We start from the raw sequence: 144,179 nt of genomic DNA on the forward strand, positions 1-144,179 counted from the left end.
TTGCGGAGCACAGGCTCTGGACGCGCAGGCTCAGCGGCCACGGCTCACGGGCCCAGCGGCTCCGCGGCACGTGGGATCTTCCCGGACCGGGGCACGAACCCGTGTCCCCTGCATCGGCAGGCGGACTCTCAACCACTGCGCCACCAGGGAAGCCCAACATGTGTATTTTATACCTAGAGCACAACCCAATTTGGACCAGCCACATATCAAGTGTTAAATAGCCACGTGTGTCTCGTGGCTATCACAGTGGACAGCTCAGCTTTTTTTTTTTTAATTAATTTATTTTTGGCTTCTTTGGGTCTTCGTTGCAGTGCATGGGCTTTCTCTAGTTGCGGCGAGCGGGGGCTACTCTTCGTTGCGGTGCATGGACTTCTATTATTATGGTGTCTTCTCGTTGCGGAGCACGGGCTCTAGGCACGCAGGCTTCAGTAGCTGTGGCTCGAAGGCTCTAGAGCAGAGGCTCAGTAGTTATGGTGCACGGGCTTAGTTGCTCCGTGGCATGTGGGATCTTCCCGGATCAGGGCTCGAACCCCTGTCCCCTGCATTGGCAGGTGGATTCCTAACCACTGTGCCACCAGGGAAGCCCCTGGACAGCTCAGCTTGAAGCAGTAATCTCCCTGAGGGCACGGAACACAACAGCTTTACTGCTCTATCCACAGCACCAGACTCTGCATGGCTCACAGTAAAAGCCAAATAAGTATTTGTTGTTTTTTAAAAAAAAAAAAGGAATACTTGTACAGAAGAAGAAATGCAAGCCCAGAGGGAGGAAGTGATTGGCCCCAAGGTCACAGGATTAATTAATAGCAAACCACTGCTAGCCCCCAACTGAAGCCATACAGCCTCAGTGCCTCCCGGAAACTGTAGGCATCACTGAGGCCAATCTTCCCCTCTAGGTACATGTATGCTCCCCAAGGTCAGCCCAAAGCATTTTTCTCTAAAACTTGACCTTGAAAGGCAGGAAACATTTTGTGAGAAAACTTTACTTTCTATTCCCTTGTAAATCCTACAGATAAGTCTTATGTAAGCGGCATTAACGTGCGAGGCACTGACTGCTGGAGATGGTATTTTGAAGTCCTCTGTACAGCTATTATATGATCAGTGGAGGTTTCCTTCTGGATTCAGCCTTCAATTTCTCCAGGCAAAGCTGCGAAGTGAGTCAGAGTTAGCACTCCATCCCCAGGCTGGTTGTGGAGGTTAGGACCTGTGGGCGTGAGTGAGACATGGCACAGAACATGGTCAGCATAGCTCACCTCACCTTTATTTATCCTAATCTTTATAATCCTAACCTTTATTTCTCCCCTCCAAAAATCAGAATTAGGGTCGTCATAAGACAAATCTCCCTCCCTCAGAAGATTTCATTGTAAATGAAGGGAGAGTAATCACCAAAAAAAAGAGTGGAGATGCAGAAAATACAGGCTCAACCTATATAAGTAGAACAAAGAGTTACATGATATCACAATATGATCCTATTTTCATTATAAAATTCACACTTCACCTATTTACGTTATAAGAAAGAGCGCCAGAAGATTATTTTTCAAAATACTATAGTTATCGTTAGGTAGTAAAAGTATGAATGATTTTTATTTTCTCTACTCTTGGGTGATCTACCATTTTGAATTTTCTTCAGGGGGTATGTAATTGTGTAAGAATGAAACAAGTGAAAATCTAGAGTAAATAAGTTTATGCACACATATATACATTCATCTATGATCCCAAATGTTCCAACAATATTTAGGTGCTAATTATTTTTGAAGGTTCCCATGAAACCCAGTTTTTAGCTTTTAAGTAAACGACTTTGCCCCTCTCATGCTCACGTTAGGCCTAGAGACAGAAAGCCAACTCTCAGTGCGTAGGAACTCTCAGGACCTTAGGAACGTCGCCTCCCTCAGGGTGCAGACAAACCAGCACACACCTACGGGCTGCCTGGGGGTGAGAGGCCTTTTCAAGGACCCGGGTGTGGGGGTCGTAGGCTGGCTCTGAGATCTGGAACAGCTATCAGCAAGCCTGCGAGTCGGGAATTCAAGCTCGTTAACTAGGAACCAGGGGAGTCTCCCACCTTTCTTCTGATTTGGTGATGATTAATTCAAAGAGCCACTGCCCCCTCTCTGCTGAGAGAAGAGCTCAGGTTGGAGATCAAGGCCCACAGAGAAGGAGTGGGGTTTTTTGTTTGTTTATTTATTTATTTATTTATTTTTGGCTGTGTTGGGTCTTCGTTGCTGCGCTTTCTCTAGTTGCGGCGAGTGGGGGCTGCTCTTCATTGTGGTGCACAGGCTTCTCACTGTGGTGGCTTCTCTTGTTGCAGAGCACGGACTCTAGACACGCGGGCTCAGTAGTTGTGGCTCACGGGCTCTAGAGGGCAGGCTCAGTAGCTGTGGTGCACAGGCTTAGTTGCTCCGCGGCATGTGGGAGCCTCCCGGACCAGGGCTCGAATCCATGTACCCTGCATTGGCAGGCGGACTTTTAACCACTGCGCTACCAGGGAAGCCCAGAGAAGGAGTGTTTTGAAACATGCTCAGGGTTTCATGTCCCTTACCTGGAGACTACCTCCCCAGACAGAACTCTGAGACCAGTGGTTCTCAAGCAGGTAGATTGTGCCCCCTAGGAGCCATTTGACAATGTCTGAAGACACTGAGTTGTCACCACCACTGGTGGGAGGTGGGTATTGCTGACATTTAGTGGGTGAGGCCAGGGATGCTGCTAAACATCCTACAATGCACAGGAAAGCCCCCAACGACGAAGAATTACCCAGCCCCTAATGTCAATGGTGCCACAATTGAGAAACCCTCTCTTAGACAACCAAGGACATTATTTGCATGGTTTGAAGGAAGGCATGAGTCTTTGCTGCAATGCGTCAAAGCAGCAAAACTGGCTGTATCCTCTGTGGCCTGCAGGCCAAAGAAGGATTTGGGCTTGTCTATTTTTAGGAATTATTGGAATGTTCTGAGTATCTTGATTGTATCACTATCGGTGAGCACTGGCCTTAGGAAGGACAGGCATGGAAAATGGACTTAATTCCACATGCCAGCCCCAGTCTAGTGGCAGGGGCTGCCATGTTGGGTTCTCCGGAGGCAGACCCTGAAACCTTGGGAGTCTGGAGTATGAGGTGTTTATTAAGGATCAACACCTAAAGAGAAGGGGAGAGAAGCAGTATTGGGTACAGGGAGAAAACAAAGCACAAAGCAAGGCTGACAAAGCATCAGCCAACTTCAGGTTGTAGATGAGCAGGGTTCTGGAGCTGGCATTTTCCATTAGAGTTGTTCAACAGTGCCCTGGAATGGCTGGGCCTTTATGACCACCGTTCGCCACACCCCACACCCCACGCCCCCGCCTCACCCACCTACCAGGCTCAGTCACTAGGTGAAGGCTGCCCTGGGAAGCCTTCCAGGCAGGGGACACTGCAGCTGAAGCTGACCTCAGAGGTGCTAACAGCTAGAGCGTCTGCTGACCATACTCCTTGCAGCTGAACAGCAAATATTTCCTTGAAAGGGAATCTGGATGCCGCAACTCCGTGTCTGCCGCAGGGTGCGTACACACTCAACAAAAAGGCGGTGCAGCAATCCATTAGCAATGTCTGTCATGGTCCATGTGCAGAACAGCAGCATCTGTGCCAGATATTGGGCAACCCTGCATTAGTAACAGGGGCAATGGGTAAGGCCTATAATTGCAATATCATGATGATAGCCCAAAATAGACTGGATCTGGAAGAAAACCCAAAAGCATACCAGTCCAAAGGGGAATGCAGCCTGCCTGCCATGTGGTTAACTATCAATTTGCCCAGATTGAAAATGGAAACATTCCTCTGGTTTCTGATAAGCAGTCTCACCTTCCTTCGTTTATTCCATTTTCACTTACTAAGTACCCACTGTGTGCCATGCATGGGGCTTGATGCTGGAGCACAACAGTGGAGAGCAAGCCATAAGTAATGGATGATTTTAACCCCTACGTCATCAGGCTTGCACTTCTTGCCTGCTGGATTTGGCTTTTACCCAGTTAATTGTTTGCGCCATCAGCCCACGGGTTTCTTCAGTCTCTACAGCCTGAGCTAGGAGAGCCCAGAACTATAATGACAGAGCCTTTGGGATTCTACCTGACCCTCTCCGCCAAGCCTCCACTAGCTTTTGACCTCAGAAGGCAGCCAAGAAGAAGGTTTATTGCCATAGTTATGTTAGTTCTTGGACTAGATGAAAACAACCCAGTTTTGTCTGGGAAGGAGCGAGTGAATGTGCTGTTAGGGAAGAGTTTGAGGATCCAGTATATTGTGTGATGATCTAGAAAGCTCGCAAAGCTAAGAACAGTCACAGTACTACTGGCTAGTAATTATTATTATAATAAATACAATTGTGGACTTTTCTCAAGCACTGTGCATTAGATATTTTATTGATCACTTAATATAAATTGAATAGAGACTTTCATATTGACTTATTCTAAAAGGATGAGTGAGGGAGAGAACTCAACTAATAATCTTTGTCCTTGAGCCTTACCTACAATCAGGCAGGTTGGTGAATGTTAAGATACCTCGTAACATTAAATAGGAGCTGTTTAAATCTAACGTTATTTTTCACTACGATAAACACAAATTTGTTTTCGATCCAATGGAGAGTCTGGACTGTAACCGTGTGTACTAGTAAGCAATGTTTGCAATACATCAAGAACACAATAAAAGTGCCAATTTTTCCTATTTAAAGACTTCCAGAGAGTTAAGATGATGAGCTAACAAAATGAGATGCCGTTAATTACATTCTTAGGTAATTTTAATACAAAAGGGATCGTTTTGCTTTTTGCAACTGAAGGTAGATCATTTATTACAGATGAAGAGTGTAATTTTGGAGCTGGATAGAATTTAAGGTAACAATGATAAGTGGAAACTATTATGCAGATGTTCCGATCCATAGAAGCTTGTTTACCAGCCCATGAAAATATGCCCGTTTCATCCAAGGGGGTGTCTTAAGGAGGGAAGAGCTCATGTTTTTGAATTGTTGAGTTTAGATTTCACGCTGTCAACTAGATTTCTTGTTTGCTTCAACAAAATATTTCTAATAATTATTGTTATCCCACAAAGGAAATAGCTGTCTGGTAGGTAGTGAGCACCCCGTCATGAAGATGGTTAAGCCAGACCCAGGACCAAGAATGGAAATACTGTAGGGAAAACTTTTCTCAGTTAGTCTCTCAGATAAGGATTTGACTGGGAGTATTTCAGAAGTTATTTATTTAATAAATGTTGGGCCCGTCTCTTGGGCCAGGGGCTATGGAATGGAACTTTGGGTAGGACACAGCCCCCTATCTTCAAGCAAAATACAGTCCGGTATTTTTAACTCTGAGGTTCTACAACTTCTCTTAGTGCAAGTTATATCAGATCTCTTTTTTCCACCTGTTAAATATTTTCTTTGGTCTCCGTTTTTTTTTGTTTTTGTTTTTTAGCAACACTTACTTGTTGACTCTTTTTGAAATAGAAATATAAAAGACAGCATCCCACCTCCTTTCTGGTATCAGTTAGCTGTTGCTATGTAACAAACCAGTGGCTTTGAACAAGTCTCATTTATTGTTGTAGTTCACATGCTTGAGGGTCAGCTAAAGGTTAGGTTATCTATGCTGGCCACAGCTGGGCACTTCTGCTCACTTGAGCTGGACTCATGCATATGTAGATTGGCTGGGGTTCTTGCTTCAGGCTGGGCTCGACTGGGTGGGGTTAAGTGTGGATTTACCCTCTACCGTCAACAATCCTTCTGGTCTCTGCTATTGTGTCTTTTACAACCAAGGATCGTCATCAGAGAGCTCCTAGGTATTTAAGAACGACTTGTCTAAGTACATAGCTCTCAAGACTGGATGCCAACATTTCTTTGGCAAGTCATTAATAAGTAAAGTTTTCAGGCGGTCATTCTCCAGAGCGCTATAAAAAGAAAATTAAAAGCAAGGTCAGGGCTTCCCTGGTGTTGCAGTGGTTGAGAGTCCGCCTGCCGATGCAGGGGACGCGGGTTTGTGCCCCGGTCTGGGAGGATCCCACATGCCGCAGAGTCGTTGGGCCCGTGAGCCATGGCCGCTGAGCCTGCGCTTCCGGAGCCCGTGCTCCGCAACGGGAGAGGCCACAAAAGTGAGAGGTCCGCGTACCGCAAAAAAGAAAAAAAAAAAAAAAAAAAAAGAAGGTCAGTGGTGCTTTTTAAAAATGCTGAGAAAAATCCTGCATTTTTTTATGACTTCCAAAAACCAAAAAAGTTCTTTTCTAAAGATAATTCCCATTTCTGCTCCATGGGTCATAGGAGTAACAAGTAATGTGAATAAAAGGCAAGAGATCTGAATTCATATATTCAAAGATATTTATTCACCCAATATTCATGGAGTCCCCACTAGGTGTCAAGCATATGCTGGGGCTACAGCAGTGAGGAAAACAAAGTCTCCAGTCGTAACAAGCATACCTTCCACTGGGCAAAGTCAGGCAATGAACATGTATCAACTGAGTCGCTAGTTTGCAGCAAAACATATTCAGAGACTCAAGGTTGACCATACCTGCTGCCCTCAGTCAGCACTGAACTGGAAGATTACAGAAGGCTATAAACACAAACAAAGCAGCTGGCCTCACATCTACAATTTAATTTTAGGTAGCCAAGGGTAAAGTGCCTGATGATAGTGACAGACACTGAAAAAGCAATCAGAGACCCAGGAAGACACTACCGTTGCATAAGAATTTTTAAGGATGTAGACTCCTCAGGAGGATGGGCCTCTGGGATCAAGTATATGTTTGCCAAGGACCCCTCCCGGTGCCTGGGGGTTCTTCCACTTTCTTGCATCTGTTCTGCTATTATATTCATACACGTTCCCAGAGAGCAGGGGGAGAAGGACCCAAAACACAGAGAAAGTGAATTATAATGAAGTTACAAAGCATTTATTCGTCCCAGAAAGAGTTTACTGAATGTTTGCTGTATAGCCAGCCTAGTGACGAGTTGTTCATCTTCATAAGTTTTGCTTTGTTACCAAAAGAAAAATTAGAAGCAAAACTTGAAGCAGCATGTGATTTCACATGCATTAAACATTGCCCCTTTAGCACGAGAGAGCCCTTTTGTGGTGAAGGAACAGTTCTTTCTCTTGACTGTGGTTGTGGTTATATAAATCTGTATAGGTGATTAAATGTCACAGAACTAAACACAGAGAATATAAAAAAATAATTGCATGTAAAAACTGGTCAAGTCAGAGCAAAGGCTGTAGTCTAGTTAACTGTATTGTAGAAATGTCAATGTCCAGGTTTTGGTGCTGTGGTTATGAAAGATGTTGCCTTTGGGGGAAGCTAGGTGATGAGTACACAATCCTCTCTGTACCATTTTTTGCAATTTCTTGTAAGCCTATAATTATTGTAAAATCAAAAGTTTTAAAAAAAGAATACACCAAGCTATTTTTTAAATTGTCCCTAAAGTGGTGTGCCCTTTACTGTGTCTGAGTTTAATCAGTCAATCCTTCATAGAAACAATAATGTAATAAGAATAGTACAAGAGAAAATAAACAGGGTAAATAGGGTCTGATATAGTAGGAAGTCAACCAATTGTTTCTTAGGTGACTAGGGTATAATTAATAAATAAAATAATAACAATAATAGTAGTTGACTTCTTTGTTATTTACTATATGTTAGACTCTGTTTTTATATATTAATTTATTTAATCCATTCAACATCCTTGTGAGATATATACATATTATGAGCCACACTTTAGAGATAAGGAAACTGGGGCACAGAAACGTTAAGTAACTCGCTAAGGCCACACCATGTGTAAGTGGCAGACCTAGATTTGAACCCAGGGAGTCCAGCTACAGAGCTGTAACCACTAACCACCTAGGGTAGGGGCACATGCCTTCTTTCACTTTGATTGGACTCCATGAATAAAGACTCCATGAATAAAGCAATGCCTTATGCATCATATTCTGGGTTCCCCAGAACATTTGATAAATGATGGAATGTCCCAATGCAAACAGCTAACCTTACTTTTATTTTAAAACGTTTCTCTAAGTGTCATGTGACACTTCAACGTGCTGAGTCACCTCTCAAAGATCCATTAATTGAAAGATGATTCTTCTTCCAGGGCCCCTGGGCTAGGGTGAACAATGCACTTCCCTCACAGACCCGTCCCTCCGCCAAAAAATTCTATACCATTACTCAACAGTGCACACTGGAACTTGAAAACGAATTGCGGAGTCTGACACTTAATCCTGTCCACATGACTGGAGTTCAGTCCCTGTGAAAGTCATTCTGACTGTTGATGTGAGTGGACCTGATGTTTTCCTCACAATGACACACTCAGGAAGCCTAATCACTACACAAGCAGCAAGCCTGGGGACTCTTACAGGAAGAGGAAATGTATACTGAATCATCAGGCCAAATGAGGACCTTAATATTCTTCAAACCTACCTCTGTCTCTTCTCTGACGACAAAACCTTAGAGTCGTTAAAAACACGTACCACATCATCAATACAGTAGTATTCACTCTGGAGGTTTTTCAAGAGTCCTTTGTTGCTAAAATAATTTAGAGCCTCACACTTTCTCCTACTGTGATGTCCAAAGAACACACCTTCGGTAACTAACTTCATTCTAAACATCACCTCTTAATGAGAGGCAGCCTAGGTGTGAGTCCAGTTCTACAAACCCTGAGTAACTTCACATAAGTTTCCCAAACTCTGTGCCTGAGTTTCCTCATCTGTAGAGTAGAAATGATGATAATGTTGTCTACCTTGAAGACTAAAGGTAAAGATTAACTACATCAATGTATACAATGTACCTAGAACAGGAACCGGCACAAGTGCTAGATGTATATTTGCTATTATTATAATTCTTTAATCTCATGAGAACTATTGTTGTAATGATTTGACAATTTCAATTGTAATAAATTAGAACTTAACACATCATCTCTATTACATCAAAACCTGGAGCTTTCTAGGGACTTCCCTGGTGGTCCAGTGGTTAAGACTTCGTGCTTCCACTGCAGGAGGTGCAGGTTTGATCCCTGGTCAGGGAACTAAGATCCCACATGGGGCATGGTGTAGCAAAAAAAAAAAAAAAAAATTTTTTAATTTAAAAAAACCCAAAAAACTGGGGCTTTCTACTTACCAGGGCCGTCGCTGAACAAGGATGACACCTCCACAGTGAGGTTATATTGCTTCACAGTCTCGTGGTCTGGCTCTGTGATGGGCTCAGTCATTCCAGAGAGAGGGTGGATCCAGAATCTCGGTATAACCTGGATGCCACCATTGGTTATCTTGTACGTCACACAGTTTGGTGGGTTGTGTTCATCAATGGCTGTCACTCTTCCAACTTTGTAGAAAGCTGCCAATAATGTTTATTAAGGTTCATTCTTGTCATGCAGATACACCATTTTAAAAAGCTTAACATGTCTTTGCCTTCCAAATAGTATCATAGTTTCTCAGAGGGTCAACCTGCATCCTTTTAGACAAGGCAGTGTGTCTGAAAAGCACAGCTCTACATGATGGAAGGTGGATTTATAGACGGTCCACTTTAAGCCACATGGCATGGGTCAAATGATATGAGTTAACACTAACTTTATAAAAATAATAAGTAGCTTCCATGTTGTGCACATTTGTTTTCTGCCAGGCATTATACTAAGATTAGCATCAGATAATGGCTCACCGCACAGATTCTGAAACCAGACTGCCTAGGTTCTGAAACTCAGCTCTACCACTCGCTAGCTGTAACTCATCAGAAAGTTCTGTAATCTCTCTGGGCCTCATATTCTTTATCTGCAAACTAGGAATAATGACAGTATCTACCACATAGAGTTGCCGTGAGGATTAAATGAGTTAAAATACGTAAGACATAGCATAGTGTCTGGTATATAGTAAGTGTTATCTAAGAATTAGCTATTATTTATACACATTATCTCATTAAATCTTCTCAACAGCCTTATGATGTATGTGCTATCACTGTCCCCACTTTATAGATAAGGAAACTACAGCCCAGTGGTACTAACTTGCCCAAGGTCACGGAGCTACTAAAGGTAGAGTCAGGATTCAAATCTGTGCTTGCTGAGTCTACAGCCCACATTTTAAAAATGACTTGCTCTAAGTTCAGTGTGCAGTTCTCCCAAATAACCTTCTAGAAGAAACACAGGTGTGGTAGATGGGTTGCATTAATAGGGTCAGTGTCTTTACCCTTCTCATGTTCATGCTCTTTGTGTAACGTTATTGTGCCCTCCCACGTGGCTTATTTTGACCAATGGGACATGAGCAAACCTGCCGCCCGCAGAGGCATGAAAAGTCCTTATGTGCCTAGGCTTGCCTCATTCCTGCACCTCTTCCTCTGCCCTGAGACCTGCTCAGACTAGCCTGTTGGAGGATGAGAGGAGCCAGATCATCCAGCCGCGCCCACTGAAGCCAGGCTAGATCCACAAAAAGCCAGCAAATCCCCCCAATTCCGAGCAAGCACAGTCCAGCCAGTTCTCAGACTCATGGGCTAAACAAATGTTTGCTGTTGCGTTACTCTGATTGTTTGTGGGTTTTGTTACATGGCATACTTATAGATAACTGACCCAACAGAGTTACCCCTCAATCATTTTCTGCCTGGATAATAAACTCCAGGGAAGATACCTGACCTTCTCCATTTAGTGGAATTCCACCACACAATGACTAGGCTCACCAACATGTATTTTCTAGGACAGCGGTTCCCAACATTTTTGGCACCAGGGACCGATTTTGTTGGAAGACAATTTTTCCAGGGAATGGGGCAGGGAGGCGGTGGGGGGGGGGAGGATGGTGCAGGCGGTAATGCAAGCTATGGGGGGCTATGGGGAGCAGCAAATGAAGCCTCGCTCGCTCACCAACCCCTCACCTCCTGCTGTGCAGCCCGGTTCCTAACAGGCCGCGGCCCGGGGGTTAGGGACCCCTGATCTAGGACGTCTGGGTTACTGATAACCAAGAATGAAAATTCGGGTGAAGACATCATTTCATGTGCTGTCCCCACCCCCTTCAACCTACGGGGGTTCTTTCTCTGTTTGCATTCTTCCTTTACCAAGATTCATCAGTCTCTGAAAATGTATCATTAAGCAGGCAATGAACACAACCCAGAATACTAAGAACAGAGAAAACGCCTTTGTGAAAAGGGACTTACTGTTTTGTTATGGCAAATCCAGAATCTAAAAAGTCCAACCTATTGGTTGTGTGAAAGCATCACTAGTAAGAGAAAGGTGTCAGAACTGATACAGGATCACGGAAAAAATAGATGAAGGGTAAACTTGCCATCTCTAGCATACATTCCTGAGCAAAGATGGTAACATTTTCACATTTAACACCTGGCAAAGTAAAATGGGAAGGTTATTTTTCTGTAGGTGTAAAATTAACCTTTCAATAAAACTAAAAGCTATCTTGAGCATCTTTAGCTAAGTTTAAAAGAGTAATTATGAAACTGTAAGCCTGCCAAACTTCCTCATCAAAAAAACCATTAGAAATGAAATATGTTTTCCTTTGTGACTTGAAACCCAGCGTGACTTAATTTTCATGTTTCCCCCTCAGTCATTTCTGATCAAGGAATTTCTTTGCCTGTGCCTCCCTCCCTCCAGAAGCCTTTTGTCAATGAGAGATTCAGGTATTCATTACATACCATCAGAATTTTTTTTTTTTTTTACTTTAAAGATGATAGACTCCCATAATTTTTTTAAGATGAAAAACCTCATGTAGTCCTCAAGGCACACTCAAATCCTCTGTTCCAATCAACACAGCATGAAAAAACACCTCCACGGTAATAGATTTTTAATATCCTCAAGGTCCATAGGCTAAATGTTTGATATTCTGAGGAGAGTTTGTTTTCCGAGTAGTATTAACTTTCCAATTTCCTCCTTTAAAGCAAATTGCCAGTTGTGAACATTTTGTCTTCTCTGATGGGCATCGCCTCAAAACACCAACCCTTCCCTAATTTTATTTACTATGGTAGGGAAAATCAAGGGATGGTTTTAAAAAGCAAGGAAAAGGTTCTAGCACGTTGTAGAACGTTGAGTGTAACATTCACTCAATGAATGTTAGTGGTTATTTTAATTATTGGTGTTATTGTTGTTATTATTACTATTATTATTATTGGCAGTGCTGTCATGGCTACTGTTAGTATGTATCATGTAATTTCAGTACCTACAATGATCAGTTAATCCTCATCGCAACTCCCTGACATAATTCTTACAAGCTCCATTCTACAGATGCGAACTCGAAGGCACACAAAGGTTGTGGGAAGAGCCTAAGGTCACTTAACTGACAGTGGCAGAGATAGAATTGGAATCCAGTTCTTTTTGACTCCAGTTCTGTTTGACCCCAACCGTTACGGTACTTCTGCTACATCATGTCGCTTTCTTATGAAGACCTAGACGTCTTCTCTCTGCTACAGCGGGTCAGTAGCCAGCTATTTGGAGATTAGTACACATTAGAATGACTCACTCATCTCTTTGTATGAATTCTCAGCACTTGTTTTCAGACTTCTGGTGTCAGTCATCCAAATCCATCCCAAAAAAAGCAGCCTGGAATACTAAACAGAGAACTGGACCAGAAATGATAGCATTTAGCTGTCATCTCTGCCACTCACTAGCTGTGTGACCCAAGTCTCTCTCCAGACCCAATTTTCTCATTGTAAAATAAACAGGTGCATCTTTCCAGCCCTCCCAAATTGGTGATGCTGTAATTAAAAATTCTAAACCCTTCTCCTCAGCTATCAATAAGGCATTAAATTTTCCTTAAGGAAATGTAGAAGTGTTCAACACATTTAGAAAGTTTTGCCTTCAAAATATAAAACAACATTTCAGGACAACTTTGGATAGTTGGAAAAGAAACCGACATAAAACAGTTGATTCCCATAAAACACTAATTTTTTTAAATGTCAGTCTTAAAAGGTAAAACTATAGACATGTTAAAAAGAGCAGAGGTTTCCAGAGGTTAGGGGAAAGGGAAGAGGGAATAGGCAGATCATGGAAGACCATTGGGGCGGAGAAACAATTGTGTATGATACCGTAATGGTGGGTACATGTCATTATACGTTTGTCAAACCCATGGAATGTACAACACCAAGAGTGAGCTCTCATGTAAACTCTGGACTTCGGGTGATAAGGATGTGTTAATGCAGGTTCCTCAATTGTAGTAAATGTTCCACTCTGGTGGGGGATGCTGAGAGTGGAGGAGGCATGCATGTGTGGGAAATCTCTTTCCCTTCTGCTCAATTTTGCAGTAAACCTAAACTGCACTAAAATATAGTCTATTTATTTTTAATGCAAGTCTCTTTTAAATTCTACATTGATTGTCATTAACTTTGGAGGGTCATGGAATCCCTTTGATAATCTCATGAAGACTATGGGTCGTTTCCCTTAGGGACCCTCAAAGCCAATGCTCAGACCCTCTGGTCCAGATTTACAACTTATAAGCTAGGAGATAACGTTCCGTTAACTCTAGAACCCCCTAGAACTAGAAGAGCACCACAGAACTGGGAGAATGCAAAGGGAGGAAAGAAATTACAGTAATGAGGCTCCCTCATTACTCAGAAATCAATTCTGAGTACTTCTGAAAGAATAGCAAAAGTCTATGGGGGGAAATCCAGGATGCTGTTTACAATAATTCTATTTACATGCAATTTTTCTGAAATAGCCTGGTCATATACTGTAAGATTCAACTGTGTTATGTTCTAGAACTAGGATATAGTTATTTATTTTACAGAGAGGTTAAGAACTTGCCCAGAACGGCATGGTGAGGCAAATAAAGAACTGAAATCCAAATACGTGGGGTTTTTATTTCCTAGTCTTGCCTCAAAACAACTGTCTAAAGAATGTGTTTGTCTGCCAAGGAAATAAGCTGGTTTGAAGGAGTGCGGGCTTCACCCAGTGATACGCTTGCAAATGTTTAACAACCAGCTCTCTGGGGGGGGAAAAAAAAAGAGTGTGTGAATGTGTGTGTTTGTAAGTGTGTATGTGAATATATATCCACATAAATACATAAGTTTATTAAAAATTCTACTGATATAAAAGATGTATAGAATAAATTTTACAAATAATAACAAAATATACAATGGCTGCATTATGAGAAGGCCACATGGCAGAGAGAGGTGGCTACTCTTTGCTCTTTCATGAAGGGAATGAGCCATGGAACTTGGCATTGTTCCACAGTTTGCATTAGAACTGGCTCTAGGACTTCCCTGGTGGCGCAGTGGTTGAGAGTCCGCCTGCCGATGCAGGGGACACGGGTTCGTGCCCCGGTCCGGGAAGATCCCACGTGCCGCGGAGCGACTGGGCCCGTGAGCCATGGCCGCTGAGCCTGCGCATCCTGAGCCTGTGCTCCGCAACGGGAGAGGCCACACCAGTGAGAGGCCTGCGTACCGCAAAAAACAAAACAAAACAAACAAAAAAATGACAGTTTTCCATCGCATTTCAAAATGAACATCAACCCAGGAAACCTCTTGGCTCAGTGCCTAAGCTTCCAAATTCACAACATATATAAATGCTCAGCCTGTAACTTGTGGAGTTTTCCAGAAAATTTAGGGTTTGGACCAAAAAATGAGAGAGATCATCAGTGGCTTTCTCAGCCATGTCTTCTGGCTGAGGGGGAGTATCTGGTGATGTTTTGGTTAAGGAACAATTAAGCCAACCTAACAGGGATTGGTACTTTGAAAAAAAGACCCGTGGAAATTAGAAGGAGGATTCTCCCAAAGCAGAATTCCATCTTGTGAAGGGGAAAAAAAAAAAAAAAAAGCTTACTGTGTCCATCCTCTGCTAACGGTGAAGGTTTACAATCTCAAGAGGGTGGGGAAAGAAGGAGCTGATCTATCACTCCCAGTGCCAGGAGAATCAGCCATCATCACACGTGTAGGCAGACTTATCTTTAAGGAAATCAGTGTGATTTTTAGCCTCCGATTCATTTCCCCAGCTAAATAGGAAGTAAATTATATTGTACTCGTGACAAGAAGGAGAAAATGATGGTCGGCAACAAATAATGAAGGACTTGCCCAAATGCCTTCCAGCAAGACAGCAGAGAAGGCCAGATTCCTCTCTGCTGTGTCTCAGCTCCTTTTGCAGAGTCTACCAACACTAACTACACGGTGGCCATGAAATGACTCCATCTCCTTGGGGAAAAAAACTCCCTGGAGATGCAGCACCTGGTGCTCACCTGGATGAAATTTCCAGCAGTTGGCACTTGCTTAAAGAGTTGTCCAGAACCAATGGCCCCCAAGCTAGAAGCGTAATGGATCACATCAGGAGGTTCATCAAGGTCATGACACAAGAGTTTTGCAACTACTATATCTTTTGCAGTCATCTCTTTGCCTGTGTATCTGTTTTATTTTGCAAGGAGAAAAAACACTTTAGGTGGATAGTCTTAAAAGGTAATGCTTTTCCCATAAATATCCACTAGTTTGGATAATGCACATGTGTGACGGCCGTACTTATCCTGGGACAGACAGTTCAGCTATGAAGCATCATCTGGGAGCCATTTCCCAACGGGTGCTATGAATTTGGTCTGACTTTGTTCCTTTTCTGGGAGTATTTCCTTTCTACACCCAGCTGGGTACTTGTTTGGAAGTCTATCAGGGACATCACCTCAATAGAGCAGGCGTAGGTTGGAATCAGATAATTCTCAGAGATTGTTCCAATCTACAGCATCTGCATGGTGTGCTCAAGAGGGACAATCTTAACCTAGCGGTCATAGTGGACTTACTTCTATCTCTGTATAGTCACCCATTTCTTCACTGGGCTCCCTCTGCCCCAAATGCTCACTTTTAAGCCTCCAACCTCTAAATCCTAGTCATTCTTCAAAGACTCACATAGATCTCACCCCTTGAGAAAGCTCCCCTGAATACTCTAGTCCCACGTGTTCTTCTTTTAATGTAAAATCATCTTGTATTTTTTACAGTCTTTTTACGTGTATTCATCATATCATCCTGACAAGATACAACCTCCTTACAACAAAGGAGCATAGCAAATACTCCTGTCACCTCCAGGGGCTATAGCACTGGGGTCAGCATGTAGCAGGTGTTTGGTTAATTAACTCTAATCCCGGGGAAGGAGGGGGTGGAGAAGAAGGAGAAAGAAAAGGAAAAGGAAGGTATCATTTACTGAGTGTCTGCCAACTCCTATACAGAACAGATTCCAAGCATTGTATTTGATTCTTAAACCAATGCTATGAGGTAGATGCAGTTATCATCTCGATTCCAAAGGCAGAGTAAGTGGGGCCCAAACAAAGCCACATGGCTTGTAATTAGCAGAAGCTAGGTTTTAGTTCTCATTAGATAATCAGGAATAAGGCTTAGGAAACAGGGCATGAGGTGGGGTGGGACAGCTGTCCTATGTGTAGTTGAGAGATTGGTTGGAGGGGGGAGGGGAGACACAGAAAAGTGACAGAAACGTAGGTCCGGAGACTGAGCTTCAAATAATAAAAATAGCCATACTGACAGAAATACAACCCCATAATCCCTTATCCGGATTCCAAAATCCAAAAGCCCAGAACTCAGGATTTTCTCATAATTTATTGAGATCATCAAAGCCTGGCCTAACCTGACCTGCCAGATCTTTTTTTGTCCCACTTAGTGTGACTGTTTCTATGTACCACTGCAGTGCTATTCATTGATGTGAATAGTGGGCACTTGCAAAATATATGATAGACACACCATATTACCTTTCTAAAATTCAAAAAAATCTTTATCTTGAAACATAGCCAGTGCCAAAGTTTCCAAATAAGGGATTGTGAAACTGTGATAAATAACATTTATGAAATTCACACCACAAGCTCAGCACTGTGCTGAGAATGTTTTTATAAATTATCCCATTTATTCTTCACAACCACCCTAAAGAGTAAGTATTATTGTTATCCCATTTTATAAAGAAAGAAACTGAAGATCAAAGGGTTTCAGTAAATTACCCAAGATCACAGAGCTCACATGTGATAGAACCAGGATGCCAAGCCAGGTCTGTGACTCCAAAACTTAAGCTATCAACAACTTACTGTCAGATCCAGGAAACCTAGATTTCAACAGGTCATTTCTGAGGACCAGAATATGAGATTAAACAAGAGTCACTGTGTTCACCAACCACATATCCAGCTGAGCCAATAAACATAGCAACGCCTCTGCTTTCCACTCACTTAAAATGTTTAACCCTGACCACCCATCTCAGCTCACCTGATCAGATATCGATCACAGCAAGGTGCATTGTCGTTAATGCCGTGGATATAGACAGTCACTGGAATGGCCGCATACCACTGGTCATGGTCACAAGCCTTAATGGAGAAGGACTGAGCACATGCAAACCCAGCTCTCTCCACATCAAGGCAAGAAGCAGTAACCACAGTCCCACGCTCTGTAACAAAACAGCACATCTTGCTGCAAACTGGCCCAGGCTGTCACTCTCAAAATTACTTTATTATATAGTGATGGAAAAAGTAAAGTGTGAATTATGCCCTATTCGTTAGAATTAAGAATCTGACTCAAAAGGTAGACACAAAATACCCTCATTAATCATATTCTGTTAGCAAGTAGCAAAACAAAAAAAGGGTTTTGGCTTAGCAGAACAGGGAAGACTTTCTAGAAGAGGTGGTCCTTATTTTAGGCCTTAAAGGATATGTAGGATAAGGAAGTGGCAAGTAGAGATCATTCCCAGCAGAGAGAACATCATCCATGAAAACACAGTAATGAGGTCATAACTTATCAGACTTCCTTCCACCCAGTCAATCCATGAATTCATTCAATTTCAACAAGCATTTGTGGAGTGCCAGCTATGTGTCAGAAACTGTCTTGAGCACTGTATGAGCCACAATTAAATCCCTGCCTTTATGGAATTAACAATCTGGGCTGAGAGGCCAACACTAAACAAGTGTAAACAAGAAAAGAAATTCAAATAGTCACATTATTAAGGAAATGAAAACTGTGATGTGATTAAAAACAATGTCTAAGGGTGAGGTTCTGAAAAATAAAAGGACAGAGGTCTCAAGGCAGTCAGCTTAGTCATTTGGCTGCCGACTAATGTAACGGACCAGGGGAGACAAGGAACAGTATGAGGTTGGAGAGAGAGGCAGTGGCCAGAGAAAACACAGTCTTGGGGATGAGGTAAGAAGTCTGGATTGCACTCCAAGTGCAAAGAAAATTACAGGAGAATTTTACAGAGATCCAATCTGGCTTTTAAACAAACTCATTTTAGCTGCTCTGCTCAGAGTATTGGAGGGGGGAAGTGGGAAGGCAGAAGCCCAGTTAAGAGATCTATGCAGTAATTCAGGTTAGAGGGGATGATGGCCGCCTTCACTGGGATGCTCCCCCCACCCCCGGAACAGAACCTGGGATAAGAATTTGAGTGCAAGTAGTTCATGTGGGAGGAGAGCCAGGGCACTGTGGCACGGGAGAAGTGAGATAGTAAAGGAAAGCCTGCTGATAAAAAAAAATGCATTCATTATCAGACAAGTTATTGCTCTGAGCAACTAGAGCTTAATACCCCTGGGGAACTCTGGAAGCCAGCACAAAACACGCGCTCAGAATCGTCCCTCCAAGGGCAAGGAGCTGGAGTATTCATACACCCATTCTCTTCAGTGATTGGTTGAGAGCTTGTGGGGGTGGGTAGTATTTTCCCAACATTTGTAACCTGCTCTTTGTGGAGAAGGGACAGGGCAGATGTCAGACCCCAAATCATCGCTCAAGCAAAGAAACACAGATACTTACTGGCAGTTAGAAGTCAGGCCACCAAAATGCTAAGGCCTGAAGACACAGACAGCACCTGCTACAATGGCTTAAACCTGCAGATGTGCTAAAGATGAGCACCTGTCTTCTCTGCTCGGCCCCGGAAGAAGCCTTACATTCCACATAATCTGATCCACACCCCACCCCAGCCTCAGCCACAGCTGATTGGACAAGAAGTGAATGACTAACTCTAGAAAGTTCAAACCGATTCTCTCTCACAAAAACTTGAACGTAGAGCAGAGAGAAGAAGGATCTAGGTCTGAAAAGATGAACTAGAAGGTCAGTAGAGTGGAAGAGCTAAGGTCCTCATTCTGTAGCAGCCATGAAGAGGCACAGGTTAGCTCATGAGTGGACAAAAAACTAGGTTTTGCCAAAAGTTATGCACCAGATGCATATTAAGCATCTACCATTTGCTTCTTGTAGGGGTTCTGAAAATGAAGACAATCTGGTATCTACCCTCAAGGAACTCAGTCTTGCAGAGGAGATGTAATATAGATGATAAGAGAAGGAAATAAGAGAGAGAATTTGAACAATCTCAACCTACCTTTGTCAACTGCAAAGTAAGCATTCCTTGGGTCTAGTTCAAAGGTTAAGCCTCCGAAGTAATCTTCGTCGGTTGCCTGGCATACTCCAACTGTTTCCCCAGTTGGAATTTCCTCATCCAGTGTGATGTCGACTTTATGGTGCAGAGTTGAGTTTACAGAGGTAACACTCAAAATAGCATGTTCCATATTGAATAATCTTGTTTTAAAGAGGAGACAATTAGAGTGGCATTTGTTTGGTGTATATTGTTCTCCACCTCTTATGGTGTTGGAGGGGTAGGGACTAGAGGTAGTAATGATGAAAGTGGAAACTATGGACCATGGTATTAACCCATTTGCTGAGCACTTGCCTAGAGTCTAGACACAACGCTAACCACTTTCCATGTTTTCTCATTTATTCCTCACAGCCGCCCCAGGAAGTTGGTACCATTTTACAAATGTGGAAAGAGATTTTAAGAAATTCAGTAACTCTAAGAAGTAAATACCAAGGTGGCTAAGAGAGGATTTGACCCCTAGCCTATCTGGCTCTAGAGACTGTATGCTTAACCATTGTGCTCTTAGCCCTATATTGTAAGAACCAGTTTCTTAAAAATGCTGTTCCCTCGATATGGTTATAAACTCCCTGGTGATAATTATCACCAGAATTTTCCTTGAGGGCAGTAAAAGAGAATCCAGCCCATCAGATACTAAGAACATATTGCACTAATAACACCTACTTCTGTTGCCATTTTAATATATTTTATACTTTAAAAAACTACTTTGGGGCTTCCCTGGTGGCGCACTGGTTGAGAGTCCACCTGCTGATGCAGGGGACACGGGTTCGTGCCCCGGTCCGGGAAGATCCCACGTGCCGCGGAGCGGCTGGGCCCGTGAGCCATGGCCGCTGAGCCTGCGCGTCCGGAGCCTGTGCTCCGCAACGGGAGAGGCCACAACAGTGAGAGGCCCGCGTACCGCAAAAAAAAAACCCCAAAAAAACAAAACTACTTTGCTTTCAGTTATTAAGAAAGCCTTTTCTTTGGAATCTTAAGAGATTGTTTACATCTGACTTACTTTCCTTCTCAGCAAAAAAAAAAAAAAAAAAAAAAGAAACCATTTCATTCTAATGGAAATTTCACTAATGAATTTCAGAGACTACATTTTCATATTCAATTTTCAAGGCCAAATTAGAAGAATACATTTTATTTCCTTACCTGCAGGTAAGAATGGGGTCCTTATTGTTGACATTGACGAGGAAAATCTTTAGATTCCCAACAGTGAACAGTCCTCCGGGATCAATCACTTTAATAACTAGTGAGAAACTGAAAGGGCAGCCACAGGAAAGACAGCTAAGATTTTATAATAACTGACAGACTTTCACAGAAATAGAATCTATTGGACTTTAACTGACCAGTGGAAACAATTGATTCATTTAGTTAAAATGTCAGTCAAACAAGTTGTTTTTTTTGTCTGTGTTTTTTTTTGTGTGTGTGGTACGCGGGCCTCTCACTGTTGTGGCCTCTCCCATTGCGGAGCACAGGCTCCGGACGCGCAGGCTCAGCAGCCATGGCTCACGGGCCCAGCCACTCCGCGGCATGTAGGATCTTCCCGGACTGGGACACGAACCCGTGTCCCCTGCATCGGCAGGCGGACTCTCAACCACTGCGCCACCAGGGAAGCCCATACAAGTTGTTTTAACAGTTGGAAATGGCTAACACTTTGTTAGGAACCATATTAGTCAAATCCATTGAAAAGACAGGCAGAAACTTAGAAAAGTCTGTTAATCCCCATCAATCATACAAAATTGGGGAATTCCTTAGAGTGGTAGAGCAAACAAAGCTATGGGTATGGGTTCTTACCTTTAAACATTGACTTTTCAATATGGAAAACTGATTGACAAATGCAAAGGAGAAGGTGTTAAAAACACTTCAAAGTAACGTAATGACAATGGGGAAATATTAGGCCGGTTAGATGATTAAAGGGTTTTTATCTCAGCAGAGATATTTACGGGTTTGAAGAATGAAAGTACAGAATATATCCTGATGGAAAGATGAATGTTGACACCCATAAACTGTGTCCTAGAGTCACCAATGGTCCCAATTTGCCCAGGACTATCCAGTCTAGCACTGAAAGTCCCACACACATCAGAGAAACTTCCCAGGCAAACCAGGATGGTTGGTCACCTTTCCAGAAAAAAAAAAAATCTATTTTAACTTGAAATATACTGACAATCGAGACCAGAATTAATGTTTTACTTCTATTTATCCTAAAAATCAAATCAGTTCTCAATTTTCCTCTTATTTTAAAACCTCTCTTACAAAAAGATGATTATTTAGGAGACAACTCTTGACAAAAATCATAAAGCCAATCCACTTTTGAGAATAGAGACATTTCTTTCATAATTCCGGGAAGTCTTAACCACAAGAAGAGCAGGAATAAGGTGTGGGCAGGATTACATTTGGTCTAGCTGGATGCTGAAGAGTAGACTGCAAAGGAATAAGGAAGACATGAGCCTTGCTAACTCTTTCATATGGATTTGAACAAGTGCTTTCACAGCCCCTAGATCTCCTTTAAAGAGAGGGAATTGATGATTCCCTTGCCAATGAGGCATTCCAAAATTTCCTTTCCTCCCATTTATAGGTCTGCTCAGTGACCCTGGAAACTCTGGAGTTAGGAAAATTGAGGAGTAGTGTGCTCTCTGTAAAGTTTTAGTGCAGATCCACTGCAAAATTTTAGCCAAAGAATTATTTATTCAAATTCTTCAAACAGAGCTTCAGGCTTTCAGTGCCAGCTCCTCTGATTTCAAAGATGCTGAAAAAAAGGAAAGCTTTAGTTTTCCCTTATCAAGAAAAAAAGTTAATTTCTTAAACTCTCATTAATAAGTTTTACTACAATTTGTTAACAAATTTAAGATTTGTAAATATCTTGAATACACATAATCATTTTTCCATGATTATGCCAGGCCAACAAAAGAAAAAAAAAACTGTTACGGACATTATCCATTATTTCCAGAGCTATTTATGTGATCAGATAAACATGGGGGCAGAGGATTTTGAGCGTAAGGGGAAATGGATAAAGATTTTGGCAATTTCTACCTCCCAAATATATAATGAAAATACAAATTTAGGAGTGTTCTTCTGCGGACTTCAGTCACATCCCATTTTTGAACCCTCGATCTGTTTTACTGAAGATGCTAAGACAGGATATATCCCATCCTCAATTTTCATAATCAGGAAGAATGTCCTTAAGAGATTCAGGAGCAAGCTAATTGGAATGGTTTAAAGGTCCATTTTGTTTTCCCGTAGAGCACGTAGATGCAGAACATGAGACTGAAAAGGGTGGTCATAAAAAACATTATAAAAGTAGAAATAATAACTATGAACCAATCCCCTTCAGCAGATATGGAGGAAATAAGGAGAAATTGTCAGTCCATTAACTTTTCAAAGCTGCTGGATTACATCGTAAATGGATTCTGTGTCCCAGCCATCTGGAGGGAAGTCCCCACCGCCTTCTATGGCAGGTCACAAACGCCATCACCGAAATCACCTTGTTGCTTAGAGCTGAAGAAAGTGGATGATTCAGAGAAAGGCCAGATTAGCCACATCTATACCTAAACCAGTAATTGTGCAATTACAGTTTAGATGATGATTTCATATCTAAGGCAATGCCAAAAGCATCCTCATTTGGGAGCACATTAAGGCCAGATGGGGTGAAATACTCTTGAAAAGGGAAATATGAACCAAAGGGCAGGCATTTTGAGTAAATGAAAAGCCAGTAGCAGTATTTACCTTCTAGCTTCGTGCTCAAAATCAAAAACTGCTGATGTAGAAATTGTTCCAGTGCTGTCGATTGTGAAGCCAGAGCCCTGCGAGGAAAGGAAGTACTGTTTATTGGACAGGAAAGAGAAAGGAAAATATTGCAGGGACATTGACATAGCTAGGTTACGCCCACCTGCAAAAACCAGGACTGAAATCTCTTTGTGCTCTGGGCCACCCCCTCCCTCCCCCCCACCCCACATGAGAAGATCCTCCTTAAATGTTTGCCAGTGATGATGATGATGATGAAATTGTACTCCAGTCAACTGACTTCAAGCCAGATCATTTGCCCTTAAATATTAAAACTAGATTTTCCTAATACAATACATTCCCTATGTTATCTGAACATTTTTCACACTCCAACCAAAGCTAAAATTAAAAAAGAGTTAGATTTAGAAAAACATGATGACTGTCTAATGAGAACTTAGAGATTATTTTGTGTTCATTTGGTGGTGCTGAAGGTACACTTTTTGTCGGGGGAGGGGGACTTGGGGGACAGAGCTGTGGAAGGGGAAAACGGAAATATTAGGATGTCTGTTCATCTCATTTTATGTGTGTAGGTACAGGCAGTCCTTTATTAAGTTGTTTTTTTCTTTGACTCTCATTTATACTATCTTCTAGTTTTCTGTTAAATGCTGCAAATACATTGTCTTTTACTGATCACAGCTCTGCCATAGATACTGATAGTATTCCCCATTTCACAGATAGGAATTCTGAGGCTTAGAAAATTCAAGTGGCTTGCCTCCAGTCTGAGAGCTGAGCTTTCCATAATGCCTCTTTGCTCACCACACTGCATCCCCAAGAAAAATGCTTTCTTTGTTTTGTTTTTGTTTTTTGCCAACGAGGGTAGGTGTGGTCAAGGTTTCTAGAATAGGTAAGAATCAAATGATTAGAAAAAGCTGGGGCAAAAAAAAAAAAATCCGTGGGAGGATTAATATCAGTAGTTAATTATACCAAGCACTACTGGTTTAATAATTGTGTAGACCCAGAGATAATTTAATAGAGAAGACTAAACCCAGAAGGATTGCAAAGCTGCCTAAAAATCTTTTGGAGACATTTGTGACCTTTTAAATTTATTGATTTTCTGATGAATCACAGTGTTCTGATGAATTTAAATTCATACCATCCATTTCTACACATAAAAATAAGATGGAATTGAGTTCTGCTTTTTCTGTAGAACAATGTTGTAGAAATTAGCATTCAGGAACTGCAGGAAAATCAATACTTACTTTTGGGCAAACAGAGGAATAATGATGCCCATTTCATGGTGGAAGGACGAAGGATGGCTGGTAGTTACATTACTTGAGAGTGCTCAAAAGCACTGGTTATATGTAAAAATACATGATTATTTGAAAGACACCCGCATTTATGTGTGTAACGACTCAAGAATTGGCAGTTCTCAATTCAATTTCTACATTACAGAGCTGTCAACAGTTGTTTGGGAACAACGTATAGCGGGAAGCTGTATTTTTATGAGGTTTAATTTTTCATAAAATGAAACGGTCTTTAAAAAAATCGATGGCACTTTTATGAACAGCTGCCATCGTTCGGAGAAGGTTGGAGCTGACGGTTGCTAGGCAGCCAGGGCCATCACTGGGAAAGCCACCGAAATGAACGATCCCCAGCACAGGAAGTTAGTCCAAGGGATGAGAAATTAACTCCCTGCGGAACCAGGCACCTTAGATTCATTTTTCTCCATTTTGTCTATAACACCACCATCAACTGGTACAGAAGTATCTCAGCCATAAGAATAACAATGGCAGTCTCATCCCAGGTTCAGAATTATGACAACATCTCATGGGGGGGGAAGTATGGCAAGGGGAGCTTTACGTCCTTCTGGATGGACTTACCTTCAAAATCCAGTTTATTCCCTTCTCTGAAAGGCTTGTTCATGACTATTTGCTCTCAGAGAAGCTCAGGGATTAGAAATGTCAGAGCCCAAACTACAGGCCAAGCCCAGCAAAGAGAGTTAGGGCCTCCGTGCTTCAGGAGCAGTGACAGGATTCTTCTGGATTTTTCTGTGTTAATAAAAACAAATGTGGGGCTTCCCTGGTGGCGCAGTGGTTAAGAATCCATCTGCCAATGCAGAGGACACGGGTTCGAGCCCTGGTCCACTAGGCTAGCTGACATTAGAATCTGAACTCTTTGCTGAAATACTGTGTGAACTTAATAGTTTGTCCCAAGGTAATATTTTCTTGAAGGAAATTAGTACAGAAGTATGATCTAAATGTTTTCATAACAAGACATTCTGTGATGTTTTTAAAGCACAAATACTGGCTAATCACAGATCACCTACAAAACCTTTTTATAAGAGAGACACATTCTCAAGAAAATATTTTCAAACTATAAAGGATATGATTCTAGACTGAACATTAATTATGTTAGTATAACCTTGCATTTCAGTCCTATTAGAGCACTCCGTTACATTCACTTTATAAACAATAGGAATAGTTTGCTACCTGTACACTTACACTGGAATATTAGAGCCCTCATTCTTTCTAGAACAAAGCCTTATTAACCATGTCTAACACATTGTCCCAGTGGCTAGCTAAAGTTACAGACCTTTAATGAAGTGCTGATCATGGTATCTTTGCTGGTTGAACCTAGACTCTGCCTCAGAAGCCTTCTCTATCCATCAGAGAGGGTATGCAAGTTGAAACAGATTTGCCATCCCGGGACCGAGCCAGATGTTCCCAGCGGACTTGCCCAGGTATTTATTATACACCTGGTAGCAGTTACAGCATCTGAAAAGCTAACTTTACAAACCATCTTGCAATGTTTCTCGGCCTGTGGCTCAAGGACCACCTACGCATTAAGAACCTTCATCCGCGAGTCAACCGTTAAAACTGGGATTCAGTGGGAATTCATTACACTGTTCTCTCTACTTTTATATATGGACGAAATTTCCAAAAGTGTTTATTAGATACGCAGACCTACTTGATTCAGAATACCTGGGGCAGGGAAGCCTGGGAATGTAAATTTTTAACAGGCTGACAAGAGTGACTTCTAGGTACCCTAAAGTTGGTTCTTTTAGAGTGACTGTCAACCTTGGCTGTACAGCACAGTCACTTGGGGAACTTTAAACATGCCAATGTTCAGACCACATCCCAGATTAATGAAATCAGAATCTCTGGGCGGGGGCGGGGGGGGTCATCTGGGCATCAGTATTTTTCGAAACTCTTTGGATATCTTCACGGTGCAGTCACGTCTGAGATCTATTGATACAGCACATCCTACCTCTTCTCACCCATCAGTAGTCTATTTAGGTCCCACATTTTTCATGCACTGAAAGGTACAAAGGTATCCAAGGGGATCTGGGAAGAGCATGGATATTATCTCATACTGCCTCTAGAACTTCCTTTGCTACAGCAGCTGAAAACAATTGTTGGGCCAACTTGTACTAGAAAGCAGAGTTAGTTACCACACACACTCTTTCACAGGTTTCCACCAGATGGGTTAACTCTGCATGATTTAAAGAATGGTTTATATAGATGCTCCTAGAGTCCAGTGGCCTTAAATTTTAGCCTCTGTCTTAGGGATTCCCCAGCAACTGATCCACAGGTGAAAATTTCTGTGCAAGAGATTTATTCATTAAGTACTCCAGGAAGACTAAAGTGGAAGTTGGGGAAACAGGACAGAGAAGGGGAGGAAGCCAAGCAAATTGCTACCTCCAAAGCCCACAGAAGCAGTTTCAGCCTGATGCCACAGGGAAGCTGTGGAGGGGACCTCATGCCCCTGAGTCTTCCCCACTCACAGAAAAGGAGATGGGGCTTTCCTACCCTTGCACCCCTCATTCAGTGGTTAAGGGCTACCCCAGAGAGATGGAAATTCCCAGGTGCTTCCTGCCCTTGGAAGTGCAAGAAAAGTCCAAGGACCGTCCTCCTCTTGCTGAAGGAAGCAAAAACACATTGAAGTTGGCGGAAGCAAGCGGGGAGCATCACACAGAAAAGATACAAAGGTATCCAAGGAGATCTGGGAAGAGTGTGGCTATTATCCCCTACAGTCTCTAAAACGTCCTCTGTTACAAGCAGCCGAAAACAATTGTTCGGCTGACTCAGGCTAGAGAGCAGAGATAGTTACCATATTAAGAAACCCATCACCTTCCACGGAACAGTTCACTGTCCCATATTCTTTGATAATTCTGATAGCAAGTAGGATTCATTTCAACTCTGAATTGATTGGTAAGGGCTACCCAGAGCATTTTACTGAGAAAGACCACGAGCTCCGGTTGGAAAAGTGTCACGTTCGATTAGTGATGCCTGCCACAAGCAAATGAGAAGGCAATCACAGTAGGTACTCTCAGAGAACTTTGATATCTAAGATAGCACTAGATTGCCTGGGCAAGTTTTTAAAAACACTGATGCCTGGATCCCACCTCCAGCGATTCTGATTTAGTCTGAGGAGGGAACCTGGCATCTGTGTTTTATTAAAGCATCCCAAGTGACTATATTATTGCCGCAAAGGTAAAGAACCACAGTAACATTCAGATAAATCGACATGCTGCTTCCCAGTTGTCCCAGGAAATGTTTTCAGGCATACTTTAAAAGAACGAAATAAATCCTCCAAAACCCAAATATTTTATTTACAATTCCTTTCTCAGTCTCATAAAAATGTCTTTTCGAACATGAACAGCAGAACACTTTTGTTTGTTTTGTCTTTTCTTGAAACTTCAATACAACGTGGACTTTGAATAGGCTAGTCATGGCCAAATCTTCAATTGCCTTGTATGAATAGACTTAAATTACTGATTTCTATTCACACATTCTTCAAATAATTACATTTTGATATGCATCTCTGAAAGGCAATGGTCTTTACCTATTGAAAACATTGCTAATTGTAAGGCAAAAAACTAACTTGTCTGATGTGAGTCAATGTAATTGTTACAAGATCATTTAGCAAGAGCATGACTACTGGCTAAAGTATGTTACAAACTTGCATGCCATCTTGTGGAGGATGGTGCAAGTGATGTAATTACAAAGTAAATACTCCAAAAAAATATTTATTAAAAATATGACTGTGGTTTTCTCCAAACATCTGCCTTTTGTGTGGAGAATTAAAGATTTTTTTTCTAGGCAATTAAAGCTTTTCTTAAAATCACTGTTTTCCCCAATTATATACTATTCTAAGCAAAGTTTTTCTTTAGCTTGAATAACCCAGATAATTATCTCAATTCTCAAATTCATTTAGCTAGTATATGCCAAAACGATATATTTCATCACATACCAGAACTTGACAAGAATGTCATATTGTAGGATTTAACCCTTTCTCTTGGTGTCACAAAGAGATGAAATTTTAAGGTGAGGTTAGGGTAGAAGACCAGGCCATTGGAGCAACGCAGAAATAAATCTTTTGGATACATACCCAGAAGTGAGATTGCTAAATCATGTGTAGTTTAATTTTTTGAGGAACCTCCGCACTGTTTTACATAGTGGCTGCACCATTGTGCATCCCCATCAACAGGGTACAAGCTTTCCAGTTTCTCCACATCCTTGCCAGTACTTGCTGTCTTTGTTTTTGTTTGTTTGGTGGTTGTTGTTTTCTTTTATAACAGCCATACTGACCCTTATAAGATGATAACTCGTGTTTTTGATTTGCATTTCCCTGATGGTTAGTGACATTGAGCATTTTTTATAGACTTCTGGCCATTGTATGTCTTTGGAAAAATGTCTGTTCAACTCCTCAGCCCATTTTTAAATTGGGTCATTAGGGGGTTTTTTGCTATTGAGTTGTAGGAATGCCCCCCACACACAAATGAAACTTAAAAAATTGAAAGTGTAGATGCTATCCAAAGGAAACATGGGCCTTTTCCCTAAAATGATTATACTTAAAAACAGGCCATTAAAACCAGAATTGCCACCCCAAATTATAAAGCAAAATTTACATATTCTGGTTTCTAACTCAATAGACTGATCTTTTTCTCCCTTTAATGTTTATTTTTACAGCTGAGTTATACCATAGGAGTATATAATTAAAATCCTCAGGTCCGTAATTATAAGCTCTACTGCAATATAACTGTTGAGTCTTTTGATGATTCCATCACTAATTATGCCTCTTAGAAGATCCAAATATCACTTTACCATAAAAATCTGACCATCGTCGGCTTTCAGTCAATATACTTGACTGAACGGAAAATATTATTTATTTCCATATAAAATCTGTGGGCTGCAATAATTCATTATACATATCAGAGGGAAAAATAATAAAACCATAGAAACAGATTTCTTTTTGTCATTAAATGGTATATCTTTTTTTTTTTTTTTTTGCGGTACGTGGGCCTCTCACTGTTGTGGCCCCTCCCGTTGCGGAGCACAGGCTCCGAACGCGCAGGCTCAGCGGCCATGGCTCCCGGGCCCAGCCGCTCCGCGGCATGTGGGATCCTCCCGGACCAGGACACGAACCCGTGTCCTCTGCATCGGCAGGCAGACTCTCAACCACCTCGCCACCAGGGAAGCCCCTAAATGGTATATCTTTTATCTTTAAAGGGCTACCGTGAAACTTCCAGAAATTATTCTTTATTGGAATTAAAAAAAAAAATCTTTCCAGCAAGTTATTAGTATGCTGGTTTAGTTAGCTGATTATTTCCTTATCCTATTACATAATGCCCAAAAGAAAGTAAAAGTTTATTAATGAAATGACCATATATATCCAAGATCTATATTCTAAGATTTGTCACTAACTTTGGAATACCTTGTATGAGATATTTTACCTTGAAATAGAGTGATTAAATCTTATTTCACGAAAATAGTACCATTTTATCTAACTTTCATCCTTCTCACCCTCAACCCTACTCTCATCTCTCCCACTGTCCCGCCGTTTCTTGTCCTCAAAGCCAGGGCTTATTTTTACAAGCTACTAATTAACTGTTTTGATAGACACAGTAAGGCACAACATAGTACTCTGAAAACTAACTCTGAGGGAATAAGTTTATTTCACCATGAAGAAAGGAAAAGACAGAACACATGTTGAGCAAGATAGCTCTCTCCCTGCTACTTTCTGTTCATGACAGTCAGAGGCATCTCTACTTCCCCAGGAAGTAGGATTCTTAAAGCAAAATTGAATTGAGACAATGTACATAGGTTTCTAAAACTGCCTCTCTATGTAATAGATAATAGAAAAAGCCACATGCAACCCCCTTACCACCACTACTCCCACCACCATGGAACCAGGAAGGTTAAGATGGTCACATGGGGGGAGGGGTTGGTAATATGGATGGAGTGTGACATGGAGAGTTGGGGTACAGTGGAGACCCAGGGAAGCATTGGAAAGACCTCTGCGCGGAGGAGTAGGGTCAGCTTCAAGTCACCAAGGGATTTCAGTACTATGGGGTGGGAAAGAAGGGGGATCTTCTATCTGCAGCCATTTTTTAATCATCCCTAGATGGACCCCAGATATTGCTGACTTGCCCTTTCTGGAAATTCCCTAGCTGCCTACTCCCCACTTTCTGTCTGAAATTAATATAGCTACTCCAGCTTTCCAGGAATTGCTGTTAACATGGTATTTCTTTTTCTACCCCTTTACTTTGAGCCTGTTGGTGTTTTTATATTTAAAGTATGTTTCTTACAGACGTTATATAGTTGGGCCTTTTTTTGGTTTTTGTTTTTGTCTTCATCCACTCTGACAATCTCTGTCTTTGAATTGATGCATTTGGACCATTTATATTAGTTGAATTCATATCTACCACATTTGTAACTGTTTTCTATTCATTGCAATTGTCCTTTGTTGTTTCCCTCTTTGTTTTAACTGAACATTTTATATGATTCCATTTTGTCTTCTTTAGTAGCATATCAGTTTCACGTCTTAATTTTTTTGTTATTGCCTCAATTTCTAATGTACATTTTTTTTAATTTATTTTATTTTATTTTTTTTTTGTGGTACGTGGGCCTCTCACTGTTGTGGCCTCTCCCGTTGCGGTCCCGTTGCGGAGCACAGGCTCCGGACACGCAGGCCCAGCGGCCATGGCTCACTGGCCCAGCCGCTCCGCGGCATGTGGGATCCTCCCGGACTGGGGCACGAACCCGTGTCCCCTGCATCGGCAGGCGGACTCCCAACCACTGCGCCACCAGGGAATCCCCTCTAATGTACATTTTTAACTAACCTAAATGTAGCTTCACATAACACTATATTGCTTTCTAGAAACTGCAACAATAACAGTATAGGTAGCTTATACCAGGGTATTCCCGATTCCTCTCTCCTGCTGCTTGTGATACTGCTGACTTTCATTTCACTTAACAATATGCTATAATCTTCTACTACATTGTTACTATTAAATAAAATTATCTTTTAGTGAACTAAAAATCGAAAATTATTTCACCTTTATTTCTTTCTTCTCTCATGCTTTTCCTTTCTTTATGTAGATCCAAGTTTTTTACCTACATTATTTTCCTTCTTACTGATGAACTTCCTTTGACATTTCTTGCAGGTCAAGCATGCTGGTAATCAATTTCCTCAGTTTGTGTTTAGCTGAAAAAGTCTTTATTCCTCTTTGGCTTTTGAAGGACAATTTCACTGGATATAGACTTCTTGTTGATTTTTTTTTTCCTTTGAGCATTTAAAATATTTCACTCCACTCTCTTTTTGCTTGCATAGTTTCTAACAAGAAGTCTGCTGTATTTCTTACCTTTGTTCCTCTTCAGGTGTGGTGTTCATTTTCCTGTGGCTTCTATCAAGATTTTCTCTTTGTCTTTGGGTTTCTGAACTTTGAATATGATTTGCCTAAGGGCATGTGTGTATGTGTGTGTATCCAGATGAGATGAGGTTCAGGAAAATTCTTCTCTCCAAGAGAGTAGGCTTTGTTAGGAGAAAGCTCTGGGTTTATTTCACAATGATTCTTTTCTCTCTCTCGCTCGCCGCAAGACACAGGTGATATTTTTTGAATCTTCACTGTGAAAACCTAATTAGTGGAGTTCCTGGTGGTAAAAACTATGAAAGTGTGGGGTCCGCCTAAGACTGTGGCACCCAGCACTTTGTCTCATGGTAGTCTACCTTCAGCCTCCAGCAAGTCATCAGAATTACCATGAGAAGTCTTTGTACCTGCTTATGGCTCTAGCAGTTTCTGCTCCAAATAAGCAGAAATTGGCTGTGACTCTTGGGTTTCACCAGTCTATCCACATTTTGGAGTGCTGGTTCCTCCTGATGGGTCCAAGAAAAGTCTTTGATTTTCAGCTGGTTCAGGATAAGAGGTCTTACTTTTTCTATCTCTAAGAACCAGAGTTTCAGGGATCTTTGAACATGTATGGTAGCAATGGTGGTACAGCATGAAAAATCTTAGTCCTGGAACATAGTGAGTCTAGATATATAAAAATCCACTCGTGTTACATTAATTATTGTGGGCCAAGTCTTCATCTAGAATTTCCTCTTTCATCATTATAACGACCCCAGAGATATGTCACGTTTTGTCAATCTTACAGCAGCATCTAGTATAATCTTTCTACCCTGTGGGGTGCTCGATACATGAAAAGTTAACAGGTGTTACATTTCATTTAAAAAAGTACTATGGACTAATAATTACAACAAATCAGATTAAACAAACATCTCTCTATTAGAGAACTCCTCAGGGCATTTAATATGCTGGGTATTGCGAATGCAGAGGAGATAAGTAGACATCACTTCCCTGAATCATTTGATCATAGGATGTTTTATTTTTCTCTTGGAGCATCTGGTGGGACTTGTGTTTGGTGGAATATACTTTGGTATGGTTTTGGTAGTATGAGAAGAAACACACTGGCTTTAGAGCAAAAGGAACATGGGTTTGAATTTTAACTACACTATTTTTTAGGCCAATTGCTTAATCCTATTAGCCTAATGGTGCTCATCTATAAATTAAGGGCATAATACATTAGCTTATTGATCCATTACTTAACATCATAATAGACAGTAGTATCTGCTTCAGGGATTAACACAAGGATTCAATGATATAAGATATATGCCTGTCACCTGATAAACACTTAACAGTTATTAATGTCATTATTATTATCATCATACACCAGACTCCAAAGAGTGGTAAGCTCTTTCCCAGATTAGAACCAGTTTTTCTCTGAACCGATGTGAAGTCAAATGCAAATGAAAGTTGTTGCCCAGTCATGAATACTTGAATAACACATCTGGTCTGATCTCCTGTGTTAGAAGGATGTGTGTAGGAGTGGATCTAACTGTAAGTTTCCACGGCCTATATCAACACTGAAATGTCATTCCATGTTTTGTAAGATTCACAAGGAACATTGCATGAGACTTCCACATATGGCCCAGCAACCAATTCTCTTCTGAGAAAAGTATAGGGTCAGGGCCAAAAGCATTTAATCTCTACGACCAGGCATTTGGGAGTCTTTCATGTGAAATGAATTACTTTCATTCACTGGCTAGTAAGTCACTGTGATTGCATATTAAAGTCACAGCTAAGCCCTATTGGACTGTGATGTGTTTTCCACACTAAAATGTCAACATGGTGGGTGACCTGCCATGCAGAACACCAGGGAAGCAATTGCAATATGATATCTGGTGCCCGTGTGGCTGGAGTTGCTCAGTGCTGGACTCAACACTATAATCTTGAATAGGTTGATTTGGAGCAATATGCATGATTAGGTGGCTTAATTGCATGTTGTAAAGGAAGCTGTGACCTTTCCAGTCCCATCCTGGATGTGGTTTTGTGCTCTTGGGAGGAGGATAAGACAAATGTGTGTGGGGGGGGGGGAACTTGACAACAGCAGTGTTCATTCGTGTAATTACTTGAGTGTGTTCAATACCTTATAAAACCATACGGACAATGCCTCAGATATTAGTGACCATCTATTGTTTAAAGAAAATTTTGTAAAAGACAAGTTGCCTTGGATAAGGACCCAGTAGCATTACCAGTAAATTGTAAATGTTGAAAGTACAGCATCAGCATGAACAATTCTCTAATTTTTCACCAATTTAGAAAAGTCGTACAACATTAAAAATTTAAGGCCGTGATATTCTTGTCTATCAATCCATTAGCTAAAAATGTTACAGCCTAATAATGTCATAACGATTCCATATGACATCAAAATTAAGACAGTAATATAAATCCTGTCATTTGGAAGATATTTTACAGTTGAAAAACTACTTTTAAGTCCATTATAACGCGAGAGAAAGCAGTATGAGAGAAGACAAAGCAGATATCATTTTCCCAATTTTACAGCTAAAGCAGAGAAGCAGGCGTGTAAAAGACTTAGAGCAGGGCTTCCCTGGTGGCGCAGTGGTTGAGAGTCCGCCTGCGGATGCAGGGGACACGGGTTCGTGCCCTGGTCCGGGAAGATCCCACGTGCTGCGGAGCGGCTGGGCCCGTGAGCCATGGCCGCTGAGCCTGCGCGTCCGGAGCCTGTGCTCCGCAATGGGAGAGGCCACAACAGTGACAGGCCCGCGTACCGTAAAAAAAAAAAGACTTAGAGCAGTAAAGTTGGGACTTAAATCCAAGTCTCTTGGCACAAAATCCACAGTTTCATCCCCCTCCCGTGGTATCTGTACCTAGAGGACACCTATTCTAAATAAGTTCATTCTTGGGGCGTTATCAAGCCTGAGGACCAGACCTAGTGCTTTGAAATACAAGTTAATTCTGCCAGGAAGTTGTACTGTTTCGCAGCAGTCTGTGTAGCCAAAATCCCCAAGAATGAAATGAAATGCTTGGCATCTTTTGACAAAAGTTACCTAAGGATCAGGCTGGGCCTGCCTGCGCACAGTGAAACGCACCAGAAGGGAAGAAATGACCCAGACAACCCAGCCTTCTTTCATTTTCCCCTGAAATGTCCTCATAATTGAGGCAAGAGTTATGTTTGGAACATGAAGTGTGGGCATAATTGATCTGGTTATCTCCATGACTCTACTTGTGAACACAGTCACTCATAAAACCACCAGGCACTGATAGTCTCTGCCCCAAAGCATGAATTACCTTGAAAACAGCATCCTCTGGATCCTTGGCCGCTGCCCTGTAAATGACTGCACCAGGGGCAGTGTCTTCTAGGACATCAATCTCAGTAACTGCCAGAAAATGTAAAATAGACGTCCAGAAACTCCTCATTCAATCCTGGATCTTAGGTCAAACAATGCCTTGTGCTTGCTCCGTACAGATGTTTTTATAGGGTGATTCCCATTAATCATCATCATAATAATAATAGACATCGTTTATCAAGTATCTATCATGTATCAGGTATAGAGCAAAGAGGTATATACATTTAAATAAAAACAATATTGAACGTTTCATGAGTGCTTATAACTGCTAAGCACTCAAAACCATTGGTGACTATTATTTCCATTTTACTAAGGATTAGAAAGAGTAAGTAACTCTCAGCATTAAATAAACCTCCAGTGCTCTCAGCATTAAATAAACTGATCCATCTGTTGCTCTTAGCACAGTGCCTGCTACATGGCGCCCTGTAAGTGGCAGTCGTGTATCAGTATTTTTGTTATCATTATTCACCTTATCACTCTTATAACCGTGACACTACTAGAGGACACAGGGCATGATGCCGACATACATATGTCCACAGTGTCCTTCCTTCCTCAAGAGAAGAGCTCTGTACCTTGGTCTCTTTGAGCAAGGGATCCGATGAAGATGGGTGTCTCATTCACAACTGCAATCTGGATTAAAATGGTCTGTGAGGCTGTTGCCCCTTGATCGTCTTTGGCATAAATTATCAGGGAGTAAAGAGCCACCATCTCAAAGTCCAGCTTGGGTACTCCAGTGGTGAATAACGAAAATTTTTTTTTAATGCAGAATAATGGAATGAATGACTGGCTTCCTAAAGATGTAGACAGAATATTTTAGACCTATAATTCCCACTATGAATCAGCACTTTAAAAAAAAGAAATAAAAACCTTGTATTTAAAAAGTGGAAGCAGGGACTTCCCTGGTGGTCCAGTGGTTAAGACTCTGTGCTCCCAATGCAGGGGGCCCAGGTTCAATCCCTGGTCAGGGAACTAGATCCCGCATGTCTGCATGCTGCAACTAAAGATCCCCCATGCCGCAGCTAAGACCCGGCACAGCCAAATAAATAAATATTAAAAATAAAATAAAAAAATAGAAAATGGAAGCAAGGGGATCTGATTTCTTAAAGACTTCCATGAACAGAGAATTCACGCATGTTGTATCAAATGGTTTCCCCTTCATCCAGCCCACTTTTCCACGTTATTCTTCCAAATGACAAAGCTGATCACATCCCTTCGCCTACTCTAATTTATCACAATTTATCCTAAGCACATTACAAATAGCTCATTCTATCCTTGCTAGGGGTACTATTATTGGGTACATTTTACAGATGTAGAAATTGAGGCTTGTAGAAGTTAAGCAACTCAGCCAAGTTTTCGCAGACAGAAATACAATAGCTCTGGACTCCATCTGACGTCACACTTATGCTCCTACTCTTTTTTTTTTTTTTTTTTTTTTTTTTTTTTTTTGCAGTACGCGGGCCTCTCACTGTTGGGGCCCCTCCCGTTGCGGAGCACAGGCTCCAGACGCGCAGGCTCAGCGGTCATGGCTCACGGGCCCAGCCGCTCCGCGGCATGTGGGATCCTCCCGGACCGGGGCACGAACCCGCGTCCCCTGCATCGGCAGGCAGACTCTCAACCACTGCGCCACCAGGGAAGCCCTATGCTTCTACTTTTAATCATTAGCCTAAACTGCCTAGCACCTCAAAACTGGATAGAAAGGGAGCACAAGAGTCTTTTTCCTCCCCATTCAGTCACCCCAAATCTCTTACTCTATGTTTTCCATGATTGTTTCACACTGGTTTTCAGGGGTTTTTTAATAAATTTATTTATTTATTTTTGGATACATTGGGTCTCCGTTGCTGCGTGCAGGCTTTCTCTAGCTGCAGCCAGCGGGGGCTACTCTTCGTTGCGGTGCATGGGCTTCTCATTGTGGTGGCTTCTCTTCTTGCAGAGCATGGGCTCTAGGCGCGCGGGCTTCAGTAGTTGTGGCACACAGGCTCAATAGTTATGGCTCACGGGCTTAGTTGCTTCACGGCATGTGGGATCTTCCCAGACCAGGCTTGAACCCGTGTTCCCTGCATTGGCAGGAGGATTCTTAACCACTGCGCCACCCGGGAAATCCCTCACACTGGTTTTTGAACTGCTCTCTTCAGGGATCCCCTGAGGTTGAACAACAGGAGAACTGGGTTCAAGTCCACGTCCACTATGAAATGGCTTCAAGACTTTGGCCATGACCCTTCAGGTCTCTAATTTGGATTTCTTCACCCTCACATGAAAGCCTTGTATGTTCTGTTGCTAATGTCCTTTCCATGTCTGGTCTGATATGGGTGGGTTGGGAAATTCTTGTTTCTAAAGATTTTCTCACTGGTAAAGTTACAGAAAATAAAGATTTTATTGAGTAGCAAAACCCACTGAAAGTTTGGCCACTTGTCTTTGCATGTTCTATGTCAAACCATGAACCCCTTGTCCATAACGATGATGGATTCTAAGGCAATAATAATAGCTTACGTGTACTAAGCACTTACTATGTACCAACTGCAAATGTTTAATTTGACTCATTTAACCCTGAAAAAAAGACAAGACCCAGTGTTATCGGTACTATTAGTATGCCCAGTTAACAAATGAAGTAACTGAGGCTTAGAGAGGTCACCAAGCAAAGAACAGAGGCAAAATGTGAATTCAGGCTTTTTGTACCAAAGTCCATGCCCTTAACCACACTGTTCCACTTCCAGTGTGTCTGCCTTCTCAGTAAGAGAATCACGGACCCTGAGTACAGAGGATCATCACGCCATCCTGCCAGCCTCATGCTAACAAAGGCTAACATTTATTGAGCACTTTCTATGTGCCAGGCATTGCTCTCAGCTTTTGACATCATTTAAACATCAAACAAAACATCAAAACAAACTCACAAGGAAGATAACATTATTACTCCCATTTCACAGAAGAGGCAACTGAAGTTTGGACTATATAATACAGCCAGGAAAGTCACACTGCTGGAAGAGGCAGTACTTGGACCTGACCCCTGCCAGTCTATGCCAGGGCTCTTGCACTGACCCACACCACCTCTGGCAGTTACCCCTGAGTGTTTTCCTCCCACTACCATGAGAAGTCAGTAATATATTCCTATTTGACAGCATTCCTCTACCAAACACTTATCGCAGGCTGGACACTTCATCTCTTAGATTCTCACAATTATCCCATGGAGCAAATGCTGTCAGCGACCTCATTCTACCGATGAGGAAACTGAGGCCCAGAAATTAGATGACCGAAGTAACACAGCTAGGAAGTGACAGAGCTAAGATTTAAAGCCAGATTTAAAAAGTCTTCCTGACTCTACAACCCGTTTTCTTTCTCTCAAACGCTGATGCTTCCTGATAAGTTAATTTAATACTTTAGCCTGATTTGAAGATACATAGGATTTTCAAGTTGCAATTGGGCACAGTCTTGTTCTCAAGGACTCTTGCCCAAGAAACACAGCCCTCAACTCAGGACGGCCCTAATGGTGTGGTTCCCTCTGCTTCGGGAGCCCACGGGGGCAGCAGCTGTGTCCTTCTTACTCCCTAGCTCCTCCCACAGTATCAGGCTTTTCAACAAATACTTGCTAAATGTTTAAAAATGCAAATGCTGGGCTTCCCTGGTGGTGCAGTGGTTGAGAGTCCGCCTGCCGATGCAGGGGACGCGGGTTCGTGCCCCGGTCCGGGAAGATCCCACATGCCGCGGAGCGGCGGGGCCCGTGAGCCATGGCCGCTGAGCCTGTGCATCCGGAGCCTGTGCTCCGCAACGGGAGAGGCCACAACAGTGAGAGGCCCGCGTACCGCAAAAAAAAAAAAAAAAAAAAAAGCAAATGCTATTCGTTACACTTTACAGTGGAAGAAGACAGGAAGATGGTGTAAGTCTTCCTCTGGTTGATTACTCCTGTCCAAGGAGCAGAAGGTGCACACCCAAAGGGTAACTTGAATTCCTTTTGCCGTACTGCCTGTGCAACCCCATTAAGATTACCCAATGACAGGTAGCAATTTGAAGATTACATAACCGGAGCGTACCTTGTCTCATTTCATTGATGTATCTGTATAATCAGGTCACTTCAAGCTTTGTTATTGTTTCTTCAGGAGACTAGTTTGGCTTTGGATTTTTTTCTTTCTTTTTTTCTTTTCTTTTTTTCCTTTTTTTTTTTTTTTTTTGGTTTGACTGCCTGCCCAGTCACCCCTCCCAAGTCTTTTGCAAACCAAACAAGCATATATCCTGCAAGGAAGGAAGTTCAACCAAGGATAATGATATGCTAAACCTCACATAAAACAGTATATCCCCTTTTATAGAGTGATGTTGTAAAAACATATTAACTCATTTAGTTGTGCCTTTATCTGTAGATTTATTTCCATGCTATGAAACTGTTTCATGATTGAAATGTTTCTAAAGCTATCTAGAGCTGGTATATGACATAATTATGGTAATGTGACAATCTTTCTTTGTTCTCTGTAATTTAACTACAATAGCACTGAATATTGAAGTATAAATATATTTATTATAGTAACATGTACGGTGTTAATTGCTCCTTATGGCCAAGCACTAAATGGCATTTTACATACATTATCTCATGGGATCTTCTTACCAATCCCTGAGTGAGGTGGTATTATTATTATTAATCTCTTTATACGGAAAAGAAAACCAAAGTGCAGAAAAGTAATTTTCCCAAGGTCACATTGCTACTAACTGGAGGGGCTTTGATTCAAACCTAGGTTTCTTGAACCACAAAACTTATGCTTAGAACAGCTGTGATTCACTTTTTCACCAAAAACAAAACAAAACAATAAGCAAACTACTGAACAATCTTTGCATCTTTTGAGGTTTAGACTTATAACAAAAATCAAATTAAGAACAAGCATTAGATAGCATTTTGCACCGAACTGAGGTTGGAAGCAAATGTAAAATCTGACAATACCAAGGTTTGGCAAGGATATTCCATTAGCCACCTAGTGGGTATCCTTTGCCCCCCTCTAGTCTGTTCTTACAGCAGCTAGAGTAGTCTTTTTAAAATGTAAGCAAGTCATATACCTTTTCTGCACAATTCCGCAAAGTTTTCTTAGATGTGGGATGTGGACTTAATGTCCCTACTTCTTTACCCTTCCCTATCTTCAAGCCCTTTGCCATGTGATTTTACAGTGCCTTCTATTAGAAGCAGTGTCTGTATCTCCACACCATGGCATGGACATACGACTTGCTTTAACCCATGGGATGTGAGCAGACATAGGTCTTGAAATGTACATTTGGGCTTGGGCATGTCCTCAGTGTTAAAGAATGGTGAGAGGCAGGAAAAACAGAGCGTGAACCCAACATATAGCCTGGAGACAAACCAGGCTAGATCAGCTAACCACAGGCCAACCCACAGATACATGAGCCAGAAACAAATGCTTACTGTTGTGTGCCACTGAGTTTTGAGGTGCTTTGTTACACAGCATTGTTGCAGCTGTAGTTAAATGATGCCCCACCTTACTGAGAATACATCTAAAATCCTAGCCATTCCCCAGAAGATTTACAGTCCTTCCTATGTGACCACTCCCCTTGCTCACTCCCCTCGGCCACAGTAACTGCTTGCTGTTTTTTGAAAGCATCTTACTGTGCTTTACAGAGTATTTTATGTCACTTGATCCTCCTAACAACCCGATGAAATTATGAAGGAATACAGTACCATTATCCCACTTCGCAGATGTGACAACTGTAGATCCAAACCTTGCACAAGGTGCCACAGCTATTTAATGATAGCATTGGGGCCAGCAATCTGTCCACTAACCTTTGCATTACCCCACAGCATTTTATCTATTTTCCTTTTAGGATATTTTAATAGCATGTAAACAACTATATTCTAAACAATGAATTTTAAAAATTAAGATGAGGATGCACTGTGTCCCCATATACAAATTGAGACTGGTGCAACCACTTAACTAATTGTGCAGTAACCTCAGGGGTCACCAGCATCTCCCCTAACACTGTCTGACAGTGTGTATTTCCTCACATCTTTATAATACTAGGTATTATCAAACTTTATTGACTTTGCCAGTCTGTTAGGCATAAAGCTATCTTTATTAAGCTCAAAACTGTGTATATTCATTCTGAATTTACTTACAACTTCCGGTGATCTTTTTCAGTTTCTACAGGAGAAAGTCTAATCCACTTAGCAAAGCTTTCATTCACTCACTGAAATTTGACTGAGCACCTACTATGTGTCAGGTACTATGATAGGCACTGGGCACACAAAGATCAATTCAGACCAGGCACTTGTCCTCAAGAAACCCACCATCTAGTTGAGGAGATAAATACCTGCACAGTGAGCAATAATGCCGTGTAATAAGAGGAGTGATAAAACCTGTGGTGGACATTTGTTGTCTACCACCTAATCTTTTCTCATCCTTGCTTCAACGGTCCCATTTTTAGTACAAATTTGCATTGCAGTTCCACCTCTTTCTCTACTGGTCTTAGTGGGGCTGTGCTCCCAACCAAGGTGAAAGGCAGTAACCCAACTTTAAGTCAATCATCGCATCTCATTCCACTGGCCTTAGTGGTTGGTTCAGAGTGAACGTGCGACCCAAACCAGTCCAATCAGATTGAATCTCAGGACTTTTTAATGGAATGCTGGGAAATGACCCTGGAAGATGTAGCCCTGGGATTTGTTGGTAGCCATCTTGCAGCCATGTGGAGGGAGGCTTCCTGAGAATGGAACCATCTAGAGAAAACCAGAGAGAAACCAAGTCCTCTTCACATTGTTTGAATCATGGATCAAGCTTCACCTAAAGTAATATTAGATCTACTTTCTTAAAGAGTTCATATTTTAAAGAAGTTCTTTTTTGTCTTAAGTCATTTTGGGTTGGGTTCCTGTTATTTTCAATTGGAAAAATGCTAACTGATGCACAGAGGAAAAGAAGCTAACACTGGCTGTGGATTTCAAGGATGGCTAACTGGAGAAGGGGAAGCCTGGTTGAATCTTAAACTATGGGAGGCAAAGGAGATCAAGACAATTCAAGCCAAGGAGACAGTGTATTAGGGAAACTGCTTGCTGAGCGGTAAGGCTTGAGATGCACAGACCCCTTCAGGATGTGATTCCACCTACCTTTTCATGACTCACCTCTGGCCATTTCCTCCCTCACACTCTTCGAGCCATACTAATACTTGGTCTTTAAGAAATGCCATAGTTTTATACTTCTAGGCTTTCGCTAATGCTGTTTCCTCTGATGTAATGCCCTTTCCCTTGAGTCCTCTAGAAGGAATGTTAGCTCCTTGACAAAGGTTATCCCAGGCTTTCTCAGTTTGGATTTCTCCTGAGTTATGACTGCTCTTTGTATCAACGTCTGTCTAGCCCACATCACCATTATAGTAGCGTAACTAACACTGATAGAGACCTGACTGACTACCAAGCACTATTCAAGCACTTTATGTATTTAATAGTGCCTGTGAGGCACCTGTTGTTTTCATCCATATTTCATAAATGACAAATCCATATTCTATAGATGACAAAAATCAGAACAGACAAGTTAATTCATTTTGCCCAGAGTGATACATACAAAACCAGGATCTGAACCCAGGCAGTTTGGCTCCACAGTCCATACTCTTACCCACTATCTCCTGCTGCCTCTCCTGATTCACTACAGCTGGTCATTTAGCCATCCGTTCACCCTCTCGGTTTCAGAGCCTCTTAAAGCCAGGAGCCAGTGCAGATGCCCCTACATAATAAGTAAGGCTCTTTGGTGGAAATCACACATTTCTCTTTAGGACTTTATTACCCCCCAGCACAGCAAACAACATGTGCTTCATGTTCATATGGTTCCCCTTGCTCCTGAGTCCCATGGGGGGTGAGGCCGAGGGGTCCATGTGAATGGTATGCGTGCAGTGACTTTGCATCATATTTGAGGAAGCTTGAGCTTAGGAAACCCAAACCTTGTAAAATGAGCAGTAAGCCTGCCTGAACTTTGCTCCAGAGGGGTAAATTAGCTTTATTATACTGGATGCTAAACAAGACTTTCTAACATGGCTCACAGACACTGTAGGATCTACCCACCGCTACCGCCACCTCCTTTACAGTCTAGTCTCTTTTTTTTTTTGTCACGAATGGACTTTTATTTTATTATTTTTTAAAATTTATTATTATTATTTTTACATCTTTATTGGAGTATAATTGCTTTACAATGGTATGTTAGTTTCTGCTTTATAACAAAGTGAATCAGTTATACATATACGTATGTTCCCATATCTCCTCCCTCTTGCGTCTCCCGCCCTCCTAGTCTCTGTTTCTACTCCCCCTTCAGCCCCTGTCATTTGGGCCTCCTCTCAGTCCCTTCTCTTCACTATATTCTTTCTTGCCAAAGGGCCTTTGCACTTGCTGTTCTCGCTACTTGGAGTTCTCTCTCTCTCTCTGTTTAATTCCTATTCATTCTGAAGGTTGCTTCTCATGTAGTTCTTCCTCAGGGAAGCCTGACTAAGTCACATGTCCCATTTAAGTGCTCTCACAGACCCGTCGGCCTCTTTTCCATGCCTCCTATTACACTTACAATGTTATACTTCTGTGAGTATTTACTTGACTATTATATTTCCCTATGAAGCAGTAAACACCATGAGGGCAAGGACAATGTTCCATGAGAGCCCCACTGCCTTGCCCTGTGTCTGAGGATGTCCTCAGTAGACACCTGTAAAATAAGTGCATCTTGGATTTTTCCAGCAACTGATACCTAATGGGGTCCCAAAGCAGCCGGTACCTTCGCTTACAAGATGTATAGGAATGCAAGGGACCCTGGAGAACTATCTCCTAGGCAGGGTTGGTCTTTTTCTTTCCTTTTCTTTTTTTTTTTTGGTTTCCAAACTTGTTTATAAATGTGTACAGATGCTAAGTGTCCTGCCCCCATTCCATCCATACCCACCTCTACGTGCAGAAGGCTACTTACTGAGAGCATTTCCAGCTCTGCCAGGGTGGCAGCATGGCCTGTGCTCAGGGAGAGCCAGAGTGCCAGAGAGTTCATGGCCCTGGATGCAGCCCTCCACGGGTGGCCAACAGGGACCTGGTGGTTAAACAGCTCAACCTCTTCACCCTTGGTAACTCGAGATGTGCTTCTGCATTGGATGCTTGAGTCCCAGTGGGACTGAGCTCTGGTTGCCCTCACGGCTTACATGCTTGATGACGCGCCTTTTTATTAGCTGCCTTCCACTTCTTATTTCGTCATCCCCCTACTGGAGCTTTCTGGGATCACCTCCCAAATAAATCTACTTGCACTGGAACCCTTCTCTTGGGTTCTGCTTGCAGAAGAGCATGTGATATAACCGTTTTTTAAAATGTACAACAGAGCATAAAGATTATTGCAGTGGCCATCCACAGTAAGAAAAGAACAGGAGGGGACAACACAGAGGGGACCAGGAGGATGCTGTGCATACACTAGTCTTGTATCACCTTTGAGAAACTCTCTTCACGTTCTTTGTTCCAATTATCCTGACCTGCTTTCCATTTCTTTTGATCATCTCTGGATAATTATATAAATTGTTTCTAAAATACCTTTTTCTTCCCCAAATTCTACCCATTCTTTTGTTCCCTCTTAGATACCACTTCCTTCAGAAAGCCTGCCCTGACCTGCCCAGGTTGGATTAGATACTTCTCAGTGTTTCCATGTCACGCCATCATGACATTGGACACATTGTGTTATAATTTCCTTTCACTTGTGTGACTCCCCGGGAAACCACAAATTTAACTGCAAGGAATGTGTCTATTTTGGACACTAAATAAGAGTACCTGATATGTATTTGTTGAATGAATAATAAATAATATTAATGACCATTTATAGGACATTCTTTCACATAAATTTTTTTCATTTAATCCTCACAATAGCTCTGGAGCAAGGGGTAGTATTATTATCACTTCCATGTCACGCATAAGAAAACTAAGGCACAGAAAGTCCAACTGGCCTAAAATTACACAGCTGATAAGTGGTAGAGTCAGGATTTGAACCCCAAACTTGATGGATCCAAATCACATATTCTTAAATGATAGAGATGAGTTCATGATTCAGAGTGAAGTCCTTTGGGGTAAAAATTGGGAAAGGTAAAAGTCCTCAGAATTTCAACTTTTGAGAAGGCCCTCACCAAACTACTACTAGTTCTGGGGAGAAAAGAGAGGGACCACATCAGAAATGGACTTTTGAACCAAGCAGACCTTGACTTACATCCCAGGTCCGTCTCTTACTGGTCATGTGACCACTTGGGCAAGCAACTCACCTCCTCTGAAGGTGGAAGTCAACTGCTGTTTGATTAGAAGCCTCGTTGGCTGAACTAAACCAAGGAGCAGATCACTGTATTTAAGAGATAAGTGATTTCGATTATTGGCCATTATTTTAACAAAGATTTGCCATTTACTCTCATGGGAAACGTAGGATTTCTTTTTACATCAACTCATTATAAGTTTTATTAGACAGGATGCATGAAATGTGAGTAAAAATAGTTTCCTAAATGACATTATTCGATACAACTTCTGTCTAGCTCTGCAGTGCCAGGAAATTACTCAGTGCTGGAAGTCACAATACATTCAGAGACAAAAGCCATTATACTCCCTACTGGGCTGGCCCACTTCAACTCTGTTTTTCTATCTTTCCTTCTTTCCCTCTCTTTTATTTGTTGTCTGCTGCCCTTGAAGTTCAGCTGGGCCTCTTCTTTACGGTGAAGATTTTAGCTAAGGTAGACTAAGGCTAGACTCTCAACAACCTCTTTGGAAAGAGGAAAGAATAAGACAGTGCCCTGAATTCAGGTCCTCTTGCCTCTCCACTCTCAAATTAAAATTCTGTTCCAATTTAATTGGTCAGGCAATTATCAAGTGCTAGGGAGGTGGACCAGGTATTGTTGTATCATTATTTTTTTGAAATGAACAAGAAAACTTAAAAGACATTGCAGTGGTCATTCACAGTAAGAGAATATGTGTATGAATGCTCTCATACAATGATGAGCAGGGCCTTTTACCTGCTTCTTCTCTCCCACGCCAGGCACTCCCAGCCTAATAGCAGGTGTGATGTCTCCAGGAAGAGGAAGGAAGCCGTTTCAGTACCTTGGCCATGTTCCTTTTTCCCTTCAGCTCTTACCACTTCAGTGCACTCAAGCGCAGTTCTGTCTGCCAGCCCCTGCACCTTGTCTGATGACGCCCTCTAACTCTGAAGTGCTGGAGAATTAATGCTTCTCTCTCTCTTTTTCTTTTTTTTTTCTTTTGTCTCCATCCAAGGAAACTTTCTTGACTCAGTTATTTCATGAATCTATTTCTAAATATGTTGGCAATGTTTTCTCCAGTCATAGATACTCCACCATCCTCTTTCGTATATCAACAAATTCTCTTCTGCTTCCAAATGTGTCCTTTAGGTCACACTTAAGAAATGATCTGAAAATTTCAGAAGCATGAAATTTGTAAATGGAAAACTTTAAACTTCTGCTCATCACTTTTCCTTTGGAACAGCATTTCGAAGTCTTTTTCAGAATTTTTTTCTCCATAGCTGAAATTTGCACTCCATGAGGGATATGTGTGTATGCTGGGGTGGGGGGATTGTGGTTATTTAGCAAAGTGTGGTGCTGGAGGGTTGTGATAGAATAATGGCCTCACCCAAAGATGCCCACTTCCTGTTCCCCAGAACCTCTGAATATTTTACCTTACATGGCAAAAGGGACCTTGCCAGAGTGACTAAGTTAGGGATCTTGAGATGGGGAGATGATCCCGGGTTATCTGGATGAGACCAATATAGTCCCAAGGGTCCTTAAAAGTGGAAGAAGGAGGCAGAAAAAGAGAATCAGAAGGAGGTATGATGAATGTCAATACTTTGATGTTAGCCCAGTGAGACCTGTGTCAGAGTGCTAACTGCAGAACTGTGAGGTCATAAATCTATGCTGTCTTAAGGCACCACCAAGTTTGTGGTAATCTGTTACAGCAGCAAAAGAAAACTAATACGGGGGCTATTTAGATTATGTTAGAAAATACTGATACGCACATTTTACATGATTGAGCAACTCGGAGCAGAGGTGACAATGTGCTAAAGCTGAAATCAGGTAACACCATGTTTTTTCTCAAAATCCTATAATAGCTTTTCATCTCGCACAGAGTGAAAGCCAAGTTCAGATGCTGGCCTCCAAGCCCCACATGATAGATGTCTCCACGTATTATCTGGCCTCATATTCCTCTACGCTTGCCTTCTCTCCCTTCTGCTCAAGCCACACAAGCCTTTCTGTTCCTTAGACATATCAAGCAGGTCCTGCCTCAGGGCCTTTGCCTTGACCATACTCCCTGTCCAAAAGCATCTTCCCTGGATAGCCACATTTCCCGTTTACTCACTTCCTTTAGGACTCTGATATGATGGGGCCAAGAACAGTGTCTGGCCATAGTAGGCCCTTAATAAATATTTGTTGAATGAATAAATGAATAAAATGATTCCTTTTTGCTAACTGAAGTAGCTCAGTTAGATACTACTGACCTACTTATCAAGACCTTATTATTTTGTGACACTGTATGCATTAGAAAATTTACAATTACATGTCATTTCATTGGTTCAGATTTTCTATTCAATTCTACAGGTTGGGCCATGTCAACAGTGCATTTCTGCATTTAACGATGCCTCTTTGCCATCACATTAAAGAATGAATTGATTTTAGGTTCTTCAATATATTTTTATGTGCTGAGAAACTTGGGAATACTAAGTTTCCCACTAAAGGTGTATTCTGAAAAACAGCTTAATACCTTGAATATATAATAATTTCTAGGAAAGAGGACAATTATTTTAGGAGCATATCAACGCATCCATCAAACGGTTATTTAAACAAGTAGAGTTGGCATTTTATTATGCATTTCCAGTCAGAATAATTACAAAATGAATGCTCCATTTTGTGAAATTACATCAGTAACTCGAAATAAAAAGTATAAAAATAGTGGTAGGCCCATAGCTGGATCATAGGAAGAAATTGTGAAAAATTACTGAAAGCTATTTTAAAATCCTGGCATGTGACTTAATAGAATGATGGAGATTGAAGAGCCTACATATTTGTACCCAAGGACAAGAGAAGATGTGAAAAACAACTGGTTGAATTCTTTTAGTGGAAATTGTAATATAATGTCCAACACCTGGGCGTAGGACATAAGGGAGTAGTGGGGACTGTGGTGAAACTGAAAGCTTGTTTCAGGGCAGCCACTACTCAACTCATATGGGAATGTATGCTGAGTTGCCAGATCTTCTTATTTTTTGTGAGGATCCTAAAATGGAGATTTTTATGTAAACTCTTCTAATATTCAAAACATGCTGGACACCAAATGCATCTGAGAGTCTATAGTTTGTGACCCCAGGTTTAAGATAAAAATCTTCACCCAAACACACAAAAATAGCAAAACAGAACAAATTAATAAAGTCTTTCTTAGACTTCATTAGATCCTGACTTTACTAAATGTCCCACCTGCTGAGTTGATGTGATCAATTCATCTGTAATTTCAATTTCAAAAAGAGAGATGCATATATAAGACAGGAGTAGTGGATTCAAGTAGAGTATTCCATACCTTAAGAAAAATTCCGTTTACAGAATTTCGAGGACTACAGAACAGCCCTGTCTAATATGTAATTTAAAATTTTCTAGTAACTACTTTGTTAAAAGTTTTTTTATTAAGGTGAAATTAATTTCGATACTATATTTTATTTAACTCAATGGGTTCAAAATATCATCACTAAAATATATAATCAGTATTTTTAAATATTAATAATATATTTTATATTCTTTTATTCACTTTAAGTCTTCAAAATTCAGGATGTATTTTACACTTAAACTGCATCTCAGTTCAGACTCGCCATATTCAAGTGGTTAATGACCATGAGTGGATGGTGGTTACCATATTGAGCAGCACAGCTATAGAAGTTCATTGTTGTTTTTCCAAATATTATTATTCATTTTTATTGGAAGTATCAAGTCTAATCATGGCTAACTAAGAAGCTGGAAATTATCTTATTGAACTTTTTCAGTTTTAAGACACCCATCATTTATTCTTAGAATTTTAACATATCTTACATGACTTTTTGTTGGCAATAATAACAGTTTGGCTTTTATCCTGTTCCAGAGGCAACTGATTCTAAAGCAAATAGCTAAATTCATCAATTGAGTTTTTTTATGAAATCAACCCATGCAACAGTGAGGGAAAAAAAATCACTTATACAAATGTCTTGGTATTATGCATTCAAAGTTTGGATAATTAATTTTTAAATTCTTGGGTTTTTTTTTTTTAGTTTAATGTAATACATACTCATTTTTTAAAAAATCAAACAACGCCACAACTACTGAAGCCTGCGCGCCTAGAGCCCGTGCTCTGCAACACGAGAAGCCACTGCAATGAGAAGCCCGCGCACCGCAACGAAGAGTAGCCCTCTCTCGCCGCAACTAGAGAAAGCCCGCATGCAGCAACAAGGACCCAACGCAGCCAAAAATAAATAAATAAATAGATGTCTTTTTTAAAATATATAAAAAAAAAAGTTATAGGAGATGAGTCTAAAGTTATAGATACCAACCTGGGGCAGCAACCAACACAAAAAGCAAATGAAAACAAGGCATCATTTCTTGAAAAGCCACTTGCTTCAGCCCAAGCCTTCACTGACCACTAGGGAGTGGCACCTCTTGGTAAGGAGTCCTCTGGTGAAACATCCTGTCTCTGGGCGCCCAGTATACACCTCCTCGTGGCACAATTCTTGCTAAGTGATCTGTAAAGTGACACCCTCTTCTCTCAAATGGGCAAAAGCTCCAGTAAGAAGATTTTCTTGAGCAAAGAGAAAAAGTCCCCGATTTATTTTCCCCTACATGCAAAGGCCTCCCAAACCCTGGGGTGGCCAGAATTAGTGAGGACTCTTCATTCATTTTCAAAAGGATTCAGTTTTTAAATGACTGCACTAAGACACATTGTCCTGCCTTGTTCTATATGTTTATCGCTCCAAGATTTGGCCTAAGACTGAATGGAGAGTTTACATGAAAAGATCTCTGGGGCCAGCACATAGGTGACCCACAGGCTAAATAGGACCTGCGGGCCACATTTTTAAATGCATGAAGAGCCTTTACAATTTGAACTCCAAGAGCATTTGATTGGTCCAGCACCCTACGGTTTACCACAGTTGCCGCGCCTCCCTGTTACACCGCGCAGCTTCTCCCATTTCCCTGTCTCGGCCCATGAGCATTCGTGTTTGCAATCCCAGACTCAGTGGTTTCAATCAATTGCTATCTGAATAGGAGTCACATGTTGTTACCTAAATAGGCTTATGTGATCTCAGATATTTTCAATAGAAGGATGATGTTAAGAACAAGGGTGTTGTGTTTTGACCAAGCTTTGCCCTGCTCTGGCTTTTTAAAGGGACATTTACAAATGTCTAGGGAATGATTGTATGGGTTTTACTCCAAGCCATATCCCGTGAAGGACGGTGGAAAAGAAAAGTAGCCATATGGGGGACTCTTGAATCAGTGCACTTCTCTCTAGCTCCATTACCCACTATTTAGTTAAACCACTCCAATCTCAGACTTGAGCTACTGGAACAAAGTGACTTCCCAGTCTAGTATCTCCCTCTGTCTTCTCACCACACCCCACACCCAGTTCATTTCAGCATGCTACCTCCTAGATATTTCCAGATTCGCTAAACGTCTATCTCACTCCACGCCTAACCACCAGCATCTCCATCCTTGGCCGATTACCTCTTCAGCCACCATACTTCTTCCTCTCCAATGCATTTTCCAAGCGGCACACAGCAATCTTTTTTAAAACACAAACATTAACGTTGCCTTCCTTTGTCACCTGTGTTCTCACTACCTTGGTCTCCTTCCTGTCCTCAAACATGACCTAGTTCCCACCTACCTCAGAACTTTTGCTCTGGTAATTTTCCATCTGTGGAATACTTTTCTTTGGAGCACAGATCTGACCATAGTTTGTGTCCTTTTTCAATGCAGCATGTCTTACCTCAAATGTCACTTCTTGGAGAGGCTTTTTTGATCACTCTGGCAGAAGCATTCACTTTCTGTCACTTTCTACAGTGTTCGCCTAGTTTTTTCCTGGCATTCCTTATCAGTGTCTGAAACGTTGTATCAATTCATTAATAAGTTTGGTATCTGTGTCCTCCACTAGAGTGTCAGTCCTGGACAGGGATTCCAGTTGCTTTGTCCAGCGCTGGATCCTCACTGCCCGGAACAAATATGTACTGACTAGCTCCTGTAACCAAGCAGGACCCCATGAGGCTTTCCCAGAATAGAACCCCACCTGCCTTTTGTCTGTAGAAAAACTTTAGTCAAAGGATAAATTTAATCAGAGAAGTGAGAAAATGGGGAAAGAAAGGAACACAGTCAAGCAAGACAAAATAATAATACTTTGGCCATTAAACAAAGTCAAGGACCTTTAGTTCTTCCCCAGGGTCTATAGATAATATTCAGAGCCATGTCCTTTGAGCTGTTCTGCAGATACTGAAACCCACCCCCCCCCAGGTGGAAGAAGTTAATTGTATGCTGCCCACAAGCACGTTGACCCCAGAGCTCTCACCGCAACTAGAGAAAGCCCGTGCACAGCAACGAAGACCCAAAAACAAACAAATAAATTTATTTTTAGAAATTTAAAAAATAAAAAAGCTGTTTATCCTCATATCCTTCTCCTTAGCCCTTCCTATTTCGTTGTCTCTCTTCTATATAGCAGATTTTTCTCACCAATTGTATGAAGAAATTGTGATGTATATTTTCATGTAATTTGATTTTTGGAATTCTATCACCTTATGTGGTGAGTTCTTCCAAAATGTAATTTTTTTCCAATTAAAAAAATTCAAAAAAAAATTCATAGAGACAAATGTTATTAGGAGTTCTTGTTTAGTGGGCATAGAGTTTCAGTTTTGCAAGATAAAAAAAGTTCTGGAGACAGTGGTGGTGATGGTTGCACAACAGTGTGAACATACTTCCTGCCACTGAGCTGTACACTTCAAAATGGTAAATTTTATATGACGTCTATTTTACCACAATTTAAATTTTTTTTATTTTCTATTTTTAAAATTTTAATGATTGAAAAACCCTAATAGGGATTTCCCTGGCAGTTCAGTGGTTAAGTCTAGGAGCTTCCACAGGGATTCCAGTTGTCTTGCTCAACACTGGATCCTCACTGCCCAGAATAAATATGTATTGACTAGCTCCTGCAGGGGGCATGGGTTTGATCCCTGGTCGAGGAATTAAGATCCTGCATGCCGCGCTGCACGGCCAAAACAAAACAAAACAAAAACTCTAATTACTTTCCATTATTCTGAAGAGCCAGACCAAAATCTTTCAATTGTTCTGTAGGATCCAGCAGGTTTGGCCCTGCCTATCTCTCCAGCTCCTCAGATACATCCATCCATCTCTTCGCTGCAGCCACCCTGACTATCTTGTAAATTTTCAAAGACATCAGACTCCTACCACCTCAGGGCTTTGGTACGTGCTGATTCATCTGCCTGGAGCAGACAGATCCTCGCAAGTAACTCTTTTATCTTGTTGAGCTCTCTGGCCCAATGATCTTATCAGGCAGAACTACTGCATTAAAATCTGCGTTTTAATAAGATCCCCAGGTAATTTCCGTGCACACGAAAGTCTGAGAAGCCAGCTGCAGATGACTGATGAGCGCAAACACAGCAAACAGAGTAATCCTTGTATCTCCCAACACTTTTCTAGAGTTTTCCTTCTTACCTTCTAGTTAAGTTCAGAGTGAAAAACTCAAAGCACCAGAGAAGGATGGGAATAAATCCTAGTGTCTGCTGCCACCTTGTGGTGGGAAGTTCAAAGCCAGCCAGAATTTGCTCTTCTCCGGGAAATAACCTAGCAAATGTTAAAGGGAGCGGTGGACTCAACTTTCTCAGCCACATGTGTTGAGAGATCACTACAAAATACGAGATATAATAAAATCGCCCTTGGAAGTGAACTGTGAGAAGGCCAAATAAAAACCTGACGGAGAGAGCATTCATCAGCTCTACTTGAAAAATCTAACAAAAGCTGGGATCATTGGAATTCCTATTGGTTCTGGTTCTGCCCTCTTAGGAATTCAAACATGCACACCTGACTGTGATAATCAATTGGTGTGTGATTATTTTATTACCAACCCAAATGGCAGTGGTTAGACAATCAGGTCACCTGTTTTGCCTCTGCCTTGCCCAGAAGTTCACAACAGAAAAGGGAATTTCCCACCGCTCTGTCAAATGCATCGCTGGTGACCTCTGTGAAGTGGTAAACAGGGCCGGTCCAACAAATGATGTCTCTAACACCTTAAAGGGAATAAGGAAGCAATTCCAAAAATTTCCTACGTACTTTACCCCAAACAGCCCAGAAGTTAAAAGCGCCTCAGTCACTCACTGCATGATTTTGTTTTGAAGTTTGTGAGCTCAAGAGCTAAAGAAATCCAAAACAGCTACCACAGGTGCAGTTGATAGCAATGGACCATCCCCACCTGTATACACCAGAGCCCTTTAAGGTTGCTTACGGAAGAGTTGGCCGGTACCGAAGATCTCAGCAACCCAGAAAGAGAAATGGCTCATTCAAAAGGAAAGGGATTGAAAGGTAGGAAACTGGGACTCATCTTCTCTCTTGAGTGAGATTCTTTGGATTTTGCATTGACCAGTATTCACCGTGATGATTAGAAAAGGTAGCATCTCTTTTTAAGCGTTGCATTCAGAAATGAAGGCTCTGTATGGATTAGAGGAGGAGACAGCATTTATACACTGGATCAGAGAACCTAGTACCACAACGGAAGCTTCATTTTGTGATTAGAAAAGTCTTCATTGTAATGGGGAAAACCTTTCCTTTCTACCTGAATTTGAGTTTTAATGTTGCATATTATACTAAAATAAGCAGACCGTAAGTTAATATGTCAGTCTCACAATTTTAGACAGCAAATACTATTATTTTGAAAATTCAATAGTGCATTTTTCAAGATGAGTCCATGAGCAATGCTCTTTCTGTTCCCTCTTCCAGCAGTTTTGGCTGCTGAAATACATGCTAATTGTATTTCACCCATGTGCACGCTCTTTAATGTAACCTAAAAACTGTCTTATACCTAATTTTTCTTGCCAATGGCAAAACCATGAAGACAAGCATGAAATACTCCAAAAATAATACATTTTAATTTGGAAAGTCGGTGAGATGAATTATTTTCCAATTTTGAGGGCAGGGTGTCTTCTTTCTTACCAGGTTCATGAGCAGTAGCTTAGATAGATAGAAATGAGGTGTTTTCATGAGACCTGAAGCCTCAGAGATCAGACTTCTGAACTTCCACAGGCAAAATGAAATTTTGCAGAGATTTCCACTTTCAGTAAGAAACAGGGGTTAAAAGGAGAGGCAATACAACCAAATAAATTCACAACCAACCAAGATACTTAAAAGCTTAGGAAAGAAAGGATTCTTTTCATAACAGCAATGGCAGCAGTTCTATCCTAGGCTCTGGAGCAAAATTACATCTGTTAATTATGTTGTAAATAGACCGGGAATAAGGGTGGAGGGATGGGAATGGGAGAGGCGTTCTAGAGATTCAGAAACTGCTTAGGGCAGGGCTTTTTATTTGAGGGGTTGCATGGACGGCCTTGGGGGTTCCTGAACCTCCTGAATTGTATTTCCATGTGTATGTGTATTTACGGTAGTAGAAACAGATGGCTTTATTAAAATATTCTCAGAAGGGTCCATGGGAAATTAGTCTTGGCCCGTAAATGACCTTTGGGCAAATTAGAATATGGCACCCCTTCCTCAGGACACTTGACTGCCCTCTGCTGGAAAGTTATTGTATTATATGCTCAACTATAATGAATGTGAATAATACCACCTTGTGAGTGTGTGTGTGTGTATGTATGTACAACTAACATAACTCTACGTCCTTGGTCCCACAAAGGAGGCTGCTAGCCTATGAGGGCTCCCTTCTTTTGACCTCTTAGCTTGCACTCCCTTCTTGCCTTTTAAATTTTTTCCACACAGATCTGTTCCACATGGTAATAAAAGCTATCATTTATTGAATGTATTATCAGGTTCCAAGCACATAAATTGTTTTCTTTTATTTGTACATTCTTGAGAACAACATACCTATTTTCAAATGAGAAAACTGAAGCTTATAGATGTTAAATAACATGACCAAGATCACACAGTTAGGAAGTATGGTGCTGGTTTGAACCAAACCATTTAACTCCAGTGCTTGGGCTGAACTATTTAGTGGGCTGAACTACTTCTCCTGCATAATGACAGAGAAGCTGAATGATTTAGGTTCAATTGAGAATAGTGTTTTTCTGGAGGTTGGTATTTTGCTACTGGTGGGACTTGACATAGTTTAAGTAGTATATAAAAAATGTTTTTAATAGTTACGAATTTATTTATATCCTCATTAGAAATATGTATTACATGTATTATAAATATAATGTAACATAATATAATATAAAACCTGGGATTTCACCCAGAGAACTGAAGATTTATGCTCACACAAAAACTTGTACACACGTTTATAGTAGCTTTATTCATAACGGCCCCAAATTGGAAACTACCCAAATGTCTTCCAATGAGTGAATGGTTAGACAGAGTTTGGTACGTCCACATCATGGAATGTTACTCAGCAATAAAGAGGAATAGAATATTGATAAACACAACAACCTGGATGAATCTCTGGAGAATTACACTGAATAAAAAAAGTAAACCCCAAAAGATTTTACAGTTGACTCTTGAACAAAGCAGGGGTTAGGGATGCCAGCCATCTGCACAGTCAAAAATCCATGTATAACCTAGAGTCAGCCCTCCATATCTGCAGTTGCTTGGTGTCTAAGGTTCCACATCCACAGACTCAACTGACCTTGGATCATGTAGTACTTACGATTGAAAAAAATTTGCATCTAGGTAGAACTGCACAGTTCAGACCCATGTTGTTCCAGGGTCGACCATATGCTGTATGATTCCATTTATAGTACCTTCTTGAAAGGACATAGATTATACACATGGAGGACAGCTTAGTGATTGCCAGGGTTTAAGGAAAAGGTAGGGGTGAGTGGGAAGTGGGTGTGGCTATAAAACAAAGGATCCTGGTGGTGATAGAAATGTTCGGTATCTTGACAGTATCAGTGTCAATATCCTGGTTGTGCCAATGTATTTTAGTTTTGCAGGAGTTTGCCATTGGGGGAAACTGAATAAAAAGTACACAGAGAATCTCCCTGTATTATTTATTACAAATGCATGTGAAACTACAATTATCTCAAAATAAAAAGGTTAATTTTTTTAAATGTCTGGGATTTTATGGATATTGTTGCTTTGGAGGAAACTAACAAAAAATGGTTAATGGAGGAAGAATATTAGGTAAATCCAGGGTATCATGGAATGGGTGATATTTACCTAGCACAGAGGATAACAACACAGACTTTGGGGTCAGATTGTCTGGGCATAAGTTATTTAATCTTATTTAATCTTATTTAACCTTTCCAACTTTTAATTTCCTCATTTGTGAAATGGAGAGGACAGTAGGAGGATTAAATTGTGTAATACATATGAAAGAACTTAGATGAGTGTTTAACACATAGAAGTCTATTAAGAAGTGTTACCTATTTACTAAAATATGCAAAAATTACTAAAATATGCAAAAATTACTAAAATATGCAAAAATGATGAAGATGCTATATGACTATTTGGAATTTTGGAAATAATGCATTTAGAATTATTCTCTCTAAATGAGTATTCTATGTAAATGCAGTGTTTATGGGACCTTGGAGACTATATTCTTCATTGACTACCCTATCAGACTCTTTCATCTCTCATCACTGTAGCCTGGGAAGCACTAAATCCAGCAAAAACTATCTCAAACCGTTACTGAAATAAGATCTCCAATTTGCCAATATGAGGTAATATAATTTAACAACCACAAACCAAGATTAAAATCTGCATTCTATGCTTGGTCAATTAAGTTAATCTCTCTATGTCTCAGTTTACTCACTAGTAAAATGAAGATAATCATATAACCTACCTGCTATGAGGATTAAATGAGATAGTGTCCAGAATGCACTTCTAGAGTTTGGCAACAAAACGCCAAGTAGTTACTTTGGCTTTATTCTTCTGTGATTTGGGTCTTCAAATTTATTTTTTGCAACTGTATAATTTTTTCACATTTGCAGTGGATTTTAATGATTTAAATGATACCTTTTTTATAACTTTTCAATTTCCTTGATGCAAATTATTTTTCTTTTGTTCAGATGGCATAGAGCTGTGTCTACCAACTTAGTAAAACAAAATGTGTTGGTCCCCAAAGAGGAATCATCCAATGAGAGTGACATGGAATTTCATGAAAGCCAGCAAAATCAGAAAAGAGATTTGGTCAAGAAAGTGAAGACTTTTGGGGGGAGGATGCTGTCACACAAGTACAGAAGCAAGGCCAGCAAGTGTCAGCAGAGAGGGCTCCACTAACCCTAAGGAAACCCTCCTTTCAAATACGCAGAGCCTTCTTCCTAGAATTGTCAAGGAGCTTCCATCGCCCAAGTTGTTTACCAAACCAAGAATGAGAAAGCTCTCACAGAATGGTAATCAAAGGCAACATATGGTTAAGCGTCAAGGCCAAGAGGAAAAATGAAATTAGGATGGCTTTTCTTGCTACCCCAAGTATGGCATCTCCTGGGAGCCATATTCTGAAATGCAGAAGCTCAGGCCCCACCCAGGTCTACTGAGTCAGAATCTGCAGTTTAGAAAGACCCCCAGGTGACTGATATGTACATGCATTTTGAAAAGCTCTGAATTAGATCACCTTTGAGGTCCCTCCCAGTCCAATTAATCAGTCGTTCTCATCAGTCTAAAGCTACTTTTCATTTAAATACAGATGCACACATAGGCATATGTATGTGTATATGCATATACACATACACATATATCAGAAAATCAAACCAAAGTGGGATTTTGTTTTGTTTTGTTTCTGGAGAAAGGAGTGAGGCAGACTTTCAAATGGCTACTTCTAACAGAAGAGGGTGTGGTGAGAATTCTGTTTTTAAAATCTATGATTGGTAAGTCAGAAAGGAAGTTTTATTTTGTTGTATCTGCTTCCCATGTACCTTGTGAAGAATCAGCATTTGAACGGTTAACTTTGTCTTTTTTGCAACGTGGTGATGCTGTTTTGGGGGGGCCCTCGTGAGTGATGACTAATGATACTACTACTATTTGCATTCTCCTCTGTAACTTTTTAAAATTAATAGACCTTATTTTTTAGAGCAGTTTTAGGTTTACTGGAAAATTGGGCAGAAAATACAGAAAGTTAGTTCCCATATACCTCTCTCTCCTTACCCTACCCCCGTAGTTTCCTCTGTTATTAACATCTTGCCTTAGCATGGTACATCTGTTACAGTTGATGAGCCAATATTAATATATTATTATTAAGTAGAGTCCATAGTTTACATTAGGGTTCACTCTTTGCCCTGCACACTTCTATGGCTTTGAAAAACCTACCATGTAATGTGTCTCTCATTATAATATACAGAAGAGCTTCACTGCCATGAATATCCTTTGTAGGTTTCTAATACCCTTTATAGCACAGCATCCAGAAACATATAAAGTCCTTATGTATATGTAGGAAATTCAAACATACCTTCAAATTTCACATGGTTATAAGGCTGCAAGCCTAGTGGATACTTTTTCCAGAAAAAAAAAAAAAACCCAAAAAACAAAAATGATGGCTTCCAGCTGACTGATTGCCCTTTCAAACAAACTCTCTCTTCCGGAAAAAGCAGTCACCATTACAAGGATCCAAGCATCTAGCAATTACCTGGTATGGATTGACCTGCCTGTTTCTGTTAAAAATAGCAAAGAGGACATGCTTATATACTGATGGGGCTGGAGTTGGAGAGTCCAGCAGAAAACAGGGGACCAAAATCTTCCCCTCATCCCATGCATTGGCTTATTTTCATCTTAGTTGGAATAACAAATCTCTGCACTAAGATCTTCCCAAGAAACTTGCCCATCCTTTAGGCTTCCACTCAAACATTCTGACCCTCAGCTGTGACCAAAAGACAGTTGCTCATCCCTGTTGACCCTCATTACACTTTTTAAACAAAACTTTAGTAAGTAATTATTATATGCCAGCCACACTATTAGGGATAGAGTAGCAGATAGAACACACATGGTCCCTACCCTCCTGGAGTTACAGCACAGAGGGACATTCCAGCATTATGCAGATAATTACCTCTGATGCAAAGTAGCAGCAGAAGGCACTATGGGTAGACATCACGGATGCTAATCTAGGGGAGGGGGCTCAGGAAAGGCCTCTCTGTGGAAGGATCAACTCAGATGAGATCTGAGGGACAACTACAGTTAGATAAGGAAAGAGTGGTGAGAACAGTTTCCCAGGAAGAGGGGAGAACACTTTCAGGTTCCAACATCAAGAGAGCACTGGGTGTAATTAAGAAATTAAAGTAATCCAGCCAGGGAGAGGCTGGTGAATAAGGTGGTAAGGGTGTCTGTAAGCCATGTTAAGAAATTTTAACTTTTCCTAAGGGTGATAAGAAACCATCAAATATTTTCGAGCTGGTGATTTATATAATCTGATTGGCATTTTTTAAAGGTAGCTGAGGCTGCAGGGTAGAGACTGGATCGAAGGAGAGCAAGAAGAGATACAGAAGGAACAATAAACAGGCTCTTACGTTCGTTCAGGCAACGGATGGTAATATCTTGGACGAGTCGTGGCAGTGGGGATGGTGAGATCAAGGGAGAAATATTCATAGGTAGAAGTTGCAAGATTTGGGGGTGAGCTGGACAGTGGCAGGGGAGAAGGAAGGGTCCCTGGGTTGAGCATCTGCTTTGAAGGTGGAGCCACCAGTCACTGAGATGAGGAACCCCGGCTGCTAGATATGGTTATCAATGGACCTAAAGCAGCTGAGTTGATTTCAGGTGCTGCGCACAGCTTGAAGACGCTGAAACAGAACAAGCTGCAAAACCCTTTTTCCAAATGACCCTGTCGATCCCTTTGACTACAACAAGGAAAAAGCCTCATTTCCTGCCCTTTTCTGTTTTAGTAAAAAAGAGAGTAACCTCAAGTTTAGTGCCTTCTCCAGGCAATAACATGGTTTTGGTTTTACCATACGAGTCTCAGTGCCTATATTTATGATATTGGTTTTTGATTTATGATAGCGTTTTAAGTTTTCTTTATAAGTACGTTTATTGTGTTAAGAATTGATAGAGAAAAATATTAAGGGCTCTAGGGTTCACGGGGCTCCTGGAATGTGGGAAAAACTATTAAGACGGTATGTGAATGGCTGAGCTTTGTGCCACTTTGCTGCAGAGTAGATTTACTTGGCTTTTGTCAACAGCAAATACTCAAGGGATTGTCTTACACATTAGAGGGTTACTTTTCCGAATTCCACAAGAGTTACAGGGAAAGGCAACAGAGGTCAAAACTGAAGTCTCAAAGACAGGTAACCACCTTGTTAAGATGGGTCGGTGACCACTGAGGTCATGACCACAAGAAAAGGCAAATGTTCAGGAGAAAGTGTAAACTTCAGCAAAACAAATCCATTTTTAATTTTTAACCCCAAAGAAAAAAGCCGCCGAGACAGCGTGTGATGCTGGCTTTTCAGGAGACTTTCAAATAGGGAGCATGTGTCTATTACTGTGATCCTTCAAGATTGTCTGTTTTTTTCTTCCCCTTCCCTCCAAGCAACTATACAACTTGATGTTGTAGAAGCAGAGACAGAGGAGATAACCCAAGGAAATACACTCCTCCGAGCCAGGAGAACCACCAAGCGGTTATCTGTGACATCCCTTCCCTCAGGACTGCAGAAGGTAAAATGCTAAAACAAACTCGCCTCTAAAGACTTATCAGTAAGTCAGTGTTTAGGGATGTTGTAAAAACCAAGTTCTCTGCCACTGCAAGTCCCTCATATTAAAGCTGCTACTTGTGTGTCTCCACTCCCAGAATTTAGGGCACAGAATGTAGACTTTCCAGTTCTGATTCCTCTAGTTCTGAGCTCAAACTGTCCAGCTTCTGCTACAATCTGGGCAACAGTGGCGTTTACAGCTTTTTATTGACTTTGTCAGCTGTTCAGATATCAAGACTCATTAGTATATTAGCACCTGGCCTATCATGCATACACGTGGAGAGGAATTCTCTAGATCAACCCAATAGAATTTCTGCGAGGATGCAAGTGTACATTTGTCCAAAATAGTAGCCATTAGCACGTGTGGCCTTTTCAGACTTTGGAATGTGGCCAGTGCAACTGAGGAGCTGAATTTTAAAGTTTATGTCATTGTAATTGAAACTAGAATACAAATAGCCATATGTACAGTACAGACAGTACAGCACTAGGTGACCCAGGACTCTCCAACCCAAAGCTTGTACTTACCTGTACTTATCAAGCTTTAGCCTAAATTGCCCAGACTATCTTTTTAATAGAACCCTGAAATACTATCATTACTTTAGATATAATAAGCATTGACTTAAAGCTGACTGTGTTCCAGGCCCTGTTCTCAGTGCTTTAAAAATACCAACTCAGTTAATCCTTAACGACAGCCCTATAAGGTAGAGAGCAATAGGTTACTACAGTAAGTAGGATATTATTTTAGGGGTGGCAACAAGAGGTTAAGTAATTGGCCCAGATAATTGGAAGAGCCAGGCTTCAAACAGCAGAAGACCTGGCTCTGGAGCGCTTAGTCCTAATTACTATGCTAGGTACTAATTGTACTGTCCAATATGGTAGCCAATAGCCACGTGTGACTATTTACATTAATTAAAATTAAATCCATTCTCTTTGCTGCAGTAGCTACCTTTCAAGTGCTCAGTAAACATATATGGCCAGTGTCTGTTGTACTGGACAGCACAGATAAGAACATTTCCATTTTTGTGGGAAGTTCTGTCGAACAGTGCTGCTCTAGAGCGTCACTGCCAGAGTGCACCAATATTAGTTTTGAATCTTACCTCTTTTGTGCTAAGTTTGCACTTATCGTACTCCTGTTATGTGCTGGGCAGTTTGGGGAGGCTATAAAGGTGATCCAAGGTCATGGTCCTGTTTGTGTGGAACTTATAGTTTGATAGAGGAGATGGACATTAAACTATGGTACTGTTAGCTCTCAGAATGTTCTCAAAAGTATATTTGAATTAATAGCCCACATTTCAAAATTAGAAAAATCCAAACAGAAATCTGGATTTTCAACTTCCTTTTGGAAAACAGGAGGAGTTGGCAACACTGGGCCCACAATTCCTGGGGCAACTGCAGCAGGCGCAGAGGCCTGCCCCCTTTGCAGGAGGGCGTGTTCTCTCCAGTTCACACCAGCCCCAAGTGAGCCTGTTTTGCAAACCCTGCCTGACCCTTCAAGGCATTTGACTTTTTAATAGTGGTATTCAACAAACACAGAAATAACTTAAGTAATTACCAAGTGCTTAATAGAAAAAAAAAAAGCCCCCCAAACACTTGGTTTTACGAGAGAGGAAAAAGAGGGGTCATACTCTGGACGGACTGGGGAAGATTCTGCCAGTGACACTTGAGCCTGGGCGAGCTGGCAGGGCAGAGCGGAGGTTCCGCAGACTCATTTGTAAACTCAGGCAAAGGGCAAGACCCAGATGTGGTCCCACATCCTACTTTGTGTAGCCCTCACAATAGTCCTGATGCTAATTACTAAGCACAAGGGGAAGGAAGAGTGAACCCAATAAGACTAAAAAGGGCATATTAGCCAGGAGCCATGACCTAGGAATGATTTCCAATAGCACAGGTACTTGTAACCAGCAAGCCAGGGACCAGGGGAAGAGTATCAGGCATGCAGCGAAAAGAACCCAGAGCTTTCTTTTTATGTTTGGAGACATGCCTGTCATGAAAATAAGGAAACCTGCAGAAACGAGACCAAATTAACAACTGGATCCAGTGATAATGAGCTTTCTGGGGCACTGGTCTACAACAGCCCTACACTCTGTGCTCAGCGGCTGCAGAAGCAATTTCTTCTTCTTCCCCTTACAAATGACCTGCTTTTTTCCTGACACTGTATTTTCTCTTAGAACCAGACAATCTCATTTCTCTGCACCCTATAGATCTCTTCAAAGCGAGCTCTGGGCACAAAGGAGATACCTGGGGGGTGGAGAATAATATGAATACGACCTCCAACTCGACGTTGTTATGTGGCGAATGTCCAGTTTATAAGAGAATGTCCCAAAGGTGAGAATGTTCATTTAAGCACCGTCACAGATATCATGTTAGCACTTCTTAATCTGATGTATTTTTGCATTTTTATGATAGTTCCGTATTCCTCAAAAAAGAGACCACGCTTTCCAGCATTCAAAAAAAAGAAACATAGCACGGAAAACATCCTCCGAAAATCAGATTTGACAGTAGGAAAGCTTCAAATGCAGGTAGTGGACAAAGGCTTTTACTTTGGTGTTTCAAAAGCATCAGAGGGCCAGGCTTAACTGAATGCACAGCCCTGCTTGACAGCGCGGATGTGGGATGAAACTAATGATTAGCATGAAGGAACGTTAGTGGGGGGCATTCAAGAGTGGCTACAGGATTGCTGAGGGCACCGAGGATGGTGCTGTGTGCCTAATAAATATTAAGTGAATTCAGTTAAAATGAAGGCACACACATGGGCTTCTTTTGAGAAGAAATGAGATCCTCTTTACCACTGGGTGGTAAATGCATGTTTTCAAGCTCTGTTTGCTATGACTTGAATTAGATTAATACTTTGGGACTTGTAAACGTCCAACAATTCCTGAACTTATCTCTCAGGAAAAATCAGGCCACCTTTGGGTGTGGACAAGGCTTTCTAACACATGGTTTCATTTCTCTGTATCTGGCTGTCATAGGGGGATGACCTCATAGAAGCAGTGACAGATAAATCCATGAAGCTATTGGCCCAAAGACACGCTGAGCTTCAACAGTGTGAATTTCTAGGGGATGAAATCCTTCAGTCTTCCAAGCAGTTCCAGAGGATATCCAAGAGAACCATGAGGAAGTATAAAGTGAAAAACGTGTGTTTCCCTTGTACCTGGTGCTGCTTCTGATTTTGTTTCTGACAGCGCAAAAGTTATGTTCATAGGGGTTCTTATCTTTTGGTACATAATCCTGAATAAGTTTCTCTTAATCAGTGGTGGCAGCGGGGTGGGGGGAGGGTTAAGGGGGGTGGGGTGGGTGGTAAAAATATTCTGCCCAGCAGTCCTTAAAAAAAGATCCTTTGGGAAAAATTCATTTTTAATTCTGAGTCAATATAAGCAAATTTTTGCTTCATAATTCTTACTAATAATGGAAAATAGAAATATTTATCAGGGCATAGCAATTCTGCAAAGAAATTTCTCCCATGAAATTTGCCAGATGAAATTAGAGGAAGCACTTAAAAGTATTTTGACACTTTCACTGTGTCTACTATTGAGCTAACTTTAAACTTTCGTTTTTAAAGATACGAGTTTGTATCAAAATTACAAAAATGTAGCATTATTAAGGTATGATTCATGCAAAATGCCATGTTTCTGCACTAAAATAAATGGATAAGTATAGACCCTAACAAGTATTAGCCATGTAATTCAATACTTAAGACAATTGTAAGTGATTCAGACCTGGCTTAATTTTTTAAAAAGATCATGAAATCCTTTTTGCACGACTCTTGAAAATGACTCCTACAGAACAAAACGATAGAGAGAAAACATTTCAACAAAACATTTAACAACCACATTGCTCAAGTATTAAGGACAGAGATCTAGAAAGTTTTGCATATTGATTTACTTTGCATCTTGTAATTACCTCTGATATCAGTGATTCTTAATATCATGGAACCTCTCCCACAATAAGCATACACCACAAACATTTTGTACATAATTTCACAAGTTCACAGCCCTCCTGAGAGCCTATTCATGGACCTCATTTTCAAAAGTGGTAACGATTTCCAGAAATCAACTAATTTTCTCAGGTACATCCTAGAAATGCCACCTTCTCACTATCTTCCACTTATTTTGTGAGCAAATCAATGTTACCAGTTAAAAATTACCTAGAATACCAATGAGCACTAACATATCTGGCTTGAAAATATTTCATTAAACATTTTTGCATGTTGCTTCCTATCTTTTAAGTATAAGAAAGGCATTTCAGGGCTTCCCTGGTGGCGCGGTGGTTGAGAGTCCGCCTGATGATGCAGGGGACACGGGTTCGTGCCCCAGTCCAGGAAGATCCCACATGCCGCGGAGCGGCTGGGCCTGTGAGCCATGGCCGCTGGGCCTGCGCATCTGGAGCCTGTGCTCCGCAACGGGAGAGGCCACAACAGTGAGAGGCCCACGTACCGCAAAAAAAAAAAAAAAAAAAAAAAAAAAAGGCATTTCAATTAAAACAAATATGTAATGAAGTCATCTCCCTTTGTGTGAAGAAATGTGAATGAACTGTGAATTGAAATTTAACAGCAACGTAGTTCACTACCAAAACTTTATATGTCTCAAGAGCACAACCAATTTTGAACACACTAAGATCATGTTGCTACTTCAATATTCTTGGGAATGGTGAGTGATTAGCTGGTCTATGGTTTAGGATCAGTTTCCATGCTTGTTTCTTGAGCTTCTTCTACCTCTGAGAGCTTTTCATCATCTGCAATTGAGAAAGAAACATAAAACTTTAATCAAATTTGCTTAAATTATATGTTTAATGAATACATGAAAACACTTTCATCCTTTATTAGCGAATATATTTAAACCAAAAATGGCAAAATGGCAGCCTATGACTGTAATTGACCCACACAAGTGGGTTTGGTTTTAAAAGTCTTGTTTTGGTTGTTGTTATTAGTTGAATCAAAATGCAAATTTTATGTGATAGACTTCAGCTAAAAAAAAAACAATCTAGGTCTTAGGCTTTTTTGCAAACAATCAGAAGATCAGGTTACATAAAACTTGGCTTTAGTCAATACAAAGAGCAAGTCCCCAGGTCCCCAAAGCACCTAGTTCATTGAGAATGCAAATGTGTTTATGCATTGATTATTTCATTCACTTATTGCCTGCCTGGGTCCTGAATTGTTACTTTATAGCAATATACTACAGTAAACCAAGAACAATTCCAAGTCTATCATGCTTAAATTTCTCTTAATTTACAAACCACTAGACAGGTATTCAAATCGTACATATTCAGGCTTTTCTGCATATAATCAGAAAGATGAACAACATGAGTACCTTCTAATGTCATCCAGCTACACTCCTGTTCTGAAACTGAAGGTGCACTCTCTATTTTAGAAGACATGCCTCTGATCACTTAAAAATCTTCATAGACATTGATTTTCTGACTCTTGTTACTTACTTTCCAGTGTTTGCTGAAGTTCGTGGATGGTACTAAGAAGAACGTGAAACTGTTTCCTTCTCAATTCTAGCTGTGTTAATAAGAAAAAAAATTAATACACATTGATCTATAAACCTATACAGAACACAAAGGCTAACATATATCACATGCAAATACCTTATCTTCAACACTTTCTTTAATATGTGAAAGATGCTCTAATTCTTTTCCCAGAGCCTCTAGTTCCCTGAAAAAAATAAAATAGTGTTATATTTTGCTAATTGGGGGAAGAGAATTCATAATTAATATCTAACTTTTTAGTTAGTAAATAGTATTTATTTAAAAAATAAAAGATAAGGAGTTATAATACTCCATTATGATGAGACTTTTAAAACTAAGGGTGATTTCTTCTAAATATGCACTAATTTTCATTAAAATTAAATTTTAGTTAACTTTTAAAGTATAGAAAAACTTGATAATAGGATATCAAACCCCAAGAGTTGGTAACTTTTAACATTTTGTCATAATTATTTCAAGTCTTTTTTTTTTTTTCGGTAAATTGCAGGTTAACTTGAAATACCCTTTGAACTTTACCCCCAGTCCTCTGAACCAGGCCTTTTTCTCCTCCTCTACTCCCCATTCAGGTAATCACTATATCATTCTAATCCTTTTTTATACATATATTTGTATCTCTAAATAACATACAGTATAAGTATATAATACTTGGGGGGCCCTAACTTTTATAAATGGTTATTATTCTGTATGTATTTCCGAAACTTAGGAATAATTTAAAATTCATTGTATATGTCTTCTGTTTTTCTTTCACTAATTGTTTTTGAGATCTGTGTTTAAAAAGTGTTTATCTAGTTAATTCTTTTTATTGAAGATCGGGCTCCTCCTTTTGATGATGTACTCCCACAAAAATGGAATGCATAGACTAGTATGTAAACATTTATGGATAAAGATTAGTTCCTTTCAGAGTAAAACTCTGAACTTACTTTAATGTCTCATGCCTGTCTGGATGACGCTGGATCACTTTTGCCAATGCATCATATTCTGAAAGATATAAAAATGTTTACTAAAATAAGGTTTTTTGAACCTTGTTATCAAACCAAAATGTCTAACATCACAGAGCTCTCCTAATCACTTTCTTAGTACATAAAGAAGTGGAAACACTGAAGGATGGACAGAGTATCGTCAGTTTCTCTTGATTCAATTATAATTTCAAGGATACATGACTTCAGAAGTATTCCAAACAAGGATTTTACCTCCACTGTTTTTCCATTTACCTATGCCTGGGAAGAATACAAGAGGCTAGCATAAACGTAAGTGAACTTAAGTCATTGATCATCAAGTGAACTGATTCTGAAGAGGATCTTATTCCCTATTTGCCCATCAAATAGAAGATCAGCAAGGTGTATATATCTATGTATCTATCTCCTACCATTAATTTCAGATCTTAGACAACAGAAAATTATACTTCTCACTCATTTCAAAGGTAAAGATCTCATAAACTTAGAAATGATTTATAGTTCAGGAACTTTGTTTCTGCTCCACTGAGAACTCCAAGATAAGTCATGTATCTCCTGTTAAGTTTTCCTATGAAATGATATGTGGCACATTTATTTAAAAGTCTCTTTAATCAATAAAAATACTGTAAATTGACATTAATTCTTAAGTAAGTTGGTATATCCTACTCTAAATTGGCCACTGCAACCTGACCACATGCATTTTAGACTGAATTCAAAAAACACCTTTTAAAAATAAGGAATTAGGAGCTTCCCTGGTGGCACAGTGGTTGAGAGTCCGCCTGCCGATGCAGGGGACATGGGTTCGTGCCCCGGTCCGGGAAGATCCCACATGCCGCGGAGCGGTTGGGCCCGTGAGCCATGGCCGCTGAGCCTGCGCGTCCGGGGCCTGTGCTCCGCAACGGGAGAGGCCACAACAGTGAGAGGCCCGTATACCGCAAAAATAAATAAATAAAAATAAGGAATTAGGAATTAAATATCATCTTAATTGGCTCATTAAAAAGTAAAATTCAAGAGTCATGTACCACAGGGCTTCCCTGGTGGCGCAGTGGTTGAAAATCTGCCTGCCAATGCAGGGGACATGGGTTCGAGCCCTGGTCTGGGAAGATCCCATGTGCCGTGGAGCAACTGGGCCCATGAGCCACAGCTGCTGAGCCTGCGCATCTGGAAGCCTGTGTTCTGCAGCAGGAGAGGCCACAATAGTGAGAGGCCCACGCACCGCAATGAAGAGTGGCCCCCGCTTGCCGCAACTAGAGAAAGCCCTCGCACAGAAATGAAGACCCAACACAGCCAAAAAAAAAAGAGTCATGTACCACAATGTTCATTGCAGCTCTATTTACAGTAGCCAGGATATGGAAGCAACCTAAGTGTCCATCGACAGATGAATGGATAAAGAAGATGTGGCACATATGGAATATTACTCAGCCATAAAAAGAAATAAAATTGAGTTATTTCTAGTGAGGTGGATGGCCCTAGAGTAGCAGTGAGGTGTAGTGAGGTGGATGGCCCTAGAGTGTGTCATACAGAGTGAAGTAAGAAAGAGAAAAACAAATACCGTATGCTAGCACATATATATGGAATCTAAAAAAAAAAGGTTCTGAAAAACCTAGGGTCAGGACAGGAATAAAGAGGCAGACGTAGAGAATGGATTCAAGGACACGGGGAGGGGGAAGGGTAAGCTGGGACGAAGTGAGAGACTGGCATGGACATATATACACTACCAAATATAAAATACATAGCTAGTGGGAAACAGCCACATAGCACAGGGAGATCAGCTCGCTGCTTTGTGACTACCTAGAGGGGTGGGATAGGGAGGGCGGGAGGCAGATGCAAGTTGGAGGAGATATGGGGATATATGTATATGTATAGCTGATTCACTGGGTTATAAAGCAGAAACTAACACACCATTATAAAGCAATTATACTCCAATAAAGATGTTAAAGAAAAAACAAACTTAAAAAATGCAAAAAAAAAGTAAAATTCATTGTTTTGGCAATCAGTGTATTAATTCGATGTAAGTGTGATATAAGTGTGATTTTTTTTTTTTTTTTTTTTTTTTTTTTTTGCGGTACACGAGCCTCTCACTGTTGTGGCCTCTCCCTTTGCGGAACACAGGCTCCGGACGCGCAGGCTCAGCGGCCATGGCTCATGGGCCCAGCCGCTCCGCGGCATGTGGGATCTTCCCAGACCCGGACACGAACCCGTGTCCTCTGCATTGGCAGGCGGACTCTCAACCACTGCGCCACCAGGGAAGTCCATAAGTGTGATTTTTAATAAAAAATTTTTTGGATTACAGTATAAAAAAAAGAAAAAAACCCACAAAAGAACCCTAAGTCATAAAACCCCCACAACTCCAAAATAACCATTAACATTTTCTATATCCTTCTAGTTTTCTTTTTTGCGGTACGCGGGCCTCTCAACTGTTGTGGCTTCTCCCGTTGCGGAGCACAGGCTCCAGACGCGCAGGCTCAGAGGCCATGGCCCACGGGCCTAGCCGCTCCGCGGCATGTGGGATCTTCCTGGACCAGGGCACAAACCGTGTCCCCTGCATCGGCTGGCGGACTCTCAACCACTGCGCCACGAGGGAAGCCTGATATCCTTCTAGTTTTGCATTTATATGTCACAATTGTGACTACACATTATATTTTTTATCTTTCTTTCAATTTACATTATAGGAGGAACAATGCCCCTGCCATTAAAATTATTTTGAAATAGTTGTTATAGACTAAAATAAGACAGACGCTAAATAAAAACAAGAGATCAGAACAAAGCTAAGCTTTATCCTCTTATTAGAAATTTAGGCAGCTTGTAAATGTTTGCTTGCATTGTGCTTAATAGTGGCACAGTGGTTACGAATCCGCCTGCCAATGTAGAAGACACGGGTTCGAGCCCTGGTCCGGGAAGATCCCACATGCCGTGGTGCACCACAACCCCCGTGTGCCTAGAGCCCGTGCTCCGCAACAAGAGAAGCCACCGCAAGGAGAAGCCCAGGCGCAGCAGCAAAGACCCAATGCAGCAATAAATAAATTTATATATAAAAAAAAATTCACGGGCTTAAATTCTTTTCTGTTTTTTGAAAGTAGTTCCATTAAACAAACAAAATAACCACAAACAAAACCCTAAATAAATTACCTTTGCTCATTAACCGTAACACTATTTAAGCAAAGGGATCTGAGTACAGTAAAAAAAATAAAAGAAATACTTGTTTAATCAATACAGTCCAACAACAACAAAAATTTTTTTCAGCATTACCTTCCTTCTCTGCTATTTTAAAGAATAATATAGTTTTAAAGAATTAAGTTTGACTCGTAATTCTTTTTTATAATTCAGGTTGATTCTAGCTGAAGGTTTTCCCTCACAATGTTAAAAACTGCATGAAAATACTAGTCAGTAAGAAAGTATTTGCACACTAAATCCCACAAAACCCTTACCTTGGCGATTTTTTCGTATTCGTTTTGCTTGAAGAATTTGCTTTTTGCACTCAGCAATTTTTTCATGTGCTCCAGCAATGCTACATTCTATATAAAAGGTTATTTTTTTTAAAGATAGTTATAACAACATGTATAATCTCCACCCATTTTTAATTTTAAAATATGTTTTTAAATTAAGTTTCATTGCTAATAAAATAGATGCTGGCATTTAAAAAAATAGCTGTAACTCAAAGTATTACATATCATTTTAGAAAACATTCTTTCAATTAATGTTGTTATTGTTATTATTTTACCACTAACCAAAGAAAAATGTTAGCAGATATTATTTCCCTTAGACCATAAAAATTACAATTACAGATAGAAACAATTAATCTTCCTTACCTATTTCTTTGTAAATTTTTTCGTAATTTTCCATTTCTCTGAGATTCATATCATATACCAGCAAAGTTTTGCCCATTGAAAATTCACATTGGGACAGTGTGCTCAGCATACGTTGGTACTGGCTGTATCTAACAAAAAAAAGAGAGAAAAAGAGAAAAGATTTTTGTGGACTTCCAGTTGAAGTATTATAATGCAGGCATAGATTTGCCAAGTAAATTATACCAAGTTCTGAGAGAATAATTTTCTTTATTTAAAAAAAAATTAGAATATCTGTCCCTTATGTTTTCTTTTTCCAAATGTGGTTTAGTTGAATATATAAACTGTATCAGTTACAAATGCAAAGACGGGACTGTAGATCTTAGCAATATAAGCTTAATTCAAACAACTATTTGTTGAATTTTGTTTAAAATCCTTTTTAAAATGTTTTAAGATGGTTTTTATCTTCACAATTCTGTTCTCATAATTTTTTCACTCTATACAATTATTTATGTGAAAAGCTAGTTCAAATGATGAAAAAAATTTAAGTTAAAAAATTATCAAAAATATAAAACCTTGCAGCAACTTTTATTAGTATGTTAAAAAAAGAAAATTTCATTTAGATATTTTCTTACTAAACACTCATCTGCTTTTAAAAGTGACCAAAGTAATGAGTCTGAATTTCACCTTCATTTCTTACCACTATGCCTTCTGCACTTTTTTTTTTTTTTTTTTTTTTTTTTTTCAGTACGCGGGCCTCTCACGGTTGTGGCCTCTCCCGCTGCGGAGCACAGGCTCCGGATGCACAGGCTCAGCAGCCATGGCTCACGGGCCTAGCCTCTCCACGGCATGTGGGATCTTCCCGGACTGGGGCACGAACCCGTGTCCCCTGCATCGGCAGGCGGACTCTCAGCCACTGTGCCACCAGGGAAGCCCGTTCTGCACATTTTAATAAAACATAAAGCAGACCTCTGAAGAGAAGGCCAGAAAAGTCTACTCTGGATTAACAGAGTTGACTCCATTGGACATTTAAGGTGAGTGAAAATCTGAAATATTAACAGGACTGTATATATGGTCTAAAAAAAAATCACACCAGGACATTAGTATAGAAACAACAGCAAAATGAAATACCCCTCTTCCTGGGATCCAGAGTTGCACCATTTAATGAAACTTTTCACTAGCAGATTAATTCTCCGATCATCTCCAGCACCATCTCCATCAATTAGGAGACGCTTCCGTATGACTTCGTCTGGAGGAAAGAACAATGTGAATTAAAATGACTGTCTGGCTCTTGTTAACTTTCGGGGAAAATAACCAATACCATTACTTATTCATTAATCCAAAAGAAAATTATTGAAATGTAAATGTACTTAATGCCACTGTACATTTAAAATTGTTAAATTTTGTTAGGTTTTACTATCATATATATATATATATATATATATATATGGAAAGTTATTAAGTGTTCGTGTCAGGCACTGTTTTAGGGGCTAGGATTATAGCAGAAAAAAGCCTTGCCCTCACAGAACTGGCATTCTACTACCGGATTGTTGAGTAGAAATAATTTTCGGGTACTACCAGGGAAATAAACCAATAATTCTCGGAGAACTTTTTTTTGAAAATCCTGTTCAGACAGAAGGAAGTCTAAAGCATTCATGTCTCTGACTAGTGTGAGGTACTGGTAAAAGGAAAACAGAGAAAAGATTTAAAAGATGTAGTGGCAGAATAGGAAAAGAGAATGAGATGGGTCAGAGAAAAAGGAATAGGTTTTTTTTGTTTGTTTTTTTTGCGGTACGCGGGCCTCTCAGTGTTGGGGCCTCTCCCGTTGCGGAGCACAGGCTCTGGATGAGCAGGCTCAGCGGCCATGGCTCATGGGCCCAGCCGCTCCGCGGCACGTGGGATCATCCCGGACCTGGGCACGAACCCGTGTCCCCTGCATCGGCAGGAGGACTCTCAACCACTGCGCCACCAAGAAAGCCCTGTTTTTTTTTTTAAGTGTAATTTTAAAAATAAATTTATTTATTCATTTTTGGCTGCGTTGGGTCTTCTCGTTGCTGCCCAAGGGCTTTCTCTAGCTGTGGCGAGCGCGGGCTACTCTTGGTTGCGGCGCGCGAGCTTCTCATTGCGGTGGCTTCTCTTGCTGCAGAGCACAGGCTCTAGGCGTGCGGGCTTCAGTACTTATGGCACACGGGCTCAGTAGTTGTGGCTCACGGGCTATAGAGCGCAGGCTCAGTAGTTGTTGCGCACGGGCTTAGGTGCTCGGTGGCATGTGGGATCTTCCCGGTCCAGGGCTCTGAACCCATGTCCCCTGCATTGGCAGGCAGATTCTTAACCACTGCACCACCAGGGAAGTCCCCAAAAAAGTGTAATTTAGTTATTATATCTATAATGTTTCTTTCCCCATGAGGACTTTTTTTTTAATAAGTCTGTCTCACTTTTGTTCCAAGGAAAAGAAAAAAGAGAAAAAGGAATAGAAAAGCAGTGCAGATGATAATGATGAGTAACAGGTGGGGCCCCAAAGGGTCTGCCTGGCAGCCCTGACCTAGTGTTCTTCCTGGACAAGATAGTGCTGGATCATAACAAGAGAAACGCAAATTGAAACCACAATAAGGTATCACTTTAATCTATCATATTGGCAAAGATCAAAGACCTGATAATCAGTGATGGCAAAGGTGTTGAGAAATCGCACTTACGCACACTGATGGAATGCAAACTGGTACACTCTTTGCAGGGCAGCTGGCCAATAATACAATATTCAAAACGCACATACCTTTCTGACCCCATTATTCCAGTTCTAGGAATTCATCCTATAGATACATGTGCACCCATGCACAAAGATAAATGTAAAGGGACATTCTTAACAGTGCTGCTTGTGGTAGAAAGATTGCAAACCTAAACATTCACCAGTAAGAGACTGGGTAAATTATGAAACATTCATTAAATGTAATAATATGCAGCCAAAAGAATAGTGTGGATGTATATACTGATATCAAAAAAATCTCCTTAGATATGTTAAATAAAATGAAAACAAAACAGGTGCAGAGAAACAGTTTGCTGCCATTTGTGTAGAAAAGGAGGAGGCCATGTGTGTATATGTGCGCCCATCACATATATGTTTGTGTATTCAGAGAATATCTTTGGAAGAATCCACAAGAAACTGGTAACAGTGGCTGTTTCTGGTGAGAGGGATTACAGATATAGGATGAGAAGGGATTTAATTTTTATATGACTTTGTAGGATTTGTTTTCTTACCATGTGCGTGAATCTAAAAAAAATAATTTTTAAAGTGTGAATAATTCCTGGATAACCTGCAGGATGAATACAGAAAAATCTTTAAACAGTAGTTCCTGTGTGTAGGCAGAAGTATTTCTGAGCGCAGGTGCAACAGAGATAAACTTTGGAAGGCAGATGGCTCCAGTTTTAAAATCTATTCTGTGACATCAGATAAACATTTTTAGAATTAGGTATTGTTCTCAGAGTCACGGCTTTGACAGATGCCTCAAGCTACAGATTCATCAAGTGTTTTAATTTTACACTTTAAAATATAAACTAATGCTTTCCGTATTTAACCACCAACAATGTTATTTGAGGAGACTAAGGACAAAACACAGTCCCTGAAGAGATTAAAATGCAGAAAATGAAATTGATTTTCTAAAATCACAAATGTTTTAACTTTGTTAAAAGTAAACATTCAGTGGGTGAGCAATCCAGTGGTCAATTGAGGCTCTTTAGTTTCTTTTTGATCTCCTTATCTCTAATCTTCCAAGCCCCCAAGAAACCCCATCTTCCTCTCAGATACCCAGGCACCCTACTTTATTGAGGACCAGGGATTTCAAATGTAAATGAATTCAGGGAATAGGGAGTAAGGAAATTGAGGAGTAAGTACCTAAAAGGGTAAGCTATTACCAAAGCTGGCTCTTCAAGAGATTTGTAAAGTTTGGTGACTAACTAAAAATGTTTCAAATACATTTTGTGATCTTGTCAGCTGTATACTTAAGATCTGAGCACTTTTTATATATGTATGTAATATCCTAATTACAGAATTTTTTTTTTTTTTTTTTTTGCGATACGCGGGCCTCTCACTGTTGTGGCCTCTCCCGTTGCGGAGCACACGCGCAGGCTCAGCGGCCATGGCTCACGGGCCCAGCCGCTCCGCGGCATGTGGGATCTTCCCGGACCGGGGCACGAACCCGCGTCCCCTGCATTGGCAGGCAGATTCTCAACCACTGCGCCACCAGGGAAGCCCATAATTACAGAAAATTTTGAAAAATGTTTAAAGCATTGTACAGGCCAAATAAACTTGGGAAAAAGGTTTGTCAGGGCCCACCCTATGTCTTGCTCATTCTGTTTGCTCTCCAGCCTCTCACACTGTGTCTTTACATTTCTGATGCTCAATAAAGATTTTTAAATTGGATTTGTGGTGCCTGCCTGGGACCATCTGCCCTCCAAAGAGTTTGTCTCAATAAAACACTAACAAGGACTAGCAGCAACCATCTTATTTTCAGGTCCATAGCAGAGATTTCCCTTCTTGTACAAAAGACACAAATATTTGATCAATGAGCAGATGTGTCCGTAGGTACCGGACTAAGTTCTGAGGACATGAAGCAAAGACCTGAGCTCCTTCACTCTAGTTGGAGAAGTAACACCCATATGAATACACACACACACACACACACACAGAGGAAGCTGGGATTGTTAAATGAGTGACACACACAGCAGGAGATTAAGAGGAGAGCTTCCTTTAGCTTGGGGGGAACAGGGAAAGAGGATTTTGAGCTGCTCTTTTGATACTTGAAAACCATCAGTCAAAAAAGCCAAAAGGCATTTTAACAGTATCTATCGAAATTTCAAATAATATGGCCTCTTTGACCCAAAAATCCTAGATATACTTGCCTATATGCAATATGACATGTTCATCAACAGGGGGTTAGATAAATTTCGACATAAGAATATGATGGAATACTAAGAAGCGATAAAAAACAAAGAATGAGGAAACATCTGTGTACTGGGAGAGAGAGAGACCACTTAATACAACTTGTTAAAAGTGTAAGGTGAAGAATCATATTTATGGCATGCTTCTTTTCATATAAAAATGGGGGGAAATAAGAATATATATTCACGTGTTTATATTCACATAGATATCTTGGAATGCTATACAAGAAGCTAATAATAGGGGTTACCAAGGAATTGGGGCAGTATCAGTTGGGGAGCTGGAGGACAGGCTGGAAGATGGGGAAATATTTTTTTATATTATTTGATTTTTGAACCATATAGGTACTCAAAATCTGTTAGCTGTTGTTTGAAAAAGAAAGCAAGCTATAATTGTGGTGATGGTATCATAGGTGTTTGTATATGCCCAAACGCATCAAATTGTACACAATACGCGTAGTTCTTTGTGTATCAATTATACCTCAATAGAAGTGTTAGAAACAAAGAAAGCAAGCTAAAGTTGTTTCCCTACTCCCCATCCCCACCCCCAGCAGGCAGGGAGAAAGCTGTGAGCTAAGGCAGAGGTGTGGAATGCAAGGCTGGATCTGGCTGTGAGTACTCTAGGACAATAGGGAGGCTGGATGTGTGTGAAGACAGATATCATCATCGAGACCCAAGTTCATAAAGGCAGTTAGAGGTCAGATTATGGGAGTCCACACTAGTAAATGCCATCCTGGTAGACTTGGACCTTCCTGGAAGGCAACAAGTTGGAGTTGCTGAAGATTCATGGCTGGACTTTCTAGGAGGATCAAGTTGAGGGCAGAGTGTACAAAATGGAACGCAGCTGTGAAGCACCTAGGAGGCTACCAAAGCATAGGCAGTAGGAGCTAAAATGCCATGAATTAAAGCAGAGATTAGAATCGCAGGTCCCGGAAGGCAAATTACGAAAGGCAGGGGCCAGGGCCAACACTGGCCGACACAGCACAAGGAGAAGTGCAGTCTGATGAGTTCTGGTGAGGGGGGGGATTCGCTGTCCAGGCATTCACGGATCTTTCTCCTACGTCAGTCCTATCCCTCTTTTGTCTACAGAGCATTTCTTCACAGCCAGACCCTGGGCCAGAAGTCAAAACCTGGGTCCAACGTTCTGGTTAGTCCACAGTGTTTACTTTGTGTTTGTGACCAACTTTTAACTTCACCTCTAAAAATGGGAATAAAACTATCCACTTCATAGGACTGCTGTGAAACTTTATGGAAATAAAAGTGTACAGAGGAGCATGATGCCTGTTCATTGTAGGAAAGAAAAAAAGGAAAAAAAAGTTATTCTTATCTTCATGCTAAATTTAATTCACAATTTAATGTTAGAAAGTGAGTGTATGTTGGAGATACATCTATAGATACATCTATATACCCATGTAGATATATATTAGGCATACAAAGTTTTGTCCAGTTATGATTTCTCACAAATTTGCTTGTCTCAAGCTTTGTACTGTAAGGTCATGATATTTCTAGCTTAAACTGCATAGGCAGTTGCTGCCTAGGAAATTCTCTGGGGATGAGTATGATTGAAATAACATACATAAAGTACAGAGCACAGCTCCAACAGCAACAAAGTAAAACCAAAGGGTAAGTTGCCAGTTTGAAAACAGCCTCTGTTCTTTTTAAATTTAAAGATGGCCAGCTGCTGACAGTTCCCAGCGTGTATGATACCAGCATTGTTATTTTTAATGGTACCTCCTCAATTAGCTCTAGATTGAACACACCTAAACATGTTCTGTTTACTATATACATTGACTTCATAAATTGTTATCATGCTGAAACTCTCTGTAAGCCATCTGGATGCTAATATTAATCCTGGCGGGCCTTGGCCCACCTGTAAAAATGGTGAAGATGGCTTAGAAACTATTTCAGTGATGTTATCAACATCATTCCTCAGTTGTCCCAATTACTTTCTTAACTGACCACGAGGATCAAAACCATCTGGGAAAAGCCTTGAAACCAAAATACCTAACATCTGCTCTGAGAGTGGTGGTTTTCCACCTAATTTTAGGCTCGTAGGAAGATTTCCTACTGGATTCAGTTGTATGTGTGCCATAATTATATCTACAAAATGTCTGCCATTCAAAACTCATTTTCAAATCAGTTATGACACATGCATGGCAACAAGCAAATATTTACTCAAAAAACTGGGATGTATTTTAGACCCTCTCCTGTCTTATATGCCACTTTCTACCTAGAAGAAATATGTCAAGAAGTCCTTTCAAAGGGTTAGATTTTAATGCCCGATTTTCCATAAACAGGCTGGAAGAAATGACTGCTTTACAGTCACTAAACCAACTCTCCATTTCCAAGCCTCTGGATGGATGACACAAACATCTTAGGAATTTTCTCATTTTAGTGTGGAAAGGACAATCTCTCCTAAACCCAGACTAACACGGCTTTCAAAACCCCTAATTGTTATTCCCTCAAAGTGGCTATTGAAACCTTGATTACAAAACAAGTTTTCATACCCTCTTGGAGCAAATACTGAAAAAAGGAGAGAGAAGAACAATTTGGAAGATAATGGTGGGCCAAGTTCCAAAACACTTACTTTAGGGACATGTCAAGGCTTGACAACCAGTGATAAGAGCCTGTTATGTAACTTCCTCCTAGGGCTAAGCTACCGCCAAGCGTGCCTGCCGATCTGCTAGACCGCACAGCTCCCGATCTCACCTGCTTTCAAGAAATAGCAATTCTGTGATCTAACAGTGAGGATAAGCATTTCCTTTCTGAAGGCAGTTTAGCAAGAAATTCTGCAGGCACACAAGCACACCACTGACTGGCTTTTTCTTGGGGTTCCTAAACACTCTGGATCCAAACTGAAAACCACAGGAAGGGATAACGAGATAAGATTACACAGGAAAAAACAGCTAGCTACTAGGAAACCAATGAGGCAATATGTATTTTAATTAAGAATACATATACCCTTGACCTGTCTTCTAGAAATGATTCCCACAAGTGTACAAAGACAACTATGCATATATCTCCAGTCATACTATTTGTAAGAGTAAAAAACAGAAAATAAAAATGTTTACAAGGGGTTTAATTAAAAAATATATATAACAGAATATCACAAAATAAGGTAGAAAAAGCTCCAAAAGAACTCAAAGATGTATCATTGATTATGGAAGTATAGTTCAAAAGAGCACGTAAACGTTTGTGTAAAACTTTATACATGCATACCGGCACACCAACTAACATATACATAATGCTTATAATATGCTAAGTTATCCTCACAAAAGCCCTATAAAGTGGATATTACCCCTATTTACCAATGAAGGCACTGAAAGTTACTTGAAGGAGTAAAGCTGGGACTCAAACTCAGGAGTTTGACGCCCGAGGTGTTTTTTGCCTTTTATGGCATTTAAAAAGCATTCTGGAAGAGTACACAAAAAAACACCTTACACTAATTACCTCTGGGAAGTGGGATTAGCAGTGGAAGGTGAAGAGGGGAAGGTTTTCACTTGTCGCTTGGTGCATTTCTTCTTGAATTTCCTAACGTGTATTATTTGTCTTCCTCACAGTATCAACAGTTGTTATCTGGATAGAGAGCTTATTGGTCATTTTGAGGTATTTTTCTTCACTTTTTTTGAAGTAAAAATTCTCATCAGTGTTCTTTAATAAATCTATGCTGTGTTAACAAGAAAAAAGAAAACTGGCTTGACTTGACCTATTAACTAGAGGAGAGACTAAGGCCATGTAAAAACAACGTGTGTGCAGATTCCTCTTAAGAGTCATCACTAGATCACCATCGCTTATGGGTTATTAAGCTGAATTACATATATTCCTCCTTTCAAGGAGCTTAAAATCATTAAAACAACTTTTAAGGCCAACAATGTTAAGACACAAAGAAGTCAGGTGGAAAGAATAAATAAGATGGTTTGATTCTTCCATGTAAATATGGATCTCTCGGGAGACACTTAGGCCCAGTCTAAATAAATTGCTGATACCAAAGTAAATTACATAAACCAAAATTAAATTAAACATTAAAAAAAGAAAAGCAAAAAAATGAATGTTGAAGGCCTTTGTTTTTCTCTAGATTTATTTAAATGTTTATAGAGTATGGCCCTAATAAAGTCAAGGTTGAAACTCCAATCTTGCTTTGAGATACCTTTTATCTTGGCTAAAGAAGTATTGTTTTATATTTGAACTGCTTCAGAAACCCCTGTGCTGGGACCACAGACGAGGGCAAAAAGTGGTCAAATCCATTGGCACTAGTGAAAAAAAAAGCCAAGCAAACTCCTTGGCCACAAATGTCTAATTAACTTTCGATCAGCAATTGAGATTGGAATAGCGGCAGCAGCAGACACTTAGCGTTTGTACACTCCTTTATTTGATGACCATAACTCTTGTTTGTTTCCTTTCACTCTGAAAAGTGTCCTCGTTTGGACAATCAATTAAATGGTCACTCAACTTCGAAGTGCTTTACATATGTTAATCACGCTTCATCCTTGAAAACACCCTATAAAGTATGTATTATTGTCTTCCTTTTACAGATGAGTAGTGTCACCTCTGGAGTCAGAGGAATATATACACAATTACATTATTAGAAAAGCCATAGTGCCATTCCATTATTCTGTCATATTGTTCATGGGCATGTTAAAAACCATTATTTCAAGTTTTAACAAGCATATTATCCATGCATGACACTTTCTAATTTAATAAACAACAACAAAAAAACACTGTCAAAACCAACAAGCTCTATGAAATGGAGTGTACAGCCACATCCTGCTCCCACGCCCCTTCTCATCTCCCATCTGTGGCTCTGGCATATCAAGATATACACCTAATGTTCTCTGTACTGAAAAAAGTGCTTCTGAAACACCTTCTATCAGAGTACTAACACTGTTTAACACCCTTTAAATTAACACATACAAAATACAAACTGTGAACATAGTTTAAATTAACAAAAACAACATCTAAACTGTTTTCCAGTTAGCCAGAATGCTGGGGTGGCAACAGAGAGTGGCTTTGCCAATAACTAGCTATATGACAGTAAGCCACTAACTTCCCAGGACTTCCACTTGTCCATCTAAAGGCAACGGTATTGGTGATAATATTTATAGTTCAGTATCTATAGGTAACAAGATAGCGTCTCTCTCCTTCCCTTTGAGGAGGGCAGTTCCTCCAATTAACCAATGTGTCCTTGTACAGGAAATAAAGAGGTTCTCCTCCAAAGGCTCCTAGTCCAATTGGATATGCAAACCCAGATGTAAGGACTACACAAAGGCACAGCACCTTGCCAGGCACTCAAACTTGGAAGAGGACATCAGCCCTCCTCTAGTCTCCAGAGACAGGTATTGGAACTTCTTCAAGACCTTTTCAGGAGGATGATAGAAATATGGAGGCCACCCACTCCTCACTCCTCTCCACTGTCATGTCATCATCCTAATCCAAGCCCACCTTGGAGTACTTCTCGTTGGCCTCCCTGTTTCCATTCTTGCCTTCCTAGAATCCATTCTCTACACAGCAACCCAGAATGATGCAAAACATGTATTGTATCACTAACTCTTCTGCTTGAAACCCTCCGATCACTTCCGAGTGCCCACAGAAGACAACCTGATCTCCTTTCCATGGCTTGCAAGGCTCTGTTTATTTCTCTGACCTCCTTTTGCATCCCACCCGTCCTGGTCCACCTGGATCCAGCCCCAGTGGCCTTCCCCATCTTCCTTAAACGGCGCAGAGCTTGTCTGCACCTCAGGCCTTTGCACTAGTTGTTGCCTCTATCTGGAATACTTTCCTTGGCTCTTCACGCAGTGGACCCCTTCAGGTCTTAGCGTAAACATCACTTATCAGAGGTCACACCTGAGCACCTGATTTTAACCTAACTCTCCACAGCCCTCCCCCATTACTCTCTTATTCCATCTAGTTCATTCTCAGAACCAAATTATGCTCTTTCTCAGAAATTATCTTACTTACTTGATTGCATGCTGTTGCTTCCCTCCCCCAAGTAAGAGTCGGGTCTTCCTCTATACAGTCTATTAACCAGCACTGTGCTTGGGAGGCATGCAATAGGTATTTACATTATGTATCACTCACTCCTGCTTGAGTCTTACCAAAAGCTCAGCTGAAGAAAATCAAGTTTACCGAGATTACCTAAAGAAGTTGTGGCTTGTCCTTTCCTCTATGGTCTAGATAATTCTTAAAACAAAAAAAGCCCAAAAACCTTGCTCTGAAGTAAGGCAGACCAGCAGAGCTCTTCACCTAAACCACATGGTCTATCTGCTTTGGAATGCCTTTCTAAGTTGTGATTTAGCCTTCTTTGACCTAGTAAGGCATGTGCTAAGAAACAGGTTTATGATCCTCAGTGCTGAAAGAGGTTAAGGATATGACACTGGCTTTTGTTTATGAGGACCCTAAAGAGCAGCTTATTTTTTAGTGTTTAAATTAAAAAAAAAAATTAAAAAAAAAAACAAAAAACCCCACTGCTTGTCCTGGGTATCTAATGTTGCCTTCCTGCTCTCATGAACACTATATCACAGGATGGCCTAGGTCCTGCCTCTTGGTATGGACAGCTAGGGAAACAAGTCACTTGCACCTTTAATTAACATACAGATTTGACCCCCTGATTACAAGGATCACCCCACTTCTAACTTCCTCTTGCTTTTACTAGTCTTGATCTTCTTTTGGCCTTGTTTCCTCATCCATTTATTTTAACGTTTTCTCATTATAATGAGCTGCTTTAAATATTTTCTGGAATATGCCATATAAGTAAATTAAGTATTAAGGGCTAGAGCAGAAATATACATAAGATAATATGGTTAATAGGTTAACCTACTGAAAGATCAACTGGTTAAGAGCAGAGAATATTTGATGTGAGTCCTGAAGAATAAATGGGTGGTCACCAGGCAGAAAAGGCAGGGAGTGGCAACCTGCACAGATAGAGGGAGAAGGCACAGTCCTCATCAGAGGAAAGTGGAGGAGAGGCAAGTAAACCAACTCTTACATTTAATAGTATTTACTGAACATTACTATGTATCAGATGCAGTGCAAAGCACTTCACAACTTTTAGTGCATCTAATTCTCAAAACCAGCCTATGAGGTAGACTGTATTATTATTCCCATTTACAAGGAATGAAAGTAAGGCTCAAAGAGGTTAATTAACCTGCACAAGGTCAGACTGCTTTTAAGTGGCAGAGTGAGGATTCTGATGGCCTCTTTGGATGTAGGGAGTATTTGACTGCAATCAGTGCATTTACTAGAACTAATCTTCCCTCTCCATTTCCCTTCTGACAAAACCTCTCTCTCCCCTGCCGTTGTCTACTTCAATGAATAGAGAAGTTTCCAATCAGAAACCAGGGATAGTCCTTGGCCCTTCCCCTCATATCCATTCGCTCTCCTGACATTTGACCTCATAAATTTCTCTCCCACCTGTCTACTTCTCTGCAGTCCCTCTTGGTCCCAGCCTCTATCATCTCTCACTAGGACCAGGGCAGCTGTAGCTGAGGGACAGGATGCACAAGGGGGAAGAGGAAGAAGTCTGAGCCAGATTGCTTGATGTGGAGCTCAGGCTCTATAACTTGCTACCTGTGCAACCTGGGGCAAGTTACTTCACCTCGTTGTGTCCCAGTGTCATCTGTAAAGTGGGGATAATAATTAGAACATGCTTGACATACTAACATACTACATAGATGTTAGAAAGGAGAGAGGCCACTTAACTCCTCACTTTCCCTTCCCCTCATCACATAGTAGAGTGTGGTGGTTGTTTTTGATGCAAATCTGATAACATCCCACCAATGCTAAAAAAACTTTTAATGATTTCCCACTCCCCTCAAAAATTTCTGGCTCATAACTTTCTAACTTCTAGCCAATACTTACTATCTTTGAGTTCTTCCAATGCTTTGTGGCCTTTGCATAAGTAGTTCTCCACCTGGCATACCAATCCAACTACATCTAGTTATCCTTCAAAAAACGGGATTAAGAGTAACTTTTTCAGGGAGGCTTTCTGATCTCTGAGAATGGATAAGCAATCTTTGTTACATGCTTCTACGGTTCCGAACCTTGAACTTCCTCTGTAGTAACGTTTGCCACCGTGAAAACTAATTATCTCCTGTGTTTTTCCCACCAGACTGTGACCTCAGAGGAGGAAAAGGTCTTGCCTGTTGGTTCTGGGCTGTTAAGCCCAAGGCCTAGCCCAGGTGGGATAAATATCTACTGAATAAATGAAACTGGAATGAAGCGAAGTTTTAACTGGACCTTGAAGAGACTTCACTTCATTACTCCTCATCATGATCACAAATTTGGGCCTGTTACTCTTCCCCCCAGTGGCCTGGTCCTTCAAGGTGGAAACTCTGTCTACCTCCCACTCTTCAGAAATGGCCTCTCTATAGGCATCTAAGGTTACTGGCCACTCTTTCTTCAAATAGACCCTGCACCCCTAGGTCCCCCTTCCCAAATGTCAAAGGACTTCCTTACTCCTTAACTGGATACCTTCTTAGATTCTCCCTCCAGTTGCCCATCATGTTTGTCCACCTTCCCCAAGGTGTCACTCTATTTCTGCTCTCAATCTGTAGACCACCCCCTGGGCCCCTCCTTACATGGAGGGACCTCCTAAACTGTCCTCACAACTTTCCCGAAACCCAGCCCCTGCCTCTCCCCCGACTCCATTCCAGCAGACAAACCACCCTCCCCAAGACATACAAAGGAATCTTCTAGTGTCCTGATCTACCCTAGGTGGCCCCATCCCTATACTGGCTCCTCTTAATACCCCAGGCACAGTCCCTGGCTGTCCTCCGGACACCCCGTCCACATCTACTCTTTTTAGATACTGTCCCCAGCTCCCTCTCGCTACCCCCAAGCCAGGACTAGTTCTCAGGCCTCAGTGCAATCCACCCCATGGTCTGGGGGACCTTCCCAATCCGTCCAGAGGACTCCTCCAGGTGTCACCCTCTGTGCGCTGACACCCCTGGTACTATTGTCCCGGGACTCCCTTCTTTCCGACTTGGCCCGAAACTCTCGGCCCATCCCCGGAGTTCCCACTCTCTTTCAGCTCTCCAAAGGTCCTCCGGACCCCCGGCTGCAAGGCCTCCACCCGTTCCTCCCCTTCGCCGCTCCTCGGGCCCCATCACCCCCACTCAGTGCTCCCTCACCACATCCTCCGACAGCCTGGACCCCTTCCGGGTACCATCCGCCAGCGCATAGCTACCGGCCTCCCCGGGCCCCCACGTGTGCTCCCGGCCCCTCGACGATCCTCCCAGCGTACCCTCCCCACGCCCCGCGCGGCCTCGGGAGAGCGGGCCTCGGAGTTCGCGGGGCTCCGAGGAGAGGCCCAAGGGCTCGGGGGAAGCGGCCGGGAAAGCCCGGGTCTCCGAGGGGCCCGATCGGGGAGGCCAAGGGGCTCCCGAAAGCGGCAGGGGAGGCCGGGGGTCTCGGGGGAGGCGGCGGCGGGGGCCGGGGAGGCCGCGCGGCCCCGGGGATTGGGCCGGAGCGGCAGCGAGCGGGCCTCACCGTCAGTCACGGCTCCCATGGCGTGCGCGGCGGCGGCGGCGGCGGCGGCGCAAGCTGAGGCGGCGGTTGGCGGCGGCGGAGGTCAAACTCCCACAATGCAGCCGGGTAAACAGCCATGGAGGAGGAGGCGGCGGCGCCCGCGGCCGCCCGCTCCGCCGCCTGAGCCGCGCCGCGCCGCCGCCGCCGCCGCGGGACCTGCGCTCTGCGCGCTCCCCGAACTCCCCGGGGGCGGCCGCGGCCGGCGCGTGTGGGGCGAAGCCAGGCGGGCGGTGGCGGCGGCCCCGGTGCAGCCCCGGCCTCTGCCGCCCCCCCCCCGCCCCCCGCTGCCCCCGTCCGGCCCACGCCCAGAGGCCGCCCCGGAGGCCTCCGCCAAACGCCAGGTGAGCTCGCCTGGGCGCCGCCGGGGCGGCGGGGGCTACGCGGGTCCAAGCCCCCCGCGCCTCCCGGGGGACGGCCACCGCGGCCCCGCCGCCCCATTCCCGCTACGGCTGCTAGTGGTGGGCTCGCTCTCCTGGGGGGGGCGGAGGGGGCGCCCTGCCCGCCTGAGCACGGGAGTCGGGGGAGCCAGGGCACAGAGGGGGCGCGGCGTGAGGGTCCCCGCGAAGTTGGCGCCCACGCGCGCCTGGGCGGGTCTTGCCCGCGGACACTTGCGCGGGGCGCGGCCGGCGAGCGAAAAGGCCCCGGGTTCCAGGTGGCGCGGTTCCGGCCCCGGCGGCCGCCCCCTTCCCCTCGGGGCTCGGGCGGGTGCTGGGAAAGGGGGCCCGAGACATTTAGCGAGCTGCGGGCGGAGTTCGCGCAGCTACTGGGAGCCGGCTGCCGGGCGTCCTCCCTGGGCGCTGGAATCCCCATCGATGACCGGGATGGGGTGCTCTTATTTATTTTTCTCTGTGATTTTCAAAAACTGCCCCCATCTTAAGGGGAAGTCGCAAGTGACGGGAGAGGGAGGTGCTCGATGAGAAACGATGCCTAGTGTGTAGAGTTACACATTTCTGGAGCACACTGCTGGTGATACTGGTGTCTTTTCCCAAAAGTCACTTTGATTCAACTTCGATGGGTTTCTCGCAAATGGCAACATTTCGATGGTGAGGGGCGAGAGGAAAAGAGCCGCAGCAGTCCGGCTGATTTGATCTCCAGTGGGATCGATTCAGTGAGCTGCAAGAAGCGGGTCTGAGTTTTCAACCCAGGTTTGATATTCTGTTGAGTTACTTTCCAATATTTCTGCCCCCCAGGTACCTCGCTTCTTCATATTAGGGATGAAGCAATTATCGAGTATGGATTTGGTTGTTTCAGTTTCCTTAAGCAAATTGGGTTCATTCTCTCGGTTTTCTCTTAGTTGTAGAGGAAGAGCTGTATATGCAAATGTATGACAGTGAAGGGTGTATCACCTCTAGTGAGAAATCAGTATGCATGGAATTTTATTCGTATATATGAAGTCTAAACTTCAGTAATGCTCTTCAACAGTTCTCTAAAGAGTTAGCACCTTTGACTTTTAGCACAAAGGCAAAAAAAAAATTTTTACCTTGAGTGAATATTTTGAGGTATAACTTGCCCTCCCCCACCGTGGGAAATCTCTCCTGGTTTTGAAAAAATATTGGCCTAAATGCTGACTGTGCATGGGTTTGGGATCCTGTGCATTTTCTTGGTTTAGAGGCAGAGAAGACACTCTAACCAAAAGATGAATTACTTTAAATCTTAAGTACTACATATTGTAAGTTGAAGTGTCAGTTGACTGTCTATCCCAAGTGGCATTTTGGAGGGGATCCTTGTTGCTTAAACGATAATAGTCAAAAAAAAAAAAAAAGTAATAGTCAAGTGGTGAAAGGGTGTTCTTTTTAAGTTACTTGTTACTTGGCTGTATCATCATAATACTGATTTGGAAACAGTATCTAATGACTTAAAATAATCTTTAATGTTGTTGATGGGAAAGTATCACTGCTCCCTGTAACTTAAATTTTCATGAGGCAGGCTATCCGTCATTCGTAGATGGAGTCCTGGCGAAACGCTTATAAGTTCATTTTGTATTTTGTTGGGCAGTGCCAGGAATTTTCTGAAGTAATAAGACCAAGAGAGATTAAAAAGACTTTAAAGTTTGAGGTATACCTGAAAATAAACATTTCTGAACATTCTTACCTCAAGTGGTGGGAAACACAGCAAAATTTGAGCCTTTCTGAACTTGAAAAAATCTGCTTTGTCAGCCGCATAACTGGCAATTGCATTGACACAGATTTTTTGTACTGAACATTTAAGCACTCTTTTAATTGACTTTTCTCCATCTCATATATAGTGAGAGAACATCTTTTAATAAATCTTACAAGTGGTTTTCTTTTATACAGTTTATTATATATTCACATGTTCATGAATGTTAAAGTAGAAGAGACTCAAGCTCTATGCCATACTAACATTTCTTCCTTTCCTAGGGAAATCTCTGTGAGCAGAAAGAAGTAGCAGATTTTAAACTCTAAGAAAACTGATTTGGACTTTGCACATGTATGACTTTAGGTTTGGTGATTTACTCAAGTCATTATATTTGTTCTTTGAGAGTATGAGAGTCTAGTTAAGGAAGTTTCTTTGAGTATTTATTTAATATTAGCCTCTGAAACTATAAAAGATGATGAGAGCTAGCTCTATGGTCTTTACCTTGGTTCTGTAAAACAGGCATTTCGTAATATGCTTTTAGAGCTAGGATTATTTTGGCGGTCTGTGGCCCTCAAGGAGTCATGAGTGGGCCTCAGGAGATTCCTGCACTCCCTATGGTTGTGACCTAATCTTTTTTGTGTATGTGTATTTTTCTGGGGAGGGGTCTATAGTTTTATAGGAGAGGTCCTGGGCCCCCCTAATAAGAGATATATGTTTTTATTAAATAAAATGGGAGTTAGAATAATTCTTAAGAGAAAAAAAATAAGAAAAAGTATATCTTTGTGCTCAGTACTTGCCTTTTAAAGTTGTCTTAACCTTGTCATGTGGTCTTAAGGGTGCAAAAGCACTGCCATTTTGTTCCCACAGCAAACTGTTGTCTGTCAGTTGATAAGCCATGCATACACATAAAGGGCTTGACGTGCTGGCCCTAGGTGCATTGTGGCTGTTTCTCAATGATACTTAAAAATTTAGACCGAATACATTGATGGTCGATAGGCAGAGGCTTGAGCTTGACAACCAGTTCTTGGAGTGAATGGTTCATTCAGTTCCACTCTCTACTGCTCTCCAGCAAAGATTCTGGAAGAAGTGAATTGTATTTTCCTTTCTTTGAACATTGAAGGAAGAGAGGATATTATGAGTGAAGGGAGAGATGAATAAAATGCTCATGGCCATAAAAATAAACTTGCTTCCGGTATTCCTGTGGTCTTTCCCTTTCCCTCTCATTTATTCCTGGTGAGCATTCTTGCCCTTTGCTTTCAAGTTGGAGAGTGGTTAGGAACACAGGCTTTAGACTCGAACCTGGATTTGATTCCCATTTCCTGAGCCAGCCAGCCAGCCTCTCAGAGTCTAGAAAAGATGACCATTAAATGAGATAAGAAAAGCAAAAGGCTTTGCTCAGTCATAGGCCCCTAGTAAGTGCTCAAAGGTGGTAGCCCTTTTGAGGATGGTTTTATCCTTGTCTGTAGAAGGAGATAGCTCATACGTTCTTTCAAAGAGAAAACCTTTAATCATACTCATTCCCACATAAACCTTCTGGGACCATCCTGCTTTCAATTCAGAAAAGCCTTTCACATCTTTCTGGTTATCATGGGTAGGTACCCCAGTATCTATAGGTCCTATTAGACCTGTCTACTGTTCTTAACAATGGGGTTGCATTCTCTGTTAGGCTGGCAGGCTATGTCTAAATCCTGGGTATGTCAGAGCCAAACTAATAAGCATGCACCAAGGTTGAGAGCTGTGAACCATTCAAAAACGACTTGATTTTTATGGCCTAGAACAGAGATCAGCAAACTTTCTGTAAAGGATGAGGTAGTAAATGTTTTCAACTGCGCTGGCCACCCAGGTCCCCGTCACACCGTCCACCTCTGTCAGTGCATGGAGAAAGCAGCCATAGACAAAAGTGAGCTGGCATGGCTGCATGCCAGTAAAACTTTGTGGACACTGATGCTTGAATTTCATATAATTTTTATATGCCATGAAATATTAAAAATTTTTTTTCAACCATTTAAAAATGTTGTGTACAGGCAGCAGCTCATGGTGTGTACAGGCTGAGGCTGGATTTGACCCATACATGGGCCATAGTTTGCTGACCCCCTTGCCGAGAAGACCCGGAAATCCTATAGGTTTATGAAGTCACCAAGCAGCACTCCCCGCAGCCATTTGCCATCTCAAGTATTCAGTGCTTTCGGTATGCAGACTTTATCTAATGCCCCCATCGTCCCCATTAGCTTGAGACTCCAGTACAGTTAGTTGTTACTAGTTTTGGTGTGTGGCCTTCCCTTCTTAGCACACGCATTGTACTCACCAGTAAATTATTTATTGCTAAAAATGTTCTCACTTTGCCCAGTTTTCTGTAGAGCTTGATGAGTGAGCCCTGTCCTGTGTGATGGTTTTGAAGGGAATCAGTGCCTTTGGAGCTGTCTTACGCCTCAAGTTCCTGTTACCCTCCCTGTGCCCTGGAAGGGAAGTAATTGATACTAGGCCACAAGCTGCTAAGGAGCCGCTGTTACCTGTATGCAGCCTCCTCCACCCGCCTCTGCATGGTGTTTGCTCAAATAAAGCACACAAAGATTCCTCTTGTGTTCTAACCCCTGGAGATTAGCTCCAGGATTGGTGTGTACAGAGCATGTAGATGTATATGTCTGTGTGTAATTTCATCCGGCCGTCACTGAAGCTCTGAGAGTCGCTTCTTCTTCTTTTCACCTTTTCTCTCTCTTGACCCTTTTCTCTTGGCCATTGTATAGGATGCAGATTTGGTGACCTAGTGGTTGCTATAATTGATTATTTTTTACTTCTCTTCCTGCCTTTTAGAATTCTCTACTAATTGCTTGTTTTGCAGCAAATATGTTCTTTTTGGAGTTTAACTTTTCAAAACCACATTATGCTGGAAATAAAACCCACTAATTGGGTGTTTTAGAATTTCCCTCCTCCAAATATAAACCTAATGCAATATCAGAGGCCTGAATTGATACTTTAGATACTTAGTGATAAATTGCAGTTTTAAAGTTCTTGGCCATTTAATCTAAATGTTAGAAATGTAAAGTATGTTATTACGCTTAATATTTAAGGGTTTCCTTCTTTTGAAAAAGGTAAATTTGGTACATATTTTCTGGATGACACGTGGGGCAATATGAATCCAACAAAGTCATGAAATAGAATGCGAAGCCAACATCTAGGAATTTATCTTAAAGAACCAGTCAGTCAAGGGTGCATAGATGTGTGTGCCAGACTCCTCACTACCCTGGTTTTTGTAATAGCAAAACACAGAAAGTAATCTGAATGCCTATTAATAAAGGGTTGATTAAGTCAATTAGAGCCTATCCATACAGTGAAATAAAATACTGTGCAATCTTTAAACAGGATGATGCAAGTTGATATTTATTGGCATGGGAATGATGTTTAGGAGAACAGAGGACAGCATGAGAATATGTTTAATGTGTGATTTTTAAGGTGGATGAAAGCCCTGTGTATAGAAACCTAAAAGCAAGTATCTGGAAGGACGTACACCAAATACTAATAGGAGCTTGTTACCTCTAAGTAATAATATTGTGGATGATCTTTTCTCTTTATGCTTTTTTTTGTTTGTTTATTTGTTTTAGGTAGCATATGCTGCTTTTATAATGAGGAAAAAATGATAAAGTTATTAAAGAATAAACATACTAATGGAAAACATCTCCTATATGTGGCTAAATGAGGCCTCATTCCCCGAGATGACCAATTTCCCTCATGGTCTGTGTTGTATTGAATGAGAAGTGAAATATGCTTTCTCAAATGCCTTTTAAAATGTTTTCTATATTACTAATAAGCAAGAATATTTTCCAGACTCTTCCAACAGGAAAGAAAAAATTCCATACAGGACTAAATAAATATCAGTTTTTAGAAGAAACTCACTGAAAACACAGACGCGTAGGCATTGATAAAGAGAGTATGCTGTGCCTCATTTCTTGTTGTGAAGGATTCTTTTCCCCCTGTTGAAATTCTTATAAAACTGTAAGGAATTCATATGTATGGAGGGAGTCCAGGCTAGTGGTTAAAAGCATGAGCTCCAGCATTTCCTGTGTTGCTCTTGTCCAGTTAGAACTCAGTCTCCTCATCTGTAAAATGTGGATAATACCATGCTAAGCTGTTGTGAAGATTAAATGATAAGTGCTTAGCAGAGTGCCAGATACTTAGCAGTATCCAAGGAGGAAGAAGTGGTGGGAGGGGTGAGGGCATAATAATAACAGCAATGATAGTGATAATAGTGCTGATAATGATAATATTAGCTACTAATATTTCCCCTCTTCTACATATAGGTTTGCATGAGGGCAGAGCCTTTTTTGCTGCATTCATCAGCCTAAACCCTCTAACCAGACCAGTTACCTTGACCAAGACAGGTATGTGGTCTAGTTTCACCCAGTCATGCTCCCTTTACCCTGGTATCACTATCAAAAAAAAAAGAAGAAGAAAAAGGAGTGCTCAGGGGCTCACAGGCATAGAGTTGGTGCTCCGTAAATAGTTGTTGAATGGATGGTAACCTAAAGCAAGCATTTTCTCTAGATAGTATGTGGTGAGCTTTTAAAAGAGGGTTTTTCTCATTTTTCAAGTTTATATGGAAGGCGGTTCCAGGCAGAGAAACTGTTAAAGGGAGAATCTGTTTTGAGTTCTCTAGTTTTTAAACTAAGTTTTTAGACAAAGCAATTTTGCTTCATTTTTCTTCTCTTAGCCAGTTACCTTCAATTCCAGCTCAACCCTGTTTGTACCTGCATCCTTGTGGTATAACTATGATAACTGGAGAAAATTTTCACTTTATTTTCACCTAAGTTAGCTGGGCTTTGGAGTATGTTCTACCTCCTGCCTAAACCTCTGTGTTCTGACTGAGGTACATTTCATTGTTTCTGTGGAATTAGAAGCATTGACCTGGCTGTAAAGAATGAGAAGTGTAACCACATCTGCCTGTGACAGTTATTTGGAAACACTGGAGCGTTGAGTTCCTTCCTAGGAAACTTTAGGAAATGCATGGAATAAAAGAGTGTAGATATATTATGATAATTCATGAAGCACATCTATCAGTTATCTATTGCTGAGTAATAATAACCCTCTCCAAAATTTTGTGGCTTAAAACAGTGATCATTTTTTTGCTTACAGTTAGGGCAGGGCAGTTCTTCCACAGGTCTTGAGATCAGATTCTGAGATCAAATTCTAAAAGTTAAGGAAAGTTAATCTCTATACCAGTGCTTCTTAAACCCCTTGCTAAAGACACTTGCATGGGGCAGGGAGAGAGAGTGAGAAGTGGGAGGAAGCAGATCTTTAACAATCTCGAAAGAACAATCCATTATCTTAAAATTCGACATGAATTTTGTATTCTACTCCATGATGCATGCCTTTGTTTTACCATAAAATTAAGTCTAAATTACTTGCCAATCAAATTACATTTTATCTCCCAAATCTCTGAGAAAATTGCATCTTCTAGACTCAAAATAATGACTAATCAGCTAAAGGTCTTCGGTTGTAAGCAACAGAAACTAAATCTGGCCACTTTAAGTGAGAAAGGAGGTTGCTGGAAGGATGTGGTGTAGCTCTCAGCATTGACAATAGAGCTGAAGAACCAGACCTCAGAATGGATCAGATCCAGAGCAGCTTCAGGGATCCACGTAGCGGGACTCGGTGGAGAGTGTCCTCGGCGTGCCGGACTTCATAACTTCTCCAATTGTTTTTAACCCCTCTCTCTACTGAGTGTGTCTCTCTCAGGCTCAGACTGCGTGCTGGCAGGTGCCTTGGTTCCTGCCTCACCAAGAAAGTACCTTTTGGGGCGATTATCATTCCTCAGCAGGGGGGAGTGGACGCAGGGCTGGTAAAACCACAGACGTCCACGGTCTAAACATTTGTGGGCCTCTGTGTGTGCGTTACTTTGTGCATTATCTATCACATTTAATACTTGCAACACTTCTTTCCCTCCCAATCCTACATGCCTCTTAAACCCCAGTTTGAGACACAATCTTGTGGTTCCACACCACCTATTTCCATTTCAGCTAATCTTACCACTGTAAGTGCAGTAACATATTTATCCATTTCTTATGTGGTAATCTTTTATAAAACAGTATGCATTTCCCTGATATTTTAGAAGAAAAGCACATGGACTGTAATTTAACCATTTTTTGGTAACAGAGTCCCTGTGAAGAACATTTTTACCCAATGCACAGTGATCCCTTCAGGACACAGTGAGATAAATACTGTTGTTGGCCTCTGCACTAAATGTCCCAAACTGCCCTGCGTTTGTTTCTGTCTCTTGAAATGTCTAGCTGCTTTCATTGTATTCTTGCTGATACCTTAAAATAAACATTTTAGACCTTCTAGCTTATAAGCTGAAGGGACAATCTATGTTTATATAGCCTTTAGAGTATAAGTTAAACCATGCTTCAATCAGTAAAATGTGCAAATACAATGTGATTTTATTCAGAGCATTTTCACATATTTTCCTGTTTTATACTCTCATCTTTTGAAGTCAGAGAAGAGCATATTTCCCCCTGTTTTTTAGCTGAGAATATGGTTTAGAAAAGGTAAGCAGTTACCCTTGCAGCATATGACTGTTGACAGGAGAACCCCTGGGCACTTTGACTACCCATGCCTTTGCTGAGGGCAGTTCTAGAATGGTGGTTTACCAATTGCAGAAGGCCCTTATTCGGTTACTCAAGGTCCCACACTGAATTAGAGATGCGTGAACCTACGATTAACCTCTTACTGTGGGCACATTGGTGTGTAATGGAGGTATCTAATGGTTTCCTTGGTCATTTGCAGCCGCTTTTGTTTACTGTTGCTTTGGAGTCCCAGCGTCTTTTTATTTCCCCACAGATAACCAGTTGAGAAGCCGCTGATTTACCCCACCTCATCTTCCCATGATTAGCTGGTTTTGAAGTACCTCTTGGAGCCCTTTAGTCTGGCCTTTTTTACTTCCCCAGGATGTAATTACCACCTTTGGTGTAGTCACTTGTCCTCCCAACCCCTGGACTCTTCTTTTAAATGGTCTGCCCTGTTTTCTGCTCTTCAGGTCCATCACTACAAGAGATTTCGAGAGGAGCACTTGACGGACGCTTTTGTTTAATTAAGTCTCCAGACAGTGTTCTGTTAACAATAGGGTTGTATGTTAGGCCTTTTCCGCCTCAGTTTTAAAGTTTCATTGTCGTCTGAACCATCAACATGATCATAATGGCAATATGGTGGTTCTTGTTTGGCCATAGAGACGTCACAAGACTTTTCTGTAGCTTTAGAACCTCATTTTAGCATTTAACACTAGTTTTTAAATTATCTCTCTTTCTCTAATTTGTTTCAGGCACTGATTTCTACAGCTTTTAAACATGTTCTGTTAACAACAGTAGTCAAAAATCTAATTTTCTCATGGTCTCTTGCATTTCTAATTTGTATTATGGTCTCATTTTTGCAGACATTTTGAACCTTTAGGATCCTTGAACTTAATCGTGAAGAGTGCTAACACAGTTCTGTATTGAAAAATGCATACTTTTCATTGCTTTGTATTTTATTCACTTTTTTATCCTTAAGTTTTAAAGTACTGAACACAAAAGGAGATTAAATATCTCCTCTTAGCTGCTCTTAAGAGGAGATATTTAAGACTCTAGTCTCTGCTCCCTGTACTCCTCACCCTGTTGATTATTATTGTTCTGGTAGTTATAACTATAAATCGAAGTTGGAAAAGAGACCATTTGCCATTACATTAGGACAGTTTAAATGGAGTCACTTGTTCAAATTTACTAGCTTCCTGAAGCTAGTAAAGATGTTTATGGTTTCTAAGTTTCCTTGTTAATTTATTTCAACACAAGACAGTGAATAATACATGTTTAGCTGTTACAGATAACGAGAAAGGTAGCTCCTAGAAAGCTAGTACATATTCCAGCTTTCTGTTTAGAACTATAAATGGCACTGAATTGAAAAATCAGTTGTCATAGTAAACAGCAGTGATGATGTCGTAGTAGGCAGGTTTCTGAGTGTGTCTGTTGCTTTAGCTGACTGCCAGCAACGATTAGCTTTCTTTTCCAGAGAGCTGGTGTCAAGTGTTAATCAGCTATAGACTGGAAAGTTTTTACTGGCTAACATTTGTGGTGCAAGAAACACCAGTCTGTGTTTTATCTGTAGTCTCTTAGACATATCATTGCATATGATATCATGCATATGATATTGCGTGGTATTCTTACAAAAAGAAACAGTTCCATTTTTCGTCTGTATTAGGAGTGCTTCAGAGTATGAAAATAGTGAATTTTGACCTTGAAGAGTCTAAATTATCTCAGTTAAGGTTGTGATGTGTCCCAGAAAAAATTTACACATTAAACCCAGTTCATCATTCTTGTTTTTTACATTTAGAGTAGTTTCTTAAATTGAAAACATAGTTCATAAAAAGTAGTATTGAAAATCTTAAAATACACAAAAGCTAAGAAATGTAACTTGGATTTTGAGTTTCAAGAATTACATAAACTTGGTTCTTACAGAAAGCTGAAATTCCAGAATGCTTATAGGGTTTTTGTTTAATAATTTTTCCCTGATTTGCATAAGTCAGAGGTGTTTGTAGAAAATTTGGAAAATTTCACAAATACACAGAAGGAAATAAAAGTTACTCATACTTCTACTACCTAGAGATACCACTATTAACATTTCATGTATGTCCACCTATAGAGTTTGCCAATAAAATATCCTTTGAAATGAACACTTAAGGGTAACAAGTGTTAGAAATGGATACACTACAGTGAGAACCAAGTTTTGTTAATCCCACTGCTTCTCAATGTTTCCTTCAGGCTGAAGAGAGAGGCCTCCCCCCTGGGGTGGGACATGAGAGCTATCTCGCTCTTTGGCCAGCTTTCGCTGAAGTGTAGCAGAGCATCTTTTCTGCAGACTGTAGTGTATCTGCCTGTCTTTATCTTAGCAACTCTTGCTGTCAGCTCTGAATGCCTGCTGGTTGCAGAGGGAGACATTTGGAGTCTTTGTTGGAGTGGCTTGTTGACATAAGCCCCATGGATTCTTATCAACCTCCTAGAAGGATTCTTCCAATCAGCTCTTGATTGATCAGAAGAATGCCCCAATATTCAGAAATATAGTAACCTCCAGGGTAGTCGTGCCAAGTGAAAGCAAGGTGGAGTGTTTAGAGACTCCCAGGTGATTTCAATTAACATCTAACCTCAAATCCAGTCGCCTTGGTAAAAAAATCTGAAGGAGCTCAGAGCAGATTATGGTATAAGCATATGCCAGTCCTTGCCATTGGAAAAGTGCTAATCTGGTCAGCTGTGTTAAAGAGACAAGCGAGGCTGAACAAAGCAGAATTTCTCATCCGGTTCATCTTTTGCCTAGTGCAGACGTACCCTGTGAAAGAGAGAAAGAAGGAAAGGTCACAGGCAGGTGGCTAGTAATACAAGATGGTTGGCTTTTCTTTCTGTGTGCCTTGGCTAGTGGTAAGCAGATCCTCAGGTCTGAGAAAATAGCAAAGTGAAGTGACACACAGGACAACTTCCCCAGGCAGTGATACAACTTCTGGGTATTCAGTGTGAAAATACAGTGCTGACTTTGATTCCAAAGCTCTCAGGGAGAGGAAACCCAGGGAGAAATGGGAGGAGGTGGCATCTCTTTGTAAACATTTTAGTTTTCACATGTAGCAGACTCCTGCCTAGAGAATTGTTAAGTGTCAGCCCCTCCATTCTGCCAGCTGTTTTTCAAGAGCGCCCTCTCATGTTCTCTTGAACTGACCAGTTTAAAAGGTGTCACTTCTGCCTGAGAAACCTAAGAGCTTACATGCAGTGCTTGGTGTGAAGGAATTGCTCTGGAAAATGAATAACCTTTGTGATAACTGCTCACATGCAAAGGAGGGAGACTGCTGGTTTTACAAGTCTATGGTTTGAATTCTTAGTTCTGGCTGGAAACAGAGTCCAACTCTGATGGTTCAGGACTTTAATGAAGGGGTTATTTTCAGAGAGTGGGCAGAGTTAAGGGTGACATGGGGTTCCTGTCACCCAGAAACTAACAGCAATGGGAAGCTGTTATCACTGCTAGGTCCAAAGGAGCGAAGAGAAGAAATAGCATTCATTCCTGGAGTCCAAAGAGAGAGCTAGAGCCAAAGAGGAGGGGCTGTCTGACAGGCGCAATAGCCCTGGAGGGATTCAGCCACTGCCAGAAAATGCAGCCCAGACCGGGGAGAGAATAAAGAAGCAATACTCCCCTCCTCCACTTTCTTTCCTCCCTCTTTGATCTCCTTCCAGTGCCTTCTATTGGCCAAACCCACCTGGAAGCCTGACTGCATGAACCTAGTGATGCTACCCATAGAGGTCAGCCTCTGGGGCACAGAGCAGGGCCAGAATGGTGGAAAATTGGTCTGGGGATGGAAAAAGGATCAAACAGAAAATTACTAGCACACCCTAGTAGCATATTCATAATCCCAGTTTCATCATTTTATCTTATCATCCTCATCTCCTGAAATCCCAAAATAAACCCTCAAGTATATGAGCTATTGGTTATGACTCAGTTCTGTCTTTTAATATAAGTAGCCTAAACAGTTACCCTACCCTTATCAGAGTTATTAAATATTCAAAGAGAGAATCTGAACAATTCTCAGAAGAATTGGAAAATCACTGAAAGACCTTCTGTTGGGGCATTTTGTTGTTGGTTAAAATTAAACTAAGATTAGAAAAAATGCATGCGAACTGTACAAGTGATTTATCCTAAAATATAAAAATTGTAATTTCAGTCACACATTGGTGAGATGGGTTTTTGTTGTTAAAATTAAGCTGCAAAAGGAAAGCAGAACTTTTTTTTTTTTAATCCTTGCCAATTATCCCTTCAGATCTATTTCACTAAGGTAGGGTGAAGATTCTTACTCAGGCAATCTAGAAATAGAAGAAGAGATTTTTAGCTGTTAAAAGAGGATATGTTTCAGTCCATAACTATTGAGTATTTGGCTTTGAGAGATAGAAAAATAAATAAGATATTTACTCTGCTTTCCAGAAACTTATGACCAAACAGTGAAAAGAGGTTCACACCCATCTATAATAATCAGCAATAGGAACTTTAATAGAAGCATCAGCTGTGGACTTAGAAAGAGGGAGAAGTGGTTTGTCTTTCCCAAAGATTCTTTCATATGGCTCATAAATATTTATCAAAAGTATACTTGCTGTGTCCTAGAAGTACAGACGATAAAAAGATACCAAATGGCCCTGACCTCAGGGAGCTGGGGTCAGAATAAGCATTTTACTAGTGTTTCATCAAGGGCAGCCAATCATTTGATGCCTTACCATTGCCTCAGTGATGGATGACATCGAGAATCCTTACCATATTCTACCGGGGTCCTCTGATCTGGCCCCACCTACCTGTCCAGCCTCCTCAGGTGCTCTGGCTTCTTAGTTCCTCGAATGTGACATGCTTTCTTAGAGTTTCTTCACTTGAGTTTCCCTTGCCTGGAGAGCCTGCTGCCACCCTCATCTCTGAACACCTCTTCTGTCTCCTGGACCCTCCTGGTCCCAGTTTAAATGCCACCTCTTCATAGAAGCCTTCCCGACCTTCCAGACAAATTCCAGGGATCTTGTTACTTTCTGTCAAACGCATATGTATTCAGGTACCCTGCTTTTACTCCTTCAAGCACCTTTCCACTTATTTGTGTAAAGTTTCGATGGCTGTCTTCCTTAGCAGAATGTAAGCAGCATGAGAGCAAGGTACCTGTCTGTCTGTTTCACAGTTATGTCCTTAAGTGCCAAGCATGGTGCTCAATAAAGAGTTGTAGAAGGAAGGAAGAAACTGGTTTCAAGCCCTGGCCCCTACCACTCACCAGCTCTGCGACCTTTGTTATTTCACCACTTGGAGACTCAATTTCTTATCTGTAGAATGGGGATAATGGTGATAATGGCACTTAGTATGTGCTAGGCACTGTGCTTTATTGGTCTTATCTCCTCCATTAATTCTCATCGGGAGAGGTGAACTGATTTGCTTGAGGTCACATAGTTTGTTAAGTAGAAAACAGGATTTAAATCCTGATCTAATTCCAAAAACTGATTGCTCTTCTCCAGGCCTGTGATTGTCCTGGGGGTAAATCCAGGAGGGGAGAAGGTCCTTGATACGGGGTAGTATGGATGCCCAGGTTGGGAATGTTAACATGAATGAGGAGGCCAGCTGGAGATCTCTTAAACCAGTTTTAGGGAATCAGTGTGTGTGATTAACTCCATTTAGATGGAGAGGTAATGACTTGAGCCCTGAAGAAGCTAGCTGCATCTAGAAGTGGCCTGTAGTGTGAACGCCCTGAGGCAATCACTGGGGCCAAAGAGTGAAGCGCCTTGCAAACTGAGCCAGGGAGTTGCTACTTTCTGTAAAATGCTGTAGGGGAGACCTCAATGGGTTTTATTTATTGAAAATATTTTGGAAGTAGGAAGTCTCGGTTTGGAGTCCCTTTGTGGGCAGAAGTGTCCAAAGCCCTCTCAGTTTGCATCTCTGTAGCAAAGGATACATTTTAGCTGATTCTTTCATTCCACTGTAGCACCCAGTTCAACAGTGTTTGAAAAGGAAGCACCAGTGTGAGGTAAGGGACGGATGTTTATGTTCAGTTGTTTGATATAATTCTGTTATTGTTGCTTATGGTTTTTCTGTAAGAGTATGCCTAGCCCAGATGGGTGGCACCTGTGCACAAGTTACTTCACCTCTCTAGCTTCAGTTTCTCATTTGGAAATTAGGGACAATTAAAATATCTATTTCATAGGCCTGGCGTGCTGCATGCACATAGTGTCTGGCACAAAATAAGCTTTCAGGCATTGTTAGCTGTTATCGTTGTTAATATTTCCTGTCCATTCTGGTCCGTGCCTCTTGAATGAATGGGCATCGTTTACTTATCAAAAACAGATTGACTGGGGCATAGGAATTGACTTTTTTTTTTTAAAGATCATGATTTTAGGGTTTACAAAGATAGTAAAAGTGGCAATGAAAAAAAGGCAATGGCACACCCTAGTTGGACAGTCCTAGTGTTTCCTAGATGTGATTATGATGAAACGTAAAGCGTGAACACAGGCTAATTCTTACAGAATCCATAGTGTGGGCTGGGGCTTTGCTTTCCATGCATTCTCCCTGATTATAGATTGATTATATCTATTTTATATAGATTGATTATATCTATTTTACAGATAGGAAGTTGATCTTTTCTAAGATGTTATAAGACAACTCTGGAAGTAGACGCTAAACCACGTGCTTCTCCAAACCGTTTTGTGCCTTCAGCATTGTCAAGGCCTGACTTACCTTCCTACAACTTCAACAACTCTGCTGGGAGGGCAAAATGGGAACAGAGCTAATTTCTTTTGAATCTGTAGGATTAATTGGAAGCACTAGGCATAGTGTGCTGTCTAGTGCACAGAAGAGGCTCAAGAAATGTTTACTGAATATAAATCTTAATCAGATTGAGTGAGAAAAAGATGACAGAAAATCAGTATTAGGTGCTGGCTCCAGCCTATTTTCTATTTAAAAAAAGGCGGGGGGTGAGGTCACTAACTATTTTACTAGCATAGTCTGTTTACACAGACTAATGGCTGTGTAACGTCTGAGGTGAAGAATTTTCCTGTGTGTGTTGCATGTGCTTAACTCCATTCTGTGCTGTTCAGTTATCTGTGGAAATCTGTTTGTTTCCCATTAGGAAACCCCTGATGCCCAGGAAGCTCCTAGCTCTGTCTTTGTGTTGGGCTGATTAGTTTAGTCTCAGTTAAGATAAACTATGTGTAACCTTAAAATATTCAGACCATAAATAGGAAGGTGTAGCTGCTGTCATTGGTCATCATCAATGTATTTCATAGATAGATCTGACTGATATTTCTATTTTCCTTTAACTCAGGTAATTAAGAGCTGACATAAAGGAAGTACCATATAATGGTAATGGGGGGGAGGGAGAGAAAAGAGGAGACCTTCTTGCATTTAAAAAAAAAAAGTTCATTCTGTTTCTCCACCGCCCCCCCCCCCAGCCCAGCCCCGCCCCGGAACTTTCTTTGCAATAAGGCGTTTATTGTCATGTCAAACCTGAAAGTTTGGCCAGTCAGATGGTAGTTTGATTACTAAGCATCCTCTTCATGATTTAGCATGTTATACCACAAAGTGAAGATACTTAATGGGATAATTGTGTTGATTTACTATGCAAGTAGTTCATACAGAAATTTAAAAGTGTCAAACATTAAAAGACTTTGATAAGCCCCAATTCCCAGATCTTGGTTTCTAATACCATTTCCAATAAAAGGAACAACGACACGTGACTTAATTCTATGGCTGGGGCAGGGAGTAAGCAAGATGAGCCTGGAGGGTATTCTGATGCCAGAAAGCAAGAAAGTGATGAAACAAAACACACATACATAACACACAATGAATGATGAGGTAGTCAAAGGGACACAGGAGCCTGAAAGAGTGCCCAGTGGTCACAGCTGGGATGATTTAACTAAATAATGTAGTTTTAAATTATAACCCAAGATATAAAATAAATATAAAATATATAATGTACCTATAATAAATACTAATAAAATATATATAACCAATATGTAATATATATATAGCAAAATAATAATGTAAAGCACATACTCCTGAGTCCATACTGATACAAATAAATGATTGAATAAGTAAAGCAAATTAGAACAGATAAATTTTCTGTGTGGAAGAATTCCAAACGATTTTTGTCGATAATCCCCTGAAAGGAAGTGTAACATAACTGCCCATCCCTTAAATGTGGGCCTTGCACAGTCACTTCCTTCCCCAGAGTACAGTATGGAAAGAGGAGGGAGAACCTTTACAGGGGAGAAACCTGACAGACACTACCTCAGCCAGTTGATCAAGTTAACAACAGTGACAAATGTACACTTGACATGACATAACAAGGGTGGCACTTGAGCTTTGTGGTCTTCCTCCCCCAATCCAAGAATCTCATTATAATCCTGAGAAAAACATTGGACAAACAATTCAACACTTTCTCAACAGTACTCCTCAAAACTGTTGTCAAGGTTATCAAAAAAGGAAAGTCTGAGAAACTGTCACGTTCTAGAGGAGGAGAAGGGAGACATGACAACTAAATGTAATGTGATATGGATGGGATCCTGGAGTGGAAAAAGGACATTAGGCAAGAACTAAGGAAATCTGAATAAAGTATGGACTTTAGTTAATAGTAATGTGTCAGTATTGGTTCATTAGTTATGACAAATGTGGCACACTAAGAGGTGAACCATAGAGGAAGTGGGGTGGGGTGTATAGGGACTCTGTTTAATCTTTACAACTTCTCTGTAAACTTAAAATCATTCTAAAATTAAAAGTTTATTTAAAAAAAAAGACTGTGGCAAAGATTAATCTATAGTTCAAGTTTAATTTTCATCATGCTGGGAGCCTGAAGTAAATAAAACAGCCCATGGTGTTCTAGGCTGATTATGGTGTAAAGTGGGGCAACTTCCTTGCTGTTGTCTTGTAAAGCCATGACAGTTTGTTTGCAGAATCAGAGAATGCAGTATTTCTAAATGTTCTCTTGTGGAATTTCCTACTGGCATGACTTTCTTCCCCCTTTGCTTCTGCCCAGTAGCAGTCCCTTGAGTGGCATTTGCTGTCCTAGTTAATCAGAGGGTAGGAGAAATGAAAAACTCTCCTCTTCCCCCTCCTACGAAGTTTCAATGGGCACTGGAAATGTAGGTCAAATTGCATCACTGTAAGGAAGGTACTTATGAAGTGCTGCCAGCCTCTCTTTAGATTCCGAGTCATGATGAACCAGTGTTGAGCCAGCTTAGGTGTGAGATACAGGGAATCGGGGAGTCATGTTTTTGATGTAGTCCCAGAATGTTACATTTTAGTCAGTGATAAAAAGATCTCTGTCTAAAGCCCTAGTGAAAATAACTTACACTGGCTTTAATTTGCATCTCCCAGCTTCTGGAATTCTTTTTGTCTCATTTATTATTGGCACATTGCAGCAATTTATATTAATTTAGCCAGAGAGATGTTTGAATTGTAGAAATGATTGCCATGTGTACATAAGAAAATAAATCTCATATTTGATAATCACATAAGTCTAATGCATTTTGCAAATTGCATATAATCATATGCTCATTGGGATCTTGATATCACAAATAGGTTGTTATATTTAAAGTATACTATTTCATGGCTCTTTATTTTTTTAATGGCAGAATCTTGCAGATTTTAAAATAAGTCTTTAAATACATGCTCTTAGTTTTTACATATTGTATACCTCCTGCCCTTTGTAAGACATCCAGATGTTGGCTGCCAGAGTGGTCCATGTTACATTGTCCTGAACAGTATGTATCCTGACAGCAAAACCAATTCTAAAACCTACTCCATTTTCACTCTCTCCTTGCCTCTGTCAAGATAATTGGTAGTTCATTTGTATACAAAATGGAAAATCAGATGATAAAATATATTTGCATAGGCTTGGGTATTATTTATAATCATAGGATGAATAAATTATTCTGTGAAATATATTTATAATCCAACATTTAGCTGTTTCTTTAACTTTGAAATAATTCAAGATTCACAGGAAATTGTGAAGATAGTAGAGAGGTCCTGGTTGCTCTTCACCTAGTTTCTCCCATTGATTACATCTTACCTAACTATAGCACAGTAGCAAAGCCAGGAAATTGACATTGGTATATAAGGTATGGGTATAGTTCTGTGTTAGTTTATCTCATCTGTCGATGCATGTAACCACTACAGTAATCAAGGTGCAGAACTATTCCATCGCTGCAAAAATCTCCCCTGTGCTACTTCTTCCGAGGCACAGTCATTCCTGTTACCCTCACAGTCTCTAACTCCTGGCAACCACTAATCTGTTCTCCAACTCTATAATTTTGTAGTTTTGGGAATGTTACATAAATGTGATCTTTTGAGATTGGCTTTTTTCACTGAGTATTTTTAAAAAACTTTTATTTTAAAAATAATATTTATGTTAAACATTTTTAAGGAATATTTATTTTTAAAAGAAGTTATCATCCAGAGTTTGATTCACAAATTTTCAAACCTGTATTTTTCTGGCTTGGGTGTTGTATACTCTGTGTTGCTATATTTGAACAGCAGCAGAAGTCGTATGTGCCGACGTAATAGCTGATCATAGCATTAACCTTATTGCCTGCCGTTAAGGATGATACGGAGAGGTTAAAGGGAAAATTACTCCGGGAGAAGCCAATTTCATCAACAAAGTAAATATTACAATTGATTACTGAGCAGGAGTAAGAAGTCCAAATATATACTTTAATTGTACCAAATACAGTAACTGACCCACATTCGTGTTCCATTTCATCCTGAAAGAACTCTTTAAAGAAGAGAGACTTTTTGGAACAGGATATTTAAATGAACAACAATTGAAACATTTACATTAATTAGCTAATGTAAAGATCGTGTCACAGAATTGCTATATGTGGTTATTGTGAAATATCACCATAAGAAAGCCAGTATCTTTATCGTGTTAATGAGATTCTTTGGAAATGGAGTCCTGTGTGTAAATGAAGGCTGGGAACAAACAGCCTCCAAAGGAACAAATCTTCCTCAGAATCCGGTGTGTTGTTTTTGAACAAAATATTAAAAATACTCTGCGAGCTGTAGGAGGGCGCCTTAGTGTTTGGCTACAAATAATGGTACCATGGCTCTAGGGAATCCCATGTGGCCAGACCTACAGAATTGTAATTGAGCAAATAGAAGGTGGGTCCCAAGGCACCATTCTGAGCTCACTGGTGGTGAAGGTGAAGGAGTGAGCCCTGCTCCTCGGCTTGCCCAGAGTTCCTGTTCCTGCACAGATTTTTTTTTTTTTTTTTTTTTTTTTTTTTGCGGTACGTGGGCCTCTCACTGTTGTGGCCTCTCCCGTTGAGGAGCACAGGCTCCAGATGCGCAGGCCCAGCGGCCATGGCTCACAGGCCCAGCCGCTCCGCGGCATGTGGGATCTTTCCGGACCGGGGCACGAACCCGCGTCCCCTGCATCGGCAGGCGGACTCTCAACCACTGCGCCACCAGGGAAGCCCCCTGCACAGATTTTTACAGATGGGATACTCTTGTAACTGGTGTTTGATCTCCATTTGACTCTAGCTCCTGACGTTTTAGACAGTCTTCCTCCCAGACAGGAAAATATTCTTTGTAATTAAAATCAGCCTCTATTTACTGACAACATTTTACTTTTTTTTTTCTTCAAGTAGCATTTGACCCTACTTAAAGTAGCTATTGGTATGGAGGAGAAGGGAAACAATCATTTATCGATCATCGAACGTATGCCAGCCACTGTACTGTGTATGTACATTTACACATGTAATTATAGTATTGAAAAATTGCATTAATGATACTCATTAAGTGATGGGTCTGAAATAAATAGCATACTAAGTAACTCTTCATAGCAAATAAGCCATTTTTCTTGGTCAGGTATACCTAAGAGGCCTGTGGCCCAAAACACTATCTATCTATATCTATATAGATATATATACACACACACACATTATATAGAGATAATTTAAAGAATATATCAATTAATCAACTTGTATATTTATACAATGTGTGAAGTGATACAGGATTTAAAGATATAAGATCTACCCCTCCTTTTAGCAGCTTTCTATCCAAATGAGGAAAATAATTTATAGGTACAAGAAAAAGCAACTAACTACGGGAGTGAACTACTTAACCTGTCAATGCAATGTGTATAAGGCAATCCATAATTAATTACTAAGTAAATCAGATTGTAAATGCTATAAATATTCAGAGGAGGAAATGATTATTGATCTCTTACCCTTAATTTTTGTCACCTGTAACATGCAGATAATACCTACCTCATAATGAGAAATGAATAAAATAGGTATGTATTTCCTATTAGTACACTTTCAATCAATTATAGCTGTGCCATTGATAATGAAAATTATGATGATATAGTAACAACAATAATACTGTATTAGTGTACGTTGACTGCTGTCACTACCCAAAACCTCAGTAGCTTAACACAATACATGTTTACGTGTCACTCAAGTCACAGCTCAGTGTGGGTTGGCAAGGAGGCTCTTGCTTCACCCAGTCATTCAAGGGTGAAATTTTGTGACTTTGCTCATCACCTCTAGGTGCTTGGAGCCTTCTCCATTTGACCAGTAGAGGGTATGAGAGATTGAGGATCAAGACAAGGAGGTTTGTCTGGGCCAAACCTAGAAGTGGCCCCAAACATTTCTGTTCATGTTTTAGGACTCAGTCATATGGTTACACCTTACTAGAACAAATACTGGGAAATTTAGTCTAATTGTGTGCTCAGGAAGAGGAGAATTTGGATATAGGTGAGCATTGGCAGTCTATACAAATAATAATTAGAAAGGCTTAATAGAAGAGGAGGGATTTTTCCTGGATCTTTTAGAGAAGAAAGTGAGATTTGTAATAGGTTACTCAGCCTGCCTTTAGGTGGCATTATTTCAAGAGGAAGGATAGAAGAACTTAAAAAGCCTGCAAGCATTGTTAATAAAAATTACACATTTGTCCCACTAGCCACTGCCTTTACTGTAAGCCATTTGGTAATGACCTTGGGCATGCCATCTAACTACTATAGACCTCCATTTCCTCACTTATAAATATTCTTCATAGGGATGTGGTGAAGTTTAAACAAGACTGGGCATACAAAGTGCTTAGCACAGGGTCTGGCCCAGAGTAAACATTCAGTAAGAGTTATTATTACTGATAATGTTAATATGTATGGCCCTAGAGCTAAATACTTGCTAACTGTTCATTTATTTGTCATCTTTCCTAAAGGACTACTTAGAGTAGCAATGACTTGACTGAGTATATTTCTATGAATTTTAGAATTCCATAACCCCAGTTCAGTAATAAGAGATTAGTGTTCCCCTGGCAGAATATTGGGGGAGAAACCCTCTCTGTCCCCCAAGGCTGGCATCCTCGCATTTAACTCCACAGACTTTTTATTCTTCTATGAAGAGGACAACAGTAGTATTGGGCTGTGATTTACCTCTACTCCCTTCTTTCCAGAACTTTCTCAGTGTTGAACTCTCTCTGTGAGTTTGTCAGGGAAGAGTGAGGGTAAATGTCAGAACAGCTACTTTTTGCTCAGGCCTAATTGCAAGTTCTTAGCAAGGCAAGAACATCCCATCCAGGCCCATGTTAACTTGAGTGGATGGGTAGCTGTCAGAGCCTGTGGTTCCTTTAACTTAATTCTGTTCAGCAAACATTTATTAACAGCCGTGGGGATACAAGGTTGAAATGTTGCAGACCCTGCCTCTAAGAAACCGACTTAGGAAGGGTGAGTTTCTTGGAAGATAGGAAGAAAGGAATTCAAGGTGGTGAGAAGACCAGGTGTGGAGGAATAGAGGTAGGAATTGCTGTGGGCGGCAGCGGAAGGAATGGCACAAGCTCAGCTCCGGTATGCAGCTGCCTCAGGTCTGCCCCTAATCGGCCTCTCCTCGCAAGCCTCAGTTTTCTCTCTTTTAAAGGAGTGGAGTAAAAGTTCTGACATCATAGACCTGGGATGATTAAGTGAGATGATATATGTAAAGGGTTTACTATGTGTTAATAGTACTGGGTACATAGTAAGTGCTTAGTACATGTCAGCTGCTACTATTGTTATTGTTTTTGTGTGCTTCTGTAAATCGACTTGTAAACCCACTGCCTTGACCAAGGATTTTGTGCAGGCAAATTAGAGAACTACTGGGAATTTTATTATATTTTTGGTTCTCTCTTAAGGCTACTGGTGAAAGAGTATACTGTAGTCACAACTAATGGAAAAATGGCCTGCTGACCCCTGAGCTAAAAGGATAGAGAGCCCAGTTAATCTCAGTGAAATCTGGGAGAGTTAGAGATGGGAGAGCCGTGAGACTTAAATAGCAAAGGGAGGGAGGGATGGCTATGTTGAACCCTTTGGAGAGAAGAGGGGCTCAATGTGTGTGGATATGTAGAAGTTGTCAGAAAATGGAGCCTCCTTTCTTTTTTTTTTTTAATGTTTATTTTACTTTATTTATTTATTTTTGGCTGCTTTGGGTCTTCGTTGCTGCATGCAGTTCTTCTCTAGTTGCGGTGAGCAGGGGCTACTCTTTGTTGCTGTGCGTGGGCTTCTCATTGCGGTGGCTTCTCGTGTTGCAGAGTACGGGCTCTAGGCGCATGTGCTTCAGTAGGTGTGGTGCACGGGCTCAGTATTTGTGACTCATGGGCTCTAGAGTGCAGGCTCAGTAGTTGTGGCTCACAGGCTTAGTTGCTCCGCAGCATGTGGGATCTTCCCGGACCAGGGCTCCAATCTGTGTCCCCTGCATGGGCAGGCGGATTCTTAACCACTGTGCCACCAGGGAAGCCCTGGAGGCTCCTTTTAAAATGTTAAGACTTCGCGTGAGGAGTTTTATGGAGGGTCAGGAAAGCCCACGACTGACTGCAGGTACTAAAACGTATCCCTGAAACCTAGGCCAGAGGTGCTGGAGTCCTTCCTAGTAACTGGCTTCAGCTCTCTCTTTACAGGTTATGTTTTCAAACTCTTTTTTGTGTTCAGTGGAGTGACCCTTAGAGCAGTAGGTGCAAAAACTTGACGGTATCTGTGGGAGATTTATTCCAATACTGCACTGTGGACCCTCCAGTCCCATGGTATCCATGGGTTCCGCATCCACGGTTTCAACCAACTGCAGACTGTAAACATAGTGCCCGACCAGATGAGTGATGGTTGAATCCACGAATGTGGAACCTGTGGATAGGAGGGCCAACTGTGTAGAGTTTCATTATTAAATTTGCTTTGCCAGGGAGAAAACCGGTTAGGGTGAAAGCAAGGTGGAACTTGGGTGGGAAGAGAGTGAATAAACTAGGAACACTGTCAAATCATATTTTTGGAGAATATGCCTACAGTTGACAATGTAACCTGTTTTAAAAATTTTGGTTTGTGGTTTTTCATTTGGGAGAAGAGACTTAGGAAAATGACAAAGGCTCACTGTCACAAGCTTGGCTGCCTACAGGAGACAGGCCTGGAAGGAAAATAAGTGATGTGGCCAAGCTGCGTACTTTGGGAAGTACATGCCCACTGACAAGAGTAGCCCACGACGCAGCATCAGCCAGTTATCCCCATGTGGGAAAGCTGGCCTCAGTGGCCAGATTTTTGGACCTTCAAAGAGAAAGTGGAAATACGGAATTTTAAGTGAATCCTTCTAACTTTTAAATATTAGCAACAAATTCCCTTTTTCTCCCCCTAAGATCACCAAGCAAACAGACAAAAAAGTGAACTATTTTAGGCCCATGTTCTTTGTTTGCAGTGAGAGTCAAAGAGTGGAGAGAAAAATGTGTAACCTGGGAGTTAGGCAGCTCAAATGAATACACTCCTGGTTCTGGTGCCCGCAAGGCACAGAACCTGGCATGGGGCACGTGCTTCACACGTTTTCATTGAATAAATAAACCGGCTGAGGTAAACCTCTCTAGAGAGATGGAGAGAGGCGTCCGCCTTCCCTCACCTCCAGCTTAGAAGATAGAATCAAGTCAAAACCTGTGTTGCCCTCCTTGTTGGGCCCACCCTTCTAGCCCTTTCTCTTCCCTTTCACAGCCTCTGCAAGCACCTGAGGTGCATTCTCACACTGCAGCTCCATGGTTTGCCTAGAATTTAAGGAAGTTTAGGAAATAAAAAGAAAGTGTATACTGCTATGCTTAAAAACAGGACCAACCCAGTGTAGCCTGTATTTTCTTTCCTGTATCATGGTTAGTGCTTAATTTTGATAGACTCAATTGTATAACAAGAAGTGATCCAGATTATGCCATAAATTGCAACAAGGGTCTCAGAGTCTTAAAAGGACGTAGAAATGTTACTCCTGGAAAATAAGTCATTTTCTTCGTTAAAGTTGATATAACAGTGCCCATGTAACAGTGTGGGCTTTTTGCTGTTTAAAGTTAATGAGAGGATTTTTCTGAACCCTTGGGCATTCCACAGGATCTTCTTTTATATCAAATTCTGCTGATATCTGCCCTTTTATTTATTTATTTATTTTTAGTACAGAAGTTTTACTGTCTTGAGCAAGATTATTTTTGTTGCGGTTATCAGAAATCAATTCCTAAAAATTCAAGCTCTGATTAGGGGGGGCCATTTACCCTTCAGGTCCAGGGGATTCTTAAAACCCTACAGAAGGATGTGCTTGGGTCCTCTGGGAGACTATACGTGGGACAGGAAAGCCCTAGAACCCCCTGGGCAGAAACTGTTTCCCTTTCTGTCCTGTGGGGCTTCAGGGCCTCCTGGGGCTGATGTACTCTGAGCAGCATGTTCATTCGTCAGTCTTTGCTGACTGGCTTTTTCCTAGAGACTGAGGGCACATGGGGGAGCTTGCAGCGTAGACCAGAGTAGACCCTCTTCGTCCCAATTTCTAGTGCTCAGGAGAACCAGTTGAATGTCTCAGTTTGGGTCATGTGTCCAGCTTTCACCAAAACAAGAGAGGAGTTTGGAGTTTCATAGTACAAGCATTACTTGGCATTGGGTTACATGGTGCTTACAAAAAGGGTCACCATGGGCTAGGCAGCTACTCTAGGAGAAAGCCATCTTTTACAAGCTCCATCTTCCACCCCCCAACCAAAAATTTAAAAAAAGAGTAAATAAATTAAATTTATGCCTGTCAGGACTTTGGAGAACACTCAGATTAGGTCTTTTCTTTCTTCTTGTTTCCATCTCCTCTCCCACCTCTAATGGGTTGCCATTTAAAAAATCTTTTAAAAAATCGTATTTTTTGAATGCTTGTTACATAGTAGGTGGTGAATGAGTAAAAGCTATCACGTTTTATGTTTCTATTGTTAGAAAATGTTCTCCAGTCTTCCTTTTAAATTATTTCTTTCTCTTCGCAAAACAAAATTAAGTTGCTGTTTAGGCAGTTTGGTATACTGGAAAGGGAACTAAATAGCACCAAAGGTCTCCATTCTGGTTCCAGTTTCAAACCATTTATTTTCTGGGTTATCTTGAGCAAATTATGACCTTCTCTCAGTTTGTTTCCTCACTAGTAAAATGGAGATCATAAATAACAGCTCTTTTGAGCACAGTGTTATTGTGAAGATAAAATGAAAGAATATATACAAATATGTGATAGTTGCTTTTTTCCTACTAAAGAAAGATTTCTGACCCCTACTCTAAGTAGAAAAGTTACTATTTTTAAATGCTTATTTTTAGTAACTGCCACTACCATTTTTCTCTAAGAACAGGGTTTCTCTTAAAGCATTTTTACAGTATTCAGGCTAGTAAACGGTGAATTCTTTTTACTAAGGCAAACACTATCTTGGGGGAGATTTCATAGCACTCTGATGACTTCCTTGGATACTTTGGAGATATAGCTGAAGTGTTCTGATGGAAAACTGAAAACCAGCTTGACTTAGAGAAGTAGGGTCAAGCACACATGATGCCGGTGTTGTATCTGCATCTCCAGCCTACCTTGAAGGAATCACCTTCAAAGAGGTGGTTATCTGTAACGTAACATCTTTATTGGCTGCCTGTATCCTGGGAATTTGTAGCTTCCTTTGAGTGATTTTGCATAGCCGTAAAATGTTTAGAATGCAAAGAAATGAATTTTGGCTCAGGACAGACATGTTAAACAAGATAGTGGCTTTTATTGGAAATAAGGCAGAAAAGGAACACTGAAATGGAAATCAGAGAAAATTTTTAAAAAATAGGAGACTGGGAAGCAATTAGAAATCTGAGAAAGAGAAACAGCTGGCTTATAAAGATTGTAGGAATGATTACTTTACTGAATGATTACACTGCTGAGTAACATTTTGTGGGTGAATAAAACTGTTTAAAAAAGGGAGAGGGGAAGGATATGATCCAGGAATAACTTAAAAGCCAATAAAGGTAATTATGAAAAAATATTCAAACATGGCATAGAATTTCAGCCACTGACTTTGGAAGATGCTTTATTGGCACCTCAAACCATAGAAATATTTGCCGTCTTAGAGTACGTGATAATAAATAAAAGTTGAGCAAAGCCTTGGTGTATAGCCAGTGAGGATTATAGGAAGAGAAGTGTATTACCAGTGAATTTTTCATATGAAATCAGCCTGCCTTGTGCTTTATCTACTTGGACAGCATCTGTTGCATAGCTGTGTCATTGCCCACATTTGCTGTTTTTTTCCCTCCTGCTGCATGTCAAACTTGAAAACCAGCTTAATTTCTAACTCTGGTTTGTTAATCTCCAGTCCCTTGATTCCATAACTTAATGCTCTTCCCCAAATTAATTTGAGTAGTACCCACATTCTACTTGAAATATGTATGAGTGCACATGTACAAAAATATGCAGATAAGGCAACAGGTAATTTCTTTGTGTTTTTTTAGGAAGATGGTTTAATTGAGTTTTTGTTTCCTGTTTATACTATTATGAATTGTTTTTATAAACTGCTGAATGTTAAAGGACAGAGAGAGCTTTCCAAATAATATTCTCACTCAGTGTGTTATGTGTGGGTTAAAATCTGACAGGTTTCATAGAAGCAGGCTTTCTGAATAGCCATTTAAAAAATTAAGTGAAAACTCAGTAGTGGCAAATTACACACAATGATTTTAAGCCCCAGGAGGCTGACTCTATGTACATATTGAATAGTTGTTTGTTCCTAGTTTATTGTATAAATATAGCCAATTAAGTTCATTGTTAAAAAAAATTGAATTGCATTTGTTGTAAAATTGGTAAAGTGACTCGAATTTTAACACTTCGACATTTTAAACACATATAATTTTGGGACACCTGGCAACTAATGAGATTGTAGATTTCTGATTAATTTTATACATTGTTTCATCGCTTTGCCCCTTTTTTTGTAGGTCTGAACAAAATTAAGAAGAAGGAGCTTCTACAATCACAGCAGATGAAGATCCACTGGTAAATCGATCAGGATTTTTGGCCTGCCCTCCAAAGAAAAGGTAACTGGTTCTTTCAGCATAGCACAGCTGAGTAAATGCTGCAGTGCCTCTGATTATAATGGAGTTTGAGTTTTACCAAAGGATGATAATTTTTTAAATTTAAGGTATCTGAGTAAGGTCTCCAATTTTAAGCATTGGATCATTGAATAGCTTATTAATATGAAATGACAGTGAATTTTAGAGTACAATATTTTTAGATGTTTGTCAAAATAAAATCTGCTAAATAACCTTCCCTCCCCCAAATTCATTAAAATTTTTGGAATACTTTGGAGATAGGAACCTGCACCACCCGTCCCCCGCACCAATCCATATTCACCTTTTCCTGTGAAGTCATCTAAAGATGTGCTCTTGCATTTTTGTCCTGTTCCACTTTCCCAAGCTCCTGTTTTCTTCTCTCTACAAGCATTGTAGACCCAGCTGCTGAGGGCAGGGGAGATTGTAAGGAAATTGTAAAACCGACCGGAGAACTTCAGGTGCACTTTCTGGGCCCAGTGCCTTTGCCCAGCATGCTGGCTCTGCTCGTGAGCAGTCCCAGATCATTACAAAAATAGCAGTCACCATTGATTGAGTTCCTCGCTGCATACTCACTATTTTCATTTACTATTTGGGGAGGAGGGTGGTAAGTTTCATATAATGTGAAAAAGAAGAAAAATTTCTGAAGGTGTTTTTATTAAAAAAAAAAAATGATGCATCCTCCCATCTACTCTTGAAAGGAATGAGGGGGGCTTCCAAGTTAAGATGCAGTTTAAGATGAGTCATTGAAGGATAAAACTGAACAGAACCCAAACAGGAAAGACCAAAGGAGTTTCAGCCTCTGAAATTGATCAACTTACAAATTTAGGCAACAAATGCAATGCCTCAGTCAGGTTTTAGGCATCTGTAGCAAAGATGGAAACATTTTGGACAACATGAACATGCATCTGCAAAGATAACATTTTGACTGTGACCAAACAGAAACAGGAGCTTGTAGAAGGATGTAGCAGTTTTGTTAAGGTGTTTAGAAGAACAGGACTGGGCAGCTCTGAAGTCTCCACCTTCAAAATAGGCCCTTAAAATTTTCCAGCCCAAAGCTGAAAGGCCAGCAGTGCAGAGGTATCTTTCAGTGATCATCAAAGTCATCACAAAGGATGGCATTCACTGTGGAATGTCTGGAAAGTGCCAGAGAAGCAAGAAGCAGGGCTTTCCTAGATGGTGGTCAGCAACTGGCAGTGGTGGGATATGAGGGAGTGGGAGGTGAAGGTAGAGAGGAAACATTTGACAGAAATATGCCAAAGGACCTCTTTAGTCCATAACTGTTTACTGAGCTTCTGCTACGTGCAGAAGGATTATCCTTGAGGAGGAAAAGAGAAGAATAGGAGGTGATTTTCACAGACTATAATTATGACTTACCCGTTTTGAATACCGTTCCGATGAAAAGTCAAGTATAGTAGGATACCAGGAAGCCAGTGACAAGGGGGGTAAAGAAGTATCGCAACTCTCAAGACTGCAGGGATTAGACACGTGGAGGAATGAAGTGGACCAGGTGGAACTATGAGAAGCTGTTAAATTCATGACTAATCTCAAAGGGCTTTTACCTTTTCAATGCCAGCTGATCCTAGTCCCAAAATCCATTCAACAGATATTAATGGAGTGCCTACTTATATGCTGTGCTCTTCCAGGCACGGGGAATTAATTAGTAAATCAAAGTCCCTGCCATTGTGGCACTTACCTTTTAATAAGAAGAAATAGATGTAGCAAACGTAATAAGTAAATACATTGATTTGACTTCTGTTTTAATAAAACCACTCTGGCCACTTATATTGAGATAGGATATAGAGGGCAAGGGTAAAAGCAGTGAAAGCAGTTAAACTATGGTTATTGAAATAACCCAGACCTTTCAGAATTTTAAGGGAACTGAAATCGTAACTTTAATGACTTTTCTTGATTTTTTTCAAAGTTAGCAATTTAAGAAAACAGTTTGAGTCCACCTAAATAAGTCGGTGGGATTCTGCCACGTGGTGACAGTTTGCTACCTTGGGTATAGAAGTGATAAAGGAAGTCAGAAAAAGGTGAGGACTTTGGGCCAGGCTAAGTTGGGGAAGGTCAGTGTTGACTTGAAACTCACACGAAAGCTTGATTTTGATTAGCACATGAAGCTGAAGGAAGGGAAAAGATAATGGCATGTAACTAGTCACAGTAGCAAAAAGGTGGAAAGAACCCAAACGTCCATCACCTGATGAATGGATAAACAAACTGGCATATCCACACAGTGAAATTTTATTCAGCCATAAAGTAGAAAAAATTACAGATATATGCTCCAACAAGGGTGAACCTCGAAAACCTGGCTAACTGAAAGAAGCCAGACGCAAGAGGTCACATACTGTACGGTTTCAACATTGTGAAATATCCAAAATAGGCAAATCTATTGAGAAAGAAAACAGATGTGGTTTCTAGGGGCTGTGAGAGGGATGGGAGACGGGGGGTGACTGCTTAACAGGTACAGGGTTTCCTTTCGGGGTGATGAAATGTTCTGGAACAAAATAGTGATGATGATTGCACCACATTGTAGTGTACTAAATGTCACTAAGTTGTATACTTTAAAATGGTGAATTCTATGTTATGTGAATTTTACCTCAATTTTTTTTTAAAAAAGGATGGCATGTGGAAAAGTATTTGAAGGATGTGTATTTTATGTCTTGTTTAGCTGGAGTGGAGTCTTTGTAAGGGGGCGTGATGGATGATAAAACTGGAAAAAAAGGATGTTGAGTCAGATAGTGAAAGTTGTTGGCTGCCAGGCAAGCAGTTTAGACTCTCTTCTGTTAGCAGCTGTAAAACATAGCAGTGTGTACTCCCTAAGTAAGAAGGAAACTGAAGAGAGGTTGGTGCTTTGGGAATCGCAGCCTCTGGGATTCAAAGCAAAGCAAGCGGCCTCTGGCTTTATCAATCTGTGCTATTGCTGCTCACCTCGTGGAATTTTATGATAACCTCATGGAAGTCGCAAACAAAATTAGAGTTTCTTCATCTTTTAAAGAATATGCTTATTATAGTTCCTGATTATAAGTGTGTTATTAAAATATTAGATAACTATGTGAGGTGATTGATATGTCAACTAACCTTATCGTGGTAATTGTTTTGAGATATATATATATCCATATCTGTATATCTATCTCAAGTATCTCAAATCATCACATTGTATACCGTAAACGTACACAATCTTATGTGTCAATTATATTTCAGTAAAACTGGAAAAAAATTTAAACATTATATAAACCCTAATAAAAAGCATAATAATTACATTCCTTCCCTCCCTAGTACCCATAAGTCCAAAGCTATCTAGACTGTTGTCTGTGAATAGACTCATCGTCATCATCATTATTACATTTTCACAAAAACAGGCACATATTATGCATAGTATTTTGCATGTCACTTTAAAAAAACTTACATCTTGGCTGTCTTTCTACTTCTTTCTTTTGGATTGCTACATTATATGCTAGACTTTCATTTGTAAAAACGAGCAAAAAAATTGAAAAGCAAATACCATTTACCTCTATTACGAAGAAAATGAGGTATCATAAAATGTAAAAGTAGCTAACATTTAATGGGCCCTAACTATTTGCCAGGCGCTCTTCTAAGCATATTAATTCACTCACTCCTTGTAACAACCTGATGAGGTAGATACTGTTTTGATCCTCCTTTTACAGAGAAGTTAACTGAGGCAGAGACAAAATGTGTCCTGTTATGGTCCATGGTTAGGCAGTAGCAGAAATGGGCTCCAGGACCAGCTTCAGCTCCAACTGATGGTTGTTACGAGGGAGCTTGTGGCCACTGGTGTGAGATTATAAAGATTTTTCAAGAGAAGTCAATCTGGAATTTTGTGTGAAATTTTCCAGATTTTAATGTTGGCTTTTAAAAAAATAGCTTTATTGAGATATAATTTAAATGCCACAAATTTACCACTTTAATCATTTTTAGTGTATTGACAATGTTGTGCAGACAACACGTCTATCTAGGTCTAAACCATTTTTATCACCCCCAAAGGAAACATCGTTTCCATTAAACAGTCACTTTCCATCCTCCCCTCTCACCAAACCCTGGAAGCCGCTGCTCTGCTTTGTTTCTGTGAATTTGCCTGTTTTGGATATTTCACATAAATGAAATCATATAATATGTGGCCTCTGTGTCTGGCTTCTTTTACTTAGCTTGTTTTTGAGGTTCATCCATATTGTGGCATGTATCAGTACTTCATTCCTTTGAATGGGTGAATAATACTCTATTGTGTGGCTGGGTATACCACATTTTACTTAGCCATTCTTCAGTTGATGGACACTTGGGTTGTTTCCACCTTTTGGCTTTGTGAACAATGCCATTATGAACATTGGTATACAAGTATCTCTTTGAGTCCCTGCTTTCAGTTCTTTGAGTGTATACCTAGAAGTGGAATTGCTGGATCATATTGTAATTGTTTGTTTAACCTTTCAAAAGACTGTCAAACTGTTTTCCACAGGGGCTGCACCATTTTACATTCCCATCAACAATGTAGAAGGATTCCTATTCCTCCACATCCTTACCAACACTTGTCATTTTCTGTTTTTGTTTGTTTTTATTTCCTTACTAGCCATCCTAGTGGGTGTGGAGTGGTATCTCATTGTGGTTTTGATTTGTATTTCTCTAATGACAAATGATGTTGAGCATCTTTTCATGTGCTTGTTGGTCATTTGTATTATCTCCTTTGGAGAAATGTCTGTCGAGATCCTTTGCCCATTGCAAAAATTGGATTCTTCGTCTTTTGTTGTTGTTGTTGTCAGAGCTCTTTATACATTCTAGATACAAGTCCCTTATCAGATATTGGATTTGCAAAAATTTTCTCCATTCTCTTTTCACTTCCTTCAGGGTGTCCTTTGAAGCACAAAAGTTTAATGATTTTGATGAAGTCCAGTTTATCTATTTGGCCCTGTTTTGTAAGAAATACTTGGTAAGTTGGATTCCAGTCTTCTAATCATCCACTTGTGCTTGCTGCTGTGCTGCCACTTCCCCCAGAAACCATTTGGAAAAATCCTAATGTTTTGTGAAGATCCCTGTTTTCTGAAGTGGAGGCAAGAAGCTCTAGAAAGCAGCAAAGATAGATTTCCTACCAGTAGTGGTTTTGTTTTGATTCACCGTTTTGGCTCCTGAAGTTCCTTCACTTGGAGCAGTTTGGTGGAGAGGAGGATGCAGTAGAAAGTGGAGAAGATCATGGTCTCTGGGTCCTGCAGATTTTATGTCAAAAGAGAGGTTTGAATAGGTTAAAATAAAACGTCAAAACTTTGCTGTGAGTCATAGGTGGTGCTATTTAAAATCAGAGAGGCCCGGGGAGAGAAGTAACTGTGTGTTTCTGGGAAGAATGGTTTAGGGACCCTGAAATCTGGAGAGTCATTTGGGTTCAGGTCTCGCCCTTTGTATGAGAAAATATGTGTTTAGGTTGGGGGTTGAAGGTAGGGAACTGTATTCATTCATAGTCATTCACTCACATGTTAGTGAAATGTAGTAAAATCTGCATGCCATCTATCTTTACCAAGAGATGGAAGGTTTTGTTTTAGAGGTGGAAAGGGGTTGCAAGCCTTTGTGGAACAGTCTGCCTTTGGGGAAGCAGTACAAACCCAGATGGGTTCCTGGATCAGGGTGTACACAAAGAATGTGGAAAAGTTAGGTGGATTGTGTTTGCTAGATCTGTGTCTTTACTTAGGACTGGAACTTTGCTGCAGAAAGGGGGAAGAAAAAGCTGTGCTGTTCCTTCCTTCTTGTACTAACACACCTATACTGTTAGTCCTAGAGTTCAGCCCTAAGGCATTTTGCTGACCAGCTTGGGGACCTGGACACTGCACATCTTATGGTTTGTGAGGAGGTGGGTTCCATGTTCCAAATGACACCCTTATGTTGGAATGCAAACTGTTAATCTTTGGGAGACTAAGCATATATCTCATTGCCACCTTGATTTCAGGACATATACTCTTAACCCTAGTCCAGGAAGTCCAATTTAGATTTAGATGTAGAAGTGGGGATGAGTTCCTATGAGGTTAGTGTGAGATCAGGAAAGATTTTGTTAAGGAAATGAAACTTGAGGGGGAACGTAACTGAACAGTAGGATTTCAGCCAAGGTGGGGGGAAGCATTACAGATGGCGTGGCCTGTATGAACAAAGGCTTGAGAGCTGGGATCTGGAGGGGGAGCATATTCAAAGCTATGAATTGGTCATTTGGGCTGGACTGTAGGGTACCTGCAAGAGGGAACACTGTAGATGCGATGGAGCTGAGCCTGGGGCCACCTGGAGAGGGCCTGGAGTGCTAGCAGAAAAGTTTTTATTGAGTTCAGTGGTCAGTGCTGAGCCCCTGAAAGTGTTAGAGCAAGGACTGACAAACTAATGCCATGCTTTACCCTGCAAAAATGATCTGCTAGCATATCATGGCTAGATTAGAATTGGGGCTTCTTATGTGATAGGTATGGTGATAGTAATGATAGCTCTAGGGTAGGGTACTTTTGCACTATTAACTTTTTTAATATTCCTCGTAAAGTAGATACTCCTATTTTACATCATATTTATTCATTTATTTATTTGGACTTTGTTGGGTCTTTGTTGCTGCACGGGCTTTCTCTAGTTGCGGCGAGCAGGGGCTACTCTTCATTGCGGTGCACGGGCTTCTCACTGCGGTCGCTTCTCTTGTTGTGGAGCACGGGCCCTAGAGCTCGCAGGATTCAGTACTAGCAGTGCGTGGGCTCTGTAGTTGTGGCTCGTGGGCTCTGGAGTGCAGGCTCAGTAGTTGTGGCGCACAGGCTTAGTTGCTCCGTGGCATGTGGGATCTTCCTGGACAAGGGATCGAACCCGTGTCCCCTGCATTGGCAGGCGGATTCTTAACCACTGCACCACCAGGGAAGTCCCACATCATTTTATAAATGAGGAAACAGGCACAGAGAAGTCAAAATTTCCCCAGAGTTATACAGTAAATAAGTGGTAGAACTGGGATTCAGCCTGGGCATATTGGCTCTAGAACACCTGTTCTTAACTGCTGGGCCCATAAGATGGTAATACTTACCATCACTTCAGTGAAAGCTGATGGGTACAAAGGTGACATAGGGAATTATTTTTAACAGTGTGTTTAATCTTTGCATTTTAGTGCATCTGAGGCAGTGCGCTAGAACTATGACTATACAGTCAGCCGCTTTTTATAGCTAAATGTTAGTCCATTTAGCTATTTTTTCCATTCCTTTCCTATAACTTAATCCTTTCTCTCTCTTTTTAAAAAAACTCTTTAACCTGAAGGCTTTAAATGAAGATTTTAAATGAAATTTGTCAATCATTCAAAATTACAGGCCGGTATTAAATTCCTAGAAACATTTGGGCCTTTATTCAGTTTAAAGTTACATGTTAATACCTTTTTATAGGTGTATTGTTAAATTTTCTCTCTTTTCAAGCGGTTTGCTATTACTGGTGAATGATTCTTTGGGAGAATTTGTAGCTACGCACATATGATTAAGAAAACAAACCAAAAATTCAAAGCTTTGAACTTTTGGGCAAATGACACAGTTTATAGAATGACTATGCATACAGGTTAAGCCTTTAAAAAGATAATTACCTTCATCCTTTAGTCTCCACTTTTGCAACTCTCCTTATTATTCCTAATTTCGCATTTGATTGTCAGCAATTCTAGCCACCGAGCTGATGAGTTAAATTTCTTCCACTCTTCTCTTCTCCCCCTTCTGGAATACTGATGTATTTATAACAGGCTGTAAGGTATTTCACTAGAGGGAGCACAGTTAAAGAGGGGCCTTGCCTGCCATACCCCTTATGCAGAAGAGAGCCCTGGCTCTGTCTCCAGAAGAAAGAAGGAAAGAGATAGGTGTGGTCAGAGGAGGGAGAGAGGATATGAACAAAGGCACAGCCAATTTTAGGAGGAGATAATGCAACCCAAGGCAACACATTCCTAATTTAGTGGTTCCAAGTTTCTTTTTACTCAAATGACTGCAATCCTTTGGGGTTGATGATGGAGAATCTCTGTTATCAGCCCTGTAATTTGCACCCATAAATATACTGTAGTTGCTGGTTTTCAAGTTTATTAAAATGTTGTATTGGGACTGGTGGTTCTTTCCAAATAAAAAGGCTGGTTGTGTGGTGTCTTGCATCTTAGGCAAGTTTTGGACAGTTTCAGCCATTTTACATTAAACCGAATTTAAAGATTTTGTTATTGTTGTTGCTGTTGTTTTGTTTTGTATTTAGTGATGCCTTTGGCCTTTGAACAAAGCATTTTACAAGTGAATCTGCTGTGCAAAGAATCCTTTTTGTAAAGAGAGACCTTGTTACCCTGGCACCTACTGGGAACATCCCTAAATTTGGATGGTGAAGTAAGGCCACCTTTTAAATACATCCCTGGAAGGGATGAAATACTCAGAACTTGGCAGCATTTCACTTCTGACGGCCTAGTTCTTAAGCCACATACAGTCTAATTGGTGGTGACAGCTTTTTCCATAAGAGCATTTTGATTAAAATTAAATTAAAAAATTTCCCCTACTTCTCATTCTTCTCACATCCTCAGTGAAATTACGATGTTGTGTTTACTCTGGTGCCTAGCAGAGTGCCTGGTATGTGGTAGGCGAGCAGGAACGGTTTGATAAATTGAATCCTCATTACTCAAACCTTACAAAACATATCATTTATCTGTACAGACAAATGCTGAAGATCTTCAGAACTATAGGACATCATCAGAAGTACGCCGGTAGGAGAACTGATTGATAGCATACAAGGAACGCTATTACATGAAAATAATTATAGTAAATGAATGTAAATTGTATTGTTCATGTTTTAAAATATTTTTTGGGTGCAGAGGAGGGGGTTTAGGTTAAGAAGTCATCAGGTTCTTTATTATAAAACCAAGTGTTTGAGTTTCTGTCGTACTCTTGTTTATAGAGAGTGCCCTTTGTATAAGAACACTTTTTAAATGTTGCCCAGATTTGAGTATCAGACAACTGTACTTTCTCAGCTAGCAGTTTTGGCTTTTGTTGGTGACTCATTCAAACAGTTGAGAAACCCAAACCAACTATGGATATCAGAAACTGCACGTTCTGGAAGGGGTTAGGACTTTCTCATGGGTGAAGAGAATGTAGTAAAATGCATTGGCTGCAGCAAAAGAGAATTGGTAGGGAGATGGCCAGGAATTGCCTGTCATTCTCTTGGTGCTCGCATCTTCTTCAACTTGGTGACACATTTCTTAGATGAGAATAGATCTGAATTGCTCTGTGTGATATAAGATACTTGTTTATAGTGTTCGTTTTGTGTTATTTTGTACTTTCCATGGATCTTTTTATGCAATCCTCAGAAACCTGGCTTTATCTCTGTTTTACAGATTAGCAAACTGAGATCCAAGTAAATTAGGTAACTTGCTTATGTTACACAGTTTGTAAGTGAAAGACCCAGTATATGAACCCAGAAAAAATTCACAGGGACTGGCTCCAGAGCCCTCCCTCATTTTCCTTATCTGTAAATAGTAATACAACTCCTACCCTACACAACTGAGAATATTAATAGAGATAATGCAAAAAGGTACCTACAGCAATGCTTGGCACCTAGTAGGTGCCCAATAATTGATAGCTGCTATTAGTAACAATTTCTCTTAATAACTATCATAATACTAAGAGGATGTTTAGTATTTTTTATTCTAAGCCCTGTCGTGTTTTCTTTATTAAACCAATCAAAAAATGGGGGGGGGGGGAGTATGAAACAAGAATAATGACAGAAGTTGAAGTATTATAAATTGCCATATTGACCCCCATTAGCTTGAAGTCATATTAGTGAATCTCGAAGTATTTTCACATGTAAAAAGGGGGAAATCAAGCAGTGTCTTGAGGAAGTAGGACTGTACTTGATGTTTGCCATTCTTCCCCTTATTTTCATTCTCACCCTCTACTCTCAGGGATCAGAGAAGGGCTGTACTCAATACGCAAGCTGTCTTTTTTACCTATATAGCTGGGTGGCCCTAAGCTTTTCTTTTTAATGGCAGCTCCAAATGCCATAAAATTCAAATTTTTGTTTCCCTTAAATGTAGCATTAGAAAATTCAAAACAATTCATAAATTGTGCACTTTAATCTCGGAAAACTAAAAAGTTAGGTGTTTTTATGTATTTCTGTAATTCTACAGATTTTTCAGTGATCTGGATGAAAAATTGAAGGTCTGCATTGGTGACATCCAAGATTGAGGGCCTTGGTTAAGAGTTAGGAACCTTATTACTAAGGGAATTATGTTTTACCTATGCATTTTTTTTGTCATTGATGCTCTTATGTAGGAAGTTAAAGCTTTAGAAATATGGTTTTTAATCCTACCAATCATTTCTACCATTTTTGTTTATTCTGTTTTTTCTGCTTCTTAGATAAGGACAGGAAGCATCCATAGTTTTGGGGAACTTTTGTTTGCATGCAATCCAGGAAAAAATTACGCACTTATTTCTAAACATTTAAAAAATAAATTAATATATATGTGTGTATATATATTTTATTTTATTTTATTTTTCACTAAAGCCTTTAAATTTTGAACCCAAAACAAGCACTTTCTACAGGAGCCCTGCATTGAGTTTAGGTTGCAATAACATTTCCTTATTTTTACTCTTTTTAAACATTTTTATGTTTCTGAGAGTTGGACTTTGTTTCTTTAGCAGAGAAGTTGGCCACCTCTATGACGCCAGATGTTCTAGATAAAAAACCTGAATAAGCCCGCTTTTTCCCCACCTAAAGAAAGCACCTCTAGGCAAGCAGCTATGACACACGTGCCTCAGGAGTGCTGATATTACTGCTATGTGAAACATGATGATTAAAATCATTGTTTCATGTCTCAGGCTGCAGTTTTTCACATCAGTCTGAAGGAAGAGTAATGATAAGAACACTTAATCGAAAGTGCTTGATGTGGTCTGCTACAGTTTCAAATATTTCAGGTGCTTTAGTTCATTAAGTATCCCTTTATTTTATCATCTTTACCCATCACTTGAGCAAAAGCTTTGCGCGCAGTCTGTGTATTGGGGAGGGGTGCTAAGTTGTGTGGGCCAATGCTTAATTTAGTGAACAATATCTAACAGAAAACAGTATTTTCTAGGAATGCTGTACCTACACCTAAACCTTAGGTTCCCTCCCTGCCCAGGCAAAGACAATCATAAAGAGGGAGACCGACGGCTTGAATTAAAACTAAACTAGATTTGGGGGGGGGGGGGTTGCGGGGCGAATGAATCACTTCTAGGAGCATTGGAAAGAGAAATAAAGAAATTTGGGGTAGTGTCTCCAAAACAGGTAAATGGATTCGCCTCGGTCTCTCTCTCCTCCACTCCATTTTACACTGATTTCATGGTCTCCTCTTTGCTGCACGAGCTCAAATACCCCGGGAGCACGCTGTGACCTCCCGTGGTGGGCTTAGGGCCGACACCTGGGACTGCACCTGGGCCGCATTTCCTCGCCTGCCAGTGGTTTCCTCCACGCCAGGCTTCCGCTCGGCGGCGGTTTCCCATTCATGCTTTTGACAGCCGTGCGGCCGCCCGCGAGCGGAGATCCAACTGCTCCCTGAACCGGCCCCTGCGCCCCAGGTGGGACCCCGGGCGGGAAGGCCCTACGGCGACGCCGCCCGCTGGTGCTCCGGGGCCAGCCGGCCGGCTTCTCCATAGGTGGCTGCGTTTCCGACTTCGCCCTGGCTCCACTCCGGGGGATTGACGCGCAAACTTCGCCGGAGCGAGCTGAGAGGGTGGGACCGGCGAGGGGGAGGAGGCGGCGGGAGGCGCCTCCGCTTAAGGGAGCCGGCCGGGCGCCGCCGCTCGGACGGACGCGCGGACGGAAGGGAGGAGCGGGGACGCCGGGCCCGGCCCGGGGATGCAAGCGGCCTCAGGGTGGGCAGCCCGAGGGCCGGGGGTGCATCTTGGGCCTCCTCGCCGCGGCGGAGCGCGGGGCTGGGGCGGAGGCAGCTCGGGGCGCCGGCCTCCGCGCCGGCTCTCCGCGGCGGAGGCAGGCTGGGGATCCTGCGCCGCGGTGGCGGGTTGCCGGCGCTTGTCCCCTCCCCCGAGGGGCGCCGGAGTCGAAAGCGAAAGCGAGCCCGCGCAGCGGACTTTGCGCCTGGGGCGGGGGGTGGCCCGGGAGGAGACGAGCTGGGGGGCTGGGCGGCTGGGGGCGCTGTCAGCGCGCCCCACCCGGCCCGCGGGCCGCGCACGCCGCCGGAACTCCCCGGCGCCTCCTTAAAAGCGGCCCCCGCGCGACTCTTTCCCCCCTTTTTTTTGTTACATTGTAGGAGCGGAAAGAATGTCGGAGCGGGCCGCAGATGACGTCAGGGGGGAGCCGCGCCGAGCGGCGGCGGCGGCGGGCGGAGCAGCGGCCGCGGCTGCCCGGCAGCAGCAGCAGCAGCAGCAGCAACAGCAGACTCCGCAGCCCCAGCGGCAGCCGCCGCCGCGGCGCCTACGGCCGGAGGACGGCGGCCCCGGGGCCGCCTCCACCTCGGCCGCCACCGCAATGGCGACCGTCGGGGAGCGCCGGCCCCTGCCCAGTCCCGAAGCGATGCTGGGACAGTCGTGGAATCTGTGGGTCGAGGCTTCCAAACTTCCTGGGAAAGACGGTGAGTGTCCACGCCTTCCTCTTCCCGCCCGCTCCGCCCCCCCACCCCCGCTCCCCAGTCGTCTGACCCTTCTCCCCTCCCCCGTCCCGTGACCCGCCCCCCTCGGGGGTCAGAGATGCTATCGCTCGGTTGGGGAACGCGGAGGTGCCCGCACCTACTCCGTGCGTGCGTGAGCGTGCGTCACACTCCCGGCCACTGACCTGCCTCTCCCCTCCTCCTGTGTGTGTGTATCTCCTAGGGACGGAATTGGACGAAAGTTTCAAGGAGTTTGGGAAAAACCGCGAAGTCATGGGGCTCTGTCGCGAAGGTGAGTCCAGCCCCCTGGAGGAGTTTGTGCAAGGCTAGGGGAAGTACCCCGGCCGGCTAACCAGGGCGGGAGCTCGAGCCCACCTGACCCGCTCCGCCCCCGCACGCGAGGATGCTGTCTGAGGAAGAAGGGGGAGGACTGCGCGTTTGGAAAATCCCGTTTCCGGGGGCTTCCTGTAACGGGGAGCGTCAGGAACCCTTCAGTGGAGGCCTGGCTGGGTGCAGTTTGAGCGGCGCTCCGTGATGAGCGCTGGGGAGCAGCAGTGATTTTAACCCAGATCCCTTCGGGTCTGACCCCCTTATGGAGAAACAAGAGGAGTGGAGGAATTGTCAGCTTCCGAAAGCTTTTCCACGAATGTTTTAGGGGGCTCTGAAAAGGAAACCTTGCCACCTGAAATTTATTGCCGGCAATCAAAATGAATTTTGAACTTTAAAAAAGGTGACACTTTACCTGTGCAGCCTATTTCTATGGGATTTAAGTTAGAGTTTTATCAAAAGGATCATCACAACTGAGGAGCTCTTGGTCGGATTTTTTTTTTTCTTTTACTTTTTTTTTTTTTTTTTTGAGCTGCCAAAATCAGCGAGGCGGTGGGGGTGAAGAATTTTATATGGTGAAACAAGCCTTTAGTGCTCTTAGCTAGTGAAACCAGAGTCTAGTTATTGGTCAGTTTTTAATAAAACTGGTAGAGGGGTACTCTAGGGAAATAACTAGTTAAAAGTGTGCCTCTAAATGAAAGGTCAGGTATCTAGGAACTGTCAGACCTTTACTTCAGATTTTCTTTTTCTGTGAATAGTCGCCTTTGCTGGCTAATGCCTCTGCTAGGCCTTGGCACACTGTGGTCAGAAAGGACTTCTGAAGCCCAGTCAATTTTAGGTTCAGTTCAAGCGATTCCTTCAGTAGCAGTACGGACAAGGACTTGAGTGAGTTTTTGGTATCCAAAATACTGAGTTTATATTCCCAGTGCAATTTTAATTCTCAGCGTGACCATGTATTTTGGTATAGTTATTGTCAGGGGCCCAAGAATAGGTACAACTTTGGCAAGTGGAATATTTTAAGGTCCAGAGTTGGCCCATTGTTATTCTGTCTCCGCAGTTACTTCTTGTTTTTAGTGCCTGTGTTGCCTCCACGTTCACTGTTTTGGTTTCTTTGAACTGGCCATTTGTTGGCCTCTTGGCACTAGGAGGAAGAGTAATACCAGTGGCAGCTCTCTGAGAGCTTCCAATTGGAACAGATTAGAGAGCAAAGTAGTAGATTTCTGAGAATGAGAATTGCTGTTTGAGACCAAAGGCAAGAGAGGGAAAGCACAGGACTTGCTGGCAATGTTGCAATAGGAAAAATCAGTTGTTAGTCCGGTTTTAGTGTTGAATTGGCAGCCCGCCTGGGCTTAAAAAAATTAAAATCACTAGGTGGTAACTCATAGGAAGCAGTTGGAGTAGAGCTGTAGAGGACCTGACCTGCTCCTGTTCTTAGTTTCTTTCTCTGGGTGTGGATGCATTTCCCATAAAGGGTTTCCAAATCTGTGTGAATACAGGGTGCTAATTATTGGTAATTCCCCTATAGAGGATGAGTAAGAGGATGAGTATATTGGTAATTCCCCTATACAGGATGAGTAAGAGTATAGAGGATGAGTTGCCCAGCGTTTCACTGGGCAACTTGGTCTGGATTGAGACCCAACCAAATTTAGTTGCCTGGACCCACTTTTTGCTGTATTTATTATTTTCAGTTGGGACATAGTCATGAGTGGATTTTACCAAGAAGATCTAGGACCTCTTAATTACTTTATTCAGGCACAAAGGCATCATAGATTATTTGGTTGTGTGTGCTTCTGACCTATCAAATTATTTGTGACTGTTAGAGGTGCCATTTTTGTGTAGGCTGCTCTAACCATTCAGAGGATGCTGAAGCAGCCAGGATGGCTGAAACTCTGCCTGCCTGTTTTGAGTAGAGACTGAAGTTTTTAACTCAGTCAGTTCTTGATTCATTTGTGACTTTGTGGATTTTCTGGGACAGTTTAAAAATCCAAGCATAAGGATGTTCAGCACCTAACACAGTGGGCCTTTGTTTTTCTAACAAATAGTTCATGTCAGGCTGTTTAAGAAATGAAGATACATTTTTAAATTATCAAATTATTAGACAGTTATCCTTTGTCTTTGGTTGAGATTATCTACTACCAAGAAAACGTGTTTTGGAATTAAATTTATACTAATTCCTCTTGTCAGCAAAGTTAAATTGGAAAGAAATATGTAGATAAATTGATAATGTGAATGAAGCACTCAGTCAGAAACTCATCTTGGAGGATATTGAGGAATACTGGCCAGATGTTTCGAATTCTCCAGTTCACAGTTGTGCATCTGAGAGTTGGAAACCTGGGTGTAAGATTAAGTTGCTTAATATTGCATTTTACCTTTCAGAATCTAGCTTTCCCCTTTGTAAAAGGAGATGATAACACCTACTTCCCTTGGTTGTTAATAACGGTTGACATTAAATTAGATTATGGAAAATGACTTTACACATACTAATTCCTTTCAGCTCTTTTAAATGCTGGTAATCTTAGACCTGATCTCCTAATTTGGTATTTGTCAAGGTCAGAGGTTTTTAACCTGGGGCTTGAATGGGCTTCAGGGGGTCATAGTTCCCGTGAAATTGTATGCAAAATAGTATGTATGTCCACTTTCAGGGCAAGTGTTCCCAGCTTCTCTTGGATTCTCAAGGATTCTTCACATATCTCTACCCCCAAAATTCAAAACTGCTAAGCTAGGATCTCTGCCCTTTTTTCTTTTTGCTCCTGTAGCTTATTTTGGCCAGTTTCCTCATGTGAGACTGCCCAAGGGTTAATGCTGTGGGAGAGGTCGGAACTATAGATTTAGATGGAAGTGAGATTATTAGTGGTTTAGCTAATATGTCATCCCCGTTTTCCTATTAGCTCAAGTAGGTAAATGTTAAGATAAAATTTAAGCTATCTTTCAGAGGGCAGCCTATTTTTTATCTGCATCCTCACATTTTTATTACCTTGTTTTATTCTGTAATTTGTAATATTATTTGATGGCACATTTGGTTTTAGTGGAAAAAGATTGATAATACAGTTTTAACTTTTTCAAAGACTAAACTCAGAAGAAAAATACCTTTATTTAAAGGTGATTTTTGAAATTGTAGATTTAACAAAGTAATGTTTAGATGAAATTAATTGGTATGAGTAACTGACTAAGGTTTCCATATTAGTACCTGAAAATGTAGGGAGCCTTAAAAAATAAATACATTAAATGCCTTAACTTCACAGCAAGTTGAAACAAAATGTAAAGTGTTATTGTGGGAGTCAGCAGTGGAAATACGACGTTTTCTTTGGGAAGTCATTCCTAACTTCTCTTGCGCCCGCTTCTTATACAACATCAACAAACCCAGTACTCTACCTTCCTCCAAACACTCTATCACCATTTGAAAGTGTGTGTTATGTGATGGCTCTTTTATTAGAGTGCAAGCTCCCAGAGGACAGGCTTCTTATTGACCAAGATATATTGAGCTCCTGCACATTGTTTGTGTTCAGTGAATATTTGCCCCCAAAATGAATGAACTGGGCTACTAGGAAGACTGAAGAGTTCAAATGACCAATTTTCCATTGTGTTGTGACTCAAAAAAAAGGTACCTGTTCTGTGGCGAGATGCACTTTCTGGCCCCAGGGGAGGCCAGGGACTGTCTTTCAGCATTTCCTGTGTCTCTGTCCTGAGTTTAGCACTCCATTTACACTTTCCAGAAAGAGTGCAGACAGGACACCACCTCTCTTATCTCTGATACTTAGGCAAGGGAGTAGGATGGCAACCTAGAGGATATCCACACTTGATGACAGTTGACCTCCCTGTCAAAATAACAGGGACATAGTTGAGCCTAAGGCAAGATGGAAGAGAGGTTGGTTGGCATCTACAGGCAGCTGGTTAAAAAAAAAAAAAGACTAGGAAGATGGGTAGCCTCAGTCAACACGGACTGAGTCAACATAACAATACCACCTTTTTCTTTCCTAGGGAAAAAAAAATGTTCATAGTGAGTTAACTGAAAACAAATTAGGTATTGGTGCCAAAGACTATTAAAGTAACTACGTTATAGACATAAAACTTTCTCTCTGAAGTAAAGAGCTCTTCTGTTTTTCTCTAGGGTTTCCCTTATGTTTTTCCCCCCAACTTTTCCTTTGGACAATTTGAAATGTACAAAATTAGAGACAGGATTTTAATGAGCCTCCTTATATCTTTCCTACAGCTTAAACAGCTAATGAGTCCCTGCCCAATCTTGTTTCATCTCTGCTGAACTCCCCACATGTCCCAGACATCATTTTTCTTTTGGTTTTCTTTTTTGTGCTTGCATGGACTTAAGGTTGTCTCCTGCAAAATGGAGCCTTCCTGTACTCTGCGCCTTCTTTTGAGTCAAGCCCGGCTGCCATTTGTGATCCCCTCCATGAGTGTGTAAGGGTTCTGCAGGTGGCAGGGCTTGCAGTCGGCCGACATCTCAAGTAGAGACTGAAACTAAGCCTCAGACAGGAGTCAGTGCGATCCAAGTTGACTGCATCAGAATCGCATTAGCATATATTTAAGGAGAGCATTCGGATGATTTGGTTGCAGATCACCCACACTTGACACTCCCTGGATGAGTGCTAGGGCTGCAGTAGTCAGTGTCCTTGCTGACAGTTCCTGTTTGTAACTTTCTACCTGTAAAGTCGGCGCCAACCCAGGAGTGAGAGCCCCGGTAGACCTAGACACTCCTAAGGAAAGATTCTTTCCCCTGAGTGTGGCTCCTTAGCATTTTACCGCAAGCTGCACTCTAGCTGAGAATGCTTTTTACATTGTTGAATGGTTGAAATAAAAACTTTCGAAAGAAGACGATTAGTTCATGACCTGTGGGAAAATATGTAAAATTCAGCTGTCAGAGTCCATGAGTAAAGTTTCATTGGAACGTAGCCACAGCCCTTAATCTACTGACTGTCTGTGGCTGCTTTCTCCATGCAGTGAACCATGGGGCTGAGTTAGGTGCGACTGAGACCATACATCCCACTAAGGCCTAAATTCACCATCTGACTCTACAGAAAAAGTTTGCCATCCCTGTTTTAATGGGTTTCTTGGTTAATGAAGGGCCATTCTTTCTGCAGAATGTGATTCTACTACTCGAACTTTCTGTTTTGAGGGGGAGAATCTTCAAAATAGTAAAAACCACTATTAAACCCAAAGTTAATTCAACATTGAAGAAATAATGTTGAGCTAGAAGGAGATACATGTGAGAGTATAAGGTTTTGTGTAAGAAAGTTCCTATTTTTGTCACTTTTTTCATTCCCTGCCGCTTTTCTAGGGCATATACCTGTTTCTGGGCAATGCAAATATAGAACATCAACAGAGCTGTTACTGTCCCAGCTTCCCAGAGCCTTTGACTGTGAGGATGGAGCTTGGCTTCTCTTAAGCTCCTGTATAGTATGTAAATCCTCAGGAGAAGGAATCTAGAACTTTCATGGGATTTTCTTCAAAAGGGTACCTGACACAGATTCTTGAGAATTTCTGCCCTTGAGTTGGATTAGAGAAGCTGAAGCCCTGTTGGAGGCCTTGGAACTTGACTTACAAGGCAGATTCTCCAGGAAACACATCTACATTTTGATTTATAAAGAGGGCATACTGAATCCTTTGATCTCTCATCTTTGATTTTGTGCTTGCTGGGAAGTGTCACACCTGGCACAGTCCATGCTGAATTCTTCAACCTACAAGGCTTCTCAGTAAAGGAAACCATGCACGTTTCCTGTAGTAGCAAGGGGCTTCCAAGCTGAATGTACTCCATTTACAGTTTTGATTGGTTCTTATGAACTCTGATCTCAGGAGGGAAGCATGGGGAATTTATGCCTCGTTATTGAGTATGACCTACATGTTATGCGGTCTGATTTTTCCCTTATAACAACATCCTGCTTCCTCCTGGCCACATCTCACGATATTCCTACATGTATGTGGACAGCTCAAGTTCAGTGAGAACTTTTACTCTGTGTCAGCATAGGTTTTACCTTATGTATTCTTCACAGCTGTCGTATGATCTAGGTATTAGCATTATCCCCATTTTACAGATGAGGAAACAGAGGCCCAGAGAAGTGAGATTACCTCACCAAGAACACAAAGCATGTAAGAGACCCTGGAACCCATATCTGCCTAACTCCACAGCTCACATGCTTTACCCTCTGCTGTGCTGAGCTCATTCCAGAATGTGCACCTGCTTTTCATGAGCCGGAACAGGTTGCTGTGACCTTTGTTTTCCTCCTCTTTGGCTAGAAATACTGACTTAAAAAAAAAAAAAAATTTTTTTTCTTTTTTTTTTTAAGTAAAGAGATGAAGAACCCTTTCTTTGGTGTGCTTTACAGCACTCTATATGCTGTGTTTAGCAGTTCTTTCATAAAATCTCTTTTTTTGAGGAGGAGGGGAAGTATGCACAGTTTGCATTAGAAGTAATTGGCTTTTAAAAAAAAGATTTAAATGAAAGCTAAAGTTGCAGCGGATAGCAAACACAATCATCTGGGATTTGTACCATTAAAAAAAATCCTTTAAAAAAAAGAAGTGAAATTCCGCTGTTTAAATAGCATTTCAGTGCAAGATTGCTTTTAATCACATTGATATTCAAAGTTTATGGCAGTATTTTTAATAAATGTGCTCCTCTGATTATTAAAGTATTTTTTCATTGAAGTTCTAAGAAGAAAAAGAAGCCTGTTAGTAGACTTAACAGTTGGAGTTACTGTACTTTTGAGAGGAAGGCAGAAGATTACATTTATATTCATCTTGTACAGCAGGGATTATTATAAATGAGCAGAAGAAGGAGAAGAATGATTTTTGCATTTCAGGCATTTATAACATAAAACTGGATGCAGTATTCTTGTTCCTCTTTGTGATAAAGACCTTGCTAACATCAAATACTTTTATATGTAAGCTTCTGGCAAGGAGAAAGTAATAGTTCATTATCAATTAGACTCATAATCTTAAAAACAGAAAATATTCCCATCCCAGGTTATACAGATGTTTTCCACAATCCTGAACTCCAGTGAGGCAGTTTAAAAAAAAAAACAAAAACAAAGATTGCATTTAACCAGTGGTCCCAGGCTTTTATATTTCAAACCAGAAAGTTTCTGAAATAAATTGGGGACCAAACAAAGGGTTGCTAGCGTTTTATAATGTATATAATTAGACATTATAACATATAATTCTTATCATCATAGAAGTGTGAGGGCCATTGTTTTAGAATAAAGAACAATCCTTTAAATTTGAAGAAAGTTTAAGTTTGGGAAGGACTCATTGCATTGTCCTCATTTTTCACATTTCCTTGTGGACTTTTTGGAGCTCAGTGTGTATTTTGGTGTTTGATAATCACTGCTTTAAATCAGCTTCCCTAAGTGTCTGTCTTGTAACCCTAGTAGGTGTTATGCAGAAAACCGGGTTCCATTTTGTAAGTTTGCAAAAGATAACTTTAAATACAGGCTATACTGAGAACTCCAGTTCTGGAATTAAACAAACCTGGGTTCAGATCTCAGCTCTAGTAGGTGAGTAACTTGAGAAAGATTTACATAGCTTTGCTAAGCCTCAGTTGACTTACCTGTGCAATGGGAATCGTAGTACAGTAGTACCTCATAGTGACTGGGAGGATGAAATGGTATAATACGGTTTCAGCCTTTTGTATGATGTCTGGCAGAGCAACTGTTCAATAAACGTTACTTGCTAATTTTATTATTTTTGTCAATCATGAAAATGCGGCGACACGAGCATGCCTCTAATCAAGTGGTTTGCCAGGACTCTCGGGAGCAGCAGGAAGTGAAATGCTAGTTTTCCTTTTGCAGGCAATTTGTAGGCAGTGAGAGGACACCTCAGTGTGCTCAGGATATCAGAGCATAGCAAACGAACCCAAGCTCCCAGCTTTCACAGACTCTAGTGAAAATGAGAAGGGGGGGGGTTGACATTGCTTGTTTCCTCCTTTAGTCAGTCTCTTGACTTGCAGAGGGAAGCCTAGTGTGGGGATTGACTTTCCCCTGCTTGTACAGAGTTGCACTTGCTCCTCTCCCGGAAGCCTGTAGTTTGTGTTTCTTAGAATGTTTTACAAAGCTCTTTTTCTGGGCAAGAAAGGTAAATTGCAGCCACCAGAATAAAGTCATCCTCACTAAGTTGGGAAATGGGTCAGAAATAACTGAGGCTACTATTTTATGATTTTATGTATGTGTGGTGGTAGTCACGGGGTTTTCTGCCTGATGAGGGAATTTTAAGAATTGCCTTTCAGTTCTAGGAAATTTCCGTTTAAATTAGAAGCAGTTCTCCATTTAACTGACCTTGTTCTCTTTGGAAACTATATAGACAGATATGTTTCAATGGAAAAAAATTGTTATTGAACTTAATACATATTCATTGGAAAGATTCTGCTAATAATTTCACTAATTTTTTCCCTACTAATGGTAGTATGTAGCCATCATTCTCTGTAATCCCACTCTAGGCCAGTTTCGAGTCTTCAGTTACAGGATTTGGACTTAGGGCAATTCATACCTGATCAGGGACACCCATGTAACTACCTTGGGCACTTACTGTATACTTGCAGCCTGGTCGTTTCAGTTTCTGTCAAGGTCCAGACTCTGTCCTTCAGCAGGCCTCAGGATATTTTGTCCAGCCATGATTCCTGCCTTGAGAATCCTCTGGCTGTTTTGCCTTTGTTCATTTGCTTTCATCCCACAGACATTTGACAGGCACATTCTCTGTGCCTCTTGTGGGGTTAGAGTCCAAGGGTATAACTGCAAACAAGAAGGCACAGTCCTGTCCGGCAGTTGGTTAGCAAGTGTTGATGGAGTTACCCACTAAGTGCCAGGTTCTCTTGTGGGTGTTGGGATAGAGTGACACAAGTTAGAAAGAGCCCCTGCCTTTTAGTGAAGCGAGACACAATAAATACACAAACATTTTTGAAGGACATTGCGTGCTGTAAAGTCAGTAAAGTAGGCTAATGAGTTGGCGGTGGAGGAGGGGGAGTTCAAGCTAACATGATCAGGGACGGCTTATCTGAGCTTTAACATTTGAACTGAGATGGGAATGGTGAGAAGGAAGTGGCCACTGGATCATGTGGAAGAAGGCGAAAGAGGGTTCCAGGCAGAAGGAAAAAGCAAGTATGCAGCCTCTGAGGTGGGCATGGAGCAGAGTAGAGGGAGATGAGGCTAACAAAGATCAGATAACAGAGGCCAAGGTCAGGAATTTGGGTTTATCCGAAGTGTGATGAGAGCCTACTGGGGGGTAGTAGCTTCAGCAGGGAGTGGCCTGATCTCATTTGTGATGTGTAAAGACCACTGGCTGTTGGATGGTGGATGGATTGGAGAGAGGGTATAGGGACCAGTCAACTAGGTGAGAGGTGATAGTGGCTAGAGCCCGCTGATGGTGCTGGCAAGGCAGAAAGGCTGTCCTCTTAAGGATGTATTTTGGAGGTGGAGTTGTGTTTTTTTTTTATTGGAGTGTAGTTGCTTTACATTGTTGTGTCAGTTTCTGCTGTACAGCAGAGTGAATCAGCCATACGTATACATGTCCCCTGTTTTGCATTTCCTTCCTATTTAGGTCACCACAGAGCACTAAGTGAAGTTCTCTGTGCTCTACAGTAGGTTCTTATTAGTTATCTGTTTTATACATAGTAGTGTATATATGTCAATCCCAGTCTCCCAATTCATCCCACCCCCCTCCCTTTTCCCCTTGGTATCCATACGTTCATTCTCTATGTCTGTGTCTCTGTTTCTGCCTTGCAAATAAGATCATCTGTACCATTTTTCTAGATTCCACACATATGCGTTAATATACGATATTTGTTTTCCTCTTTCTGACTTACTTTGCTCCATATGACAGACTCTAGGTCCATCCACCTCTTTGCAAATGACCCAGTTTCGTTCCTCTTTATGGCTAATATTATTCCATAGTATATATGTACCACATCTTCTTCATCCATTCATGTGTTGATGGACATTTAGGTTGCTTCCATGTCTTGGCTATTGTAAATAGTGCTGCAGTGAACATTGGGGTGCATGTATCTCTTGGAATTATGGTTTTCTCTGGGTATATGCGTAGGAGTGGGATTGCTGGGTCATATGGTAGTTCTGTTTTTAGTTTTTTAAGGAACCTCCATTCTGTTCTCCATAGTGCCTGTATCAATTTACATTCCCACCAACAGTGTACGAGGGTTTCTTTTTCTCTACACCCTGGAGTTGATGATTTAGTGAAGAATTGAATGTGGATGAGGGAGAGAAGTAAGGATTGGAATCTGAGGCTTGAGCAGCTGAGTGGTACCATCTAATGAGCTGAGGAATGGTGGAAAATCAGGAGTCTCAGGGTCAGGAGCTCTGTTTTTGGCCACACTGTGTATCCTCATGCAGCAGTTGAATATAGAGCCTGGAGCTGGTGGAACAGCCTGGGTTGGAGCCACTGGGTGAGTCTGTGTCATCACTGTACAGAAGGCATGGAAAGCTGGGGGACAGGTGAGTTCCTCTCAGATGTGAGTGTCAGTAAAGAAAAGAAGGGAGCCAGTGGCTGAGCCCTCATTAAGGGGGTGCGTGGGTGAGGGGGAATCAGCAGGAGGGGTGAGGAATCACCAGTGAGGGGGGAGGGAAACCAGGTGAGTGTGGTGGTGTAGGATTCCAGAGAAGAAACACAGTAAGTGAGGAGTGATGGCCCGTGTCCCATGCTGCTGTGAAGTAGAGTAAAGCCAAGCCAGGGAATTGATCTCTGGCTGTGGCAGTGTGGAGGTCGTTAGTGACCTTAATCAGGAGAGTCAGGGAGGCAGATGCCTGGTTGGAGGGGAGCTATATGACCAGAGCTGAAGTGGAGAGGGCAAGTGGGGGCAGGTCTTGAGAGGGTTTTGCTTTAAAGAGAGTGGAGAAATGAGTTAAAAGCAGGATGGGGGCATAGATAAAGGCAATAAAGGGAAGGTGTGTTTTGTTTCATTTTGTTTCATGTTATTTATTTTGGATAGTATTAGGGCACATTTGTCTGCCACTGGAAATGATCCAGGAGTGAAAGGTAATCGATCACATGTGAGAAAATGGATAATCACGAGGATAATACCTTGTGATGGGAAAAGGCCATGGGATCACAGCCCAGGTGGATGGGTCAGTTCTGGGTTGAATCAGAGACTTGATTCTGTTGTAATGAGAGGGGGAGCACGTGGATCAGTTGCAGGTAGGGATGTGGAATTGTGGGAAGATAAGGTAGGGAGTTCTTTCCTGTCATTTCTGTGACGTAAAAGAGAACATAGGAGGTTATCAGTTGAGTGTGGGTAGGAAGAAGAATTTTGTATGTCTTTTTCTTAAAGTGTCTAGACAGGGCTGATGGGGAGGTGTTACCCAAGTAAGTGGGCAGTTATGTAGCCTTTAGAAGCCTCCCATGGTGCTTAGAAGAAAATCAAAACTTCCTAGCAAGACCTGTGAGGTCTTGGATGGGTGGGAGTGTGAGCCCCCAAAATCAGCGATCTCAGCAACTTGAGGGAGAGTAAAGTCAGAGCTCAGAGTGGGGAAGCAGTGGTCAGGCAGGGAAGGCTTCCTGGAGGCGGTGAAGGGGAGAGTTGGAGCTTTTGTTAAGCCACGAAGGAGGAGTTAGCTGGTGTGGTATGGGAGCAGCCTCTGCGTCCGTCCGGTGTGGGGGGGTGGGGGGGGTGTATTTAGGGGGTGGGGGAGCCTGGAACTTCGCTGCAGTCCTGGAAGGGGAGTGCTGGAGGGCAGGAGGTAGAGCTCTCCATGCACCAGGAGGGAAGTCATCCTGAAAGAGGTTTGTACTTTGTCCAGAGGGCGGGCTCTGAAAGGTTGCCATGGTAGTAATATGGATGTTGAATTAGCAGTGGCTGAGGTAGACGCTGGAGGCCAGTGGGGCCTGTAGCCTACCTCCTTATGTGAAATCCTCAGGGGTATAGGTAATCATAGGCTGAGGAAGTGAGGTTTCAAAATATAGCTTTAAAATCTAAAGTAGATAGTTTCTCCTTCATAACACACTTCATTGGTGTCTGTTTCTTTGTGTTCAGTCATTGATTCATTGATTCAATGCGTATTAATTGAGCACCTACTTTGAGCTAGGTATTCTAATTTTCAGAAAAACAGGAAACGTTCTAGAGCTGTCCTCACAGAGTTTCTATTTTTGTGGGCGAGAGGCAACAACTTTTAAAAAAGTGAAATATAGGGCTTCCCTGGTGGTGCAGTGGTTGAGAGTCTGCCTGCCGATGCCGGGGACACGGGTTTGTGCCCCGGTCCGTGAAGATCCCACATGCCGTGGAGTGGCTGGGCCCGTGAGCCATGGCCGCTGAGCCTGCGCGTCCGGGGCCTGTGCTCCGCAACGGGAGAGGCCACAACAGTGAGAGGCCTGTGTACCGCAAAAAAAAAAAAAAAAAAAAAAAAAAAAAAGTGAAATATATATACGGTAGTTGGTGATGGGTGGTCTGGAGAAGGATTAAGTTGAAGGGGTACAATTTAAGATAGGGTGAGAAGGAGGTCTCTGAACAAGACTTGCAGGGTGTGAAGGTGTGAGCCATGTGGATGTGTGGATGAACCTTGGGCAGAAGGAACAGAGAATCCAAAGGCTGTGGCAGGAGAAGGTCCTGGAGGGTTCCAAGAAAAACAGGGGGTCAGGGGGACTGGTGGAGCTTGAGTAAGGCGAGTGTAGCAGCAGAAGTCAGCTGCTGAGGGCTTGGGAGGGAGTTGGGGAGGCAGATCACTTAAGGGCCTCGTAGCCCATTGAAAATCCAAATCCCTTCACTGCAACCCACAGGCCCTGCTTGGTCTGGCCTCTGCCAGGCCAGCCAGCATCCCCTTCTGTTTTCCCCTGGGCCTCAGGCATGCGGCCTCCTTCCAGTTGTTCTTGCAGGCTGGGCTCTTCCCCTCTTCTGAACCCTTGCATGGGCTCTTCCCTCTCTCTCTGCCCCCTACCCCTTCCTTCAAGTCAGGCGTCACCTTCTTCTTCTTCTTTTTTTTTTTTTTTTTTTAATATTTATATATTTAGCTGCGCTGGGTCTTAGTTGAGGCACACAGGATCTTCATTGCGGCATGTGGGATCTAGGTCCCTGACCAGGGATCAGACCTGGGCTCCCTGCATTGGGAATGGAGAGTCTTATCCACTGGACCAGCAGGGAAGTCCCGGGGGCGTCACCTTCTTGAAGGAGTCCTCCACATCACTATAGGTTCATAGCCCTTTTCAAAAACTGTATCTTTTTTTTTTTTTTTTGGCTGTACGCGGGCCTCTCACTGTTGTGGCCTCTCCCGTTGCGGAGCACAGGCTCCGTACACGCAGGCTCAGCGGCCATGGCTCACGGGCCCAGCCGCTCCGCGCCATGTGGGATCCTCCCGGACCGGGGCATAAACCCGTGTCCCCTGCATCGGCAGGCGGACTCTCAACCATGCGCTACCAGGGAAGCCCTGTTAGTATCTTGTGTTGATATAAAGCAAGCCATCACCAGTACTAAGATAGGTCATTACTGTTAGATTTGGGGTATAAATGCCGGGTAGAAGGAATTATCACGGCAAGTTTTTACATAAGTCTCGGCTAAATTTGCAAATTTGACCTAGAGGGGAAAACCAATATAGAATAGCCACTAATGATATTCTTTGGCCTCTGGTTGATAGTGTTCACTGCAATAACATTTCATTCCCCTGTTGATTATGAAGTTTGATAGGCCATTGTTCATCTTTATTCCCAGTGTTCCAGCACCCTCTTTTTGGTTGAGTAACAGTATGCTGTGAAGAGAGAAATGGTTTTGGTTTTAGAATAACTGGTTATGTACGAATAAATGACACTGTGCCCGAATCCTCTTGTTACATCACTGGGGTTTTCTTTCCCAAGATAAACTCTGTGCTTTTTTCAGTCTCTGAATAGGAAATTTATTTTCTGCCTTCCCTTTATTCCTATTTCTAGGCCTTTTTCTGTCTCTCTGATGCACCACTGTACTCAGGACAGACTCAGAGTTTACTGTAGACTTTGTGTGCTACACTTTCTATTCCTCTTATCTCACTTAGCACCATGTCTCATGAGCTTTTCATTGTTAACTGGCAGCTGCAGTGGCTATTTCTCTAAAAGATCTTGTGTTCGGTAGATGTTTTCTTAAAAGCTGGTGGCTGTTGCTGAGAATAATCTGTGTTGTGTGAGTTTATAATCTGTCCATGAATCATAACCTTGTCATTGAAGAAAGAGTTATGGCAGGGTAACAAAATAACTGATTTTTTTATAATCTAAAAACCAAACCACCCAGATAGATTAATAAAGTTGGTAAGCGCTAGTATTCATTAAATGCTGGCTAAAGTTGGGAAGCGCTAGTATGCAGCAGTTTCTTGTAGAAATGTCACAAAGATTGTTTTTCCTCACTAGTAATTCTGAAATAAAAAGAGCTCCTTAAAAACAAGAATTTGATAGATGGTGTTCAAGAATTAAGAAAACATGTCAAATCCTGATAGCTTTGTGGTTTGCATACCGATTTTATTTGAATGGCAAAATGCTTTTGAAAAGTGTTTGAGAACTTGGAAAAACTCTTGAAAATTCTAATCACTGATTTTTACTATCTCACTCACCAAACCACGTCCTGGTTGATATTAAGTAGCTCAGTTGATTGATCTGAACTCATTCTTTTTTCCCCCCATCTCTGTCTTGCCGGTGGTGCTTCCCCGAAAGGGAAATAGGTTTCAACAACAAAACTTTGCGTCACGTATTTTTTTCTCTGCTCTGGTCGTGTTGTGTTAATGGTGGTCTTGCCTACGTGTGCCACGGTTGGCACAAGGCAAATGGGAGTTGGCTCGAAGGCCAGGCAGCCTACTCTTCTGGCCACAGAGCCCCTCACAGCATCCCAGCTGCTCTGCACACAGTGGGCTTACACAGCCTGTTGTCAGCGAAGCGACTGACAAGTAGTGGAGAGATGACCTAGTGGCTCCCTGTTCATCCACGGAAGCTGGGAATTACTGGTTCAGGAGCCTTTGGCAGGAATCTAGAGTTTTGAAATGGTTATGATTAAATTGGTCATAATTTGGGTTTCTTTTTTTTTCTACAGGAAAAATAGGTCTTAATGTATATTTTAATGGCTTTCAAATAGTGCTGACTACTTTGAGAGGTCAGACTTCGGTGCTTGATTTCGGTAAAATTTAGCAGCCCCTGTTCAGAGACAGCTTTTCCTTCCATTTGAAAAGATAACAAGTTTTTATTTTTATTCTCAAATCCCCAGGAAATTTTAAGTGCTGTCAGTTTTATGAAAAGGTAATTAAGGAGCGAGTAGGGAATATGTCTTTTGAGCAGTTGGTTTGGCATCATCACTCAAGTTCTTATTTGCCTGATGAATATATCTTGTAGTAAGATCCCTCTGTATGCAGCCCTCCACATCTTTCCCTGGAAGGCCTTGGCCAGGATTATGTCTATATGTGGGCACTCTCAAAGGAAGAGAGGAGCCAGAGTGGAAGAAGAGCCACCTGATCTTTTTCAAGCCTACAGTTTAAAATTTGGGGTGGTTCTAACACACCCCTGTTGCTTTAGGATTTTTGTACCAACTTTTAAGGCCCTAGGCAGGAGGCTGCTTCTGTGGAGACATAGTAAGAGCTTGCACGTTCATTTTGTTGAGTCTGGCTGTTGAGTGCCGTACGAGGTGTGGAGAGTGGAGCAGTGCCGTTACAAAGAACTGCTAGGAGTTAAAGTGAAACAGGGGTCTAGAAGAGCTCGGAAATCAATGGAATGTATGGTAGAAGTTTCTACTGCTAATGTTCTTACCATGATTTACTTGTAAGCAGCCCCTGAAAAAGTGGAGGGGAAAACATGAAGCTTAATTACTCAGAATTGTAACTGAGCTCTGACAGAGGTTTGGCGAGTGGTAGCTGTGGATACCCATGTGTGGAATTGGTGCTTATAGATGTCTGGCTTTTTGACTAGGGTGTCAGGAAGGAAGAGCCCCTGAAGACCAGAGAGGGCGCTCGTGGACTTTCTTTTACTACAGAAAACAAGCCTCCTCCCTGGCCTGTGAGGCCACTGACGGACCCACCCGGTCAGGGTTCCCTCTTCCTTACAGCCTTTTTACCTTCTCTTCAGAAAAAAAAGTACATCATTGCCATCTCTTTTTTTTTTTTTACTTTGTTTCCAACACTCTTGGCTGTATATCTTTGGTTTAGGTAGTCTCCTTTGTATACCCACACCCTCTTTAAATTGACCCCCTACCCCTCTAAGTCTTATTTCAGGAAAATAATTCACGTTAAATCCTGCTTTCTTTTAACGTCTCTCATCTTACGTTATGACGTGGGTGATGGATGTAAATAGTGACTGCGGTAAACCTGTGTCAGAGGGAAGAAAATCCTTGAATGTAGAAGTGGAAACAGATACATGAAGAGCTAATACGTGGGCTTTGGAATCAGGGTTCTCAAACTTGAGTAGTGAACAGTCTTTGAACCCCTTCATAGATTTATGCAAAATATTGTCTGTATTTGCATAAGCACAGTTTTCTAGGGGGAGACAATATACATTTCCACAGATGTTCAAAGGCCTTCATGATCTAATACTAATAGTGTTCAGCTCTACCAGTGAAGATACCCGAAGTTTTTTTATAAGATCTTAGCAAGTCTCCATTATTATTTTATTTGTAGTTAAAGCAGGTTTTGTGTTCCAGTTGCCATATTCAAGATACATATTTTTAAAATTTCCTATTGGGTTTCTAAATTTTTTGTTTTGCTTATTAATGCTTTCACAGCAGTATTGTTTTCTATAGTTTTCATTAAAAAGCATAGTATTCTGGCTACATTAAAGGTTACGAGTCATAAGTGGGCCACCTGAGAAGATGGCCATTTTTTTTCATAGTAATACCTTGTGGACCTGTGTCATTTCAGATAGACAGATATAAATCCTGCCTGAAGTTTTGTTAACTGCACCTGTTTATAACTGAAGGGCAAGTGAGGGACAGACTTGAGGACATGAAGTGGCAGCCTAGGTGTTCTTTGTGAAATTCACACCTAATAGTGTTATTTGCTGAAGGACCTCACTCATTCCCCTTGCCCTTAGGGTGAAGGTAAAACTACTTACTGTGGCTGCTGGATAAGGTTCTGTTTGCCTGAGGCCACCCCAGCCTCTCAGCTCCTTAGCTCCTCCCTCCAGGTTCTGTGCTGTCCCTGGGTAGGGACACTGCCCCCTTTGCCCAGACACCCTCCCCCTCTCCTGCTTCCTTCTTTCCCCTAACTCTCTTCCCCACCAGAAGGAAAACTGACCTTCATCTCTCAGGTCCAGGCTTCAACATCAATTCTTCCGGGCAGCCCACCTGGGCCCCTGGGCCGGCTTTATGTCTGCAGTGTGCTTTCTATGTTAATCCACAGGACATCTCCCCATGTCATTGTGTAGAGCTCTGCCTAGGTTTGTTTAAACTATTGCATAGTGTTTTGTATCATGAATATTAGCATGGTTGTGCAAACCTGACCTTTCTGGATGGATATTTAGGCTGCTGGCAGTTTTGCTGCTTTTACCAACAGTGCCCCAGTTAAAGTACTTTTATAAGCTTCTTAGTGCTAGTGAAGTTTTATTTTGCTTGTTTTTTCCTTAAATAAATAGACAAATGTAGAGTATATTTAAGTAGATACTGCCAAAGTGCCCTCCGAAAAAGCTTTTCAAGTGTCAGAGTCTTTTCAAGGTGACAGAAAAGTATGTTTATGGCTGGGGGCACAGTTATTTACTCTGAGAGTTTGTCTCTCCTTAAGGAACTGGCAGGATCCAGCTGTTTTCCCTGTCTTCCTACTCCCCAAGTTTTGGGCTGTTGAAATTGCAGTCGTCTGTCCTGTGGAAATTTAGAGCTCCGTGTTTTGAAAATGCAGTCTGACCTTCAAAGTGTTGTTGTTAAAGGAAGAATCAGTTGTAGGCTTCCAGTTACAATAAGGTTCATCATCTGAGGTTCACAGAGTACCTGAGGATTCGCTCTTTAATCCACACAAAATCTGGGGTCCCGTTTTTGCCACATTACCATTGACTT

General features: G+C 41.4%; 3 protein-coding genes across 3 annotated transcripts in view; 2 read left to right on the forward strand and 1 right to left on the reverse strand.

Moving 5' to 3' along the window:
- Positions 1-6,662: 6,662 nt before the first annotated feature.
- LOC307192970 (cadherin-related family member 3-like) lies at positions 6,663-42,061 on the reverse strand (the record flags this gene model as incomplete). The annotated part of the gene is given in 12 exon segments (XM_079934345.1): positions 6,663-6,762; positions 6,764-6,824; positions 9,083-9,298; positions 10,810-10,892; positions 15,038-15,274; positions 17,117-17,294; positions 19,206-19,402; positions 20,394-20,501; positions 22,968-23,062; positions 34,897-34,985; positions 35,528-35,746; positions 42,052-42,061. Coding segments are annotated over 12 exon segments (1,593 nt in total).
- An 11,309-nt stretch (positions 42,062-53,370) lies between these two features.
- On the forward strand, positions 53,371-84,420 carry LOC307192971 (uncharacterized protein C3orf49; the record flags this gene model as incomplete). The annotated part of the gene is given in 13 exon segments (XM_079934346.1): positions 53,371-53,495; positions 57,143-57,320; positions 57,322-57,466; positions 60,583-60,707; positions 63,004-63,261; positions 63,712-63,876; positions 66,714-66,792; positions 71,713-71,998; positions 73,412-73,575; positions 78,543-78,637; positions 79,454-79,499; positions 81,084-81,226; positions 83,998-84,420. Coding segments are annotated over 8 exon segments (1,164 nt in total). The 3' UTR covers positions 71,802-71,998; positions 73,412-73,575; positions 78,543-78,637; positions 79,454-79,499; positions 81,084-81,226; positions 83,998-84,420.
- A 1,374-nt stretch (positions 84,421-85,794) lies between these two features.
- Positions 85,795-144,179, forward strand: part of ATXN7 (ataxin 7) — a 130,365-nt gene continuing 71,980 nt past the window's right edge. Inside the window, 5 exon segments of the mRNA XM_079934236.1 lie at positions 85,795-89,700; positions 91,808-91,888; positions 113,239-113,337; positions 125,597-125,917; positions 126,156-126,224. Coding sequence (XP_079790362.1) covers positions 125,608-125,917; positions 126,156-126,224 — 379 coding nt within the window. The 5' untranslated portion in view covers positions 85,795-89,700; positions 91,808-91,888; positions 113,239-113,337; positions 125,597-125,607.

This window comes from Stenella coeruleoalba (genome assembly GCF_951394435.1).
Source record: "Stenella coeruleoalba genome assembly, chromosome: 10".
NCBI lineage: Eukaryota > Metazoa > Chordata > Mammalia > Artiodactyla > Delphinidae > Stenella > Stenella coeruleoalba.